This window comes from Stegostoma tigrinum, chromosome 12 (assembly GCF_030684315.1).
Source record: "Stegostoma tigrinum isolate sSteTig4 chromosome 12, sSteTig4.hap1, whole genome shotgun sequence".
Taxonomy (NCBI): domain Eukaryota; kingdom Metazoa; phylum Chordata; class Chondrichthyes; order Orectolobiformes; family Stegostomatidae; genus Stegostoma; species Stegostoma tigrinum.
In genome coordinates, this window is record NC_081365.1 from 26,648,719 (window position 1) to 26,792,897 (window position 144,179).

At 41.6% G+C, this 144,179-nt stretch overlaps 1 protein-coding gene across 3 annotated transcripts; it reads right to left on the reverse strand.

Moving 5' to 3' along the window:
• Positions 1 to 10,146: 10,146 nt before the first annotated feature.
• htr1fa (5-hydroxytryptamine (serotonin) receptor 1Fa) lies at positions 10,147 to 113,091 on the reverse strand. Of its 3 annotated transcripts, none has more exons than XM_059650028.1 (3): positions 113,058 to 113,091; positions 24,032 to 24,187; positions 10,147 to 14,129 (listed from the first exon to the last, which is right to left on the reverse strand). In XM_059650028.1, exon 3 carries the CDS (start codon positions 14,085 to 14,087, stop codon positions 12,975 to 12,977), a length of 1,113 nt encoding a protein of 370 aa, XP_059506011.1. In that variant the 5' UTR covers positions 14,088 to 14,129; positions 24,032 to 24,187; positions 113,058 to 113,091; the 3' UTR covers positions 10,147 to 12,974. The 3 variants fall into 3 exon arrangements, with proteins under 3 accessions (XP_059506011.1, XP_048396861.1, XP_048396860.1); XM_048540904.2 differs by lacking the exon at positions 113,058 to 113,091 and adding an exon at positions 112,707 to 112,818; XM_048540903.2 differs by lacking the exon at positions 113,058 to 113,091 and adding an exon at positions 111,795 to 111,886.
• Between the last annotated feature and the right edge of the window lie 31,088 nt (positions 113,092 to 144,179).

A 144,179-nucleotide genomic window follows, 5' to 3' on the forward strand; every position in this document is an offset into this window, starting at 1 on the left:
CTCTTCGCCATTTATGGTTGTTACCTAAAAAAAATTGTAGCATCTCTGTCACTGTCTTCAGAAAAGATCAGCCAAAGATCAGACTCGCTACCCCCACAAGGCCAAAGCTGCACAGACAGCTCTGATTTATTATTCAAGTAAGTTGACAATGAAGATTGGAAGCAGTACATTTACTCTGTAGCTGGCTATCTATGCTTTTACGATGCAAACAAAAGCACTTAATTTTTTTTACATGATTGAAGATGTTTATATCCTACCTCATGTAATGTTTGTGCCAGAGACAGTGCTAAATTTGTGATGCATTTACTGTTTGTGCTACAGTTTCTGTTCTACCACATTCACATTGTTTAGCAGGAATTGTTATTTTCTTGGAGAGAGTTACATATTTATTGTGTAGGTACATGTATGGGCAGAGCTCTTTTCCAAGAGTTAAAATGAACATGTTGACAAAAAAATCAATTAGACTGATACACGAGGCATCCGTGGACAGAAAAAACAGGATTAATGTTAAATGTAGTTTGTTTAGATCAGATGGGATGCAACGATTTAAAAATATCAAACTGGACCCTAACTCAGCACCAACTTGCCCTTTTCTGCTTTTAATGGAGGAGAAGGGTGAAACAATGTGCTCCATGGAGGGTGCTTGTAGATTTCAATATTACGATAACTTTGTTCAGGGTGGCACACTGCTCAGTGTTTAGCACTGCTGCTTTATAGCACCAGGGACCTGAGTTTGATTCCAACCTCAGATGACTGCTGACTGCGTGGAGTTTGTACATTCTCTCCCTGACTGCATGAGTTTCCTCTGGGACCTCTGGATTCATTCCACAATCTAAAAATGTGCAGGTTAGGTTGATTGGCCATGCTAAATTGCTTGAGTCACATATGAAGACTGGTCAAAGAAGCAGGATTTCAGAATGTCTAAAGGAGGAAGGACAGGTTGAGAGATAGAAAGTTTCTTGACAGAAAATTACAGGGTTTGCTACTGATGGTACAACTTTCATGACTGGGGTAAAAGAAATCTTACTTACCAAGGCAGGTGAGTTTCTAACCAACAACTGCCAACACCAGATTGATGAATTTAAGATGGGAAAATGAAGTTTTCCCTCATAATTAATATTCAATCAATTCTGCCAACTATTTGTTACCTTCTGAACAGCAAACTATTCTAAATTAACGTGAATTTAAACTCACGATTTGTAGTGTTGTTGCACTGTCCATCATGAATTTGTGATGAGCTTTCCCTGTTTAAATAATGCAGCAAGAACAGCCTGCAGGAAGCACGGGTTAACCACTGTTGATTGGATTTTCAGTCTTTACGACATGTCTTGTGGCACAGTGGTGGTGTCCCTGAGCTCAATTCCCACCTGCTCCAGAGGTGTGTAATAGCATTCATGAAAAGGTTAACCAAAGTAACTCAGGAGATGATCTGGGAGAAGTCTCACTGGTTGTAATGCAATACACATAGAATCATATTTAAAATTCAGTGCTTACAGTTATAATGTTAAAAAATTATCAAATAGGTTTATCCAATTCAAAAATGGCACCATGAGTTGAACATGGGAATTAAGCATATTTTAATGTGCATAGCTTTTCTTAATTACTGAGCAGCGAGAAGGCAATTTCACTACATTCTATCTATACAGTGTGACTTGAATGCATGCACTTCAGTAATTTCAAAAGTCCAAAATGATAGATACCTTGAGGCAATTTAGAAACATGTTAAGGGTTTTAAGAAGGTGAGGCCACAGGCGCACCAGAAGTTGGACACTTACTTGGGAAATAAGTAAATTAAGTGATTTGAAGGAAAGACAAAAAATTATGGGTGGGCAGAAATCTGCTAATGTTAATAGACTATGAATGCGGCCTTGATGTACCAAATGGATTGTTCTGTCCTATGTTATGAAACCATAATTAATAGACTTGTAAAATTAATTTTGCTTTCATAGATGTCATAATTTTGACCAGCAGCTTATTTGTCCATCTTGAGCTACATCATTAAATTTTAACTAATGTAGTTATGCCGTTTTGTGACGAGTCACTTCTGAAATCTCTGAAAATATTTCACAATTGTAACATTCTAGACTCCTATACATATACCTGATGCTATCACTGGGTGAAGTTTGGGCTCACCAGCACATTCCTGAGCAGGATTAAGAACAGGGAATAAATTCTGGTTTGGCCAAAAATGCTCATATTCCAAAAACATTCAAAATAGCATGATTGTACTCATTTTCCAAAACAGCAACATCAGGAAAGCAGTATCTCCATGAAAATCAGTATCTCTGATTTAGAAAGTGCTGAGATTTGGAGATTCAGATAAATCTACACTATACAACAATCAAGAGTTAGAAACTGAGCACATATAGACACCAGCCCTCACTACCAAAACATCATCTCCCAGACCATCCATAACGTTATCACCTCAGGTGACCTCCCACCAACAGCTTCCAGCCTCATCATTCCCTAAGCCCGCACTGTACGTTTCTAACTCCTTCCCAAAATCCATAAACCTGACAGTCCTAGTTGATCCTTTGTCTCTGCCTGCTCCTGCCCCACCAAACTTATCTCCACTTATCATTTTCTAGACCCTGGCCCAGGAAATCACCACCAATGTCTGTGATATTACCCACGCCCTCTACCTCCTCCAAAACTTCTGATTCCCTGGTCCTTAACACCTCATCTTCACCGTGGATGTCCAGTCACTATATACTTGCATTCCCCATGCAGATGGCCAAAAAGCCCTCTGCTTCTTCCTCTTCCACAGGCCCGACCAGCTCCCCACCACTGACACCTTTATCCGAGCAGCTGAACTCGTCCTCACCCTTAACAACTTCTCCTTCAACTCCTCCCATTTCCTACAGACAAACGGGGTGGCCATGGTAATCCACATGAGCCCGAGTTATGCCTGCCTCTTTGTAGTTTACATGGAACAATCCCTCTTCCACAGCTACACTGGCCCTATCCCCACCTCTTCCTCCGTTACATTGATGACTGTATTGGCGCCGCCTCGTGCTCCCATGAGCAGCTCAAACAGTTCATCCACTTTACTAACACCTTCCACCCCAACCTTAAGTTCACCTGTACCATCTCAGATGCCTCTCTCTCCTTCCAGGACCTCTCTGTCTCCATCTCTGGTAACCACCTGGAAACTGATATCTATTTCAAGCTCACCAACTCCCACAGCTACCTCGAACACACCTCCTTTCACTCACATTCCTGCAAGGATGCCATCCCCTATTACCAATTCCTTTGCCTCCAATGCATCTTCTCCCAAGATGAGGCATTCCACTCCCGGACATCCCAGATGCCCTCATTTGTCAAGGACTGCAATTTCCCCTCCACAGTGGTTGAAAATGCCTTCAACCGCATATCTTGCGTTTCCAGAATCTCAGCCCTCACACCCCCTCCCTGCAAATAAAAACAAAGACAGAATTAGGCATCAGGGTAGCCCACAAACCCACCAACACACTAAAACAGCAGCTAATGAACTTAAAAGACCCTATACAGACAACAAGCAAAACGAATGTCATCTACAAAATACCTTGCAAGAACTGTGACAAACACTACATTGGACAAACAGGCAGAAAGCTAGCCACCAGAATACATGAACATCAACTAGCCACAAAACGACATGACCCACTATCACTCGTATCCTTACACACAGATAAGGAAGGACACCATTTTGATTGGGACAACACATCCATCCTAGGACAAGCCAAACAGAAACACGCACGAGAATTCCTAGAAGCATGGCATTCCAACCGGAACTCCATTAACAAACACATTGATTTGGAGCCTATCTACCATCCTCTGAGAAAAAGAACAGAAAATGACATCACCAATGCAGGAAATGACATCACCAACCCATGGAAACCTAAACGGATAAATAGAAAGTGGGACATAACACCAGCGCTTTGTCGGAGACTCACTGACGATGTTACCTAGAATGGTGACGAAACGTCTGAAAACTAACCTTCCAGCTCAGCGAGCAACCTCACCTCCAGAACTTCAACCTGAGCTACAAATCTTCTCAAAACTCGCTAACAGAATTACCCTGATCCTCACGTATCACCCAACCCAACTCTGGATTCAATGCACCATCCTCTGCCACTTGCCCCATCTGCAATCTGACCCTACTAACCAAGGACATTTTTTCTTCCCCACCCTTAACTGCCTTCCGGAGGAACCGGTCTCTCTGTGACTCCTTCGTCTGCTCCACGCTCCCCACTAGCCCCACCACCCCAGCACTTTTCTCTTCCAACGCAGGAAGTGCTACAACTGCCCCGACACCTGCCCCCTCACCCCTATCCTAGGCCCTAAGAAAATCTTCAACATTAAACAGTTCACCTGCACATCTGCTAATGTGGTCTATTTTATCCACTGCTCCTAATGTGGTGTCCTCTACTTTGGGGAAACCAAGCAGAAGCTTGGAGATTGCTTTGTGGAGCACCTACGCTCGGTTCATACAAACGACATCTCCCAGTTGTGAACCACTTCAACTTCCCCTCTCACTCCTCGGATGATATGCCCATCCTGGGCCTCCTCCAGTGCCACTACGATGCCACCCGAATGCTGGAGGAACAGCACCTCATATTCTGCTTGGGAACCCTGCAGCCCAATGGTCTCAATGTGGAATTCACAAGCTTCAAAATCGTCCCACGCCTGACCTCATCCCAAAACCAGCCCAGCTCGCCCCACCTCCTTGACCGGTCCATCTTTGCTCCCACCTATCTGCTTCTCCCACCTCACTGACCAACCCCGACCCCCATTTCCTACCTACTAGCCTCATTCCCACCTCTTTGACCTGTCCATCTTCCCTCCTACCTACCCTCCCCTCACTCCTCACTGACCAACCCCCATCCCAACTCCCTACCTGCACTCACCTCTACTGGCTTCATCCCTGCCTCGTTGACTTGTCCATCTTCTCTCCACCTATCTGCTCCACTATCCACCTTCCATCATCGCTTCCCCCTCTCTCTATTTACTTTAGCCTCCCTTTCCCATCTTCCATTTATGGACAAGGATCAAGACCTGAAATGTCAGCTTTCCTGCTCCTCTGATGCTGCTTGGCCTGCTGTGTTCATCCAGCTCTACACCTTGTTATCTACATATAGAAATGTGTTCTGAGGAAGGGTCACTGGACCCAAAGAGTTAACTCTTTTTTCCTTCACAGATGCTGCCAGACCTGCTGAGCTTTTCCAGCAACTTTGTTTTTGTTCCTGATTTACAGCATTCACAGTTTTTAGGTTTTTTCATACCGATGTGTGTCACTTGCATTAAATTGAGTCAATAGATAAAAGTGCAAAGTAATATTTATTACAGGAAAGCACAAAGCATGACATATCAAAAACTCCAGGCATTATGAAATGTACATTTCCCAAAGATAATTAACTTCTTCCTTCATGCCTTGTCTTGTAAAAAGTACAAATATTTATCAGGTAGGAATATTGTGCCATCAACAAACCATAAAACATTATGCTAATGCTGGGCTAATAGAGAAAAGGGTAATTGGGAAGTTGTCATAGATAAATGTCTTTGCATGAAATTTTACTCTTGTACTTTAACACATAAATCCAAATCCAAACTATCCACTCATGACTCACCTGAGATAAAGTAGTCAGTCTCTAAAAACAACATTTTTTTTAGAGATAGCAAGAACTGCAGATCTGTAGTCAGCGTTAAGACAGTGTGGAACAGGAGGAACACAGCAGATCAGGCAGCACCAAAGGAGTAGGAAAGTCAATATTTTGGGTCAGGACCTCTCTTCAGAACTTCTTATGAAGAAGGTCCTGACCTGAAACATTAACAACTTGATTTAGTCAACTGCAGGGTGTATTGGAGGGTGGTCCATGTTGCACTACTTCTGGCATCCAAAATATGATTTCCAGGCCCCCAGTGTGTGATGAAGAACTGCGAAGAAGTAACAATCATTTTGGTGCTAAAAGTATGATATTATACATGACAGGGAATCCAGCAATCTATGCAGAAGCGACTAAGCACAGAATCACAAAGTATGGCAAATTCTCTGATTGTGTAGGATGGAGACAAATGTGCAAAAGGTGCAAGAAATATTTTGTGATGTGCACAGTGCCATTGAAAACACATACCTATATGCAAAGTTTACATGGTTTTAAGAGTTTGGAAGAGGAATTAGAACTATGATTCTGTCTAAGTTTGGATATGCCTTATGTGCTCATTTGTGATATTAATAATTTTACATTAAAACAGAACTATAAATAGATTTAAGCCTGCCAATTCATTACATCTTAATAGATCCAGTTGAAACTGTTCTGGAAAAAGTAACATTCAGTGGAGTCTGTTGGATGTCACATAAAAATTTATTTGTAAGCTATGAAATCTGACTTTACTAGATGTGAGAAGGCATTGAAATGGATGAAGTTGAATAAGAATGCATATGGAATACAACAACTATTGAACAACTATAAAATTAAGAATGTTGCTCAGTGTGTACTTAAACATAAAATGTTAACCAGTGTTTACAAACAGTAATGGTGAATTTTCCCAGTCATTGAATGATGTGGGAATTGGAGAGGGAGATCAAACTTCAGATTGGGTAGTTGGGACATGATTGATATCAAATGGAGTAAATCCATTTTCCCTTCAAGTATTGAACATTGTGATGAAATTCTCACTAGTGAATGGCAAGAGGGCTATTTGCACACATCATCATGCATTAATGTCCTCAATATTATGTCATCCTCCCTCATTAATACATAGTTTCCCTTTCTCGTCCCTGTTGGATGTAAATAAGTGGTGACAGTTCCCAACATAAAAGTCAGAGCAGTAACCTGAAAACTTGCTGCTTGTGCCTCCATCTTGAACACCAGGCAGCAACATCTCATAGCATACTCAATGGACAAAAATTGCATGCACTCTACATTCACCAGGATCTCTAGATCCCCATCAACAAAGTGAGGTATCAATTTCGTCTCTGCCCTGACATGTGCAGGGCAGGTGAAAGGAATGACGTCTGGCAGCTGTAGACTGACAGTGATAATGGGAACTGCAGATGCTGGAGAATCCGAGATAACAAAGTGTGGAGCTGGATGAACACAGCAGGCCAAGAAACATCTTAGGAGCACAAAGGCTAATGTTTTGGGCCCAGACCCTTCATCAGAAAAGAATGGGTTTAGGCCCGAAATGGCTGCCTTTGTGTTCCTAAGTTGCTGGTTGGCCTGCTGTGTTCATCCAGCTTCACATTTTGTTATGTAGACTGACAGTGTTTGACCAGGTGCACAGTTGGACTTAAAGATGGAATCAATGATACAAACCTTGGGAGGTACCAGCAGTGACCAGTACTTCCACTTACGGTAAGTGGGAGAATGATGAGCAGCGTGCCAAGGGGTTGGCACATAGGTAATGAGGTGATTTTGGGAATATAGCATGAGAAAGCTTGCTGGGTCTAACAGAGAGAAATACTCCATGAAGCTCCCAACATTATCACTTAGATGATTTCTGATAAAATTCAGTCCCACATATTCGGAAAGGCTGTCCCAACATTAATTCAGCACTTGACTCAGTAGGCTTTGGCAAAACTGGGATAAAAATACTTGCCATTGTAAAAAATCCCCAATATCTGGAACCAGATCTGATGTGTATGAGCTTAGAGATGGTTATTGAAGCCATTGTTTATGGACCCCCAAGACATTCCTCCCAGAGTTACTTCAGGGAATCATTGGCCAACTATTGTTTGCTATTTCATCAATTACCTTCTTATTATTATTATAAGATTAAGAGTGAAGTTACTCACTAATGACTCTGTAGTGGTCAGTTCCATCTGAGCTCCTCACTAATAATGTAATAATATAACCCATACCAGACCAGATTTTTATTCCAGCTCCCTCTCCCCATCCCCCTCTCTGATGAAGGGTCTAGGCCCAAAACGTCAGCTTTTGTGCTCCTGAGATGCTGCTTGGCCTGCTGTGTTCATCCAGCCTCACATTTTATTATCTTGGAATTCTCCAGCATCTGCAGTTCCCATTATCTCTCATACCAGACCACAGTTGTTTTCTAAAAATAAATTGAGCTGTCAAATGGAAAGAGATAATGGGAACTGCAGATGCTGGAGATTCCAAGATAATAAAATGCTTTTGTGCTCCTGAGATGCTGCTTGGCCTGCTGTGTTCATCCAGCCTCACATTTTATTATCTGTCAAATGGAAAGGCAACTTTTGAATCAGTGGATAGTCAATCATCTCATTCTGATCTTTAACAATCACACCATTATTAACGTTTCAACCATCAACATCTTAGGGTTTACCATTAGCCAGATGGTCTTCTGGATGGCCATCATAACTAAAAGATATTGCAGAGGATGGGTATTTTATGACAGATAGCCCATCTTCTTTCATCGAGTACATACAATTTCTTTGGATGAGTTTAATGCAACAATACTTAAGCAGCTCTTCCCCACAGAGTAGTCTGACTGGTCTGAAATTGTACAATGTGACTGCAGTATGTGTAACCTTCTGGTTGCACTATGACATCACCTGCAATCAAGATGAACAAAAGCAATAATGTTCTGGGAACACCATCAGTTTGAATTTTCCCTCAAAGTCATACACCATCCTGACCTAGACATATATTGATTTCTGTTCCATCATCATTGCTGAGTTAAAATTTTGCAATAAAACTGTATTAAGCACAGTCAGAATGGCCAATGTGTTTTGCCAGTTTCTTGAGGTGCTGAAGAGCTTCTGAAATGGCCTTGGTTAAACAAATGTATGCTGAAAGATGCTCAGAGATGGTAGGAAATGCAGATGCTGGAGAATCTGAGATAACGAGGTGTAGAACTGGATGAACACAGCAGGCCAGGCAGCATCAGAGGAGCAGGAAAGCTGACATTTTGGGAGGGTCCAGACCCGAAATTTCAGCTTTCCTGCTACTCTGATGCTGCCTGGCCTGCTGCATTCATCCAGCTCTACACCTTGTTATCTCAAATACTGAAAGATACAATCTTGGAAAGGGATGAAAGCAGTCATATGGAATGGCTGTCCAAAATATCTCTAAGGGACTGATTACCACTTAAATGCTCCACATGGTATTTTGATGGATTGTTGTTGAGCTATTGGTGACTTTTTGAAGATGAGTAAATAAGTCAGTGCTGAGAATTTTGAATGCTCGTTAAAAGAATGCACACCTTTCCCTTTTTATTTGTGGTTAAACATTCGAAAAGGACTATTGAAACACATGGGGAAATTTTTCTGCAACTGTTTGTGAAAATGCTCTATTAGCAGATTTAACATAATTCTCTGAAGACATCACCTAAAAAATGTGGTGTGACATTAAATTATTGGACACTGTTTAAGGGACCCCAAGAGAAATTCCTACCAGGGCTCCCACTTGGTCTGCAGGGGAAATTCAAGGAGGACATAAGGTCAGATAGATATATAAAAACAGTATGGACAGGAAAACAATATGATCCCTTTCTTCACTGATGGTACACGGATTCTCATTCTCTGGGCTCCAGTCCCACGTTCAATACCCTGTGCACCCTCTCTCTCAGACATCCTGAAACATTCCGTGTTATGTTAGCCAGCACACTTAACAAGTTCACTCAATGTAAAACTAATATTTAGAGATCATACATGTTAGTCTCCACTCTCTGAGATTTTCTACAACAGGTCTTAAATCCTTTACCTTCTGAGACAAAAGAAACTTCATAGTCAACATATTTAATATTATAAAATACCCTAAATGTTTCACATGACAATGATAAAACATTTCAGAGCAGATCAAATAGGCTTTAAGGAAAGTCTTAAAGGAGGAAAGCAAGATTGATCAAGATTCCAGAGATTAGGACCAAGACTGTCAAACGCATAATAATCAGTGATGAAACAATTAATTTCAGGGATTTTCAATAGGTCAGAATTGAAGGAGTATAGAGATCTTGAAGGATTGTGTGGCTGGAGGAGATTTCAAATACAATGAGGGGAAAATTCATGGGGGGTTTGAAAACAAGGTTGAGAATTTTAAAATCAAGGTGTTGCTTTTCTGGAAACCAGTGTAGTTAATTGAGTTCAGATGGTAAAGAGTGAGCAAAATCTGGAATGAGTTAAGCCTCAGAGCTATGAAAGGTACCAATAAGCCAAAAGCTAGTTCTGTAAAGACATTTATTGACTGGTAATCGTTCCCATCACAAAGATTGAACAAAGTGGTTTGCAGCATCCAGCAAAATGAAGCGCTTAACACCACACCAACTGACAAAACCCACATTTACATCATGCACTTGCTCAGATTCAAGTACTCTATAATATTCAGAAGATCATGTCATTGAGCAGATACTGTTTAATATACAGGTTAGTGTTATGAATGTGTACAAATAAGTTGTGAACAGTAAAGGCCAACCAGCTACAATTAAGTGGCCAAACACAGAAAATGCTGGAGAAACTCAATAGTTCTGGCAGCATCTGTGGAGACAGAAATATGGGTAATGTTTTGAGTCCAGTTTCAGAACCATTCTGATGATGTCATACTGGACATGAAATGTTAACTTTGTTTTTCTCTCCACAAATATTGCCAGACTTAGAGTTTCTCCAGCATTCTCTGTGTTTCCATCAGATTTCCAATCTGCAGTGTTTTACTTTTAAATCAGTGAACAATTGGACTGTGGTCATCAGGATACAAATATTCGGGGTCCTACCTTTGTAAAAATGTTATGACAAACACAACAGTCAAGGTAACATTAATATTTAAAGCAGCATAAGTGGTCATAGATAGTTTTCAAAAATGAGGGATGGATTAAAATAACTCAAAGTTGCTCATAATTGTACTCTCATATAAAACATGAGGCTTGCAAGCAGTGACAAAAGAGTAAACTTATTAAAGTGGTAGTGCCAAAACATGGCATAAACAAGAGACTGCAGGTAGGATATCCGAAAGTTTTGATCTCACAACAATTAAAACAAACAATCTCCTGCAACTGATAATGACACAGATGTTTTGGGTGAAGGTACTGGTGTTGAGGTTCTGCTGGGGTTCTCCAGGCTTGCCAATATTATTCAGGTTGGAGACCAGTTGAATCTCTTGTGAAATTTCAGGGCCATGGCGTTTGCCTAATTATTGAAAGAAATGTTTTATATCGCACTTTTCACTGCCACTAAATGCTTCAAAGTGCTTTGTAGCCAATGAAGTACTTTTGAAGCCCAGTCACCATTGTAATGAAGCCACGTGGCTGACTGTAAGCTCCCATAAATAACAAGGCAATAATGATCAGATAATCTTTTTTGTGATGTTGAGGTATAAATATTGGCCAGACCCAGAGCACCAGGGGTAACTCCAGAGCTCTTCAATATAGTGCCAAGAGATCTTTTAAATACATTCAAGCCTGCCAGATGGGGGCTTGGTTTAATGTCTCATCTGAAAGATGGCGCCTCCAAACAGAGCAACATCCCTTCAGTGCTGTACTGGAGCGTTGGCCTTGATTTTTGTGCTTAAACTCTGGACTGGGAATTGTAACGGGAATATTGTTACTCAGAAGAATACTATCATCTAACAGTTGAAATTCACAAGTTTATGGAACTGACCAGACCAAACTCACACCCACCATTTCTTCATCTAAGGAAGCAACAAGAACTGGGTCAATGAATCTTCCACATTACTGTAAGTGGGAAATGCAGGAAACATTAAGCTCTCAGTACACTTATACACAAACAGCATGTGCACTTCCACCACACACGTCACAGCAATGCATGATTTACGAGATAGTAACATTCTACTTTCTGTGCCACCGCCTGTCATTTACTTTATTGTGCAGCTAACAAAGAAGCAGTTCTATTAAAGTCAAGAAAAAATATTTTGTAATGAAACATAAAAAAAGACATGAAACGTGACTGGATATTCTGTAATTAAACAGAAATTTAACAGGAAGTACTTATTCATAGGTTCACTGCAACTGGGACAAGGACCAGACAAAATTATCCCTCACGTATCCATCTATTTGCCCAAGTATTGGTTTTCTGTTGTCACTTAAATGCATGTATTTGGATGTAAAATGAAAAAGCGAGGCTATGGATGATGCAGACCAACTCCTGCATACTCATTTGTGAATGTATAGAAGTTACCTGTACCATAAATGCTGGTTAATTACATTATAACCATTGTCAAGACAAAAGTTCACCACAGGCACAGGTTCTCTTTTGATATTGAGTCTCACCATGCCTTGCCTTCTGACATGTTTGGGAAGCTAACTTTGGTGTGTTACATTTGATTCCTGGAATAATTAGATTTGCAATAATGTGCCCCACAGTCCATTTATAATTCCAAGTCACTTCCTTCTACAGTTGCTGCTGAACTATCATTTAACTTGCAATTGTTTGCTCCAGCAATTCAGCGAAGAAGAATACTTGGACAATTCTGTTGTGGTTTTGCTACTTTAGGTCTTGCCCCTCAACCTTAGAATTCCTTCCATGTGGAATACATTTCCAATTTATTTTTAAAAATCCCAAAAAGGAACACTTGCATGTTGCTTATAAAGGCCTTTCATAAGTTATTCTCAATGCTTAATAAGCTCTTAACAACTGTTCCCACTTTTACAAGCTCTCAATATATCCATTTTAGACTGAAATGTCAATTTCAATCAAGAGGAAAAATAGGAGAAAATTAGGTCGTGCTTTCCCTGTAGTTCAATCATATTTTACACACATTAAAAAAATTCAGTTAATACTTCAAATTTAAAATTTGCATTACTTCTACTTATGCAGCATCATCTCTTTAAAATATCGCTAGCAGTTACAGAATAGAAAAATACCACATAAGTTCTCTTCTGTACCCAAGAGTTTTATGTATCTGTAACAGTTTGTATCTTCTAGTTTGGTAATTGTTTCAGATACAAAGCCACCGTAAACCAACTGAATAAAGAATATAATTGTTCTTTCAAAGCAGAAGGCTTCTGCAAAAATTCTACCCATTCTAATGACAAAGGTAATTGCTTAGAGAGTACTTCCATTGTATTCACAGAAACATTTTGCAGCGTACCAGTTTCTGAAAAGCCTTCTTAAAGTCTTCATTGAAGATTGTGTAAATAAGAGGATTGATTAAAGAATTGAGATAACCTAACCACGTCAAAAAATCAGTCATCTCTGGAGAAATATAACATGATTCACAGACATTCACAATGAGCTCTTTTAGAAAGAATGGCAACCAGCATATCACAAATGCTCCCAGAATTAAGCCCAAAGTGGTTGCTGCTTTTCTTTCTCTTGTACCAGAGATTTTGTTTCTCTTCCACAATTTTTCTTGTTGGCTAGTACTGAGGTTGAGACTTCTAGCTGTGATGTGGATTTTGTCTCCATCTTCAATTGTCGAAGGGTCTGAAATAGACTTTTCAGACATGCACAACGTTGAAGGTGTCCTGGGGCTTCTGATGGTAATGCTGGACATCTTGCCATTTACATCCTCATTGATGTGCTTGCTTGCAGTCCTTTTGTGATAAAGTGTTTTAGCTGCTCGATATATTTTATAGTACAGAATGAGGATCAAACCCAAGGGAATATAAAATGCTCCAAACGTAGAATAGATTGTGTAGACAAGATGCTCATGCTTAATAAGACATTCGTCCTCCTTATTATTTCCTTGGTGTCTCCAAAACAAAGGAGGCATCGATATAAAGATGGAAATGACCCATACAACTGTGATCATTATTCCAGCACGTTTAGGTGTCCTTTTCTGTGCGTATTCCACAGCATCAGTTATAGCCCTATATCTGTCCAGGGCAATTGCAGCCAGATGAAGAATAGAGCATGTGCAACATGTAATGTCAACACTTAACCAGATATTGCAGACGACCTGACCCATGACCCATGTCTCTTTTACAGTGTAAATAATATTGAAGGGCATCACAAGGACAGCAACAAGTAAATCAGTAACAGCAAGGGAGCAGATTAGATAGTTTGCTGGGTGGTGAAGCTTTCTCGTTACAATGATTGCACTTATCACCAGTGAATTAATAAGTGTGGTCATGATCGTTAGGACTGAGAGTGAAAGTGATATCAGTACTTTGGAAGTTTTTCCCTTTGTCAGTTCTTCGATAGTAAAGTTGGTGAAAGTTTCATTTTCTAAATCCATTTTGTTCACTTGGGCAAGGAGTTCTTGTGGAATTCATACAATCTGCAAATGAAGCACAATATCACTGAAGGTCAGAAATGGATTAAGTTCCGTGGAAAGGGTTAAAAGTAAAAGAATCAAAAAATGTCAAGCTCCCAAATGCTTGTAACTAATATATGAAGCATAATTTTGCAATGCCTCAATCTCAGTATGAAATTTCACTAGATGGAAGACCAGGACATTGAGCTGGCCCTGTCACACTTAGTTTATGACTTTGACCTATCCAGCCATCCATAAAGGTCCTACGCTTACTTGAAAATTATTTTAAAATTGTTTCCTGAATATTTGGATGGATAATTAAAACTTATGTTTGTAGTCTTGCTCAGTAGAAATGTAGACATACAATATTGAAAACATAAAAAGGTAACAGTATAGACCTTAGCCCTGAATATCTTTGAATTCAATTTTAAAATTACACAGTTCACCAGATGAAGAGATATGGCCTCGGGTGGGAAAGTGGAATTGAGGTAAAAAATCAGCCATCAAACTTATTGGATAGTGGAACAAGCATGAGAGGCTTCATAGCTTTCTCCTGTTCCTAATTCTTTTGTTCTAATTTTACAAATATGTTTTCTGAGGTAATCTGATTTTTCTAAAAAGATTGTAGCAATGGTATTGTAAGCATTGAAACTGATACACCAGTTCTGCCAAGAACCCTTTGTGTAACAAGGTCTTAATTCTTTAAAAGCATTCTGCAGCTGCCTGACAGCACTGGGACACTGTCTGGAAACAAAATAAATGATCAATAAGTGATTTTATTGGCAATTTGCAACAGCCATTTGCTGGCATCTTGCAATCATTTTCACACCATTGAGACAACTTAGGGGTCAACTGAGCCAGACCAACAGGCGGGAGAAACTGAACTCGCTACCCCGTTAGGGGTAATAAAAATAAGGGCCTCTCTTGAATGGTAACACCAGTCATACCATTATCAGGAGCAATCATTGGCTGACTCCTAAACTGTGCATGTACTGGACTAAATACCAGATGGAATAAAGTAAGAACATTTTATGAGGGCAGACGAGGGTGACAAGTCATTGCACTCTTCTTATGATCCCAGCCCATTCTGGGCACAATCATTAACTTCATCCTTTTAACACGTTGCTCACACAGCTACTACTTCAAACTGCACTGTGGATAAGGATATTCACTTCAAATCTAACAAACAGCAACCACCTTCTAAAATCACAAAACGCCTTCTGCCACCCTAAGATCACTCTACACCCTACATATCTTTCATTTTACCATTTCCATTGCCATGTCTTGAAATATTCTGGGTACTTGTGATTTTTTTTATGACCATTCTATTTAATTAGGAATAGATTAATCAGTAAATTCAGGGTTACTTATACAGGTGAGGATTTCACCTAATGTTCTGTACTGATAACCATTAGGGTGTGAAGAAACAATTGAGAAGGATTATATCATTGCATTTCATCAGCAGATGAAGATGACTGACTGGTTATGTCCTCTAAACACAGCTTTGCATGGCACTTCTGACAGGCCACTCAATGCTACTACTCACAGTTGCTGTGTGAGGACATGGCCTGGTGGGCCAGGCATCCTCAGAATGCGATGCCTTCCCTTGTATTCAGTGACGATTACTCAGTTGGCATCTTTAGTGCTATTTGAGGAATGATGTACACTGTGGAGTTCAACTAATCTGTAGAAATCTTTTTCTTGATAATTCTGTTGAGAGGGAGTGGTGCCACATGGGGGAACAGAGCTGCTCTATGAAAGACTGTATCCTACATACTTGAAACGGACACCCAGATGACTCATACATGTGATTGCTCATGGTGAGGGGCCATCGCATGCTTGAAAATAAAGCTGAACACACTTTGGGAAGTGACGGAAGTAGAGGACCCAAAATTTAGTTGCTTGAAACCATGATAGTAAAATCAAGTGCAAATATGATCAAACATCTGTGGAAGTCTGCACTTTGGAAAAAAGAATACAGGCATGGACTATTTTCTAAACGGTGAGAAAATTCGCATATCAGAAGTGCAAAGGGATCTGGGAGTGTTGGTCCAGGATTCTCTAAAGGTTAACTTGCAGGTAGAGTCCGTAATTAAGAAAGCGAATGTAATGTTGTCGTTTATCTCAAGAGGGTTGGAATATAAAAGCAGCGATGTGCTTCTGAGGCTTTATAAGGTTCTAGTTAGGCCCCATTTAGAATACTGTGTCCAATTTTGGGCCCACACCTCAGGAAGGGCATACTAGCCCTGGAGCGTGTCTAGCAGAGATTCACATGGATGATCCCTGGAATGGTAGGTTTAACGTATGATGAACGGCTAAGGATCCTGGGATTGTACTCATTAGAGTTTAGAAGGTTGAGGGGAGATCTAATAGAAACTTACAAGATAATGTATGGTTTAGAAGGGGTGGACACTAGGAAGTTGTTTCCGTTAGACAGGGACCCGTGGGCACAGCCTTAAAATTAGAGGGTGTAAATGTAAATTTAAAACTGAAATGAGATGACATTTCTTCAGCCAGAGAGTGGTGGGCTTGTGGAATTCATTGCCGCAGAGTGCAGTGGAGGCCAGGATGTTGGATGCCTTCAAGGCAGAGATCGACAAATTCTTGATCTCAAAAGGAATCAAGGGCTACGGGGAGAGTGCAGGGAAGTGGTGTTGAAATGCCCATCAGCCATGATTTAAATGGCTGAGTGGACTTAATGGGCCGAATGGCCTTACTTCCACTCCTATGTCTTATGGTCTTATGGTCTTATGGTCTTATGGTCTAAGTCCCCACCCAGTGAAGCAGTTGAGGCAAAGAAAGATAGATTTTTGAACAGGAAAGGAATTAAGAGTTATGGTGAGCAGGTGGGTAAGTGGAGCTAAGTCCATGTAAAGATTGGCCACGATCTTATTGAATGGCGGAGCAGGATTGAGGACCCAGATGGCCTACTCCTGTTCGTTTTTCTCATGTTATGTTTCTATATAGTGATCAAAACAGTTAAAACAAAAAAGTGCCAGCATGCATCAGTTATGTCATTGCCTCATGCCTTCATGATTGCATCAGCTCTGCACTTTAATGCACGAAACTCACTCCACATTATCACAATATTACACTCGACAGTATCCTGCTAAACGTTTGAGATACCCCTTCCACTGAGTGACTGACGTGTGGATGCGAGCAGAGATAATGGGAACTGCAGATGTTGGAGAATCCGAGATAACAAAGTGTGAAGCTGGATGGACACAGCAGGCCAAGCAGCATCTTAGGAGTGTTTTATTTTAAGGTATAATTCCAGTGAGTATGAATATCCAGTGAAAACATATCTGCTATTAATCTGTTATGTGTTCAAATCAGCTATCTCCTGCTTCCTTAATGTTTTGTCTGATGTCAACATTGTAATTGTTTCAACTGTTTTTCATTGGGTACGGCAAAACAAATTTAGGAGGTCCACCGCATTACACAGATTCAAAAGGGTTAACAAAACACTAATTATGGTTTCATGGATCACTGTGTAAAGCATGCAGACCATAATGGAATTGACTACATGAACTTGCTTTAGACAGTTTCATGATGGGGATGTCTGTTAGAAGGAGTGTGGTTAGACAAGTGATGAATGGCATATGTGATTGGAAAGCAATCAACTGCAAAGTATTTTGCTGCAAAGGCATGTTCATGGGAAGCATTCAATGTTCTATAAAACCATACAGTCATTGCAAGGTATTATATCCTCAAAATATTGAATGCATGGTGTTAATATAGTCAAGGTGAATCCCCTTACCTTTTAAAAATCCATTCCATTCTGCTTCATTTTAACAAAATAATTTTGAAAGTTCAGTTTTTCTGCAAATTATAAGAAGAGCTGAACATGATTTGAATGGCAGTTAAAATTGTTTGTCATCCAGAATACCTTAAGAGTTTACAACTATCTTCAGCCAGAAGAGCTGAGTGAATGATTCATATCTGAACCGCCTTCTGAGTTCTCCAATATCACAGATGTAAGTGTCCAGGCAATTCAATTCACTCCAACTGATATCAAGAAATGGCTGCACAGTTTGAATACCATTAAGCCTTGGAGCCTTGACGATATCCCAGCTGTAGATTTGAGACCAGTCGTTCAATAAAAGCTGCACTACTAGCGAACTTGCTTAAATGCAACTTTAACACTGGCAATTATTCTCCTTTTTTTGAGATATTCATTACCTGGCACAAGTATGGTGTGAATGCTATTTTCTGTGTATCAGCCAGAACATAGGAGCCTTACTTCCACTCCTATGTCTTATGGTCTTATGGTCTTATGGTCTTATGGTCTAAGTCTCCACCCAGTGAAGCAGTTGAGGCAAAGAAAGATAGATTTTTGAACAGGAAAGGAATTTTCCTGGGAAGTTTCCCAGAAATGCCATAACCACAAACAGCAGGATAAATTCAACCAATCAATTATTGCCTCATAGTTTACTTTCAATCATCAACCAAATGACTGAAACAATCACTAATGATGCTGTTAAGAGTCATTTATTTAGAAATAATTGTACGGGGAGTGATTAACCTTAACACTAAAGTAGCAGTCAGTGATGCATGATATCAAAGAAGCCTCATAAAATAAATGTTAGTGGGGATCAGCAAATACTCTCTACAGGCTGGAACCATGCCTCGGACAAAAGGAAATATGATTATGGTTGTTGGAGGTCCATCTTCTCTGGATATTGATGCAGCAGTTCCTCAGTGTAGTATCCTTTGTCCTATCATCTTCAGCTACTTCATCAATGACCTTCCCTCCATTATAAGATCAGAGTGAGGATGGTTGCCTATGATTGCACAATGTTCCGCACCATGCATGACTCCTCAATACTCAAGCAATCTGCATCTGTATGTAGCAAACTTGGATGACATTCATGCTTGGCTGATACACAGAAAATAGCATTCACACCATACTTGTGCCAGGTAATGAATATCTCAAAAAAAAGGAGAATCAAATCATCTCCTCTTGATATTCAGTGACATTTCTATTTCTGAATCCCTCACCATCAGCATCCTGGGGATTATCATTGATCATGAACGAAACTGGACTAGCCATTAAAATATTGGCTGCAAAAGCAAGGCAGAAGTTGGGAGTCCCTACAGCCTGTCCACAATGTACAAGATGCAAATCAGGAGTGCGCTGGAATGCCCCCCACTTTCCTACAGCTCCAACAGCACTCAAGAAGCACTGTCAAGACAAGGCAGCCTGTTTGAGTGAAACTTCATCCACCAATTTCAACATTCACTCCATTCACCACCAACAGACAATGGCTGCAGTGTGTGCCATCTACAAGATGTGCTGCAATAACTCATCTAGCATCCTTCGACAGAACCTTGCAGACCTGTGACGTCTACCATTTAGAAGCACAAGGACAACTGATATATGAGAACAGCACTATCTACAAATTCCCTTCCAAATTAGATACTATCCTGAGTTGGAATTATGTCACGGTTCCTTCCCTGTCATTGCATCAATATCCTGACACTCAGTCCCCCACAGCACATGGCCTGCAGCAGATCAAGAACAAGAGCAGATCAACCACTTTTTTGAAGGCAATTCGGGATGGCCCTGTAAGTGTGGCCTGTATCCCAGGAATGGATTTAAAGAAAAACCTGTTATCTTAGCAGCTGCTAGGCATTTATGGTTATCCTTGTATTGTGTGGGCTTTGAAATGTGCACAACTGTGTGCCCTTGACATTAACCACCTCCTCATCCTGAGACCAACATAGACACACAGAACAAATGGGTAGGGAAGTGTCAGGGTGAGGAGTTCAACACTTAAATATGAATGAGTTGTCCCTAGCCAGTTATATGTCCATTACCTTTTTGACATTGTATTGGATGTGAAAATAGCTGGGAAAGTTAACAATAATATTTGACAGCTGCATGAACTTGAATAAGTCCTGTGAACATTCCCGTATGTGTCACAGACAGCACAATTTAAAAAAAGCTTGTTTTTTATACTAGCAAGCAGTTTTGTTTTCTTTAGCTCTTTTTCTGTATTAGCTGTTTGTTACACTGTATGAGAGAGAGAGAGAGAGAGAGAGAGAGAGAGAGAAAGACAGAGCTTTTATCTGGGTTTTGGACTTAACCTTGAACTGCGATCATAAATGGTGCCAGGAATGAACCTAAGCCTCCAGACCAGCTGTCAATCGATGGGTTCCTGACAGGCAGAAGGGCGAGAGACTTTCTTTTTCCCTGTATTTTCCATATTATTTTACTCTTATTATTCTCATTATTTTTATTTAATAAACACGCACATTTAAGCAAATTGCTGATGAGTCTTTTCTTATTTATATTTACCTGAATCTAAAAAAGACACTTGGATGCACTCTGTGATCCAAGACAGACATGGATGGATTCCAATGCATCCAAATGGTCCCACTACATAGGTCCCCTTATTATCTCATTTAAATTGGCTTTCCACAATATGATCGTTAATGAATACGTTTGCAGGGGTTTATCAAATCTGGCAATAAAATGGAGGTGGAAACTGCCAGCTCCAATCGGTATGTGCCTTTCCTAGCACTCCCTGAAGTTAGTGCCCTCCCAGGTGTTCAGTCCTGCAAGGCTTAGCTTTGCCCAGTGCCAATCGCAGCTTTTCTCACTCTGCAGCCTGAAGGACCCTCTCACTCGCTGCAGTCCTGATGTCTTCCCTCGCTCTTCCCCTCTGGCTCCAATATCCTCTCTCTGTCTCTCTTTAGTCCCAAGATCCTCCCCCCACCCGCATTGTCTCTCACCCCTTGTGGTCCTGACATATTTCTCTCCCTAAAAATTTGTAATCTTTACATTTCCTGATTGTTAGAGACTGCTTCTGATTCTTCAAATACCAATTAAGTTGTTTGTTTTGATTGGCTGCCAGGCAGGTAGCAAGAGAGATAAATGATAATTGAACTTGCTGTTAAATTCGGCAAAGAGGTCTGCATTCCCGACCTCGCTTCTTACTCTCGTTGTTTTCAGCATCCTCACACCCTGTCCTCCTTCCCTAAAATATCAGGATGTGCGATGCTAAAGCAAAGTCTAATATTAACATGACAAAAAGCTACTTATATTCAGGAAAGACTTCAATGCTGAGCCCGTACTGAGGGGGAAAACTAAGTCAAATCGGTAATATAAATTCTCAAAGCAATACTCTAAAGTTGAATTATATGACAAGTAAACAGCATTAAAGTCCGTAGAGGAACTAAATGCATCAGTGCACAATTTATTGAATACACTTGAAAAAGACGTGGTCAGCTCATTAATATTTTTTTCCTCAGCATTCCCCAAACAAGACTAATGATGATCAGTTTTGAGGAAAGGTCATTAGTCTGTATTCTTGGACCGGACTTTCCAGGCCATGGAGACAAGCTGGAAATTAGGAGATGTGAGGAAACATTGTGGAAAGGGATCAGCAGGAGAACCTGATATCCATCAGCCATCAGCCATCATGCCATTTTGGCAGCAATTGGAAAGCTGTTAACTCTGTCAGGGCCTTAGATGGGTCACTGAGATGGCCAATGAAGGACCACTTCCCACTTCCGCTGGCATTTTGTCCTCAGTGAGAGACTGCTGGATGAAAATTATAGAATCATAGAATTTTACATAATAAAACGAGGTCATTCGACTCATCGTGTCAGTGCATCTCCTCAAATAGCTACCCATCGGGTCCCACTTTCCAGCCATATCTCCATAACTCTCTGAGTCCATCACTTTTAAATATATATCCAGCTCTCTTCTGAAACCTCCTTTGGAATCTTTCTCCACCACTGTCCCAGGCAGTGCATTCCAAATCCTAACAACTCTCCAAGTAAACAAGCTTCTCCTCATCTCAGCTGTCTTGCTGACAATCTTGAAATTGTGACCCCCACCAATTTACTGATAGTGGATACAACTCATGGAAACAGAATATCTTTCTTTACCATGTCAAAATGGTTCATAAATTTGAACACCCTAGTAAGGTCACTTCTTTATCTCCTCTGCTCTGAGGAGAACAAGAACAACCTCACTAATCTTTCCTTGAATGTAAAATCCTTCTCTCCTGGTATCATTCTACTAAATATTCTTTGAACTCTCTTGAAGGCTTTAACATCCTTCCTGAAACCAACTCCTGCTGCCTATGGCAAAGCCTAAACAATTTAATGAGATATAAAATGAATCTGATCAAGAGAGCAGACAAAGACAAATCCCTCCTCGACACACTCAATGCTTTCTATGCTCGGTTTCAGCAGAGTGCCAGCAGTGTGGTGATACCTGCCTCAACAGCCCTGGAAGCACCTGTTCCCTCTGTCACCTGCTTCAGACGTCAAATTGGTCTTCCTGGTAGTCAACCCAAGGGAAGCGATGGGCCCGGATGGTGTCCCCAGACAAGCACTCAGATCCTGCTCATTCTAACTGGCAGAGGTATTCGCCAACATCTTCAACCTCTCCCTCCTACAAGCTGAAGTCATTACTTATTTAGTTTTTCTGCCATTTCTCTATTTCCCATCATAATTTCTCCTGAGGGCACATAATGGACCCTCATTTGTATTTGCTAATATTTTCCTTTCAATATGCTGGTGGAAACGTTTACTGCTACTTTCTATTTCTTATTCATGCTCATTTTCCACTTTATTGAGCAACTTATTAGCCCTCCTTTGCTGAATTCTAAAATGCCCCCAATCCTCGGGTAACAACTTTCAGCATCCTCCTTTAATCTAATTCTATCTTTAACTTGCTTTGTTAGCCCTGGCTGTCTCACTTTTCATATCTTTGCCATGAAGGAATGTACATTTTAGAAGAGTATTCATTAACCCTTCAAATACAAGCCATTGTCAATCTACCATCTAACCCTTCAATGTATTTTTCCAAGCCACCACAAGTAACTCCCTCCTAATACCTTCACAACTGGCCAACTAAATTTAAGGCTCTGGCTTCATATTTGACAACCTTGTTTTTCAAACTTAAAGGAAAATGCTATGATACATTAATGCCTGAAGCCTCTTTTGCAAGATCATTGACCTTTTTGATAATGCAAAAAATGTAAAATAACTTGCACCCTGTTGGCTCCTAAATATGTTGCTCCAGAAAACCTATCTCAAACATAGAATTCTTCCTTCACAGTGTTGGTGCTCATTAGATTCACCCAGTCTATATGTGAGCTGAAGTAGATTAAAGGCCTAGTGGTATTATTGTTTCACTACTTATCCAGAGACACAGGTAATGCCTTGGGGACCTGGATTTGAGTCCTACCATAGCAGATGGAATTTAAATTTAAGGATAAATCTGGAGTTAACTGATAATAATGAAACCGTTGTTGATTGTCAGGAAGAAGAAATCTGGTTCAATAATGCACTTTAGGGAAGGAAGCTACCATCCTTACCTACCTGTCTGACCTACCTGTCACGCCAGACCCACAAAGCGTGGTTGACTCCTAACTGCTCTCTGGTTGATTGGTGATGGGCAATAAATGATAGCCTAGCAAGCAATGCTGATGAATTAGTTTTCAAAAAATGTTACCCATGATTACAGGAATTCCCGTTGTTACCTGCACCCGCTAATGTCCTACTTTAGACTGTGCCCTACTGTTTGGTGGTCTATAAATCACTCCCACAAACAATAGTAGCCCCTTCCTATTTCTTAGCTGCTCCAAAATAGATTCTACATTCTCTTCATTTAACTGAAAGTCCTCTCTCACTACTACACCAATCAAATCTCCAATTACCTCACCTCCTTCTTCCTTTGTGCCTGACCTCCTTAAATGTTGAATGTTCTTTAGTATTCAGTTCCCAGTACGGGTCACCTTGCAGACTTGTGTTTATGATGGCAATTAAATCCTACCCATTAAATTCCAATTGTGCTATCAATTCACCCATGTTGTTGTGAACGCAAACCAAGCAAATGTCATCCGTCAAAAATTGCCCTCCCTTTCACTGATTCCGATTCTCTAAGTAGATAATAAAACATTTACCTTCTTTTTGTTGCAATATTATCGTGCAGATGTTGGATTTGTGCTCTCATTTATACATCTTGGACGTTGTTCATATCCATTAAAATGAAAGACATTCAGATCAAGGACAGGTTTAGCTGTCTGCATTCTGAATTTCTCTCTCACAATTGTTTCCACCTGTAATATAAAAGGACAAACTACCTTAAGTAAACTGCTTGTTTTCTTTGCCAAAGCAATATTCATGCTATGTGATACAGAAGGGTAAATGTTAACAACCATCTGATTTAATTGACCAAAAATGAGAGATGGATGACTCAAAGACACACAAAGAATGAAAGATAATTTCTATTACATTGAAAAGGAACCCGGGCTCCATGGCTCCACTGAATAAATCTATTGAACTGATGTATCCACTGGCCCTGTACTGGCAAATAAAGCAATCCAATTTTTATGCATAATAGGGCCTTCAGAGTCTTGCATAACACACAGCTAAATAGCAAGCAGATATTTCCATCAAATATGGCCTGGGGAGAGAAAACCACGCTGTATGCTAGAAAAATATCCACAATTGTGTCAGCATGAGGCCTGAGACATTTTGACTAGCCTGGACCTAATTTGGCAACGTTGATACATTAGGCAGCACACTACCTGTCTTGACGTTTGTGGCCCTACTGAAGAGAGAGCATGGCTTGGATTAAGGAAGATGAAAGTTGGTAGCACAGCTGTAACTTTGAGTACAGGTGGGAAGGTGCCCCAAGCAGGTGTGTAGGCATTGCAGAGGCCATGCTGTGAGAGACCAACGGAGGGGAAATGTTGCAGTCAAAAATGAGAGTGGTAGACCATAGGCTGTGATGAAAGATGGGTAGGGTATCAGCAAAGATGCCTGAACTTACACTGTGGAGAGAAAGTCAATGAGCTTCTTCCTACATTGCTGTGCATTCCTCCAGATTGCTGAGACTGCACTTACCTGGGTGGGAACCTCGGACCAGAATAGCATGCTTTGGTGTTGTAGCCTCCACTGCTGGCCCCAGAGTTAGTGGAATCCCATGTTTTAAAGATGGCGAAGGCACCAGGGATGCTGGTCTAGTCCAGATATCCCAGCAATGGCAAATGGTAGAATAGGGATGGAATTGGAAAAGAGAGCTGCCATAGCGGTAGGATGATGCTTAATGATTGAAATGATGATAGGAGTCACCATTTGAGGAATGCAATGGTTGTTGTCTAATTTTATTCCAGCTAGTCAAATGAACAGTGTTAAAATTGTGGCTTTCACTTCTCTCCTTCATTCAATGGCAGTTCTTAAAGAGTTTTTCCAAAAATGGCTGATACAAATTTTGAAATTATTAGCATTGTATCCACAGCGACTGGTAGGAAAATATAATTTAACGATTCATGTTAAGTCAGAAGTTTTAAATGAAAAAGTTGAATAAAATTGTTTAAATCAGCAATGTAATGTTGGTAACTATTAGATGTGCGATTATTATTAGTAAGACATATCTGAGCAGTTAATTAATTTTTTTTAATTAGATTCCCTACAGTGTGAGATTTCTTCTCTGATAACAGCAGTTATGTTTTCGTCAACACTTGAGGCCCTTATCCTGCAATCCCTATCAATAAATACTCCGCTGTGTTGGAATTAGAGTTTGACAATCGAGATGTAATTAATACACATTAAGCTGCATGAGAATATATAAAACCAAAATATTGTGGATGCTGGAGGTCGGAAACAAAAACAGAAAGTACTGGAAAAATTCAGTGGGTCTAGCTGCATATGTGGAGACAGAAACAAAGTTAATGTTTAAAATCCAATATCACTTTTCATTTTTGTATTAGATTGTAAAAGACTTACTGTAAACAGAGAATCAATCATTAATACATTTCTATATATATTTAGGGACTTGTTAGAAAGAACATAAACAGGGTCAGTTAGTTCAGTTGGTTGGATGGTTGGTTGGTTGCGATGCCAATCATGTGAATTTAATTCCAGCACTGGCTGAGGTTACCATGAAGGATTCTCCTTAACCCCTCCCCTTGCTTGAGGTGTGGTGAATTTTAGGTTAAATCGCCACCAGTCATCTCTCTCTAATGAGCGAGCAGCTCTTTGTTCTTGTACCATCATAGCATCATTGCCTGTAACCTATAGGAGGGGCCATGGACTAGTGTTTATCTGCCCTGTGAGCCTTTGTCATGATAGCAACTGCTTTTCCTCCCTCAGGATGTTTGGTCACATGACTCTCATTGTATTGAACACAACTATCTTTTTAACTGTACAATAGCACAGAGTTAAAAGGTCAATGCTGTTTTGTACTACATCTACTGACAAAGTCAACATCCCCAACACTAACAAAGGAATTAAAATCTTCTGGCCTGTGAAAAGCAGACACCAACCTACATCTGTGTACTCTGCAAGTAAAGACCTCTTTTCATAACTGAAGCAGGAATCACATTTCAGCAAAGGGTGGCACAGTGGTTCAGTGGTTAGCACTGCAACCTCACAGCGCCAGGGACCTGGGTTCAATTCCAGCCTCAGGTAACTGTGTGGAGTTTGCACATTCTCCCTGTGTTTAGAGATAATGGGAACTGCAGATGCTGGAGAATTCCAAGATAATAAAATGTGAGGCTGGATGAACACAGCAGGCCAAGCAGCATCTCAGGAGCACAAAAGCTGACGTTTCGGGCCTAGACCCTTCATCAGAGAGGGGGATGGGGAGAGGGAACTGGAATAAATAGGGAGAGAGGGGGAGGCGGACCAAAGATGGAGAGTAAAGAAGATAGGTGGAGAGAGTATAGGTGGGGAGGTAGGGAGGGGATAGGTCAGTCCAGGGAAGATGGACAGGTCAAGGAGGTGGGATGAGGTTAGTAGGTAGCTGGGGGTGCGGCTTGGGGTGGGAGGAAGGGATGGGTGAGAGGAAGAACCGGTTAGGGAGGCAGAGACAGGTTGGACTGGTTTTGGGATGCAGTGGGTGGGGGGGAAGACCTGGGCTGGTTGTGCGGTGCAGTCAGGGGAGGGGACGAACTAGGCTGGTTTAGGGATGCAGTAGGGGAAGGGGAGATTTTGAAACTGGTGAAGTCCACATTGATACCATATGGCTGCAGGGTTCCCAGGCGGAATATGAGTTGCTGTTCCTGCAACCTTCGGGTGGCATCATTGTGGCAGTGCAGGAGGCCCTGTGTTTACGTGGGTTTCCTCTGGGTGCTCTGGTTTCCTCCCAGAGCTCAAAGATGTGCAGGCTAGGTGGATCGGCCATGCTAAATTGCCTGTAGTGTTCAGGGGTGTGTGGGTTATATGGGGATGGGTCTGGGTGGGATGCTTCAAGGGGCAGTGTGGACTTGTTGGGCCAAAGGACCTGTTTCCACACTGTAGGGAATCTAATCTAATCTTTGAAAAAAACTCCCACAGAAGACTTTCAAAGGATTTTTTTAAAAGGGAAGAAATAGCTTTCAGGCTCCTCAACCACTGGCTAGCCAATTGACCCATCCTCAGAAAGGGCTGTTACTTCCATTTCAGATTTTATGGCTCCTTCTTAAAAAGCAATGGCATGATAAACTGATATTCTGAGGTTGTTTTGTGTTTAAGTCATTACTAATTTAGTGGACTCTTTATTTGTTCCAATGGGTGAAATTTTCACAACCCCTGAACAATATGGCCAATGGCAAGTCAGTTGGGAAAATAGGGTGAAAATGCGAAGAAAATTGCTTCTTACTGAAAAATATTTTCATATAAGGTTTCAATGGCAAGAAGAGTCGTTGCAAGTAAATGGCAAAGGGCTGCTGATTGTGACCTAACCTTGGCCCATTTCTATTCAGGTTGCTACTTTCAGAGGTGGCAGAGAGAAATTAAATTGTGCCAATACCCAACATGGAAGTCAGTGCAGGTGGGTAGTGGCTCCTGTTCGTTGGTATCATTTTCAGGAATCCATCTTGGCCAGTGCTCCTGACATGTCAGTATGTGCTCCATGGGCAATGACTGCCCTCAGCCTCCAGCCACATAAGCTGGAAAATCGCCAGCCTCACTATGTCATCATGGCATAGCTTGGACTCACTCACAATGCAGCTCACTCTGTCAACGCTGCATTTTGAAGCTGACCAAAATCTCACATTCAATGCTGCTCCAAGGCCAATTTAAACACTGGGACAATCATGAATCAGAAAAGGATGTAGCTCAAGCCTTTTGCTTTCTTACTATTCCCTCACTTTGGGTCAGATGGAGTTTAACTTAGATAAATGTGAGGTGCTACATTTTGGAAAAGCAGGCCAGCGAAAAGCTTATACACTTAATGGTAAGATCCTGGGGAGTGTTGCTGAACAAAGAGACCTTAGAGTTCAGGTTCATCGTTCCTTGAAAGTGGACACATGATAGTGAAGAAGGTGTTTGGTATGCTTGCCCTTATTGGTCGCTACATTGTGTATATATAGGTATTGGGATTTCATGTTGCAGCTGTATAGGACATTGGTTAGGCCACTTTTGGAATACTGTGTCAATTCTGGTCTCCCTGCTATAGGAAAGATGTTGTGAAACTTGAAAGGCTTCAGAAAAGATTTACAAGGGATGTTGCCAGGGTTGGAGGGTTTCAGCTATAGGGAGAGGCTGGTGCATCAGAGGCTGAGGGGTGACATCAGTTAAGTGATGTTCACAACAAGGAGTAAAAAGCAACACATGATCTCCTTCCAGGGGTTTCAACTGGTTGATTGGTTGGTGGGGGGGCCATTCTCAGGGATTTCATTTCCTTACATTTGGGGAATGGTCCATAGGGAGCCTAGCAGCTGAAGTATAACCATCCTGGGGATTAGCAGGAACTCAGTCAGGGAACTGCACAGAGATCTGTCAAGGGTCTGGTCAGTCATCAGTCACAGCTGTCTTTCCAATCTGTTAGGGGCCTGGGCGTCTGAGAATTGAAACTCAAAAGAAGTAATCGGGGATCACTGGTGAGATAGGAATGTTGGTAAGTTAAATGCTGAGATTGCAGGCAGCAATCCGGATTGCAGAGGGGGCAAACACAGTGAAGGGAGCAGCTCCACTTCCAGGGGAGACAACAGAGTATTGGACGACCAGAGTGGGAACATTGATGGCTACCAGCACCTTGTCTATGATGATCATTATAACTAAGCTGAATGTTTGGTGCTCAGGGGTAAAATTTAATGGAGTTGTGTAAGATAAGGCTGAAGCTTTCACAGCAATCTTCAGTCAGAAGTGCTGAGTGGATAATTCATCTCAGCCTCCTCCAGTGGTCCCCAGCATTGCAAATACCAATCTTCAGCCAATTCAATTCACTTCATGTAATATCAAGAAACAATTGCAGACATTGGATACTGCAAAGGCTATAGGCCCTGACAACATTCTGGCAATAGTACTGAAGACTTGTACTCCAGAACTTGCCACCCCCCTAGCCAACCTGTTCCAGTACAGTTACAACACAGGTATCTACCCGGCAATGTGGAAAATAAAAAGCAGGACAAATCCAACCCAGCCAATTACTGCCCCATCAGTCTATTCTTGATCATCAGTAAAGTGATTGAAGGTATCAGCAGCACTTGATCAGCCATAACCTGCTCGGTGACACCCAGTTTGCGTTCTCCTAGGACTGCTCAGCTCCTGACCTCTTTACAGCTTTCGATCAAACATAAACAAAAGAACTGAATTCCAGAGGTGAGGTGAGAGTGACAGCCCTTGACATCAAGGCTGCAGTTGACCGAGTGTGGCATCAGGGAACCCTAGCAAAACTGGAATCAATGGGTATCAGGGTGCAAAATCTCTGGTGGTTGGAATCATAACTGATGCATAGGAAGATGTTTGTGGTTGTTGGAGGTCAGCCATCTCAGCTCCAGGACATCTCTGCAAGAGTTCCTCAGGTAGTGTCCTCAGCCCAACCATCTTCAGCTGCTTCATCAACAACCTTCTCTCCATCATAAGGTCAGAAGTGAGGATGTTCACCGATGATCACACAATGTTTAGCACCGTTCGCAATTCCTCAGATACTGAAGCAGTCCTTGTTCAAATACAGCAAGATCTGGACAATATTCTGGCTTGAGCTGACAAGTGACAAGTGGCATTTGTGCCATACAAATGCTGGGCATGTCCATCGCTAATAAGAGACAATGTTACCACTGCCACTTGACATTCAATGGTGCTCCCATCACTTAAAACCTCACTATCAATATCCTCTGAGTTATCATTGACCAGAAACTCAACTGGACTCACCGCGTATAATGCTGTGACAACAAAAGCAAGTCAGAGGCTTGGAATACTGTGGCAAGTAACACGCCCACTGATTCCTCAAAGCCTGTCCACCATCTAGAAGGCACAAGTCAGGATTGTGATGGAACACTCCCCAGTTGCTTGAATGAGTACATCCCCAACAACACTCAAGAAGCTTGACATGATCCAGAACAAAGCAGCCCACTACCTCCAAAAGCATCCACTCCCTCCACCACCGATGCTCGTAGCAGCAGTATGCACTTTCTACAAAATGCACTGCAGAAATTCACCAAAGATCCTCAGGCAGCACCTGATCTAATTGAGGGTCAACCCACAGCAGGTGGACTGCAGGAGTTCAAGAAGGCAGCTCACCACAATCTTCTTTAAGGCAACAAGGGATAGGTAATAAATGTTGGCCATTAGCAATGGCTATATCCCACAATGAATGAAGAAAATGTAGGAAAGCTTACAGGGACATCACAAGCATTTACAAACTTCTGCATATATACCTTATGCAGTGATCAACAATGTTGAATAAAATCATGGCCACAAGCAGTCTTCGCCAAGCGGTTGATCACTTCAAATTAATCCTAGCAATCTTAGTAAAGCAGAAATAATTTCAGTCAACCTATAAAGTGTCACCTGCATTCCACAATTCTCAAAAACAAGCTGCACAAGGTGCAGGAGCTGTTCTCCACAGATATAGAATTGTAATTTTTTTCACAATGTTCTCTTGGATACAAAGCTGCCTTTCTTGGGTCATGTGATGGCTGGAAATTAAGGAGATGTTGGCATTTTTCCTCCCATATTTACATCTCCTGCTCTGTGTGTGCCACATGGTTTGTGCAGCATACATCCGAATAAATTTTTCTATGTTCAAGGTTCATGTAGAGGCATCACATATCTCAATTTATGGTGGGCAATGGTAAGTTGTCATTTATGCGTGCTGTGACCTCCTTACTGACTACCTTATTAAAGGAGCGAGGTGGTTTCTGATACTTCCAATATCAGCTCATGGGAACCATCACCAAAGGATCTAGGCATAGCATCCTTTCTTCATGGCTGCAGAACTGCACATGGACATTGAAAATAATGAGGAACATATGCACTTGGAAGCCCAGAACCAGGAAGCCCAGGACCAGCAGTAATCTCCAATGTATTTTGAACACCTTCCAATACGATTTCCAACCTAAGGTCTGCTCATGATGCAGGGCAAGTGCAGAAGGTCCACAGCCTTTTGTCTACAATGGAATGTTCTTCAGATGAGTGAGAATGGGGTATGTCCTTGGATACTGTAACAGAGCTAACTTTTACCCTATCATAGGTGCTATCTGTTGAAGCATCCCAGTTGCAGGACACTATAGACAGTATATAGGTAATGGTGACAACACTAAATGTTAACAGTGCCACAATTTAAATAATAAAGAGAGGTTCAAATTGGTCAATGTTGGTCTCATCTTTGACCGTCATGACCACATCTTACAAGTTCATGTCAAGCCCCTTGTAGTTTCCATGATCCTCACTCCTTGAAAACCATCAGGTTTCTGCTACATTCCAAGGAAAATAAGCCTTATAAGGCTAGCTTTTGGGAAACAAGGCATTTTCTTTCCATGCCTGGATGATTACTGTGTTACACGACCCACTGATTGAGGACAAACTACATATAATGTATAATAACCTTCTTCCATTGGGCCATTGAGGTTGTACATCGTATGCTAGAACAGGTCTGCAAATTTGCTGCAGTATGCTACAGAGTGCATTCTGTAATCCTTACATACTTTGTCCAGAAAAGCTGCAGCAGGAAAAAAAAGAAGCGATGAACAAATACTTGCTTCGAGAGGGGTCAGCATTTTTCCAAGGTGTAAGATAAGGCTATTGATGAGGAGGAACATCACCTTCACCATGATAGAACACAGCAAGCCAGACAGGTCTTATTTGGCAAGCACTTCCAATAAAACTGAGATATAGGAAGTCATCAGTCATTGACTGTAAATGTGTTAGCACTCAAAAAGCAAGCAGCCCCTGTTTATTCACAAGTGCAAATGCTGCTTCTCAGTTTCTCGTTCTTTCTCTCTTGTTTAAAAAGTTAATGCGTCAAACTATTGGGAGGCTTCACAAATTCTGATGCTAATACGTGGCACTGCTTCATATCAGTATGTGAACTCAGGAACAAATAGCAACCCCTCAGACAGGGTGGTAACATAATTCGGCATGAAGGAGGATACACTGTCAGGCTTCATTCTCGCAGCTGCAGCTCAAATGAGTTGATCAGGCAGGTGGTAATGTAAATTGCAAATATATTTACAAAAATGCTATTGCCACCTGTGTACCCTTCTAAGGTTTTCTTTCTCTTGAGTCTTGGGGTCAGCATCTGCCCTGTAATGATTTCTGCTGGTCTTGCAGTTCTGAGCTGCCAACGCTTGGTATGATTATGGCTCGAGGGCCCAGATATGCTGACAGTATCCTGGCTGATGCAGCTAAATTTTCTTGGCTTAACCTTCCACAGGTTTTAAGGTTGCAGGCAGTCTGGAGGAGGAGGGGCTCTATCCTGTGAAGTGTACTAAGAGGAGAGTACTGTGTGGCCTGTATCCTCCAGCTGGCTGGCTGAAGTCACGCCCGGTCACCTTGATCCCACGTCCCTATGTTGCTTTGCCATGGATGCTGATTACTGACAGCGGAAGTGATGGAGTGCAGGTCTATGTGCATTCTATGCAATGAGCATTCTCCTTAGCCTGGCTCTCCATGACAACCGTCTGTGGAGACAGTAAGATGCACATATGCTGGAGGCAGCCAGTTTAAGGATGGTATAGTTGAACTCCTTCAACCTTTGATGCAGTTTCCCAAGCGTTTCTGATGAATCTGCCTGCTGCTGCTGTGTGCTTTTGAATAAAGTTATCAATCACTGCACTGTAGGACAGTCTCCTGCCTGGAGCCGAGCAGCTGCCTGGATTCCCGAATACTTCTGAATGTAAAGTGGTGTGTTTTTCCTCAACTAGCTCCATGATGTGCTCATGACTGTAATCTAGCTAAAGTATCCACTGAGGAGTCTGTATCTAAATTGCTGGGGTAAGCAGGAGAAAGCCTTGTTGCTGCTGCCTCTGCAAAATTTGTGGCTTCCTCCTCAGAGGGTGAGGATACCTGCAGGGTGCTTGCCACCGGTGTCTGCAGATGACATGACAGGGAATGAGTTAGGCAAAAGAGGAGAAGCTTGACCATGTTAAAAGCCCATTCATGGTGCTTGCAATGAGAGGGAAGTGCAGCACTTGACATTGAATCTTACTTGTTGCTGAGACATGGAGCTAATGCCAGGCACCATACCACCTGTCTTTGGCCTCTCTGCCCTTATTTTGGACTGCTTTCTGCTAGAATGACACAGGCATTGAGTGAAATGAAAGGAGTTGGTACAGCTGTTAGTGGTAACTCAAGTCAGTGAGTAGGAGGCGAGGAGGGGATGCAGGGCTAATGGTCAAAGAGAAAGAAGTATGTGAGAACAATTGAGTGGAGATGTTGTATGCAGTATTGAGAGAGAAAGACCATGAGCATTGGTGGGAGGTGGACGTAATGGGAAAGTTAGCTTAAATAAGAGGCAGCAGACAGAAGATGGTGGCACTTACCTTGTGGAACATAGAAAGTCATAAACTTTCTTCCCATTTTGCTGGATTTTCCTCCAGACTGTGCAGACTGCAGTAACTGGGATGTTGCCTTTTGACCAGGATCTGTTGCCAAGGTCTTTTCTGGTGGTCCTGAGGCCAAAGGATAGCCCTCCTGTCCATCACCCCATATACCAGGGTGTCAATGTCCCTGTCATCAAAATGGATGCCAACCTGCATCTATCGGCCATCTCTCAAATAATTCTTTCTATCCAGGAACTGTGAAGTCGCTGGACTTGAAAAATGGTGCCGGTGACAGGAATGCCAGAAGGTTCCAGCAGCAGCGAGTATTTCCCCCACTGGTGAGCACAAGTCAGCATGCTAACAGTGCATTCGAGGGGCGATGCATACTTTGTGAGGTGAACACTGTAAAATTGCACTAAAAAACTCACTAGAATTCACAGATGGAGAAATGCCCCAATGAATATGGACTTGCAATCTGTCTGTGACATTGCTAATTTCCATTCCTCCTCACTCTATGCTCTTTCTACACTTACCCACCAATGTTTTCTCTTTTTTCCAAGTTCTTTATGCTGAAGTCAGTTCCATAAATTCCAATCACCCTCTTTAAACTTCACCCAATTTCGAATCTTAGCATGGAAGTCATTGTCACCATCACCGGTTAAGCAGAACAGCTCATCAGCTTTTTGGATTCTGTTCAATACTTATTCAATCCATTTCAATGGGATACAAATCAAATCTGTTGTATATTGAGAGAGCAATTCGCTCCTTGAAGACCTATCAAAAGGGATGGAAGTACACATTACTCTCAGTTCATACCTATTATAAAGGAAGGCATTGTAACTGATTCAATCCTGATCTCACCACACACTTGGAATTTATGGATCAAGTTCAGGAACAAAAGCACGGCTGCTCTAGGTTCCAAACAAACATTTTCTTATTCCAGTTCATTCTAGCATTCAATGTGCAATACCAATACTGCAAAACGAAAATTCTAAAATGCATGTCTTCCACTTTCTGGAAACATTCATTGACTGATTGAAAGATTATCCCCAGGCTTTAGGTCATCTGGTTTATTGAGAAAACCTTGACTCTCTCTTCCCTGGTTTACTGTTAATTAACAGAAAGCTGTACTTAATTACGTTCCTTCCAATCAATGATATGAAATGTTGCAGTAGCTGAGTGTTTACCCAACCTCAGTTAACCTCCTGGTGGAGACTAGGAAATGCATAGCAAAGTTCCACAAATGTGGTCAGAAAAATTTGTCACATACTCGCAAAATAATTAGATCGGGAGATGATTGGGTGACTTATAAATGGTAGTAGGCAAAATGTATCAAATTAGATTGAGAACCCTTTTGCAATGTACTTTCTTTCTCATTGGTAATAGAGCAAACTTTTAGAAGTACAAATTGGACTGGTAGAATAGTTACTAACTGCCGATAAATTGAAAATTTCCCCATATGTCTCCCTCGGTTACATCTGCTGCAAATTGAGTGATAATGTTTATACATAAAAATGCCAATTCAGTTAGGATAGATAGGAACAATTTTATTTTGTGAAAATTGCATTGGAAGGACTAGTCATGAATTAAATGGTAATGTTAGCAAAATTTCATGCACAGGCTTTGACTCAGAGCTTGTTTCTGAACTTGTTGGAATAAGTTTAACTTTGCACAATAGTGTTACAAATCATCCAGCTGCAAGTTATAAATCTGTTGTAATTTGTTCCAAACTGTATGAATCCTTATTTAATCATATATATATCTATTATTCTTAAATACGCTTTTGCATTTCTTATATTAATCCTTAATTTATACACCTTTTATCAATTCATCAACTAATCAAATATTTGTTACAATTTTCCTTCGCAAAACACTTTCAAAATTTTAGGCACCGCTATAGATCTTTGTGATCAATTTTAACTCCAGGATGTTTTTGGATGAGGCAGTAGCTATGTGATTCAGAACCCACATGTGCTGCAGGAATTAGCACTTCAGGATATTTTAACTCTTGGGACTCATTCAAATCCTGTACCTGCCCATTGCAAAGACCCCATCAAATTGTCTACCTCCCTCATTTGCCTTAGCTTAACACCCACTAAAATCATATCTATGTCTTTGTCATCTCTAGATTCAGCTATTCCAGTGCTTGACTCACTGCCCTTGCATCCATCATCTCCCATAAGGTTCAGCTCATTTAAAATTCTGCCTCTTAAGCCTCAATCGTCTATCATTCCTATCCAGTAATAAATGTGGAAGTCATTATGGCGAATTTCACTATGGTGAAAGTGTCAGCTGATATTCCTTTTTTTATTCGATGATTATTGCTTCAGCACCATTCCAAAATTGAGGACAAAATTGTATGGGGAAAGAAAAAAGGAATGGTTACTTTGATAGTATTGTAATATTAGCCTCCCAATAGACAATGGGAGATTGATGAGCAAATATGTAAGGAGATTGCAGATAGCAAAGTCGCACAGGGTCAGAGGTGAGCTTGAAAGATGGATAAAAATATTGGCTTGGTCATAGAAGATTGAGGGTAGCAATGAAGAGTGCGTTTCTGAATGGAGGGCTATGACTAGCGGCATTTCTCAGGGATCAGTGTTAGGACCTTTGCTGTTTGTAAGATATATAAATGATTTGGTGGAGAATTTAGCTGGTCTGATTCGTAAGCTTGCCGATAACACAAAAGTTGGGGGAATTGTGGATAGCGATGAGGACCATTAAAGAATACAGCTAGATATAGATGGGTTGGTGACTTGGGCAGAGGGATGGTAGATGAGTTTAATCCAGAAAAGTGTGAGGTAATGCATTTTGGAAGGTCTAATCCAGATGGAAAATATACAGTAAATGGCAGAACCCTTAAGAGTACTGATAGGCAGAGGGATCTGGGTGTAGAGTTACACAAGTCACTGAAAGTGGCAATGCAGGTAGAAAAGGTAGTCAACAAGGCATATGGCATGCTTGCCTTCATCGGCCAGGGCACTGAGTTTAAAAATTGGCAGGTAATTTTGCAGCTTTATAGAACCTTAGTTAGGCCTCCTTTGAAATATTGTGTTCAATTCTGGTCGTCACATTATGAGAAGGATGTGGTACAGAAAGGATCTACCAGGATGTTACCTGGTATGGAAGGCATTAGATATGAGGAGAAGTTGAAGAAACTTGGGTTGTTCTCACTGGAACAATGGAGGTTGAGTGGTGACCTGACAGAGGTCTACAAAACTATGAAGGGCATGGATAGACTGGACAGTCAGAAGTTTTTTCTCCATGTGGAAGAGTCAGTTACCAGGGGCCATGGGTTTAAGGTGCAAGGAGCAAGGTTTAGAGGTGACGTACGAGGCAAGTTTTTCACACAAAGGGTGGTGGGTGCCTGGAACTTGCTGCTGATGGGTAGTGGAAGCAGATATGAAAGAGACTTTTAAAGGGAGCCTTGACAAATACATGAATAGGATTGGAATAGAGGGTTATGGTCCTCAGTAGGGTACGGGGTTTTAGTTGTGACAGGCCGCATGTCGGTGTACGCCTGAAGGGCCGAAGGGCCTGTTCCTGTACAGTAATTTTCTTTGTTCTTTATTCTTTGTTCTAATAATAGGGTTGTAATAGTAGGGAATTTTAAATCTCCTAACGCCAACTGGGACTTCCATAATGTAAAGTTCATGGATGAAGAGAAATTTGTTAAGTGTGTTCAGGAAGAATTTCTCATGCAATATGTAGATGCGCCTACTAGCGAAGGGGCAAAACTTGACTCCTCTGGGGTGATAAGGCCGGGAGTAATGGAAGTGTTAGTAGGGGACCACTTTGGGACCAGTGAGAATAATTCTATCAGATTTAAAATAGTTATGTAAAGGGATAGATCTGGTCCACAAGTCAAAGTTTCTAAATTGGAGCAATTTTGATGGCCTTAGACAGGAAGATTAAAAGTTCATTGGCGACGGCTGTTTGCAGGCAAAAGGACATCTGGTAAGTGGGAGTCTTTCAAAAGTGAGTTAATGAAGGTTCATGGCCAGTACGTTCCTATTGGAGTGAAGGGTAAGGCCAGCAGGAGTAGGGAACCCTGGATGATTAGAAATATTGAGGCCCTGGTCTTGAAAAAGAAGGAAACATTTGACATTTTTAGGCAGCTGGGATCAAGTGAATTCCTTGAGGAGTGTAGATGGTGTCAGTATACAGTTAAGAGGGAAATTAAGAGGGCTAAAAGGGGACATAGGATGGCTTTGACAGATAAGGTAAAAGAGAATCCAAAGAGATTATACAAATACATGAAGGGCAAAAGAGTAACTAGGGAGAGATTAGGGCCTGTTAAAGATCAGCAAGGTCACATATGTGCGGAGCCACAAGAGATTCTTAAATGAATATTTCTCTTGGCAATATTTACCATCGAGAAAGGTATGGATGGAAGGGAACTTGGGGAAATAAATACTGATGTCTTAAAGAATGTCCACATTATATAAAAGGGGGTGCTGGAAGTCTTAAAATGCTTTAAGGTAGATAAAGCCCCAGGACCTGATGAAGTGTATCCTAGGACTTTGTGGGAGGCTAGGGAGACCCTTAGTGGAGGTATTTCTATCATCAACAGCCATGGATAAAGTGCCCAAACATTGAAGAGTGGCTGATGCTGTGCCATTATTTAAGAAAGGCAACAGGAAAATGCTTGGCAATTACAGACCAGTGAGCCTAATGTTCATGGTGGATAAGTTGTTAGAGGGGATTCTAAGAGACAAGACCCACTGGTGTTCAGAGAGGCAAGGACTCGTTAGGAATAGTCAGCATGGCTTTGTGCGTGGGAAATCATGTCTCACGAATTTGATTTAGCTTTTCAAAGAGGTGATCAAGAAAGTAGAAGAGGGCAATGCAGTAGATATTGTCTAGATGGACTTTAGCAAGGCTTTTGACAAGGTACCGCATGGTAGGTTGTTGGGTAAGGTTAAATCTCATGGGATCCAGGGAAAGCTAGCCAATTGACTTGATGGTAGAAGGTAGTGGGTTATGGTACGGGTTGCTTTTCAGACTGTAGGCCTGTGACCAGCGGTTGCCACAGGGATCGATGCTGGGTCCACTGTTATTCATCATATACAAATGATTTGTGTGAGAATTTAGGAGGTATAATTAATAAGTTCACAGATGATACCAAAATTGGTGGTATAGCGGGCAGTGAACGTTATCTGGGAATGCAGCGAGATCCTGATCAACTGGGCCACTGGGCTAAGAAATAGCAGATGGAGTTAGCGAGTTTTGAGAAGATTTTGTAGCTCAGGTTGAGGTTCTGGATGTGAGTTTGCTCGCTGAGCTGGAAGGTTAGTTTTCAGACGTTTCGTCACCATTCTAGGTAACATCATCAGTGAGCCTCCGATGAAGCGCTGGTGTTATGTCCCGCTTTCTATTTATCTGTTTAGGTTTCCTTGGGTTGGTGATGTTATTTCCTGCATTGGTGATGTCATTTCCTGTTCTTTTTCTCAGAGGATGGTAGGTTGGCTCCAAATCAATGTGTTCGTTGATATAGTTCCGGTTGGAATGCCATGCTTCTAAGAATTCTTGTGCGTGTCTCTGTTTGGCTTGTCCTAGAATGGATGTGTTGTCCCAATCAAAGTGGTGTCCTTCCTCATCTGTATGTAAGGATACTAGTGATAGTGGTTCATGTCGTTTTGTGGCTAGTGGATGGCAGATGGAGTTTAATTTAGATAAATGCAAGGTTTTGCATTTTGGTAAGGCAAATAAGGGCAGGACTTACACAGTCAATGATGGGGTCCTGGGGAGAGTGATAGAACAAAGAGATCTAGAGGTTCAGGTTCATAGCTCCTTGAAAATGGAGTCACAGGTAGGCAGGGTGGTGAAGTAGGCTTTTGCCATAGACAACAAAGTGTGAAGCTGGATGAACACAGCAGGCCAAACAGCATCTCAGGAGCACAAAAGCTGATGTTTTGGGCCTACACCCTTCATCAGAGAGTCATGCTAGCTTTCCTTGGAAAGAGCATTGAGTATAGGAGTTGGGATGTCATGTTACAGCTGTACACGATGTTGGTGAGACCACATTTGGAGTAATGCATGCAGTTCTGGTCACTCTGCTACAGCAAGGATAATATTAAACTAGAAAGAGTGCAGAAAAGATTTACTAGGATGCTACCTGGGCTCGAAGTTTTGAGTTATATGAAGACGTTGAATAGGCTGGGCATCTTCCCCTGCAGTGAAAGGGATTGGGGGTTACCTTATATATGCATTTAAAATCATGAGGAGCATAGATAAGGTAGATTTTCCCCATTGTCCAGGAGTCTAAAACTAGCGGGCATAGGTTTAAGGTGAGAGGGAAGAAATACAAAAGGGTCCACAAGGCCATTTTCTCACACAGAGCATACTGAGTGTCTGGAACGAGCTGCCAGAGACAATGGTGAAAGTAAGTACAATATTGTCATTTAAGAAGCATTTAGACAGGTACATGGATGGGATAGGTATAGGGGGATATGAACCAAAGTCTGGCAAATGGGATCAGTTTAAATTGTGAAAACAGGGCAGTATGGGCAAGTTGGGCTAAAGAGCACTGTTTTCATGCTGTCGACCTCTACGACACTATGAATACAGAGATGAAGATTTTATGACAAAAAATAACCATGTGCTAATCAGCACATATTGCTATTAATGAGTAAATCAAACAGCATCTTTTCCTGCACAGGCAAATGTGCAAATCAAGAAGTTGCTAGCTGAGCTGCCCTGCTCCTCCAGAAGCTGCACAACACATCACATCTTAATCAAAAGCTTCCAGCACATGGAATGATAGCTATTGGTGTGCAGTAAATTCTTATTTACTGGAGTGAAAGTGGGATTTTACTGCTGTGATAAATCTAAACTATTGCCAAAGAATCTCTGTGCTACTACAAAATATGTTTTATACATGTGGAGCACATTCCTTCAGATTTCAGTTATAGTTAGAGAACTTAACAAATGGGAACAAAGTAACAGTTAGCAATATTTTTACTATTTATTTCATTTCTTTCTCTAAAACCGTATTTCTTTCCCATTGTTTTGCTTTAAGTGTATAATTTGGCATTGAATAATCTAACACTTCCTACTGCAGATACGGCTTTGCTAATTAAGAATTCAATCATATAATTGTTTCAGAAGACAATACGAGGCACAGTGGTTCAGTGGTTAGCACAGCTGCCTCACAGGGTAATAAAATGTGAGGCTGGATGAACACAGCAGGCCCAGCAGCATCTCAGGAGCACAAAAGCTGACGTTTCGGGCCTAGACCCTTCATCAGAGAGGGGGATGGGGTGAGGGTTCTGGAATAAATAGGGAGAGAGGGGGAGGCGGACCGAAGATGGAGAGAAAAGAAGATAGGTGGAGAGGAGAGTATAGGTGGGGAGGTAGGGAGGGGATAGGTCAGTCCAGGGAAGACGGACAGGTCAAGGAGGTGGGATGAGGTTAGTAGGTAGGAGATGGAGGTGCGGCTTGGGGTGGGAGGAAGGGATGGGTGAGAGGAAGAACAGGTTAGGGAGGCAGAGACAGGTTGGACTGGTTTTGGGATGCAGTGGGTGGAGGGGAAGAGCTGGGCTGGTTGTGTGGTGCAGTGGGGGGAGGGGACGAACTGGGCTGGTTTTGGGATGCGATGGGGGAAGGGGAGATTTTGAAGTTGGTGAAGTTCACATTGATACCATTGGGCTGCAGGGTTCCCAAGTGGAATATGAGTTGCTGTTCCTGCAACCTTCGGGTGGCATCATTGTGGCACGGCAGGAGGCCCATGATGGACATGTCATCTAAAGAACGGGAGGGGGAGTGGAAATGGTTTGCGACTGGGAGGTGCAGTTGTTTATTGCGAACCGAGCGGAGGTGTTCTGCAAAGCGGTCCCCAAGCCTCCGCTTGGTTTCCCCAATGTACAGGAAGCCACACCCGGTACAATGGATACAGTATACCACATTGGCAGATGTGCAGGTGAACCTCTGCTTAATGTGGAAAGTCATCTTGGGACCTGGGATGTGGGTGAGGGAGGAGGTGTGGGGGCAAGTGTAGCATTTCCTGCGGTTGCAGGGGAAGGTGCCGGGTGTGGTGGGGTTGGAGGGCAGTGTGGAGCGAACAAGGGAGTCACGGAGAGAGTGGTCTCTCCAGAAAGCAGACAGGGGTGGGGATGGAAAAATGTCTTGGGTGGTGGGGTCGGATTGTAGATGGCGGAAGTGTCGGAGGATGATGCGTTGTATCTGGAGATTGGTGGGGTGGTGTGTGAGAACGAGGGGGATCCTCTTGGGGCGGTTGTGGCGGTGGCAGGGTGTGAGGGATGTGTTGCGCGAAATGCGGGAGACGCGGTCAAGGGCGTTCTCGACCACTGCGGGGGGAAAGTTGCGGTCCTTGAAGAACGTGGACATCTGGGATGTGCGGGAGTGGAATGCCTCATCATGGGAGTAGATGCGGCGGAGGTGGAGGAATTGGGAATGGGGATGGAATTTTTGCAGGAGGGTGGGTGGGAGGAGGTGTATTCTAGGTAGCTGTGGGAGTCGGTGGGCTTGAAATGGACATCAACACATCCCGCAACACGTCCCTCACACTCCGCCCCCGCCACAACCGCCCAAAGAGGATCCCCCTCGTTCTCACACACCACCCCACCAACCTCCGGATACAACGCATCATCCTCAGGCACTTCCACCATCTACAATCTGACGCCACCACCCAAGACATTTTTCCATGCCCACGCCTGTCTGCTTTCCGGAGAGATCACTCTCTCCATGACTCCCTTGTTCGCTCCACACTGCCCTCCAACCCCACCACACCCGGCATCTTCCCCTGCAACCGCAGGAAGTGCTACACTTGCCCCCACACCTCCTCCCTCACCCCTATCCCAGGCCCCAAGATGACTTTCCACATTAAGCAGAGGTTAACTTGCACATCTGCCAATGTGGTATACTGCATCCACTGTACCCGGTGTGGCTTCCTGTACATTGGGGAAACCAAGCGGAGGCTTGGGGACCGCTTTGCAGAACACCTCCGCTCGGTTCGCAATAAACAACTGCACCTCCCAGTCGCAAACCATTTCCACTCCCCCTCCCGTTCTTTAGATGACATGTCCATCATGGGCCTCCTGCAGTGCCACAATGATGCCACCCGAAGGTTGCAGGAACAGCAACTCATATTCCACTTGGGCACCCTGCAGCCCAATGGAATCACTGTGGACTTCACCAGCTTCAAAATCTCCCCTTCCCCCATCGCATCCCAAAACCAGCCCAGTTCGTCCCCTCCCCCCACTGCACCACACAACCAGCCCAGCTCTTCCCCTCCACCCACTGCATCCCAAAACCAGTCCAAACTGTCTCTGCCTTCCTAACCTGTTCTTCCTCTCACCCATCCCTTCCTGCCACCCCAAGCCGCACCTCCATCTCCTACCTACTAACCTCATCCCACCTCCTTGACCTGTCCGTCTTCCCTGGACTGACCTATCCCCTCCCTACCTCCCCACCTATACTCTCCTCTCCACCTAACTTCTTTTCTCTCCATCTTCGGTCGCCTCCCCCTCTCTCCCTATTTATTCCAGAACCCTCACCCCATCCCCCTCTCTGATGAAGGGTCTAGGCCCAAAACGTCAGCTTTTGTGCTCCTGAGATGCTGCTTGGCCTGCTGTGTTCATCCAGGTTCACATTTTATTATCTTGGATTCTCCAGCATCTGCAGTTCCCATTATCACAGCAACAGGGACCTGGATTCAATTCCACCCTCAGGCAACTGTCTGTGTGGTGTTTACACATTCTCCCTGTGTCTGTGTGGGTTTCCTCTGGGTCCTCTGGTTTCCTCCCACAGTCCAAAGATGGGCAGGTTAGGTGGATTGACCATGCTAATTCGCTCGTAATGTTCAGGGATGTGTAGATTAGGTGGGTTATAAAGGGATGGATCTGAGTGGGATGCTCCAAGGGTCAGTGTGGACCTGTTGGGCTTGCAGGGCCTGTTTCGACACTGTAGGGATTCTATGTAATCCAGTTCAAAATGTAAGAATAAATAATGTCCAGCAGCAATCATTCATTGCTAACTGCAAAATCAGGGTACATGTGAATTTTAACAACCAAAGGTTCCCATTTTGCAAGTGCTTATCATTGTTGTATCATTCAATTAGACATGAGCAATTAGACTTTTGAACAAACAAATATGATGATCCATTTTATTTGATTATTTTTAGAGTATTATTTCAGTTTACCTGGCCTTCTTGAAATTGTATCCAAACCTATTACAATAAACTGAATACAAATTATTCTAAACAAATTCTATGATTTTGTTTTGCTCCTATTTCCCTATTTAAAAGTAGTCGCCAGGGTTTCCCTGTATATTCTTCAGAATTTGAATAGTTTAGATAATTGTGAGTAACGGTTATTTTAGTGCTGCAGGTTATAAATGTTTAAGACTTCAAATGTTGCAATTGTTGCATTATCTTTGAAGCAACACTTGTTGCTTACTGATGCTGCAACTTTGCATTGCACAAATTCTGATACAGGAATTTAAGATCACAACTGGGCAATTTAGTGCACTAAGCCTGCTCTGTCATTCAATTACACCATGGCTAATCATTTACCCATTTCCACTTCCCCGCAATATCTCCATATCCTTTGGTGTCATTAGTTTCCAGAAATCCATCAATTTCTGTCTCAAACTTACTGAATGATTGACCTTCCATAGCCCTTGAGGGTGGAGAGGTCCAAAGATTCAAAATCCTCTGCGCAAAGAAATTCCTCATCATCTCAGTCTTCAGTGGCTTCGCCCTTATACTGAAGATTATTTTTTCTGAAAAAAAATCTGCTTTTGGACACACCAGCTAGGGGAATCATCTTATTTATATCCACCCTGTCACATCCTCATTGTGTGAAACTCTAGAGAATACATACTCAGTCTCCTCAATCTGTCTTAAAAAGATCCCACTTATCCCAGGCAATTATTATGGTGAACCTCTGTTCCAAAAATAGCGAGTGTATCCCTCCTTAATTAAGGCAACCAAACTGAAAACAATATTCCAGCTGAAATCTCACCAAGACTCTTTACAACTGCACTGAGACACATTCACTCCTGTGCCCAAATCTTTTTGTGATGAAGGGCATTGTTATAGAAGACAGTAGCTGATAGAGTTAAATGATTTAAAAAGATTAACTCTGCACATCAGAATATAAAAGACTGTTTTGTGGAGGAAATAAACCAGTTCTATGTGCTTCTGAAGCATTCTGCATGTGTTCACCAGAGAGAGTATATGATGCTTCAGTGAGTGTTCTTAGTGCTAACAGCAAATAACTGACGTAGTGATCTGTATTTAATCTTATATTAAGCCTGAGAGCCTCACATGAGACTATTGCGTATCTCAAATGCATTGTAACTAGCTCCATATTATTTCATAAAGCTAATTACTATTCATTATGATTCATCCTACCTCCTACCAAAGAGTACCTTCTCCACATGGCATCAGTAGCTTAGACTGATCACAGCATGAAGGATTGGTGACAATGAATATACCCAACACATTCCAAATGGTTTCAGCAGGAACCAACACAGACAAGATTCTGGCTGTGTGGAGATAATCTGCCTGCTATTACACAAAAGCCAACATACCATTTGTTTTCCATTTGCTACACCTACGTGCTAACATTTAATGATTTGTCAGCAGGTCCCTTTAGGTATCCGTACCTCCCAACCTCTCTTCATTAAGGAATATTCTGTCTTTCTATTCTTTTCTCTATGACTTCACATTTATTCATTTTACATTCAATCTGCCATGCTCTAATCCATCCACTTAGTCTGTCCACGTCCTCTGGAAGCTTCCTTGCACCACCTCAACACATACCTTTCTGCCCAATTTAGTGACATCAGCAAATCTAAAAATATTATAACTGGTTTTCACTGTCAATTTTTTAAAGTATTGACCTATTTTTCTAATCAATCTGTTGAAAGATCAGTACAACCACTGGAGCAGGTGGGAGTTGGGCCTCCTTGTCCAGAGGCACGGATACCGCCACTGTACCACAAGAGCTCCTTGGCTCCCGTTTACAAATTACATATAGAGATTGTGAACACTTGTGGACCTAGCACTGATCCTTATGATACACATCTACGAACAGCCTGCTTTCTTGAGAACGATTCATTGACTTCTACCCCGTTTTAGTCTATTAGCCTAGTAGTCTATTAACCAATTCTCAATCCATACTACTGTATTTCTCCAAAACCCATGCACTCTAATTTTATTTTGTAAATTCTAATAAGAACATAATCAAAAGCCTTCTGAAATTCTAAGTACGCTGTGTTGGCTGGTTCTATTTTATCAGTGCTACAAGTAATACAGTCCTACCAATTTAAGTTGATTCTGAATAGGTTGACATGTCACTTATTTCAATCACAAAAGACTCTATTCTTCTGTTTGTCTGTTTTTATTTTACATTCAACAATTGCTCCAACTTCCCTATATCTAATCCCCTGTATAGTTTTAAATTTCAAAGTAACTGTTCCTTCTTTCATCAAGAAAGGGTCCAACATAGTTTTAGTAGAGCAGGTTTATCAGCTCAATCTCAGTGATGAGATTGCTTTTAGAAGTGATAATTTGAGAGAAAATTGACAATCACTTAGACTGAATGTGGATTAATTAAAGGAAGACGGCATGGAATTGTAGAAGAACAAATTTTGTTTATGTAATTTGTTTGAGTTTTTCAATGAAATAATAAGGATGAGTAATAAAAAGTACAGCAGCAACATTGATATAAATAGTCTCAGAGACAGGAAACAGGCTGGGGGTGAAAGCCACTGGAGAAAGGTATACAGGAGAATCTCGATGGCCTCAAGGCCTTCCGCTTCTTCCTGTCCCGCAAGTCTGACCAATCCCCCTGCACCGACACCCTCATCCGCCTAGCCGAACTCATCCTCACCCTCAACAACTTCTCTTTCGATTCCTCCCACTTCCTACAGACAAAGGGGGTGGCCATGGGTACCCACATGGGCCCAAGCTATGACTGCCTCTTTGTAGGTTACGTGGAACAGTCCCTCTTCCGCACCTACACAGGCCCCAAACCCCACCTCTTCCTCCGTTACATTGATGACTGTATCGGCGCCGCCTCTTGCTCCCCAGAGGAGCTCGAACAGTTCATCCACTTTACCAACACCTTCCAGCTCAATCTCAAGTTCACCTGGGCCATCTCCAACACATCCCTCACCTTCCTGGACTTCTCAGTCTCCATCTCAGGTAACCAGCTAGAAACTGATGTCCATTTCAAGCCCACTGACTCCCACAGCAGTCTAAAATACACCTCCTCCCACCCACCCTCCTGCAAAAATTCCATCCCCTATTCCCAATACCTCCCCATCGGCCGCATCTGCTCCCAGGATGAGGCATTCCACTCCCGCACATCCCAGATGTCCACGTTCTTCAAGGACCGCAACTTTCCCCCCACAGTGGTCGAGAACGCCCTTGACCGCGTCTCCTGCATTTCCCACAACACATTCCTCACACCCTGCCCCCGCCACAACCGCCCCCAGAGGATCCCCCTCGTTCTCACATACCACCCCACCAACCTCCGGATACAACACATCATCCACCGACACTTCCACCATCTACAATCCGACCCCACCACCCAAGACATTTTTCCAACGCCACCCATGTCTGCTTTCCGGAGAGACCACTCTCTCTGCGACTCCTTGTCCGCTCCACACTCCCCTCCAACCCCACCACACTCGGCACCTTCCCCTGCAACCGCAGGAAGTGCTACACTTACCCCACACCTCCTCCCTCACCCCTATCCCAGGCCCCAAGATGACTTTCCATATTAAGCAGAGGTTCACCTGCACATCTGCCAATGTGGTATACTGTATCCATTGTACCCGGTGTGGCTTCCTCTACATTGGGGAAACCAAACAGACGCTTGGGGACCGCTTTGCAGAACACCTCCGCTCGGTTCGCAATAAACAACTGCACCTCCCAGTCGCAAACCATTTCCACTCCCCCTCCCATTCCTCAGACGACATGTCCATCATGGGCCTCCTGCAGTGCTACAATGATGCCACCCGAAGGTTGCAGGAACAGCAACTCATATTCCACTTGGGAACCCTGCAGCCCAATGGTATCAATGTGGACTTCACAAGCTTCAAAATCTTCCCTTCCCCCACCGCATCCCAAAACCAACCCAGTTCTTCCCCTCCCCCCACTGCACCACACAACCAGCCCAGCTCATCCCCTCCCCCCACTGCATCCCAAAACCAGCCCAGCCTGTCTCCGCTTCCCTAACCTGTTCTTCCTCTCCCCATCCCTTCCAGCTCAAGCTGCACATCCATTTCCTACCTACTAACCTCATCCCGCCTCCTTGACCTGTCCATCTTCCCTGGACTGACCTATCCCCTCCCTACCTCCTCACCTATACTCTCCTCTCTACCTATCTTGTTATCTCTCCATCTTCGGTCTGCCTCCCCCTCTCTCCCTATTTATTCCAGTTCCCTCTCCCCATCCCCCTCTCTGATGAAGGGTCTAGGCCTGAAACGTCAGCTTTTGTGCTCCTGAGATGCTGCTTGGCCTGCTGTGTTCATCCAGCTCCACACTTTGTTATCTAAGTATTAGAACTACTGCTTTTTGTGGTCTTGGGTGTGCTTGGTACAATTTGAAAATTTGCAGATGACTAAAATCTTTTAAGTATTGCAATCCATGAAGAGCATAACCTCGAACAAGAGGACACTGACAGGTTGGTGGAATAGACAGATTTGTGACTGATACAATTTAATTTAGAGAAGTTAGAAATGATTCATTTGGGTAGGAAGTATGGGGAAGGCAAGTAAAAAACAGTAAACAATTCTATGAAGTATTTAGGAGCTGACTGTCCTGGGGTGTATTTGCCCAGATCTTTATGGGTGGCAGAACAAGTTGAGAAAGCAGTGAGAAGACATACAGATTCTGAAGGACTAGAGAGCAGTCGATGTGGTCATGAAGGGATGAAGGAATAAACCAGGAAATTATCGGCCAGTCAGTCTAATCTCAGTCATGGCAAAACTATTAGGAGCAATTCCAAGGGAAAGAGTTAATTTGCACTTTGAGAAGCAAGGATAAGTCAAAAACAATTGGTAGAGTTTTGCTAAGGGAAGGTCAAGTCTAATCAACTTGATTCAATTTTTCAGACATGTGACCCATTATGAGGGCAATTGTACGAAATATAGTTTGCTTGAACTTCAGCAAGGCTTTTAATAAAGTCCCACAGGGGAGATTCATCATGAACAGCCTATGAGATGCAAGGAAATCTAGCTACTTGGATCCAGAATTGACTCAGTTGCAGGAAGCAACTGTGATGCAAAGTGTTGTTATTGTGATGGGATACCTGTGACCCGTGGAGGTTCACAATGTTCAATTTTAGGGCTATTGCTGTTTTTGATACATAAAACGATTTAATGCAGGAGAACCAAAAGAACTGTGGATGCAGTAAATCAAAAACAAAAATACAGAGTTCTGGAAAAGCTGAGCAGGTCTGGCAGCGTATATGTGGAGAAATCAGAGCTAACATTTCAGGTCCATTCTGAGCTCAGTATTACCAGTAGTCTATTTTTTTAATGTAGGAGAATTGATCAGAAAGTTCAGGCAAGATATAGAAATTTCCAGTTTGGTAAATTGTGAGGAGAATTGCCTTAGATTACAGGGTATATTGCACTTGGGCATTTACAGGCTGGTTGGATGGGCTGATCAGTGGCAAATGGAATTCAATTCGGGTAACTGTGAGGTGATGTACCTGGGCAGGACAAACAAGGTAAGGGAATAGCTGTTAAACGGTAAGACTCTGGTGGGCATTGAAGATTAGAGGAACATTGTGGTGCATGATCCCCAGTTCCTTAGATTAGTGGGACAGGTAGATAAAGTGTTTAAAATGGCATATGGGATATTTTCCCTTATTAGGAAAAGCATGGAGTTTGGGAGGGTGTATGCAGGAACTGTATAAAAAGTTGGTTAGGCCATGGCTTTAGTATCGTGTGCAGTTCTGAAATCCACATTAAAGAAGAATGTGAAAGCAAAAGAACTACTGATGCTGAAAATTTGAAAAAAAATTGCAGGAAAATCTCAGCAGGTTTGGCAGCATTTGTGGAGACAAATCACAATTAATGTCTGGAGTCCAGTGGCCCCTCTTCAGAAACTGGTGGTAGCTAGTTGTTGGATGGATTTTGCTCAGAAGATGGGGGTGGGGGGGGCAAGCGGGTGGATAAAAAACAGGTGGAGATAGAACCCAAAGAAAGAGAAAAACAATTGGATGGAAAAAGAAGTGATTAAAAGTCAGGGGTCGAGGGGAATGAACAGCTGGTAATGGGGACTATTAGTATTGACAATGGGTAGCAGCCTGTGTAATGGCTAGACAGCACTGAAGATGTCACTTAGGAGGACAAAATGTTTGCATGAAAACCAATCAGCTCGGCCAACCAATCAACAACTCTATCTACAACCCGAGCTACAGATCTTCGCAAAAACAGTAAATCTAATCAACATAACTGCTGTGCTCTGCTTGTTAAATAACAACATGTGAATGAAATAACCTGTTATTAATTTGAAAATCAGCCAGTAAATTCAAGGGATTAGAGACAAGTGAGAGTTGCAAATACTCTCGAACTTGCTGAACAATTTCCTTCGCTGCACCGTTTACTTTGTATGAACTAAATCTCACCTGACCCTACCTATTATTTTAATAACTTGCTGAGTTTACACAGTAAATGCCTATTCAATTTGCTCCAGAAAGATAAGTCTTGACATTGTCCGTGCAAATATGTTTAAACACTATGATCATTGTTAATGTGCCAATCAACCGTGCAAGTCCAAAAAACTAAAAACGCAAACTGTGGATTCTCATCCTATCTGATTCTCATCCCATCTGATCTATTTTTTAAAGGTTATATGTATCTCAAATTTTAAACTTAATTAGTTTTTGTGTGCTTTTCCTTTCTTCTCTTTAGCTTCATCCAGTCTTCCTTTTCCTGCCTTTGTTTCTCATGCTGTACTTGACTTTAGTTTAAGCTACTTCTCAGGCATTCCTCTCTTTCCTCAATCAGTAAGTCTTCTTGGTTTAGGTGATCTCCTAAATGTGTCCATTGCCTTTGCTATCACTACAAGATCACAATGACAGCGAGTTACAGAGCAAGAAGTTTCAAGCTGAAGGGTATGAAACATATCTAATTAATAGGGCATGGTCCAACAAAGATCAGACTTTACATTTTAAAATTCTTAAACAATGTTGGTAGATACCTCCTAAATATGTTAGTCATGGTAATGTAATGATCATTGCATTTACTTTTCATAAGCAATTATTTCAACTTTTATGTAAAAGTGTTACAATAGTGTTGTGCAAATCTATTATCATTTAACTCAGAAGGCACAGAAGGCTTTCCTGCTGTAGGAAAGATGTTGTTAAACTTGAAATGGTGCAGAGAAGATTTACAAGGATGTTGCTGGGCTTGGAGGGTTTGAGCTATAGGGAACAGCTGAATAGGCTGGGGCTATTTTCCCTGGAGCATCGGAGGCTGAGGAGTGAACTTGCAGAGGTGTATAAAATCATGAGGGGCATGGATAGGGTGAATTTAACACAATGATGAATTCATTGTATTACATGTTTTATTTATAAAAATTCACAGTGAGCTAATCCATGGCAGTGGGAAACCCTGGCTCTGGTAAATATTTTAGGTTGTCTGGAGAGAACGGTGAGGAAAAAAATACAGCATTAATTTATCAGAACTTGGCAGACGCAGGAGCTTAATTGGCAAGTGATGATCTCAGTGTTAAGGGTTGAGGGTGTGGTGGAGGCAGATTTTAATGAATTATTGAAATGTTAAAAAAGAAACGACAATTTTAAGGATGACCGTATTTATGGTCATGTGTGTGTTGAACAATGATAGTCTAATTCAAGGTGTCCTTTTAGTAAAATAACTTTGCTATTTTTAACAGCAGATAACAAGCACTTTATTAGAAGATGTTGACAATCTTTGAAAGGTTGCCAATTGAATTATAAGCTTAATAACTTTTAATGGCTTCAAGTTATGTAATTTGTCTGCATTTACAGTCATTGAGTCATAGAGCTATACAGCCTGGAAACAGACCCTTCTGTCCAATGCGTCCATGCCAACCAGGTATCCTAAATAAATCTAGCCCTACTTGTCTTCATTTGACCAATATCCCTTCCTATTCATATACTCACCCAGATGCCTTTTAAATGTTGTAACATCCTTCACCATTTCCTCTGGCAGCTCATTCCATACAGACACCACCCTCTGTGTGAAAAGTTGCTCCTTAGGTCCCTTTTAAATCTTTCCCCTCTCAGCTTAAACCTATGCCCTCTAGTTTTGGACTCTCTAACCCTGGGAAAAAGACAGTCACACACACATGACTATAAATACGGTCATCCTTAAAACTGTCGTTTTTTTTAAGCATTTCAATAATTCATTAAAATCTGCCTCCACCACATCCTCAACCCTTAACACCGAGATCATCAATTCCCAATTAAACTCCTGTATCTGCCAAGTTCTGATAAATTAATGCTAGTGAGTTTTGAGAAGATTTGTAGCTCAGGTTGAGGTTCTGGATGTGAGTTTGCTCGCTGAGCTGGAAGGTTAGTTTTCAGATGTTTCGTCACCATTCTCGGTAACATCATCAGTGAGCCTCCGATGAAGCACTGGTGTTATGTCCCGCTTTCTATTTATCTGTTTAGGTTTCCTTGGGTTGGTGATGTCATTTCCTAACGCAGGAAATGACATCACCAACCCAAGGAAACCTAAACAGATAAATAGAAAGCGGGACATAACACCAGTGCTTCATCGGAGGCTCACTGATGATGTTACCGAGAATGGTGACGAAACATCTGAAAACTAACCTTCCAGCTCAGCGAGCAAACTCAAATCCAAAATTAATGCTGTATTTTTTCCTCACCATCCTCTCCAGTCAAAGTAAAATATTTACCAGTGCCAGGGTGTCCCACTGCCATGGATTAGCTCATGGTGAATTTTAAAAATATAACGTGTAAGACAATGAATTCATCATCATACTAAAGTCATGCCAAAAAAAGCCACTTACTCTGATATACAAAAACAGAACACACACTAATTATAAAGAATATTCTCATTAAAATATAAAGCTATACAATGCACAGTTTAGAAACAAGAGTTTATTTGATACAAAGCAAAATACTGCAAATATTGGTAATGTAGTATAAAAAGAAAACAAAATACTGCAAAAACTCAACAGGTCAGGCAGCATCTGTGGGAAGAGACAGGTTTAATGTTTCAGATCAATAACCTTTTAACAGGTAATCTGTAAATGAGAAACATTTGCACACAAAATCCAGTTCAGGACACCTATCTTGGCTCTTATGACTCATCACTAAATTAATGTGATTTATTAAATTGTACAATAATAGAAAAGGAGACAGTGAAATGTATTAGCTGTCAAAAGATTGGAGAACACTTCCATTTTCAGATGATGTGACTCATAAGTACCTAGTTGGCTATTAAAATTGGCCTGAATGTTTTCTTAACACAGCTAACATTTTCTTCCTGTTCTTGCTGCTAAGGTCTTATTAGAATTCGAGGCACATAGGTGCAGAACATGTCTGGAAGATATGCTGTACTCATTCCCAACTTCTTTTGCTTCATTTAAAATCCAGTTCCTGCATCCCATATCTAGCCATGCACAATGTAAAATTCAGAAGATGCAAACCAGGGAATACAGCTTCCAGCATATTTCTAACAATATGAGTTGAGAATAAATCTAGTTGAAGACATTGCCCTGACATTCAGCATTACTGGGGAAGCAGAAGAGAGATCTTTTGTCTTCCCCTTAGTTTAGTTTACCAGAAACATACTTAACATCACTTGTCAGGAAATTGATGAGATTGGCTGCAATGCTGGTCTTGTTCTCTGTCCAATTTCACTGAAAGCAACAGTGTGTAATGTTCTGCAGAGAGAAAATTGCACTTACAATCAACCCCATGAATCCCCAGCCTGCCAACTTGCGCTGCAGTTCCCCACGCAACACTGGCAGTATTTAGTGATCCCAATTCACTGTGTTCCAGTTAATAAAATTAAATAATTACACATTTCATTAGATTTCTCTACTAGTTTCAAGCCTCCTCCTATTAATTTTCACTTCCCCAAATTTTCTCATGCACAATCCCTCACAACAGGAATGATATTTTCATGCTGGTTTGGAAACATCCAATCATCTATATAATGATCACTAAAACCCATTGGTCCACCTCTTTCTACATTATTAATCATTTCTCAGAAGTTTCCAAATGCTCAGTCTAAAATTGATGCTGTCATGCCACAGCTTCCTATATGAAAAACAAGTCGCTTATTATCTTGCTTGTTCTTTCACCCCTTCCTTTCAATTGTTTACGATCTGCCCACTTTAACTCTAGGATATTGAAATCATCTACAATTATCACGTTGTGATTCCCTGCAGGCTCTCTCACTTGTTGGAACAGCTGACATCAACCTCTTCACTCCCTGTTCGATGTGGATTGGCGCTGCCAATTACGATTCTGTTGTCCTCATATTATTACTAATTTCTGCCCAAATTGTTTCTGTCACTTCTTCTGCTCATTACTTTTAACGTTTCGTAAGCCACTATTGACATTGCAATGCTCTTCAAACAAGAAATTCATCAACTACTAATACAGTGTGGCATTGACGGTTTGTAACATAGATGCAGTTCATATGAATAACTGTTTCTTATTGACGGTATATAAAGAAAACTAAATATCCATATAAATGATTTTGTACATCACACCTTTACAGGGCTTTGAAGCACTTGTTTCTATGTATTAATTTTATTTCTATCCTCAAAGAATTCAAAAAGCTTTCAGACTGAGCTTTATACAACAGTTGATAGTTTAATGGCATATTTTGTGATTACTTTTAAACACTTCAGTTCAAGATTAATAAAAAAAATTTAAGCACTTTCTTGAAGCTTTTTTCTTTCGTGAGATGTGCAAGAAATAATGGGCCATTTTCATAAATCAAATTCAATTCAATTCAAAATATTCGGTTTTGTGCAGACATTATCTGATCTCTTAACATTGTGATTTCAATATTTGTTGCCAAAATGTTTAATAAGTTGCCATTTCCAACACCTCCAGAGACATGTCACCACCAGACACACATTCCCCTTCCCTCCCTTGTCAGACTTCAGTGCAACTGTTCTCTCCAGGAAATCCTGGTCCATTCCTTCTCCACTCCCAACATCTCATCATACCCCTGCCATGTCTTCCCATGCAAATATAGAAGGTGCAAAACCTGCCCATTCACTTCTTCCCTCCTCAGTATCCAAGGCTCCGGACACACTGTGGCATTGGGGACATGAAATTTGGACTTGGTGACCACTTTGCGGAACACAAAAGTGACTCGGGCATTCGATTACCTGTCATTTCAACACACCAACATGTTCTCAGGCTTGCTGTTGCGCTCCAGTGAAGCTGACCCTCCTGGCCCAAAACATTAACTCTGTTTTCTCCTCCACAGATGCTGCCAGACCTGCTGAGATTTTCCAGCAACTTTGTTTTAATTCCTGATTTACAGCATCCGCAGTTCTTTTGGTTTTTAAGCTGAGCACAAGTTGGACGGCATCTCATTTTCTGCTTGGGGACCATGCAGCCTTCTGGACTCAATATCAAGCTCAGTAGTTTTAGAAGCTGAACAACTTCCTCTATGTCCTTTACCCACTCTACACTCCTGGACCTGTCATGACATGGGTTGCTTTTAGCACAGCCAACCCATTTTCATCAAGTTATGGTACCCATTAATAGCTTTTTTTAAATCCTCCATGACTTATTATTATCTATGCCTTTGTCTGCCCAATTGTCTTTCTCTCGCTGTCTGTGCACTATCTCCACCTACTCACCTACTCCTCCAGCCTCATCTTCAGCAGATACACTACTTTTTCCAAGCTACTAACTGCTCTGAAGAAGGGGCACTGGACCAGAATGTTAACTCTGCTTTCTCCCCATAGATGCTGCCAGACCTACTGAGATTCTTCAGTGATTTCTATTTTTGATTCAGATTTCCAGCATTGCACAGGTTTGTTTTGTTTTAGTGTTTATTGACTGATCTGTTTTACCAGTAGTCATTTATTCACATCAATTATTTCAGACTTACAATCTTCTGTACCATTTTTGATAGGCAAGGAGTCAAGTGTTTATGGGGTGCAGCCAGGCAAGCGGAGCTGAGGCCATAACCAGATCATCCATGATCTTACTGAATGGTGCAGCAGGCTCAAGGGTCTATTATGGCTCCTAACTCCTATTTTTTTCTACTTCCCCACTCAGCGTCTTGTTCCAAGATCCATTAGATCCGACAGCTTTTCATTTTCCTGTCAATTCAAGTATTGGTTACTCTCAATTATTTGACAGTTTTTATTAAGCATCAGGATACAAGGTGTGAATCCCTTTATGATGGTGTGTACACAAAGTGAAGTGTGCAAATGTTGCAGAGATCCTCACCCTGTTTACATCCATCTGCTCTTATTGGGAGGAGCTTTCCCAGATACGAAGGAAGGTTCTTGAATAAAAAGAAAGAACAGTTTCCCTGTCCACAGATGTTGTCAGACCTGCTGAATACTTCCATCATTTTCTGTTTTTATTTGCATTTCCTCAATTACTGATTGGGTCCTTGAATGTTCCTTCTTTGTGGGTGACAAAAATAGGAAGAGTGAGTATTGTCCCACACAGTATTTCTTGTATTGGACAACAAATGACCAAGATAAATTCCAATAATGGAAGTATTTGCAGATCAGACTGCTCTGTCCTCCCAATGGAATGATGAAACAAACCAGAGAAGAAACCAGCATATTTTGATAACAGCAAAACAGCATTTTGCCAGCTCCAAGCTCAACTGAGATATAGGCAAACAAAAGGTATTTGAGGCTGGTTTTGATACATGAGAAAATGTGACACACACAAGTAAATGATAAAAGATTTCATTTTTTGAAAAATAAAATCAGATACCGAGCTCATTTCCTCTTTGACAGCCCACTCAAAAAACAGACAGACAGTCGGTTATGAAACTAGGTAGGTGCTTCATCTCTGCTGTGTCTGTGGAAACCGTTGCCATAGAATTATTTTTAGTTTGCATGTGATTCACTTAGCTGACGAGTAGACAAATGCTTTCAGCCATAAATAGTCACTGATAAAACTACAACAAACAGCAATAATGAACAAGAATGAATACGTTTTAAGAATTTTATTAAAAATCAGAGTGAACCATAATGAGGTTGGCATTTCATTAACATAGAGTCCTGGAAAGCAGTTTTGCTTGCTGATTATATTCAGCATTTAGAGAGCAAAAAGTCATGGAAAGCAGCATGTGCTTTATCAAGAGGAGAGGATATTTAAAAAAGACGAGGCATTTTTTGTTACACAGAGAGCAGTTCATGTGTGCAATGACCTTCCTGAGGAAGTGGTGGATGTAGGTACAATTACAACATTTAAAAGGCATTTGGATCGATACATGAATGGGAAAGGTTTAGAGGGGAAAGGGGCAAGAGCAGGCAGGTGGGTTTAGTTTAGTTCGGGATTATGTACGGTATTGAGTGTTTGGACCAAAGGGTCCTTTTTCATGCAGTATGACTATGATTCTATAAAAATCAAAGAAAGAACAAGCATTGATAACAAGTGTTTCAAACAGAAGGAAGAAGATTGGAAATCCTCATTTTCTCATGCACTGCATTTTTGTATCTATAAACACTTCCTGAAAGTTTACTGATGAATTCTCCATAAATTGCACAGTTGCAGTCACTAATTGCAGCCTTTAGGTAGAGCAGCAACAGAGGACAACAGGAGAACCACTGATTGGGGATTTCCTCATAGAATCCCTACAGTGTGGAAACAGGCTGTTCAACCCAAAAAGCCCACAGTGATCCTCCAAAGACCATCCCATAATCACCACACACTCCCATCTATCCCTGTAACCCTGCATTTTTCATGACTAATCCACCCGACACACACATCCATAGACAATAAGTGGCAATTTAGCATGGCCAATCAACCTAACCTGCACCCAACCTTTGGACTGTGGGAGGAAACCAGAAGAAACTCATGCAGACAAAAGGGGAACATGCAAACACCACACAGACAGTCGCCTGAGGCTGGAATTGAACCCAGGCTCCTGATGCTGTGAAGCAGCAGTGCTAACCACTGAGCCACCATGCCACCTAATTTTTTTTCTAATAGGACAGTATATAATAGAGGGGAGGAGGAAATATAAGAGGGAAAGAATGGTAGCAAGAAGCAGGAATGAGAAGAGGTGAAGTGGAAAAGAGAAAGTGAACAAAAAGAGGTGATTTAAAAGAGGAAGAGGAGAGAGTGGAAGGTTACCAATGAGGCAGGGAACAGAGGAGAGAGCAATGGGACAATAGGACCTAAGAGTCAGATAGAATCCTGGTGAAGGAACAATGATTGGGTGAAAAAAATGAGGTGGAGAAAGGGGACTGTGGAAACAAGGAGGTGGGGGTTGGGTGGTTCAATGTATTTAATGGAAAGGCATGGAAGAGAGAGAATAGAAGGTTAAGCATGATGGAACATTGAAGGTTATGGAAAGAACAGTGAAGATGTGGTATTGTAGGTGAAACAGCCTTTTCACACAACCTTTCTGGTTGGAAATATGTAAGTAGTGGAGTACCACTAAGACCAGTTAAAGAACTTCCATTATATACCATCTACATTAATGGCTTGGGGGGTGGGGGTACAGTGGAATTACTCCAAACTTGCTGAAGATATAAAAATAGGAAGGCATGCAATGAGGACAAAAAGAAGCTTCAAGGGGATATAGACAGATTGAATGAGTGGGCACTTGTGTAACAGATAAGTTGAATGTACAAAGGTGTGAGGTCATGCACTTTGGTCAGAGAATCAAAGGTTGACTATTTTTAAATGGAGAGAGACTCAAAAAAATTGCAGCAGCGTGATCTGCGTGTTCTTGGGTATAAAATACAAAATGTGAGGATGCAGGTGCAGCGAGTAATTAAGCCAAATGGAACTCTGGCCTTTATTGCTCAGGGTTAAAGTTTAGGAAGTCTTGTTAAAGCTGTGCACAGTGATGGTAAGGCTGCCCCGTGAGTGCTGTGTGCAGTGTTCGTCCCTGTTTTTAAGGAAGGATGTGCAGACATTGGAGGAGTTCAAAAAAGATTCACAAGCTTGCTTCCTGGGTTAAAGGACATGATAATTGGGTTAGAAAGATAAAGGATGATCTTTTTGGAACATACCAGATTTTGAGGGGTCTTGACATGATAGATATTGAGATGATGCTTTGATTAGTGGGAGGCTCAAACCAGGGGACCCAGTTACAGAAAAGGGTTCATTCATTTAAAACTAAGATGTGGAGGTATTTCATCTCTCAGAGTGTAGGGACTATCTGGAATTGTCTAACCTAGACAGCTACAAAGTCTAGATCACTGAGAGTAATAAAGCAGGAGATAGACTTTTGAAATATCAAGGATTTGATGGCTACGAAGAGTTGGTATGAAAGACGAATTGAGGCCGGGGCAGATTAGCCATGATATTATGGAATAAAGGGGCAATCTTGAAGGGGTAAGTGTCCTACTTCTTACTCCTATTTTTTATGTTCTTATTTGATTCCAGTCATGGGGCAGTAATTCTAATTCTTTTCGGGCTGAAGAACTTCCTTTGGCAGGTGAAGAAATATAGAGAGTGAAGAAGACAAACACCTCACAGATGTCTTCTCACTAAACAAATGGAATAAGTTGAATTGAGCACTTGCCTTCACCAGGATAGCTGGCTTTTCCATACAATTAGGAGTCATTGACTACAACGGATACCACACACTCAGTGTTCAGTTAGTGAGCAACCACATCCAAAACATCATGGTGCTAAATGCCTGCTAATGCTTTCACCTTGAATTAATCTACAGCTTCAGCCATCTATGAGATGCTACATGGAGCCAGAAGTCACTCAGTAACAAGGATCCAAAAATCAGGCAAATTACTTGGTTATACAACCCTAAAATCTGTGGACAGTTTCATTACAAAGTCAGCCATACTGCAATGAAGAACATCATTACACTGACTATCATGATGCTGACGCAACATTTCCATTGCCTGGGCCATTCCAGGGATCCTCCACAAACTGGCAGCCACAAAAGCACAGCCTTTCTTCCTATAGCTGCAATGACCATTTCATGTGTGGATAGAGAGGAAGGCGAGGTGGAAGAGTCATATGGCACTACCATATTGAAAATGCATATGCATGAGGGTGTGATCAGGCTTTGGTTCACTTGAACAAATTTATGGATGATGAGAACCTGCAAGTTCCCTTGAGCCTGGTGCATGGTGGCAAGCCTGAATTTAATGACCTCAGTTTGAGCTTCCACTGCACCAGTCAGATGGTGGGTGGTCACCGCCTGTGCTGCAAAGGAAGCTGAGATATCAGGCACCAGAAGCATCATGATCAGATCCATACATGGTGTCATGAAGTTCATCACTTCTTCCAGACTAGAATGAATGGGTTGTGCATAGGAAACTGAAAGGTAAAGCTGGATACCTGCATTCCCCTTGACTGTCACAACAGGCTCTATGGCAGGCTTTTCTCAGTGCGCGGCCATCAGTTTTAATTTTCTCTATGTCAACCCACTGAAATCTTTATCTGTACCCTCTGTGACAGGATACAAGCACAACCTTTGGGTTACTGGCACATGCACTATCTTCTCTCCCTAGCAATGGTGCCTGGTGATTCAAAGCATGCAAATTCCATGTCTGTACTATCATTTAAAGTATATACAATGGCTGCATCTTGGCCTGTGACTGCAGAAAGCAGGTTTAATCACAACTTCTTCCTCTAGACCATCAACCTTAGGCACTACTGACTGAGCATGTGGTAAAAGCTTTGATATTTGCAAGCAGAAATGCACAAGGACAAGCAATGGGATGAGGAAAAGGAGATAAATAGGAGGAGTGTGGTTACATCATCTGCAGATCGTCCATCAGAGTGGATTACAGGATAAGGGTAACATGTGATTTGAAAAGGTGGTTGGAGTAGGAACATAGCATCACCTTCAGTGCTTTAATAACTCTGGTGGCCGTGGCCTTGGTAGTAGCCAGTCCAATTATTCCCAACACTTTAGCCTCATGGGTGCCAATGTGGATAGCCATGCCTGCTACACCTCAGTTTACTGCTGTCTACTATGAGGCACCTTGTCCTACAAAACAGAGGGAGCTTTATCAGTGAATGTGTTACAATATACTTTGGTAGGGTGCCTGCCACAGTAGAATAGGCGGCAGCATGTGGAAACTGAGATGTGAATTTGCAGCCTGCAGCAGCGTTAAGTGTCTGATGCTCAGCTGGAACACTTGCACGTGAGTTATGGCACCAAAACTAGGTGAGTAAAAGGGACGTGGTGATTGAAGCAGACAATGAGGCTAACGGAATTACTGTTGGGAGTTGATATGAAGTATTCATTGTCCTTGAACACTCATGTGAAGTCATTAAACTTCTTGCAGCACCACATTCATATTTTTAGTGGCAAATTGATTTATGAGTTGGTTGGAAAAGCTGTTGGCCTGACAGAAGAGAACCTTTCTCTTTATGTCAACAACTGTCCAGAAATTTGGGCACATACCCTCTTCCCTCTCAAACCTTCTCAGATCTTTACTGAAGCTCTTCAAACGATATTCAAGCATTTCAGCCACTGCTAGAATGGACACCCCTTTATGAAGCATGTTCTGATATTAAATAACACACATTAACTATTAGCAATAGAGTGTGAAATATTAACTCTGTTTTCTCTCCACAGACAGTGCTAGAGGTACTGAGTTTCTCCAGCAATTTCCAATATTGTTGTTCTAGCTATAAATGATGTTGATCTTAAATGACATTGAAATTACTGCAGAGGCATGCAGCCAAAGAACAACTGATTTAGCACAGGCTTGTAGGTCACAATCTATAAAACAACGAGGGAGCACAAAGTTTACATTGTACATCATATAGCATAATCCAACATCCAGATTTGCTAGCTATCCAATTTAACCCCTTTTGATATTTTATCTGTGGATATTCCCAACCACAGAAAGAGTCTTTCCCAATTCACTTTATCAGGTCTTCATTGTGTTAAAACCCTCTCAAATCTTTTCTTAGTCTACTCTAGTGAGATACAGTTAAAATGTTGTGAACATCTTCACCAAAAAATATCAACTGGGCAAACCTATTTGAACTCCTCCTCATTTGTGACAGAAGGGACTGAGTAAATTGTTCACAACTAAGACTATGGCATCTGGCAGCATGTCAGCGGCTCATAGTAGGAATTCTGCTACTTTCTCATGATTGTGAACAACCTCACAATGGTTAGCAAAGTATATCAGAGCACACTCACTAATTTACATTGTGTAACACAGATTGTGGCTTCATTCACTTCCTTGTCCCTCATTCTTTTGCTTAGTCATCACCTGACTTGTTAGACCACTCTTGATGGCTCCAGAGCCATCATGTGGTCTAATAAGGGCTGCAGCTAGACACATTTCCTGCACGTGTAGGAGTCAGGGACATCAGCCATGTCCCCGAGCTCCCACATTGAGCAAGAGAAACATAACACGGGTCTGGGATCTCATGCCATCTTTACTCTTAAGCTTGACTTAGCCCTACTATAATATCAAATACTAGATAAATGAAATGAAAAAAAATGTACCAAATCACTCTACTTACTAGCACATGATTTTTAAAAAAAGAGAAAGAAAAACACTTACCTTATCAATACACCAGTCTTTTTTTTGGTCGGAGGAGGAGGGCGGGCGGGTGGGAGACCCTACACATGTAGTGTCTCAGGCTTAGCCACTGTCCAAATATATCCGTTCACTACTATAGAGTGTGATGGATGCTGGGAAATTGAGTAAATTTAAGGAAAAGATAGATTTTTAATTATTAATGGATTGAAGGGTTATGGAGAGTGGGCAGGAAGTTGAAGTTGAGGCTGAGATGGGATTAACTATGATTATATCAAATGGTGGAGCAGGAATGGGATTGCCTTACTCCTGCTCCTAGTTCTTATGTTCTAACATTTTAATTTTCCTGGAGAGGTCTCACCAACTGGGCTTCCTTGCTACTTTGCTCAAACCATCTTGCTATGAATGCCAACATACCATTTGCCTTTCTAACTGCTGGTTGGACCAGCATATAAATGCAAAATAATGCAGATCCTGGAAATCTGAAATAAAAACAGGAAATGCTAGAGAAACTCAGCAGGTCTGGCAGCATCTGTGGAGAAAGAAACAGAGTTAAAATTTTGAGCCAATATGACTGTTCTTCAAGACTGTTGGTTGAGGCTGCATTGACACAGGTGGTAAACTCAAACCAGGATGGCAGAGTCTGGTGGTATCACCACCTCTGCCAGTCCGCAGGGAAGAGAATGGTCCTATTCTGTATTGATGCCCATATCCGAAAAACAGCTCACCAATTGTATCAGAGATAATGGGAACTGCAGATGCTGGAGAATTCCAAGATAATAAAATGTGAGGCTGGATGAACACAGCAGGCCAAGCAGCATCTCAGGAGCACAAAAGCTGACGTTTCGGGCCTAGACCCTTCATCAGAGAGGGTCTGATGAAGGGTCTAGGCCCGAAACGTCAGCTTTTGTGCTCCTGAGATGCTGCTTGGCCTGCTGTGTTCATCCAGCCTCACATTTTATTAGCTCACCAATTGTGTTTTGCTTGCCATAACAGGGTAAATGTTCTGAAAGAACAAAGGACCATACAGCACAGGAACAGGCCCTTCGGTCCTCCAAGCCTGTGCTGCCACATTTTTCCCTTCCATGTTAAAACTGTCCTCAATTACAGGACCTGTATCCCTCTACCCCCTTCCTATTCATGTGTTTGTCCAGGTGCTTCATGAACGCTGCTATTGTGTCTGCTTCCACCACCTCCTCTGGCAACGCGTTCCAGTCATTCACCACCCTTTGTGTGATAAACTTGCCCCAGACGTCCTGTTTAAATTTGCCCCCTCACATCTTGAACCTGTGTACCCTAGTAATTAATCCTTCCACCCTGGGAAAAAGCCTCATATCTTCCACTTTATCCATGCCATTTACAAGCTTATAAACTTCCATTAGGTTGCCCCTCAATTTCCTGCATTCTAAAGAAAATAAACCCAATCTATCCAAACTTTTTTCATAGCTAAAATCCCCTATACTAGGCAACATCTCTGTAAACCTTTTCTGTACCATCTTCAAAACATTCACATCCTTCTGGTAGTGTGGTGAACAGAACTGTATGAAATATTCCAAGTGTGGCCTAATTAAAATTCTATAAAGCTGCAGCATAACTTGTCTAACCTTATACTCAATGTCCCTTCCAATGAAGGCAAGCATGCCATAGGCCTTTTTTACTACCTTATCTACCTATGCTGCCACCTTCAGTGATCTGTGGACCTGCACACCCAGATCTCTCCACACATCAATACTCCTAAGGTTTCAACCATTCACTGTATAATTTCTACCTGTGCTTGACCTTCCAAAATGCATCATCTCATATTTGTCCGAATTAAACTCCACCTGCTATTGTCTTTCCATGTCTCCAACTGGTCTATATCCTGCTGTATCCTGTGACAATCCTCCTCACTATCTCACTCGGCCAATCTTTGTATCATCTGCAAACTTACTAATTAGCCCAACTATGTTTTCCTCGAAATCATTTATGTAGATCATGAACAGCAAAGGTCCCAACACTGATCTCTGTGGAACATCACTAGTCGTGACCCTCCATTCTAAAACCCATCCTTCCACCACTACCCTCTGTCTCCTAAGACTCAGCCAGTTCTGTATCCATCCTTGCCAGCTTGCCCCTGATATCATGTGATACACCGTTTATACCAGTCTGCCATGAGAGACCTTGTCAAAGGCTTTACTGAAGTCTGTGTAGACAACATCAATTGCTTTTCCCTTCTCAATCATCTTCATCCTGGGCTCAATTCCAGCCTCAGGTAACTGTCTGTGCGGAGTTTACACATTCTCCCCGTGTCTGCATGGGTTTCCTCCGGGTGTTCCGGTTTCCTCCCACAGTCCAAAGATGTGCAGGCTGGGTGGATCGGCCATGCTAAATTGCCTGCAGTATTCAGGGGTGTGTGAGTTATAGGGGGATGGGTCTGGGTGGGATGCTCCAAGGGGTGGTGTGGACTTGTTGGGCTGAAGGGAACTGTAGGGAATCTAATCACCCCCTCAGAAACCTCAATCAAGTTAGTGAGGCATGGCTTCCCCTGCACAAAACCATTCTGTCTATTGTTAATAAGTCCATTTGCTTCTAAATGCATATAGATTATATCCATAGAATCATTTCCAATAGCTTCCCTACCACCAACGTGAGACTCACTGGCCTCCAATTTCCAAATGTGCAGGGCTATTCCCATTGCCAACCCTCGACCGGCTGAACATAACCTTTTGAAGATGCCATTCCCTAGAGATCCTAAAATATCCAGATGTGGCAATGCTTCTGCCCCTGGTGAATGGAAGAATTAGCTCGCATTGGACGAGAGGGGCACTATGCATCAAATTTGGGGCATTAGCACATGAAAAGAAGCCATACCTTGTGTCAAGAAGCCCTTCATGAAACTTGGCAAAAATAACACTGCCAACTTCTGTAAAATTCAGCCCTTGAGGTCTAATTGGAAGTTAAATTAATTAATTCCCCCGTGTCACCTTTGTGATTGCAGAGGTCTACAAAGGGCAGCTCCAGGCTGACTGTGCTTGGCATGGTGCCTGGCTGGGCTCTAAAGATATCCTGTCAGGGATCAAAGAAGCTGAAAGCTCAATCAGGAACTTTCCTTTATAAGTCAAAAAATAGATTAAAAAGTATTCCTGTGTAACTAGGAAAAGGAGATGTGGTTTCACCTCCCTAGGGCTGCCCTACCTCTCTTGTTCATCCCTCCTGAAAATTCTTCATCATGAGTATTGGAAAGCAGCCAGCACCTTTTCTGCCTTCAGTCCTAGCGAGAGCTAGATCGGGGCATTTACAATTGACACAGGGTAAAATTCGACATCAGTTTCAAAACCTGCTCTCACCAAACTCATACCTCAGAAAGTGACATTGTTCTCTGTGGAGAGCTTGAGGAGGCTGCACCTGTATTCTTTGGTGTTTAGAAGAACTAAACGCAATCTCATAGAAATGTTAACAATTTATAAAAGATCAGCCAGAATGGATGCAAAAAGGGTGTTTCCCCTGTCTATGGCATCTAGGATCAGACAACACAGTCTCAGAATAAAAGGCAAACCATTTGGGATTAAGGCAAGGCTAACCTCTTCACTCAGAGGTTTGTGAATCTTTGGAAATCTTTACCCCAAATGACTTTAAAAGTTCAAAAATTGTATAAATTCAAAGCAAGGATTAATAAATTTGTAGCCACTGATATCATCGAGGGATATGGAGATAGGGTAGGAGTATGGCACTGAAGTAAGCCATGATCTCGAAAGGCATTGGAGGGACTGAATGCTCCTATATCTTTATGTCACTACCGGTGAGAAATGAACTCAGCAAGAGGTTTTCTAACACTGTGACATAAAATTTACTCCATATAAATATCAATCTTCAAAAGAAGTCACTGAATGTCTTCACGTAGGAGTGAAATTATACTCCCAGGCATTCTAAAGATCAAACCATGAAGTTCAACAAAAATAATCTTTAGCTGAGTTCCTGAAAATTTCACATTGGGTAGTTATGTCATTTTTGAAAACAAAACCAAAAGGAATTTAGTTTTATTTTCCTAATTCATGTTCGAACGCAATTTCAAAATCCCAATGGTCTGGTCTTTGGTTTACCACAACATTTCAGAAGCGACTGTTCAGCTTTGGTAAAGAAAAGATATGCTGTCAAAGTTTTTTGTTTTGCTTACATCAGGGCAGAATCACAGGATTTCAAAGGGAACAACAATCTTTCCCGCATAAGTACAGGGTGTTTATTGGTTGGCAATTGGACTGTGATTGATCCATGCATCAACGTAAAGAATGCAACAGGATTGGCTACATCTCATGATTTGTTTAATTATAAAGGTGCAATGTGTGGGCGTATTCTTAGGCCAAGGTCCTGTACGTTTATACATAGATTCTTGTTTCTTTCCTTCACTTTTGGGGCTGCTGAATAAAAATTTTCATTTTTAAACAATTGAAGGTTTTCCAATATATCATAGTCCCGCATTGAAAAAGAAGAAGTTAGTCTACACTCTGCATTAGGGAAACAGTATCACTCCCTGAGGACGAGTTTCAAAATGTTGTGGCGTTTAATATGCTAGTGTAACCTGTTTCTTGTGACTGCTGTTAGAATGATCAGTCAGGTAAAGATGTGCAATAGAAGTACATTTATGAATGTGAGCTTGTATTTGCCGTGTCTCCTTTGTGATTGCAGAGGTGCTATAAAGGGCAGTTCTAGGCTGACTGGTTGTTGGCACTGAGTATTCCAGGATGCTCTGGCAATGGAGGGTGCTTCTGCCATTGCTTAATGCTCAGTGGGTGTCATTGAGCCGTGGTATATAGCTGATGAGCTGAGATATGGAGAACTGCACCAGAACTCACAGAGAAAAGCCCTCCATGAACCCTACCTGGAAATTGACACTTAGCCAATTTCTGGCAAAACTCAGCCCATTATTTCTGTTTCTATCTCTTCAAATGGGACTAGAACAAGTGAATTTTTGCAGCACTTTATGTTTTTATTTCAGATCTTCAACAGTTTTTTATTATCCTATTAGCATTCAAATTGGATAAGTCCCAGGTGTTCTGATATTTGCTGCAATAGAGCAGCCCTCTGGGGCTAGGAAAATCCAGTATCTCACTGTCCCAAAGATTACCATAGAAATAGACTTCAGTCTCAACTGTTTTATTTTGATTTTCTTTCATTTCCTTCCGCAAAAAGTTTTCAAAGCCCATATTCCGTGCAAGTTCAGTTAATGGTTTCTGTTTGCTAACCTCACAGGAACTCTCAGAGGGAACGTATGAGTGAAACATCATTTAAGATGAATCTGTTCCTCTAAATGGACACTTTTTAAAATGGAGAATTACAAAGAAACACACTTAAATCGTGCAATTTCTCCTGACTTAAAATGAATCATGAAAAAGAGATAAAAATAACCCACAAAAGCTGAGAAACTGAAATAAAAAGCTTAAAAGCCTGGTCAGAGCAAAAGAAAAGGAATGTTAAGGACATCTCTTGTTGGAGGTAGCTGCATGACAATAGAACTGAAGAGGAACAAAGGCAACCAATAAGGGAGATCTGAAATAAAAAAGAAAACTTAAGTAAAACATTTGAGTGTTCTAATTTGAAAAGTAAAAGGAATGAGTTTCAGATAAAAAGCTCACTTTTCTGAGTTCGAACAGAGGCCAGCTTGTAGGCCAATTTCAGAGGTGCTGCTTGGTTGATACTGTAACGGCCAGCATGCTTTGGCTCTCATCCCATTCCAAATTCTAAAGATGGAGAATTTAGCACAAAAGAACACACATTTAGCATCTGATCTGGGAAGTAGTGGGAAAAGAGAAGTGCAGGAGTGATAGCTAGAAAAGAAAACCATGAAAGTGACTCAAGATAATGGGCTGGATTGTACAGTGCTGGTATCTGTGTATTGCGCAGCTGTGGATGCTGAATCAAGAATTCCTCCCAGATGGGTGCGTTAGCTCCAGGTCTTTAGGCAATTAGAGTTATACCCAAATGAAATACCACCATGCGGAAACTGGGTTTTGGGCAGTGGGCTAATAACTAATAGTTCTGGCGGAGATAGGGTTGGGAAAATTAAAATCAAGACCAACATTTTCTTAAATTAAAAACCGAAAGAACTGCGGATGCTGTAAATCAGGAACAAAAACAAAGTTGCTGGAAAAGCTCAGCAGGTCTGGCAGCATCTGTGAAGGAAAAAAACAGAGCTAACGTTTCAGGCCCAGTGACCCTTCTGCTTTTCCAGCAACTTTGTTTTCTTACTGGGCTGTTTATGCTGCTATTAGCCAATTTCAAATGATAACTGCTCTCTTTAGGACTGATAGAGAAAGAAAATATTTCAGATGCTGGGAATCTGAAATAAAAACAGAAAAGTGCTAGAGAAACCAAGATAACAAAGTGAGAAGTTGAATGAACACAGCAGGCCAAGCAGCATCTCAGGAGCACAAAAGCTGACATTTTGGGCCTCGACCCTTCATCAGAGAGGGGGATGGTGAGACTCACCTCCCCACCTACACTCTCCTCTCCACCTATCTTCTCCTCTATCCATCTTCGGTCCGCCTCCCCCTCCCTCCCTATTTATTTCAAAACCCTCTCCCCATCAGCTTTTGTGCTCCTGAGATGCTGCTTGGATTCTCCAGCATCTGCAGTTCCCCTTATCTCTAAGCACTGTAGAAAGATAAGTTATATTGGATTCAAAACATTAACTCTGGGCTGAATTTTACTATAAGTGTCAATTTCAGAAAGATCCACAGAGGGTTTCTCCTCATGACCTCCAGTGAGTTATTTCACACCATTACCTGCAACTTGCCTCAATATTTATGCACCATGTCTCTCTGGTACCCCACTCATGCATTCATTCTTTTGCCAGCAATGGAAGTACTTTCCACGTTTCTTGGCACTAGAGTTATATTTAAAACACAGCTCCGCACAGGTCAATCATTGTCCATCAGGAGATACCCTTTGTAGGATTGAGTAAAGATCCCCATATTCTACAATATGGGATGAAGACCCTGGACTTTTCTAACATCTGAAATACCAGACAAAAGCCTGCTTTCAGGCTGCAACAAATACACACAGAACCAGAATGACTTCAGCCTGGGACCATCGTTCAGCCCGAAAATCCAATTTACACCTTCACTCTAAGAGGGCAATCAACCAGGCCTAACACTCTAGACCGGAACTAACTTTTGCAGCTCAGGCTACACAACCCTGACATTATGGAATCTATACAGATGCCTGACATTCAAGTTTAATCAATATTCAGTCAGACAGAGATCGGGCATTCAACCTCAATCAAAATACATTTACACATACTCAACAGTCAGAAAGCTAATTGACTTCAAAGGAACACAATGGCAAGTGCAGATTTGGCACAAAGATAAAAGGCCCACAACTAGAATAATTGTGGGCCCTGACCTCACCAAGAGCAATCCCCACAGCTATCTCCAGAAGAGGGATCCCAAACAGCTATCTCCCCGAGAGCTATTTGCACATCTACCTCCAGAAGGGGAATCTGACAGCAGTTCCAAAAGCTACCAACACAGGCCTGTTCCACACCAACAGCAACTGACCACTACCAGCAGACCTAAGAACTGACAACCTCTGAAAACCACCAACCTGACTGACACCATAAAGCCTCAGACACATCCTGAGGTGAAAACTGGCTCGCCGAACCACTGGAAAGTAAGGAAAATCAAGTACTCACCCAATAAATCCAAACCGCACCTAACTGCATCAGCAGACTCAACTCAGACTGAAGGTCTACATCGTCCGCAGTCTTCTTTGAGGCACGGGGTATGGCAAGCGGGAACAGCCACCTGTACTGCAAGATCGCATCTTCTCCAGTGATGAGCTTGAACTCCCGAGACCCCAAAGCTTCCAACCTAGCTAGCAGGGAGGGAAAGGTGGGTGGTGACAGTGCAGGAACCCCAAGGGTAGGAGGCCTGATTAAAGTTTGTGACTAAAGCTGCTGTTTAGCGTCTCATAGTGCTTAACCCGTGTCTAATTTAATAGTGTATTTAATTAATGTCCTCTGTATCATTGCTAGCGTTAATTTCACTGTTTATTACATTTGCCTTTATTTCTTGTTTTATACTTACTTTTTGGATTTAATAAATGCAGAGATCCTTTTGCTGTAAACACCTGTCTCCTGCCTTCTTCACTTTACAGTCCTAAATAAGTCTAATGTCAGAATTAGAGATATGGGGGTGATTTGAACCACCTAGAAATCAGCAAATTAATGATCGTAGACCAGAACTCTACACCCTGGAGTCAAAACATTAACTGTTTCTTTCTCTATAGATACTGGCACATTTGCTGAGTTTCTCTAGCACTTTCTGGTATGTACTGGATAGAATCTTCCCAGCCTCTGGACAGCGAGGGCATTTGAGAGTTAGTTGGGAAAACATGAAGAAAATCAGAAGAAATGAGACATGTGCCTGACTTACTTACAACGCAGTCCACCCTCGGCTAACGAATCAGTGTCCCTCTATGTTGAGCAACATGTAGAGGCAGCACAGGGGTGACACGGGTGCAGAACGTTCTCTCGGTGGGAGGTTTCAATGTCCACCACCAAGAAGGCTCAGTAGTAGCACCCATGATCAAGCTGGTTAAGTTTTAAAGGACATTGCTGCTAGATTGGGTGTGCAGCTGGTGGTGAAGATTAGAAAAGGGTTCCAGTCCATCATTCTACAAGGTGACCAAACAGGTAGATGAGAGTAAACCGTTGATGTGGTGTATATGGATTTCAGCAAGGCGTTCGATAAGGTTCCCCACAGTAGGCTATTGTACAAAATGTGGAGGAATGGGATTGTGGGACATATAGCAGTTTGGATTGGAAATTAGCTTGCTGAAAGAAGACAGAGAGTGGTAGTTTATGGGAAATGTTCATCCTGGAGTCCAGTTGCTAGTGTTGTACCGTAAGGGTCGGTGTTGGGTCCACTGCTGTTTGTCATTTTTATAAATGACCTGGATGAGGGCGTAGAAGGATGGGTTAGTAAATTTGCAGACGACACTAAGGTCGGTGAAGTTGTGGATAGTGACGAAGGATGTTGTAGGTTGCAGAGAGACATAGATAAGCTGCAGAGCTGGGCTGAGAGGTGGCAATGGAGTTTAATGCAGACAAGTGTGAGGTGATGCACTTTGGTAGGAGTAACCAGAAGGCAAAGTACTGGGCTAATGGTAAGATTCTTGGTAGTGTAGATGAGCAGAGAGAGCTCGGTGTCCATGTACACAGATCCTTGAAAGTTGCCACCCAGGTTGACAGGGTTGTTAAGAAGGCATACAGTGTTTTAGCTTTTATTAATAGAGGGATCGAGTTCCAGAACCAAGAGGTTATGCTGCAGCTGTACAAAACTCTGGTGCGGCCGCACTTAAAGTATTGCGTACAGTTCTGGTCACCGCATTATAAGAAGGATGTGGAAGCTTTGGAAAGGGTGCAGAGGAGATTTACTAGGATGTTGCCTGGTATGGAGGGAAGGTCTTACGAGGAAAGGCTGAGGGACTTGAGGCTGTTTTCATAAGAGAGAAGAAGGTTGAGTGGTGACTTAATTGAGACATATAAAATAATTAGAGGGTTAGATAGGGTGGATAGGGAGAGCCTTTTTCCTAGGATGGTGATGGTGAGCATGAGGGGACATAGCTTTAAATTGAGGGGTGAGAGATATAGGGCAGATGTCAGAGGTAGTTTCTTTACTCAGAGAGTAGTAAGGGATTGGAACGCTTTGCCTGCAACGGTAGTAGATTCGCCAACTTTAGGTACATTTAAGTCGTCATTGGACAAGCATATGGACGTACATGGGATAGCGTAGGTTAGTGGGCTTTGGATTGGTATGACAGGTCAGTACAACATTGAGGGCTGAAGGGCCTGTACTGTGCTGTAATGTTCTATGTTCTAAGTCATCTGTTATTAGCAGCAACATACCTTGGGAGTCAGTGCCGGGTACCCTGGGAGCTACATGTGCCTATATCCTTGAGAACTCTCATGCTCCTGCTTACTTTCAGGGGCTGTATTCCTTGCAGGATGACAAGAGCACCATATTCTGTACCCAATGATTCGATTGCACAACTCCCTCGTTGAAGCTGAGCATAGACACAATACAGCCCATGCTTCCACCAATGCCAGCCATGGAGGAGCAAATAGGAAGACGATGTCCTGATGCTTGGATCAATATAGTCCAGTTAGGATTTACTGTCCAATTCTTGCATACCATGCTCTGAACAACTATCGCAGGCAAACGGGGATAAGATGGATGTTGAAAAACTGGAAAATGGCAGTAGTCTTCTGAAGAGAAAGATGAGGACATTGAGCATTTGTTATATCACTTTCTGCATGGAAGAATACTACAGCATCCAGTGCAACAAGCTCGACAGGACTTAATTGATGGTTCCATTAGATGTGAGCTGATTGCAGTGATCACATTGACTGTAAAATTGTTATTGCTTTAAGACAAGCAGTAGCAAATGCTGATTTTCATTTGTTTTTCTTCACTTTTGTTATTGTTGATTTAAAATTAACATTATCAGCTGTGTGTAGTCTTTCCAGCATGTGATGCTTCTACATATTGAACAATGAGAAGATGTTATGTCACGCTGAGCATTAGGGAAAGAGTAATAGTCCTTTAGATTGGTTTCTAAGATGAGTTGATATGAACAACAGCCGATTAGGTTAGCACAATTCATGTAGCTGCAGTTAAAATTTGTTAATCAGGTTTTGTTGCAAAATAGCAATACATTTAAGAATGTTCACATATTTAATGAAGTGTAAGTCCTGCCACCTATGGGAATTTTTCTTTCTACGTTTCCTTCCCACTATGTACACCGTGAATGGAAGTGCTTAATGATGCATGGCTGAGCTTTACAAGTCACACAAGTACAGGGATTCCCAGGAGTTCCTGGCTGTAGTGAGTATGTTTCCTATTGCTGAGTGCATGATAGCTTGAGCAAGGCCCTGTGGAAGTGTGATGCATCGCTATTAAAGCAAGCTGCAGAGGATAGGATCAGATAACTCACTAGAGCACAGGGGGAGATGTCCTCCCTGAATTTCCCCAAAGTTAACACATTGCCATTTTCTGGCGAAATTCAGCCTGTACTTGCAATTGGTCATTAGTTTAGTATTTACAATAACTAGAAGCTAGGTGATACTAGGAATCATCTAACAAAATATATTTTAATAGTTTACACACATCAGTTTGTTTGCTGCAAGCAAGTATTTGCTAAGTATCATTTGGCAATTAACTTGAGCAGTTAATCCACTGTTTAAGTACAGATTGTTTGTATTCACTGCAAATTTAAATACTTTAAAAATAGTTTCTTTCTACAATTAAAAATACAGTCATTTGAAAGAATTTAAAATGTGCATATTGAATTGATATAATTTTTTGATGCATTGATAGGAAAATAATTGAAAGTGTTTTTGGTTTAGGTTTAAGGTGCTAAAATCATCATTCTGAAGGATTTACAAATATACATAACTGCAGACCTACCTGTTATGTATACATAGCAAATTCTGTTTCAATTTCAGAATTCCAATTTTCTATTTTTTTTGGTAAAGCTGTAAATGATGTAATATAATCAGGCTATTGATTCTTGAATGGGGACATGGAGTTAAATATTCCCATGGGTTATATGACTCACTCGTGAATATAATACTTAAGGCTGAAGCTTTCAAATGAATCATTAAATACTATTAATGCTTTACTTGAAGAAATTTTATTTAGTTTTGTCATTTTGTTCATAGCAAGTTAGAGGTTACAAAATTTTATGGGAGGATTTATGTGTTCTGTAATATAAAGTGCATTATTAAGCTGCTAAGGCAGGATTGTGAGATCTGACTGCTGAAAGCTTCATTCAAATTTCTGTTAATCCCGACATCATTTAAAGATGTTGTTGCAAAAGAACAATTTCAGGTTGGGAAGTAATTGTTAACTTCATATTGTCTTCTCCTCATCCTGAATCTCTTCCTCTACCTTTATTTTCTACATTTGACACTCTGCAATATAATGCATCGAGGTAGATGTAGGGGGTGACCAAGTAAAATGTATCATTAAATCTTGTGTTTACATTTAAAATGCAAGGTTCATTTTTAAAGTATAACCAAAAAGCACAGAGACCTTTTAGCTACTTATCCACTCTCTGTTCTGACATTTTTGTATACTTCAGTTGAGGAAAATCTAGTCTTTCATCGAAATTTCATGGCTGTAATGCAGAACTGCAGTTCTCAGTACATCTACAATTCTGTTTCAGCAAGCAGCACAAATGTGACTTTATTAGCCTTGCCAATGCTTATGAAGTTGTGCTGATTTATTGATTTTAGATGATTAATTCCACACAGAAAGAAACATCCATTTTTCCTTTTTTCTTTAACTTATCCTGGACAATGCCATCTCACAAATCATTAATGAAGTTTGTACTGTTGACGTTACTGGAAAATATTCACTAATCAAGTATCACTTGACTAGGAATTCTACTCCACAAAGAAGTTGCAAATACATTGACTACTAGTTTTATTGAATCCAGAAGCACAAAAGTTTCTGAGGTAAAGTGATACAAATGCGAATCTTTGGTTTGCTGTTAAAGTAAGCCGGACTTGGAGAGTTTTTATTAAACACAACCTTTTTAAATTTCATGTTTTTATTTGAAATTCTTATTCTTCACAATAAAATATTTACTGTTCAGATGGAAGCCATCAATTCTAGAAATCTTCCTACCCAACTGTACATGTCAGATCTCAGCAGCCTATTGATTTTTGGCAAAAGCACTAGTCTCAAGTAGCTTGCAGCTCCTTATATTCTGCTCCTAGTATAGGCTTTCCACCCCACTGTGACACTTCATCTCCAAGAACAGACATTCTCTTTGCTATTAAGTGAGGCTGACAATTTAATTCAAGTTAGGGCAGAATTATTGGCAGTTTCGCATTGATGCCTACCAGGAATAATGTTAAATGAAGCATTTGCACGTTTGATCCTTGCAACCAAAAGAAACCATTAACTTTAGTTCTATCAGTTTAATTTCAATTGGACACTGAAGTAACATGCTCTTTAGTTAGTTACGTGGTGTATATAACCACATAGCATTTAATGTCTAGAAATCGGTAATTTTCCCAATACGTCCATGTGATGCTTAATCTCTACACAGCCTCTTTCCTTTCTTAATCTAACACCAACAACAAATCTTTCTGTTTCTTTATCCCTCATGCTTGTTGAGTGAGGGTTGGTTAGCTTGGTTGACTGAACAGCAGATTTATGATGCTAACAACGTGGATTCTATCTGCACAGCAGCTGAGGTTACCATGAAGGACTCATCTTCTCAACCTCTCCCCTCACTTGAGACATAATGACCTTTGGGGTAAAATACCGATCATCTCTCTCTCTAGTGGCAAGATTATGGCAACTTTACCTTTTGCATGAATGAATTTCTCCCAAATGTTCTTTGCTATTTACCCCAGCTACTTCATTAGGTTGTGAGTTCCATATTCTAATCATTATTCCCTCCAGGTTTAATATTGTCCATCTTATGTTATAGCATCTACTTTCCTGAAAGTAGAAACACCCTTCTATCTACCACATCAATACCCCTTAATAAAGACATTCATTAGGTTGCCTCTCAGCCTTCTCTCTACAAGTCCCAACCTGTTCAACCTCTCCTGGTGTAACCATGCAGTTTAGTTGTTGTGGCAAATTCTAGTGTGCACCCTATCCAATAGTCCATGACATGGAGATCAGAATTGGTCACTGTGTTCCAAATATGGTCCAACCAAAGTTTGATATAAAGTCAACACTGCAGCTGTGTGGGTTGCAATTCTCTTTTACATGAGATTAGTTCTTATCTGTGCAAACTTAAATAGGCACACTTAAAAAAAAACAGAAAATGGGGTGGACGAAAGAGTCAGAAACAGGGAAACAGAAGGATCTGCTCAATTTAAGATTTTGAATTCTATGCAAAATTGTGCTGAAGACAATTAATGGGATCCCATTGGGTCAATATAACTGTGATAAATTAATTCTTAATATTTGATCAATTTTACTCATGAAATATTTATAACAATTCCAGTTTCAGAGTGCATGAACTAAAAGCAAACAAATTTAATTGGCTCAAGTGACAGGAATTTGCCTGAACATGCCAGCAAGCTAAGTATTAATATTATTTAAAACGTTAATGGTCAAATTAACATATATATTGCAACATGAAACCAACATTGCTAATAGCCAAAGAGTGAAGAACTAGCAATCATCACTTTCCCCCAACCTTATTATCCTGACTAAATAATCTTTTCACTGCTGCCAGCAATATTGTGAGTTAACTAAAGCGCAGGAGGGAAAAAAATGCCTAAAAAACTTCTAAATATTCAAGTATTAAAATAAATGAATACCTTGCTTAATCCTTTGCAAAATAGGTGATTGCAGATGGCTTGACTTTCTGAGCACAGTAGCTATCTATTGTAATAAATTTTGCAGTATATGGTCACACAGGAATCCTAGAGTTCACAGGCTGTTTAATGGGATTATAAATACAGTACATGCCAGCTGCTGCCTCTACTGAAGGAGGCAATTTATGTAGCTTGTTTCATTTACAATGACAAACCATTGTGTTAACATGGCTAACATGTCAAAAAGCAAAACAGCAAAACTTTCTTGGCTCAAAATGTTTAACAACAGCATTGTCTACCTACCAGTAGATTTGAAATGTAGAGTCATAGAGCTGTACAGCACAGAAACAGGCCCTTCAGTCCAACTTGTCCATGCCAACCAGATAGCTTAAAATAATCTAGTCCCATTTGCCAACATTTCGGCCATATCCCTCTGAACCCTTCCTATTCATATACCCATATAGATGTCTTTTAAATACTGTAATTGTACCAACCTACACCACTTTCACTGACAGCTCATTTCCATACACTCACCACACTCTGCATGAAGAGGTTGCCCCTTAGGTCCCTGTAAAATCTTTCCCCCTCACCTTAAACCTATTGCCTGGGAAAAAAAATAACTTTGGCAATTCACCATATTCATGTCCCTCATGATTTTATAAACCTCTACAAGGTCACCACTTAGCCCCCAACATTCCAGGGAAAAAAGCCCCAGCCAATTCAGCCAATCCCTACAGCTCAAACCTTCTAAGCACAGCAACACCCTTGTAAAATATTCTTTGCACCCTTTCAAGTTTAACAACATCTTTCCTATAGCAGGGAGATCAGAATTGAATGCAGTATTCCAAATGTGACCTAACTAATGTCCTGTACAGCCACAACACGGCCTCCCAACTCCTATACTCAATGCATTGACAAATACATGTATCACTTTTCATGTTGATCACTGATAAATTGCACATTTTCAAAAACACCAATAATAACTTGCATTTATATAGCATCTTTACGAGGAAAGGCTGAGGGACTTGAGGCTGTTTTCATTAGAGAGAAGAAGGTTGAGAGGTGACTTATTTGAAACATATAAAATAATCAGAGGGTTAGATAGGGTGGATAGGGAGAGCCTTTTTCCTAGGATGGTGATGGCGAGCACGAGGGGGCATAGCTTTAATGCAACGGTAGTAGATTCGCCAACTTTAGGTACGTTTAAGTCGTCATTGGATAAGCATATAGACGTACATGGAATAGTGTAGGTTAGATGGGCTTGAGCTCGGTATGACAGGTCGGCACAACATCGAGGGCCGAAGGGCCTGTACTATGCTGTAATGTTCTATAGTTCTATCGTTCTATAGTTCATATGTAATATATGTCCCAGGACATTTTATTGGAAGGCTAACAAACAAAATGTGATAATTAGCCACTTACTGAAATATTGGAGCCGGTGACCAAAAGCACAAGCAAAGAATTGCTTTTAAGCAACACCTTAATGGGTGAAAAAGGGCATTCAGAACAGAGGGATAGAACATAGAACTGTATGGCACAGGAAGAGGCCCATTATATCAGTGCTGATATGATGCCATTCTAAACTAATCACATCTGGCTGCACATGATCGATATCTCTCTATTCTCTGTTTGTGTATGTATCACATAAAGGAATAAAGGGCAGAAACCTATTAGGTCAGGTCCCCAAACCTTCTCAGGAATTTCTTCTAGGGATGCAAAAAGAAATGCAGAAAGAGATAGGAAAGGATGAGGCTGTGCAATGATATGAACACAAGGAAGAGAATTTTATAATCATTGTGTTGCCAGATAAAGAAACAGTGTAGTTCTGCAAACACAGAAACGATAGCTGAATGGGTAACGCAGGTCAGGAGACAAATAACAGAGTTTTGGAAGGCTTTATGTTTATGGACAGAATAATCTGGGAGACCAACGAGCAAAATAACTTTCCAGATGACAGGAACTTCCAGGGTTAGGAAAGAAGAGTACTTGACTACATCCAGATACAGTTTAGAGACAGTCACAGGGGATGCTTAGTGCTGAGACTGGGTGATTCTCTGGAACTTTTTCCCAGTGACGTTTTTTGAATATTATGCACCCCTCTCCTAAAGACCACAATATCTCATGGAGGCAGGATTTGAGTTGCTAATTAAAATCTAATTGAAACCTATACTATTTATTACAGTACTGGTACAACAAAACACAGTTATAGGGTATCCTTAACGTGAAAATGATTCTTCACCTACTACAAGGACTGTGCAGTACTGACTCCTGCAAATACTGTAATGGATAGATAAATTGGTGTAAGGTAAAGATGAGAGCAAATGGATTTCTTCCCTTTTATTTGTTTCTTCAGCCCTGCTGCAGATTCAGTCTAGTGGCTACATCTTTTAGAACTTGGCTAGCTTGGTTAGTAGTGATGGTAATAAGGCATGCTGGATGATAGACATTGAAAGACCCTGCCCAGAATACACTCTGCGCCCTTGCCACCCTCAGTGCCTTTTCCAATTGGTGTTCAATATGAATGGGTACTGAGTTATCAGTCCAAAAGTGGGTGTGTACAATAATCAGCTGTTGACTCCATGATACTTCACAGGGTCTAAACTCCCAGACTAACTCCCTCCCTACCATATAAAACCATTGTGCTGCCACCTCTGGTTTAATAATGGAATAATCTGAGTCATTGTCTGTAAAGCATAATTTTTGTGAGTATGAAAATGTCAGACTGTTACATAACTGATTTATAAGACAGTTCTCCTAATTTTTGCATAAGCCCCAAGATGTTCTTCAAGTGAACTTTGCAGTTTTGACAGATCTGAGTGTGCTATTGTTGTTGTTTCCAATGCATTGGTCAATTACACTTATCTGTCTGGTTTCATTCATTTTCATAGCAGCTTGATACCACTGAATGACTTGCAAGGCCATTTCAGAGAGCATTTAAGAGTTAACCCTCGTTATTATGGATCCGGTGGCCAAAAAAGATATGGATGGCAGATTTCTTTCCTGTAAAAGAACGTTAGTGAATCATTATGGAATTTTTATAGTAATCAACGATAGCTTCATGGTCATACAAACAAAGAGCAGGAGTAAGCTGTCCAACCCATCAAGCCTGCTTCACTACTTATTATAATCATGATAGATATAATTGTAGCCACAAATCTATATTCTCACCTATCCCTGATAAACTTTATATTATCTCCGTGTCACTGGATCCCTTTACAGTAAGAATGCCATAATGATAAGACTTAGGGCAAGAAACAGCTTACATAGTTTTTTTTCCAACTTGTAGTCAGGCGCTGGGCTGATTTTTTGCTCACCAAAACGTATAGAGCAAGATATTTAAATAATTTGACTGCTCCACAGATCTTACCTGGCCTTTACAAGCATTTTCATCTCATCCAAAAACACATAAATCACCCACTGTGCATTTAGCCCTCTCTTCAATGTGTTCAAGTGGTCCTGTCATGTCCAGGTTTTCTCTGTGTGTGAGTCTTACTGTGCCCCCATTTCCCCACCAGCAAAAATAGGATGTGTCAGAAGTGGGTGTGGGACTTCTGAATCCGGGTTTCCATCCCCCTTTGACACATTTGGAACCTACGCAAACTGACAAAAATCTACACAAGGAGTGTTTTTGACTAATCAAGCCAGAGACAGAGACAATGAAGTATGAATTAGGGTTTCAGCAGCAGCCAAGTTCCAACATCATAGAGATGGAAATAGACAATCTAAGTGATGGCTTGAATGGGATCAGAATCTTATTTCAGAGTCAAATATGACACAAAAACTGCAAAGTTTGGTTTAGGGTCAAACAATTCTCAGGGAAAGGGATGGAATCAGTGACTAGGGAATGGAGTTCAGAGTGGGGACTGAAAACAATGGCTTCAGTCTACTCAATGTTTATTTGGAGTAAATTTCTGCTCATTCACTATTGGATGTCAGTGTAATAGCCAAATAATTTAGCAACTGTGAAGGGTTCAAGAGTGGTACTTTTCAGATAGACCTGTATCTGAATCATGCTGGGACCAGAACTCTAATGAATTGTGTAACTAGTGCTGTGTATAGGTCTTCAAACTAAATACTGCATTTAGTTTCATGAAAGTTATGGATAACGTTAAAGGTGGGAAAAGCTTAGCAGAGGTTTTAAAAATTTCTTGAAGCAATTAATAGACCCCCAGGGAGTGTGGAAAAGGTCAGGAATCTAACCAGGCACAGCAGAGGAGAAGACAACTATGAGAAGAGGGCAGTCAACGCAGGACTGAGGATATGGAACATAAATGCATGGCTTATACAGAACAAATGAGATTGTATCACAGTTGGCAGGCATGAAATTGTGGGTATCACAAAGAAGTGGCTGCAAGGGATCAGGGCTGGGACCTAAATATCGAAGGATACACATACTATTGAAACAGCAGGTAGATGAGCAGAGTTGCCTTGTTAGTAAGAAATGAAACGAAAGTGGTAGCAACAATTGATACAGAGTCAGAAGGCATAAAATCTGTGTGGGTAGAGTTGAGAGCAACCACAAAGAGAAAAGCGGTCCTGATGGGAGTTGTGCACAGGCTCCTAGCAGTAGTCAGGATGTGGAGAAGAAAATAAAGGAGGAGATAGAAAAGGCAAGGTTACAATAATCTTGGGGGGCTTCAACATGCAGGGAAAATCAGGTTGGTAGCAGATCTCAAGAAAAGGAATCTATGAAATGTCTATGAGATATTTTTGGAGCACATTGTAGTACAGGAATAGGCAATTCTGGATTTAGTGATGTGTAATGAGACAGGCTTGATTGGGGAGCTTAAAGCGATGGAGCCCCGAGGAGGGAATGACCATAATATGATAGAATTCACTCTGCAGTTTGAGATGGAGAAGTTGAAATCGGATGTAACGGTCTTACAATTGAATAAAGGTAAGTAAAAGACATGAGAGTAGCTGGCTAGAGTTGATAGGAAGGGGAGCTGAGCAGGGGAGATGGTGGAGCAGCAATGGTAGGAGTTCCTAAAATAATTCAGGAGGCACAGCAGAAGTTCATCCCGAAGAAGAAGAAACATACTATGGGGAGAAAGAAACAACCATGGCTGATAAGTGAAGTCAGGGGCAGCATAAAAGCAAAAGAAAAAGCATACAATGTGGTGAAATTCGGCAAGCCTTTAAAAACCATCAAAGGATAACTACAAAAGCAATAAGAGGGGATAAGATGAAATATGACAGTAAGCTACCTAGTAATCTAAAAGAAGATTGCAAGAGGCTTTTACATATCTAAAAGTTAAGACAGGGGCAACAGTGGGCATTGGACCATTGGAAAATGAGTCTGGAGAAGCAGTAAATGGAGGATGAAGAAATGGTGGAGGAACTGAATAGGCACTTTGCATTAGTTTTCATAATGAAATACATCAGGACTTCAAGAGATAATGGGAACTGCAGATGCTGGAGATTCCAAGATAATAAAATGTGAGGCTGGATGAACACAGCAGGCCAAGCAGCATCTCAGGAGCACAAGAGAGTCAGGTGAGTGAAAGAGTGCTAAATAGAAAATGCTGGGGAAACTGAAAGGTCTGAAGGTGGAAAAATCACCCAGAGTGGATGGACTACACCCCAGAGCTCTGAAGGAGATAGCTGAGGGGATAAGGGCATTGGTGATGATCTTTTGGAAATCACTGGAGTTAGAGTGGGTCCTAGAGGGCAGGAAAGTTGCTAATGGAACACCTTGTTTAAGAAGGAAGGGAGACAGAAGTCAGGAAACTACAGGCTGATTAACCTGACCTTGGTTGTTGGTAAGATTTTACAATCCGTTATTAAGGATGAGATTGCAGGGTACTTGGAAGTGCATGCAAAATAGGGCTGCATCAGCATGGCTTTGACAAGGGGAGGTCATGCCTAACAAACCTGTTAGAATGTTTGGAGGAGCTAACAATAGGTGAGACAAAGGAGATCCAGTGTACATGATCTATTTGGATTTTCAGAAGGCCTTTCCCGAGGTGCTGCACAGGAGGCTGCCAAACAAGATGAGAACCCATTGTGCTAGGGGCAAGGGACTGGCATGGGTAGAGGATTGACTGACTGGCAGAGGGCAGAGAGTAGGGATAAAGGGATCTTTTTCTGATGAAGTTCCACTGGCGGTCTGTGTTAGGACCACAATTTTTCATGTTATGCATTCACCATCTGGATGAAGGAACAGAGAGCACTTTGTAGATTGCAAAGTTTGCAGATGACACAGAGAGGTAGGGGCAGGTACTGTTGAGGAAAAGAGAAGGCTGCAGAAGGACTTGGATGGCTAGGATTGTGGGCAAAGAAGTGGCTAATGGAATCGAAGATGGGAAAGTGTGAAATGATGTACTTTGTTAGGAAGATCTGATGTATAGATGGATTCCTAAATGGGGAAAAGCTTTGGAAATCTGAAGCACAAATGGTTCTTGGAAGTTCTAGTTCAGAATTCTCTTAAGGGTAACAAACAGATGCAGTTAGCAGTTAGGAAAGCAAATACAATGCCAGCATTCATTTCAAGAAGGCTAGAATACAAGAAGTTAAGTGTACTGCTGAGGCTGTTTAAGGCTCTGGTCAGACTGCACTTGGAATATTGTAAGCAATTTATCAAAAGGAAGGATGTGCTGCCAGAGGTATAGATAGTGTGGGCACGGAGAAAACGTTTCTACCAGTAGGAGAGACTAGGACATGAGGCACAGCCTCAAGAGTGAAGGTACAATGTTTAGAACTGAGATGAGGGGGAATTTCTTCAGCCAGAGGGTGGTGAATCTGTGGAACTCATTGCCGCAGAAAGCTGTGGAGGCCAACTCATTGATTGTATTTATGACAACAATAGATAGTTCTTGATTGACAAGGGGAATGAAGAGTTACAGAGAGAAGGCAGGAGAATGGGTAGAGAAACTGATAGGCCATGGGCGAATTGCAAAGCAGACTTAGTGGGCTGAATGACCTCATTCTGTTTCTATGTCTTATGGTCTTACGGCTGTCATCATTAACTGAAAAATAGGAAGGCCCAACGATAGATCCTTTGAGAACAGCAAAGGTAATCGTGCAGGAGCTGAAAGCCGTTCGAAGTGTAGCTCTACATGCAATGAGATAGTCAAGAACGGAATCACCCAACTGGAAGACAAAGGCGTTGGAGGAGGACGTTCTGGTCAACAGGGCCAAATACTATTAGCAGATTGACAAAGATGAGGAAGGAATGTTTACTTTGCTCACAACCATACAGGATGTCATTTGCGACTTTAACAAGTGCTATTTCAATCCTATTGGAGGGGCAGAATCCTGGTTAAAGGGATTCAATTATAGTGTGATTAAGATATTTGGCCTCGGGTGCTCTGTTACCTTTTGGTCCCTGTTTCATATTACCCTTCAAATATTGCATTCCCACTGATATCCAATTTAGCAACACAATTCCAGCTTTATTTTTGTTTAATTTCATGACAGCTCACTCCGCGATACAAAAAGCCAACATAATTCGCACTCTTGTCAAAAACCACAGGTTCTGTCATTTGCAGAACAAGAGCATCAGGTTGTAAGATTGCAGTAAGTGCCAAATTCTGAACTCCAGCCTCAGACTGCCAATCAACTACACCTTCGAATATAAGTCTAACAAATACTAAATGCATGGAAAATATTGGAAAGAAGTGGAATTGATTTTTTCTAATACTGCTCATGGCTTGTTCTTCCAATCATGATTTCCTGGGACTGAAAACAATGAATGTGGGAAATCTCAGTGGGTCAGACAGCATCCATGACCAACCCTCCCTCTCATTCCCGCCTCCTTGGCCTGACACAACCTGTCCATCTTCTCTCCCGCTTATCGGCCCTGTCACCTTACTGATCAATCTCACCACTCCCTACCTGCACTCACCTATCACTATACCACCTACCTTACCCAGCCCCACCCCTCCTTTCTCTACTTATTTATGATCACCCTTCCCTCTTCCCCATTTCTGATGAAGGGTCCCGAGCTGAAGTGTCAACTTTCCTGCTCCTCTGATGCTGCCTGGTCTTCTGTGCTCCTCCAGCTCCACACTGTGTGGAGAGACAGCAAGCTAACATCTTGAGCCTAGAAGTCTCTTCATCAGAGCTGAAGAGAAGTGTGGAGAGAACAAGAATTATTTTATAGTTTTGGGGAGGGGTGTGTGGGGGAAGTGGGTGCAGGGTGCTGGTGGAGAAAAGATGTTGATAGTTGAGGTTAAATGATTAGAATGTGATAATAGTAGAACAATAGTCTCTCTCCTGCCAGAGATAATGGGAACTGCAGATGCTGGAGAATGTGAGATAACAAAGTGTGGAACTGGATGAACACAGCAGGCCATGCAGCATCTTAGGAGCACAAAAGATGACGTTTCAGGCTTAGACCCTTCATCAGAAAAGGGGGATGGGGAGATGCTTCTGGAATAAATAGGGAGACGGGGGAGGTGGATCGAAGATGGATAGAGGAGAAGATAGGTGGAGAGAATACAGACAAGTTAAAGGGGCGGGTTGGAGCCTCTAGGTGGGGAGGTAGGGTGGGGATAGGTCAGTCCGGGGAGGACAGACAGGTCAAGGAGGTGGGATGAGGTTAGTAGGTAGGAAATGGAGGTGGAGCTTGAGGTGGGAGGAGGGGATAGGTGAGAGGAAGAACAGGTTAGGGAGGTGGGGTCGAGCTGGGCTGGTTTTGGGATGCAGTGGGGGGAGGGGATATTTTGAAGATTGTGAAATCCACATTGGGCTGCAGGGTTCCCAAGCGGAATATGAGTTGCTGTTCCTGCAACCTTCGGGTGGCATTGTTGTGGCACTGCAGGAGGCCCATGATGGACATGTTGTCTGCGGAATGGGAGGGGAAGTTAAAATGCTTCGCGACTGGGAGGTGCAGTTGTTTATTGCGAACCGAGCGTAGGTGTTCTGCAAAGTGGTCCCGAAGCCTCTGCTTGGTTTCCCCGATGTACAGGAAGCCACAACACGTATTGCGGATGCAGTATACCACATTGGCAGGTGTGCAGGTGAACCTCTGCTTAATATGGAAAGTCATCTTGGGGCCTGGGATAGGGGTGAGGGGAGTGGTGTGGATGCAAGTGTAGCATTTCCTGCGGTTGCAGGGGAAGGTGCTGGGTGTGGTGGGGTTGGAGGGGAGTGTGGAGCGGACAAGGGAGTCACGGAGAGAGTGGTCCCTGTGGAAAGCAGACAAAGGTAGGGATGGAAAAAATATCTTTGGTGATGGGTTCGGATTGCAGCTGGCAGAAGTGTCGGAGGATGATGCGTCGGATTCGGAGGTTGTTGGGGTGGTATGTGAGGATGAGGGGGATTCTCTTTTGGCGGTTATTGCAAGGAAAGGGTGTGAGGGATGAGTTGCAGGAAATGCGGGAGACATGGTCGATGGCGTTCTCGACCACTGCGGGGGTGGGGGGGCGGCGTGAGGGGAGTTGTGGTCCTTGAAGAACGAGGACATCTGGGATGTTCGGGACTGGAATGCCTCAGCCTGGGAGCAGATTTGGTGGAGGCAAAGGAATTGGGAATAGGGGATGGAATTTTTGCAGGAGGGTGGGTGGGAGGAGGTGTATTCTAGGTAGCTGTGGGAGTCGGTGGGCTTGAAATGGACATCAGTTTCTAGGTGGTTGCCTGAGATGGAGACAGAGAGGTTCAGGAGGCTGAGGTATGTGTTGGAGATGGTCCAGGTGAACTTGAGGTTGGGGTGGAAGAGGTTGGTGAAGTGGATGAACTGTTCGAGCTCCTCTTGGGAGCACGAGGCGGCGCTGATACAGTCATCGACGCAATGGAAGAAGAGGTGGGGTTTAGGGCAAGTGTAGGTATGGAAGAGGGATTGTTTCACGTAACAAAGAGGCAGGCATAGCTTGGGCCCATGCAGGTACCCATGGTCACCCCCTTTGTCTGTACAAAGTGGGAGGAATCAAAAGAGAAGTTGTTGACGGTGAGGTCTCTCTTCTGCCAGACTGGAAAGGACAGTAACTGGATTGGAGCGAGGGAGGTCATGATAACAAGCTAAAAGAACATAGAACATAGAGCATTACAGCACAGTACAGGCCCCTCGGCCCTTGATGTTGTGCCGACCTGTCATACCGATCTCAAACCCATCTAACCTACACTATTCCATGTACGTCCATATGCTTGTCCAATGACGACTTAAATGTACCTAAAGTTGGCAAATCTACTACTGTTGCAGGCAAAGCGTTCCATTCCCTTACTACTCTCTGAGTAAAAAAACCACCTCTAACATCTGTCCTATATCTTTCACCCCTCAATTTAAAGCTACGCCCCCTCGTGCTCACCGTCACCATCCTAGGAAAAAGGCTCTCCCTATCCACCCTATCTAACCCTCTGATTATTTTATATGTTTCAATTAAGTCACCTCTCAACTTTCTTCTCTCTAATGAAAACAGCCTCAAGTCCCTCAGCCTTTCCTCGTAAGACCTTCCCTCCATACCAGGCAACATCCTAGTAAATCTCCTCTGCACGAAATGTGCACCCACCTTACTGCAAAAATTCCATCCCCTATTCCCAATTCCTTTGCCTCTGCCACATCTGCACGAAGCGAAGAAATGTTTCACAATTTAAAGATGTTGAACTCAATATTAAATCCCGATATTAGCAGCCTAAGAGAAAAGTTACTGATTTATATAGTAATTGCAATCTATGTTTACCTTCAACGGTTCAATGGACTAGACTTAGAAACATCCAATACTACAGGTGGTATCTGCATGCTCTGTGTTGTCTCCTAACGAGATTTAGAAGGGAATTTCTTCAGTCACCTTTTCCCGATTTGCTTTGGGTGATTACTTGGTTACTTCGCCTCTCCCAGGTGAGTACCTGGTGGATGGTTGCCACCGGGCTATGTGAACATATAGATTCAACTGTTTCATTGTGATATTCCAGATGCTGTGTTCATTTAGGATAGGATCAATGGTCCTGTTTGTTAATATCATTTTTATTTGTAACCTGCTTCCTCCACTTGTGGGAATTTAAATTTTGAAAACTGGGGCAATTATGCCACCAAAATCTCAATGTGTTTACATTTTCATTCATAATTTTCAAACATTTAGTGCATCACATCTCAGCTTGAGCCATACATATCAGTTCCACCACTAATTAACAACTGAAAAGATCTTACTGGGGAGTTTGGAGCAAGCACAAGGCAATTTTGTACCTGGAAACTCCAGAAGGTCAAATTGCCCTCACATCCTGTAGAAAAGGACCTGGTGGCTCTGTTTTGTCGCTATTTTTCTGCCAAAGCCTGGCTTAGGCAACAAGATCTGTGCAAGCCACAGCTGAAGGCAGCAGAATACACGAAAGAGGGATAGAAAGGTCAGGAGGTGAGAGGCAGAAGTGCAATGGAGAGAGGTAAAGATTAGCAGCCAGAATAGAGTGGGGATCAGAGGTAGAACAGAAGGCATGGTAGGATGGTAGTATTTGGTCATGGTGAGTGATGGGGTGAAACAGGTAAGCTGGTTCCAACAATTGGAAAGGCATTTACCTCCTACATCCAATAGTCCTTGCTTCCCTTTATCCAATTGGCTTCACTCAGCCCAGAAAATACAGGCTGTCAGGTAAAATTTAAAATGGCAGCTCTGGATATTTTCTAAATTGACTTGTCTAGAGTTGTTTTTACACACTTCAGGCACAGGTAAGGTTTGAATCAAAGGCCTCCTGGCTCATAGACAGGGACATTACCACTGTGCAGCAGGAGCCCCTAAAATGACAGCTATATGAAATGCGCAGACCATTTAGAATAGCTAAATGGACATCCATCTCTTGAGAATGGGTTGGTGGCTTACTATTCCATTTCGACTCAATCAAAATGGCACAGGAGCTTTGGAGAGAACCCGATGTTTAAATTTTACATTTTACCCAACCTAAACCTTTGCTTTTCAGAGGTTAAAATGCTTGCAACGTGTACAGAAATACATTAACGTAGTCTGTTAGCTTCTGATCAAAGAATATTTCATATTTCAGCAGCACAGCCTTTGCTCATGCAGCAAAATCAGCCTTTCCAGAGCTAAACAAAATAATAGAGAAAAGGGAAGAGCAGGTGAAAGTCAAGAGTCAGGTGTACTAATTATTATCACAAAGACACAGTTAATGAGTTTAATAGCCTGTGAACGGGTTTTTTTAAAAAGCTGGAATGAGGTGAAAAAGTCCTAGAAATCACTTCCCAAGTTGTTAAATCCATTATCTATTCATAATAGGAGTCACAGTGCCTGACTTGACTTTCATCAACTATTCACCTATCACTCTTTGTTAACATCCAAGCTACAAACTAGGTCAGGACTATTCCAATTTATGGTTGTGTTAATCTAGCATTTGTGAAGAAAATAATCTGAATTTTCTGTTTGTCAATGTTGATGAGTGTACTGCGATATTTCCAGCATTTTCTGACTTTGTTTTAGATGATTTTTAGCATGTGTTATTTTTTGCCCTTTCTGAAAATACCTTAAAATAATACATTAATTCTTCTCTGCTCTTCCAATGAATTTAAGCCTCAACCCCAGAAGCAAAACCCTTGTTGAAAAGTGTGATATTTCCACATGTCATATCAGCAATCCTGTCACCTCTTGAGAGAGACATTGAAAATTAGTGGCAAACGGCCTACCAGCATTGAATTGGAAGCTGTCTGTGCTATGGGTTTCTGTCCTTAAGCGACTGAAAGGCTCGAATTCATACTGTGCAAGGGAGCTTAAAGCTCATTTCATTTCAACAGTCTGGCTTATATGAAATGACCAGTGCATGAAATCATTCTACCCAATTATTTACATACATTTTGTCCCTTGTAAAATTTTTAAATGGCAGTTTATCAGAAATTGTTTTAATATAATTGCAGTTTAAGATTGAGAGATCTGAATGTTAAAGCTGCAAGGTATTGAAATTTATGTATGCCCTGATAAGATGTTTATAGATTCATCACGTTATACAGTGTGGAAGCAGACCTTTCTGTCCAACTAGTCCATGCCAGCCATGTTCCCAAACCTAACTAATCCCCTTTGCCAGTATTTGGCCCGTGTCCCTACAAACCTTGTCTATTCATGTACTTACCCAAATGTCTTTGACATGCTATAACTGTACCTTCATCCTCCACTTCTTCTGGCAGTTCATTTCACACACGAACCACTTCCTGTCCAAAAAAGTTGCCTTTCACATCCTTTTTAAAACTTTCTCCCCTCACCTTAAAAATATGCCCCCAAGTTTAGGACTCTCCAACCATAGGCAAAAGACCCTTGCTATTCACCTATCTATGCCCTTCATGATTTTATAAATCTCTATAAATCTCAATCTCCTATGCGCCATTGAAAAAAGTCCCAGCCTAATTTTCAATCTCAAACCCTCCGTTCCGGCAACAACCTGATAAATCTTTTCTGAATTCTCCACAATTTAATCAATCTTTCCTATAGCGCAACGACCAGAGCTGCACACAGTACTCCAAAAGAGGGCTCAACAACATTCTGTACAACCTCAGCATGATTCCCTGACTCCTGTACTCAAAGGCCTGAGCAATGAAGGCAAGCATGCTAAACAACTTAACCCTGTTTTCCTGTGATGCAAATTTCAAAGGATTATGTACCTGAATCCCTTGGTCTCTCTGTTCTACAACACTACCCAGGGCTGTTCCGTTAATTTTATAAGCCCTGCCCTTGTTTGTTTTACCAAAATGCAATAGCTCGCATTTATCCAAATTAAACTCCATCTGCCACTCCTCAGCCCATTGACCCAATTAATCAAGATCCCTTTGAAATCTTAGATAAGCTTCTTCACTGTCCACTATACCACCAATTTTAGTGTCACCTGCAAACTTACTAATGATGCCTCCCAAATTCTTATCCAAATCATTTATATTAATGACAAACAAAAGTGGACCCAGCACCGATCCCTATAGAACAGCGCCAATCACAGGTCTCAGTCCAAAAAAAACGTTCTACCATCTTCCTCGGACAATCAAGCTAATTTTGTAACCAATTGGCAAGCTCACCAATGTGATCCAACTTTACTAATTAGTCCACCATGTGGAATCTCGTCAAAAGCTTTACTAAAGTTCATGGAAACAACATCTACTGCTCTACTCTTATCAATCGTTTTTGTTACTTGCTCATAACATTCAATGAAGTTTGAGAGACATGATTTCCCTCACACAAAACCATGCTGACTGGCCCTAATCAGTCCTTGCCTCTCAAATGCATGCAAGTCCCACCTTTCAGAATTACCAGAATTACCCACCACTGACGTCAGGCTAACAGTCTATAGTTCCATCAACATGCCCTGACAGACAATGCCTATCTGATGAAGGGTCTAGGCCCGAAACGTCAGCTTTTGTGCTCCTGAGATGCTGCTTGGCCTGCTGTGTTCATCCAGCCTCACATTTTATTATCTTGGATTCTCCAGCATCTGCAGTTCCTATTATCACATGCCTATTGAGATACTGAGTTCACAGATTGTGTCAGGCCATTCTTCAATACAATGCCTTTAGTTGTGGGTGGGTAATAATTTCTGGTTGAAACTGGTTGCATTTATCTTGATCAAAATGCAAAAGATCAATGTTAAGCATTTCTTCTGATTGTATGTCCATGCTGTCAATTTGTAGATCCAGTAAAATGACTGCATCCTTGTTTGGGTTCAGCAATCTCTCAGCATATTTGATACCAGGTTTGAGAGAGAAACTGAAGGCATATCCCATATGTTTAGCAGAGGTTGTTATAGTTCACATGGTGCCTAAATTGTCAGATCAGGCTGGTAGTTCTGCCACTGCTGATCCATTCAAGTCTTCCAAGTAAAGTATTTGTGATTTCCACTCTGATTGTTACCACATCAATGTAAAGGAATGGCAACCCCTTGAATGCATTTAGTTTAGCAGGTGTCATTTGTACCATTGAGTACCAATGATTCTTCAGAACTGGGACGGTAGGATAGTTGCACCAGCTCCCCTGTCAGTCTTGGTATTGAGTGCATGTTTACTCGTTTTCTTTTGACAAAGATGTTGATGATGGAAAAAAAAGCCTCTAGTTGGTTGACTTCACTCAAGTGTTACATTCAAAATGTGGGAAGTTTGTTTATCCTCTGGTCAGATGCTGTTCCACTCTGGGTCTTAACTTGGGTTTATCTTGTTATGCATTTCACATATCAGCTTAAACTAACGTGGGTCTTGGATGCATTCCCTGTTATTGTTGCCAAGCTGCTGTGCCTGTCTTCTAAAGAATTGAAGAAGCGTCATAACAGACTTGAAACTTTAACTTTATTTCTCTCCCCATGCTTACTGTCAGACTTGCTGAGTTTCTGCAACATTCTCTGTGTTTATGCATTTATTCTGTTTGGTTGTGCCCTGTTTTTCTGTTTGACTGCATCCTTAGAACCAGTTTTTTTTGCACACATTGACTGACTGGCCTTTTGTACCACATGCCTCACAAATGCTGACTATGTGGGATAGACTGCAATTGACACACTATTTGCTTGTTTCTCTTGATCTGGCTGCACTATCAATACAGTTGTTGCACCTGGTGTTTACAGGTGCTATTGTCCAGCTACAGTTGCTCCATATTTTTTGCCAGCTACAAGCAGTGAATCAATGATGTGACCTTACTTTGTATTTTATTATTCACTTGTAGGATGTGGGCCAACATATGATGTCTATCCCAAGTTGCACTTGAGACGGTAATGGTGAGCTGCCTTCTTCAACCACAGTTGTCCATGGCTGTGGTAGACCCATAATGTTGTTAGGGAAGAGCTTCCAGAATTTTGACCCAGTGACAATGAAGGAACAGACTCGCAGCTCTGAAGAAGGGTAATACCTGAAATATTGACTGGTCTTTTCCTCCAGTTGCTGCTTGGCCTACTGTTTTCTTCCAGCTTGTCTATCTTGGATTAGAGCATTTGCAGTTGTTTTTGTCTCTAGCCAAGTTTTACCACTGCAAAGTATTTTCAAAGGATGTCCACTTTGAAGAAGTTCTCTGTCTCCCTCAGTCATGAACTCAGCAATTCCCTTTCTCACTACCATGCTGCCGTGACCTCTTCAGCACTTCAGCTCTTCAACCACATAATGACAGGCTACATAACCTTCCTCAGCTCTTCACCACTACGTCATCCCTCAAGGCCTACAGGTTCATGTTAAACATTCAAAATTTGGAACTACCTTTGACGGTCCATACTCACAGTCCTGAAGAAGGGTAATACCTGAAACATTGACTGCCCCTGTCCTCCAGATGCTGCCTGGCCTGCAGTGTTCTTTCAGCCTCCTATTTGTCCACGTTTTCTAAGAAGTGATTTTAGAATGCTTTGAGAACTGTTGATTTTATTGCCAAATCCATTCACTTCTCTGATAGGTCAGCCAGTAAAAGCATCATATTTGTTGCCTTTGTCACGGCAACTACTCACAAATGATCTATGGCCGTTGTTTGTAGCATATTAATTCAAAGCAATAAATTCTAACGTTGACTGGATATCTCTTGACTTCTGAAATGTCTGAGACATTGACTCTGTGTAATCAACTGCTGTATCTTCATAGATTGCTTAGCTGATTCTACCACTGCTTACTTTATTACCCTTTATTTAAACAGTTTGAACTTGGAAAATAAATCCATAGTTTTCCAGATCATACTGAGGAATTTGATATTCATCTTTCTATGTTTTCCACATGGTGCTAAATGTTCCTTTTTTGGCTTAAAAAGTATTTTAGGGCTTGTTCTGCTGATCTGATTTTTGGTTTGGTTATTTGAATTTAAAGTGTACCTTCTCTTAGTTCAGACCAGATTAACTCCTGTTGTTCCTTAAAATTTGAAAAAGACAATAAGGTAGCTTTGAATAAGTTAGCTGCTTGCACAGATCTTACCAACTTGGAGTTACTCATTACCAAAATTTCATTTTCTTCTGTTTTCTAAACAGTAAGAACTTCTGGCAGGTGTTATATTTTGTCCAATGCTGCATCTCTTAGCTATCAAGCTTTTAAGGTCAGTTCTTTATTTTTTAAAACTAAAGAAATTCCAACAGAGCACCAAACAATAACATGCTTACATTGTCTAAATGTATCACAAATAAACTATGTGTAATCCATTTTCTTGAAGATATCTATCATCTAAGCTAATATATACGATAATATATATGTAGCCACTTGATAATGTTCAGGTACTTAGCTCATTTGCATGTTGAGGTCTTAAGGGTCATGACTCCAAAGATGGTAACACAACATTCTAGGTTCAGTCTAACTCGATAACTAATAACAATAAGATTTATTATTGTTCTGTACTCTTGCTAAGTGTTAATTCTAAATCTCTTGAAGTTTAAGAGGTTACCATCAAATTTCTACTTTGCATAAAGCACTTGAACAAATATTGGTACAGCATGTCTCAAATGTGAAGGTTACTCAGCTACTGTTTATCACTGTGGCTTGTGTTGAAGCAGCACTGGGTCACAGGAGGCCTCATTGTTAAAAACCTCAGTGAACAAATTCCAACTTGGTACTGCACAATTAATTAGTAGTTGCTATTTGTTTGTAACAAGACCAAAGACGCTGGGATTATGAAAACATTGCTGGCAGTCACAGAATTTTGCTGTGCTTAAACACGTGCAAGGAATGAAAACAATGTTTTAAAGAAGGGAGTAAATGGAATTTTTTTTAGGAGATCACTGAACATAAATCTTTCTATTCGTTACTCCCTCAGGGTTAGGGATGAATTGTGCAGTCCATCTCCACAATTGTAATGACCTTTAGAAAAGGAGACAAATCCAATTTTGGAAATTACAGAGGAAAGGTCATTGCGAGAATCCTCTTCAACCATCTCCTCCCAGTGTCTAAAGACCTGCTTCCTGAGTTCAATGTGACTTCCACCTGTTAAGAGGCACAATGGACATGATTTCGAGGGTGTGACAAATCCAAGAAAAGTGCAGAGAATGCATCAAACTCTGTAGATGGCCTTCTATCTCATAAAGGCATTTCACCCTGTCATCTATAAGGGATTGTGGAACATACTTCTCTAATTCAGTTGCCCACAGATATTCAACACCATTCACTGCCTGCTTTACAATGACATGCAAACAGCATCTGCACCAAAGGATCTGAGACAGACCCAGTATGAGTGCAAACTGGGTTCAAGCAGGATTGTGTCATCGCATCAATAGTCTTCTCTATCTTCCTCACCACAACATTCCACTCTATTTCACTGCTGAGCGGGGCTAACCAACAGGACCACCGAAAAAGTATACAACCTAAGTACCACAAGATCAGAATAGCTATGGCTGTGTGACAAAGATTTTGACTTAGTGTGCTGCAATCTGCAGAGGAGTATTCAAACAAGAATTAGCAAAGAGTAAAGTAATGGGTGCCCAGATGATTTAGAGCAAAGGGCTATGATATGAAGCAAACCCTGGATGGCAAGTTTAAAATCTCGCTAGAGATTTATTGGTGTAGCAACCCAGCTGAAATAGATTTGGACAATCTCAATCCAGTCTCCAGTGATGGTGTCAATCCACCTCACTAACATCCTAGACTATTAAAGTATAAAAACCCGAAAGAACTGCGGATGCTCTAAATCAGGACCAAAAACAGAAGTTGCTGGAAAAGCTCAGCAGGTCTGGCAGCATCTGTGAAGGAAAAAACACAGTTAACATTCTGGGTCCGGGTTCTGGAGAAGGGTCACTGGACCTGAAATGTTAACTGTTTTTTCCTTCAGATTCTGCTGGACCAGCAATTTCTGCTTTTGTTCCATGTTACTAAAGTCATAGCTTGTTATGCTCAGAATCATATTTATCAGCCAATGTCTCAAATTCCGCACCCCCCATGTCCCAACAAGGGATCCACAAGGCACTATGGAACAGGTTTGAGGGACTAAGTAACCAACTTTCATTGCTTTAGGACATGGCGAGGCCAAAATGTTTGCTCTAGATATACTTAACATTGATTGCAAGCACGGTGAATAGGTCAAATAAGGGCAGAACATTTCTAGCTATGTGGCTTCTACCAATGAGAAGATCAGGAGGGCAAAGAAACACCATCATTTCCTAGTTACTGGTCAGGTCACAGACCATTCTGACTGGAAATGTTAATTTTTAAAAATTAATTCATGGGATGTAGACATCACTGGCTGGGTCAGCATTTATTGTCCATCCTTTGTTGCCTTTGAACCAAGTGGCTTGCAAGGTCATTTCCGAAATCAGTACAGAGTCAACCCCATTGCAGTGGGTCTGGAGTCACATGCAGACCACACCAGGTAAGGATAGCAGATTTCCCTCCCCAAAAAGACATGAGTGAACGACTTGTGTTTTTACAATGGTTAAATGGCTACAATTAGCCAGGATTTTAACTCCATTATTTTTATTCAAATTGTACCATTGCCATGACTGGCCACCCCCAAACTTGACACTTAATCATCATTGGAAATTCAAACCTCGCAATTTTGCAGGAGTGCCATCAGTTCAAGGGCTGCAATTGTTCAAGACACCAGTTCATAATCACTTTTGCAAAGGAAATCTTGTCAGGGACACTTATCCCAAAAGCAAATTTACTTTAAAAGACGTATTTTTATACATGGGACTTCCATATCATTCCCCTGTTAGAGCCACAGCGCCCTTATACTGATACACTTAGATGCCCAAAGTAAATCCAGACCAAAAACTGAATGCTCCTCAAAAAGATCAACTAAACTCCTGAAAATACCAGTTAAAGTTCACTAAGAAAGGCAGCATAAACTGCAAGGAGTTACTCAGTCAGATCATGGAAACTGAAGGATGACTGCTAATATGACCAGGCCAGTTTGCCTAATATTCATGGCGGTGCAATTGTTTGAGTCTATAATAAAGGATGGGGTGACTGAAAACCTTGAAAATTTTCAGTTAATCTGGGAGTGTCAGCATGGATTGATGATAGATAGGTCATGCCTGACAAGCCCCATTAAATTTTTTTGAAGAGGTGACTATGATGGTGGACAAGAGAATGTCTATGGATGTTGTTTATGCAGACTTTCAGAGGGTTTTAATTAAGTTCAACATAAGAGACCATTAACTAAAGTAGAAATCCTTGGAACTGAGGGCAAATTACTGACATGGCTAGGTCATGGCAGGCAACAGAAAGTAGAGATAATGGGTAGGTATTCAAATTGGCAGGGTGCCCCACAAGGAGGAGCAAATTGCTGCAGATGCTAGAATCTGTACTGAAAATAACAAATGCTGGTAATCACAGCAAGTCAGGCAGCATCCATGGAGAGCGAGCAAGCTAACATTTTGAGTCTAGATGACTCCTCAGAGCTGACATGAAGTGCGAAGGGGGTCAGCATTTATGTTATGCTTGGGGGTGTGTGGACTGTAGAGTGCTGGGGAAGAAAGGATGCAAATAGTTTAGATCAGGTGATCGGAATTTGGGAATGGCAGACCAATGGTGTGTCTCCTGTCAGATTTGAAAGAACAGACCATCCCAGTGGGGTGAGGAGAGGGGAGAGAGGGCATGGTGACAGAGAATGTAACAAGTAAATCTAAATGAAAGGGAGGGAATGGGAGGTTGTTCACAAGGTGAAGGTGTTGAACTCAACATTAAGTCCAGAGAGTTGTAAAGTGTCTAGTCCAAAGATGAGATTATGTTTCTCCAATTTGTGCTGTGATTCACTGGAGCACTGCAGCATGCCAAGGATAGACAAGTAGGCGTGTGAGCAGTTATGGGAAGGTCAGGGTCAGGCTTGTGTGCAGGCTGGAGGTGTTCTGCAAAGCAATCACCCAGCCTGTGTTTGGTTTCACCAATGTGGAGTAAGCCACATTTGGTGCAGTGAACACAATACACAAGATCCCTCAGGAACCTGTGTTTGGACCTTAATTACTCATTGTTTATTAACAACTTGGATAATGCCATAGAAAGTTATATAGCTAAATTTGCTGATGACACAAAGTTAGATGGCATTGTAGGTAGTATAGATGATAGTATAAAATTACAAAAGGAAAATGACAGACAGCGTGAATGGGCAAAACTATGGCAGGAGTAACAATACAACCAAGTATGAGGTTAGCAGTTTTAAACCAATAAAGCATAGATCAGAGCACTTTCTAGATATTTTGAAGTTAAATAATGTGGATGTCCAAAGAGGCTTGGGACCTCACATGCACAGACCTTTAAAATGTCCTAAACAAGTGCAGAAAATAATCAAGAAAGCTGATGGAATGCTGGCCTTAATATCTAGAAGACTTAAGTACAAGGATGCAGAAGTTATACATCAGTTAAACAAAATCCTCATGCGACCCCACCGAGACCCTACTTGGAGTATTGTGAGCAGATCTGGGCACTACATGTTAGAAAGGATACATTGGCCTTGGAGGGAGTACAATGTAGAATTACAAGACAGATACCTGGACTGCAGAGGCTAAGTTATGAGGAGAGATTATACAAATTAGGACTGCTTTCTCTAGAATTTAGAAGGCTAAGGGTGACCTGATCACAGTCTTTGAGATATTATTAGGAAAAGACAGTGTAGATAAAGATAAAATGTTGCCACTGGTTGGGGGTTACTAGAACTAGGGGGCATAGTCCAAGAATTAGGGCCAGACTGTTCAGGAAGGATGTTAGGAAGCACTTTTAAACACAAAACGTGGTAGCTATTTGAAACTTTCTTTCACAAGTGGCTGTGGATGCTGGATCAGCTGTGAATTTTAAATCTGAGATAGATGCATTTTTGCCAAGCAAAGTTATTAACAGATATGGGCAAAAGACAGATATGAAGATAGGCCACAAATCAGCCATAATCTCATTGAATGGTGGAACAGGTTCAAGGGGCTGAATGGTCTGATTCCATGTCTCAAGGAGAACTTCCCAGCTTTTCTTTGAATAGTCCTAGGAGTTCTTTTTAAATAACACCTAGAGCCTCCATTTTGTGGTTTATTCAGAAGATAACTGGTGTGATTTTCTCCTGATATTGCATTGGAATGACAGTCTTGATTATACACTCAAAATAGAGGAGCAGAATTTGAACCCATGATCTTGTGATTCAGAAATGACAGGGCAACTATTAAGCCAAAGCTGATATCTCCGTTCACTGCATCAATTAATGTGTTGACAACTAGTTATTAGATGAACATTTACTATTGGACTTGTAATTACCATTTTTTAGCAAGGAGTTAAACTTTGCTTTTATTGTGATTTGAGAAATGCATTTAATAAATTTCACACCACCAGAATATAAATTCAATCTAAAGCATTCCAAGGTCCTTACTTCATTAAATGGCTTGTTCCTCACAATTTATTTTCTTTGGTTGATTCGTGTTTTTACTTAATTCTCCAATTCTTGATCTCCTCAGTACATGGTTTACTGGGCAAAATTATACAGCAGGCAGCTTGCTGGATATTTCTGTAAGGGACTGAATTGTAATTATTGTCGAATGGTTACACTGCAGTTTTTTTTATTGACTCCTATTCCCTCTATATAAAGAAGTCAATTCCCTACATTCTGCACTTTCAATGAAGATTATGACAACTCCATAACATTCATCAACTCTTTACTGGTTGGAGTCATACCTGGCACAAAGGAACTCGTTGAGGTGGTTGTATCAGCTCCTGGCCATTTCCACAGGAGTTCCTCATAGTAGAGCGCTTGATACAGCTATCTTCAACTGCTTCATCAATGACATTCTGTCCATCATGAATGTTAAATAGAGCAGTCCCTCAAAAACTAAATTTCCCTGGTGCTCACTGTATAGCACGAGATTTAATTTAAAAGCTATTACAATAATTCTTCATTATCTAAAATTGCAGCTGTGAAAACAAACGGAAGAATACAAAAGTCACGATTCCTTTTGAAATGGTATCACCAATTTATCTGATACCAAATACACCTTACTATCAACGTATTGTTCTTCAAAAGAATGATAAACTTCCCATCAGGTGTAAGAAGATAAGGGGCCAACAACTATTCAACATCATGAGTGGCTGTCCCATGACCATTGGCCAAAACAGTTCAGACGGTTGATTGTCACAGAGAAAATAATCTACCCGTAGCAATATGGTATAAGAATAGGTGTCAGGTTCAGAGGGGAGTTCTTCAGCTTGGGAATTCTCCTCAATCAAACCTTGTTACGCAGCTGTTCTCATTGGGCAATCCCCAGAGACCAGTCTTCATCAAGCAGTTTTCATTGAGCCATCTTCACCTGCACATTGCAGTCAGACGAGAAGAAGTTAGGGAACTCTGTCCTTGGTCTTCTCTAACACCTCACCTAGAGAGCAGGATGCTTCCCCCACAACTTTAATTAGACCAAAACATTCCATACTAACAACCTATTTATCCTCTAGTATCTGCAAACCATCTCCAGCTGTCATGGTTGTATGCTTTCTTTATCTAACTGAAGAATGTATCATATCTAAACCACTGCTTCCTAACAAACTCAATAAGCAAATAGAAATTTACCTTCAAATCATCGAATGCTTCTATTAGGTAACTGTGATCATGAACCCTGATATTAACATTCAGGTCAGAAGTGGGGATGTTTGCAAATGACTGCAAGATGTTCAGCACAAGTCTTGACTCAGACACTAAAGTAGTCCATGTTGAACTGCAACAAGATCTGGTCAGTATCCAGGTTTGGATTAAAACATGGCAAGTAACATACACTCTACACAAATGCCAGACAACGAACAACTTCAACTGCAGATAATCTAACCATAACCTCTTGTATTGAATGGGACCCACTGTCACTCAATGTCCTACTATCAGCAATCTTGGGGCAGACCATAGTTTAGAAACTGAGCTGAAGGAGCTACATAAATACAGTGGCTACTTTACATGTAAGAGGCTAGGAGTCTGCAGAGAATAACTCACCTCCAGCCTCCCCAAAGTCTGTCTTCAAGGCACCAGTCAGGAGTATAATGGAATACCCACCATGTACCTGGATTGGTGCAGTTCCAATAATACTCAAGATGCTTGACACCATCCAGGAAAAAGTAGCTCACTTGGTCGACACCATATCCACAAACATTCAGTCAGTCCACCATCGATGCTCAGTGGCAACGATGTGTACCATCCAACATGATGCACTGCAGAAATTCACCTGGGCTTCTTAAGTAGTGTCTTCCAAACCCATGGCCACCACAATCCAGATGGGCAATGGCTGCAGATACATGGGAACATCACCTCTTACAAGTCCCCCTCTAAGCCACTTAGGATCTAGACCTATATGAAATATACCGCCATTCCTTCAGTGTTGCTGGGTCAAAATTCTGGAATTCCTTCCCTAATGGCATTATGGATCTACCCATACCAAATCGACTGTAGCAGTCCAAGAACCAGCTAACCACCATCTTCTCAAGGGCAACCAGGATGGGCAATAAATGCTGGCCTGCCAGCAATGCTTATATCCCAAGAGTGAATAAAAAGATTAAAAATTTGTTATGTAATAAAAAATGATTGTTAGAGATTTTATAAAGATAAACAATGTCAGAAATTTTCTTAAGATAAGCATTCAGCAGGACGGAGTTTGAGTATTACAGAGAAAGAGAAATATTTTATTGACACATTTTATTTTACAGTCATCAGAACATCTGCATAAAATTGATGTAAAATTGAAAAATATTTTCATAGTTTAAGAGGAGAGAGTGCTCTGTAATGACATGTTGATTCTGATTGGTAAAGTTGTTACCAAGTTGCATTGGTTAAATGATGACTGTCAGTTAACTGCAAGCTTTTTAAAAATTTAAACCAGGCAGGTTAACTCTGAATGGTTAAGGCATTGACCAAAGGAATGAGCCAGGGATGGTTGTTACTATTTTGTTAATTTAAAACAGCTCCTTATTCTTTTCCTATTCTACTAAGAACAAACTTCTGCATATTAATATCATCGACACAATTATTAATATCATAGAAAAAAGTCATTTGGTACACTATGCCTACACTGTTTTGCCTCTCCTGCCTGTTCCCCATACCCTGCACTTTATTATATCAAATATCTAATGTCCTCTTGAATATCTTGACTGAACCTTCTTCCCGTAGCTGGCTCTGAGGAAACTGGATCAGTGTAAATAAAGGGTGACTTTTTAGGGCCAGGATACCAGATTATGTGGGTTATTACAACTCCAGCACATTTCCAATCACTGCATCCGAGACCCTAACTACTCTCTGCATGAAAACATATTATTTTCTCTTCCTCTTTCTTTCCGCTTCTTACCTCGCTTCTCAGTCTTCTGTGTAGAATTTGGTTCTCATTTGCATTTTCTACATGATACCTGCACACTTTTTCATCCTCATCTTAATTTCTAACTCCTTTTTCACCTAAAAAATTCTGGAATTGTTTGCCCGACATTTTTCTTTTGAAAGAATAAACCAGAACTGTACCTGAACCACATCTTTTTCATGATAGCCCATTTTTCACCTACCTTTTGTTTGCCTGACCACCTTTGGCTTCAGTCTATTCTATAATTATTCCCCCATTAATTACTCTTATAATGGATGGTTTTAAACTTTCCACCATTATTTCAAAACTTTTGATATAATGGTCACTAACCCCCAATGTTTCCGATAATGAAACTTAACATTTTTGGCCCGTCTCAATTCTGAGGACCAGGCCTAACTGTGCCACTTTTCTTACCGGACTGGACACATGCCGCTGTTGGAAGTTCTACTCTATTGTATTTGCACCTCTCTGTAATTTCTTTGTAGACTCATCCAACCAATTAGGGGCCTAAAGGCATTCCAAGCAAGAAAATTGCACACATTTTGTTCTTTAGCTCAAAATCTTTTCTGTCTTCGAACCCTTGAGACATTCTCCTTCCCCAGCACTTTGATGCTGTTCTAAACAAATGCTGTCACCCTTCTCCATTTCTATATTTCCTGAACACCTTGTATCCAGAGATATTTAAACACTCTGCCCTGCTTCTTCTTCAACCATGTCTCTGTTGTAACTACAACATTTCAACTCCCCAATCTTCATTACTATAATTTGTACATTCACATTCACGCATAGTATTCTTGACTTAACTTGTTTTAATTTCTCCCTTAGTCTGACTTCATATATTAACTTACTATTCTCTGCTCTGGTGTTTTCTGTCTGTCCTAGTATTTTGTACACCGTGATATTCTCCTTGAATACTCTGTTGCGATCCTACCTGATTTAGTTTATAGTCTAAAGACTCTAGCAAAAAACCTTGCATTTGCAGTAGCATGAATTATAAAGCTTCCAGTATAAACAAGTGTGGTATACTGCAAGCCCAAATGACAATCTTAAACTAGTTGTTAGTGTAGTTGTTGTTAGCACACACAAGGGTATTTAGTAAAGTTACATTCAACATCATATCTAATGTTTTCTAGGGATTTGCAAGTGTGATCTGGTTGGGTACATAGGACCTTGTCTGTTGTGAACAGTTGTTTGATATGATTTTCCAGCCTCTGGGATGTAAGGCCTAGCATCACACCAGCATTAAGGTTCATAAAACACATTTCTCATTTGATAGTTAAAAGTCTTTTCTTTATTTTGACTGCAGCATCCTGTTAGTGGCAAACACCACATGTTTTGGTACTTCATGGTTGCAGTATAAACTTGCTTGCTTCACCTGTTGCTCAGATTTTTGAGGTGCCTTACTGTAATTTGATGTAGACTGAGCAGTTCTTTGGCCTGAAAGTGGTGGCTTGATGCCCGTTCATGAGCTTGTGCATAAGAAAGCATGAAATGATTTGATCAGGATAGCCATTAGCTTGTGTGATACCTGTGTGGGGCCCAGTCTCAGCATCAACCTTGGTGAGCAAATGGCTTGGGTCCTATTTACGACTGAATAAAATTATTGGAAGCCATTCTCTGTTTCATTCTTCAGGGCAAAACCTTGACTAATCAGAAATAACCCATCTGGTTTAATTGTAAACAAAGGTTGGCAAATAATGGTCTGTCATCATCTAACTAATACATTCTACATGGCAAGACCTTGTCTAAAGTCCACTTGCTTAGCAACAGGCTCTCTTCTCAGGCTGTATAAAAAATTTATCCCTCTTAATATTCAAAGTCCTGATAAGACAATAGAGCGCAATCAGTTTAGAACTGTAAGCTTAATGAGTTCTCATTAAATTGATCTTGAGCTTGTAACAGAAAGAAATAACATATTTGAAGCAGAAATTGATGAAAAACAGTCTAGATTTAGGTTAGGTGTAGGAATAAGAGTGGGATACTTAACCTAAGAATAATCTTTGATAAATATCTAGAAGTAAACAGGAACATTTGTATTTGCTTCGTAGATTATTAAAAGACATTCAGTCATGTTAATCAGCAAAAGCTGATTGATTGCTGAAATCTGACATTGACAGTAAAATTGTGAGATTCAGTCACAGCTCATATTGGGATCAAATTATGGTCACTAGGCTAGAGGACTGGCAATCAGATATTAGAAGGAAAAGTACAACAAGGCTGCGTACTGTCACCAATCTTCACACAGGACAAACATTCAAGCATTTAGATACACTTCCAGAGGTAAAAATTGAAGACAAAAACAAAACACATTTGTGTACACTAATGACACAGCATGACTTGTGGAATCAGAGAAGGCCCTACAAAGTATTGTAGATCAAATAAAATTTAGAAGAATTTAATGCCGATTGTGTATGATCAGTCATTAATGCTTGCAGTTAGACGGAATACAGTGGAAGAAACTAGGGTGAAGATTGAAGTGGACAGCATCAGAGTGGAGCAAGTAAATAAAGAAAAAATAACTGTAGGTGGCCACTGTAATGCAGAAGTCAATAGAAGGATAGGGATAGCCATAAATTATTTGGGGATAAATTTTACTTTTATGGCTAAATATTATCTTTTTGAATTTGATGGAGGTTTACTATGTAAGCTCAAAGTAAGCAAGAAGTAAGATATCAAGCAAATTGATCTTGGTTCACTTATTCCGATCTGTGAGCTGGATGTCTGTTCCTGTCCACAAAATGTCCTCGCAGCAGTATTGCAATGATAATCACTGGTGTGCATGAAGGTGTGGCTTTAAAGTTCAGGAACATATTGTAAATGGGTTGATTTGCCTTGATGAAGCAGAGAGGCCAGCAAATGTCCAATTTGGACATGCACCTTGTGTGATCACTGCCCTTGGAACATGCCCTGAGATTCTGGTACTGGGTGTCTAAGGTGGGGGTCCTTAGGAGCAAACAGTGAGCTGAAATCACCAAGCACCTGATCAGCTTTTCATGTTGAGTTTCTCAGCATCTACTGTTTTGGTGGCAGATGGTAAGCTAAGAGAGTTCACATTATTGAGATAGCTATACATTTGATTAGGTTAATAACAAGCAACAATCCCCCTTAAAAAGGCAGCTTGCTGCTGTCTGGTAAGATACTCGTCTAGAAATCCAGAACTCAGTTGGAAAATGTGACTCATTGCTCCCAATGTCGAGACAGGTTCCACTCAACATCTCATGCGATTCTCCCAGACTTCTTACCACAACCCACATCATTCAAGGCTTCACTTTAAATGGACACAAAGGATGTGTTAACAACTAGAAAACTTGTAACAAAATTTAGAAAATAAAAATCCATAAGGTGCTAGATTCTATCCACTTTCCTGTATACTCCAGAAACCTGAACAATAAGTGATAAGAAGTAGGCTGCTTTGAAATGTGGATGCTAAGACATTTGGCAGAAATTCCATATGCAGACCATAGGACAAATGAAGATGAGCTTGAAATCCTAAGAGCAAAAAGAACACTAAAACATGACATCCAGAAAGAAAACTATCAACATTTCAGCCATATTACACGATCTGAAAAGCTGCAGTGATTTCTTCTAGACATGAGTGGCAATTGAAAGTGAAGAAAACTGAGATGTCATGGGATGATGGGATGACAGACATCACAGAGTGGTTATAGATGAGATGCTGTTGGTTTGTAAGCGTGGTGTGAGACAAACAAGCATGGCATTCCATGAGAGTAAATTGCTGGTATGTGTGGCCACATGCTGCAGCAGCAGGTTACAACTGCAGTGCATCAAATTGCATTGACATCAGATACCTGTGGCTTTATAATACATTTTTGAACTTTGGGAAATATATGGGATACTGAACAAAGGTAATTGGTTAAATACATTGATCTAAAGTTCTGAAGTGAGAATGGACAAAAATCTGTTGTACTCTAAGAGCATTACTTGTAATAATAGGTCCCAGTTAGGATTGCCATTTTGTTTTCTAAATGGCAAACAAGCAGCTGGTCTCAAACAAACAACTACACTTCTGGCAATTAACATATACTGCTCAAAGCTGACAACAAGCAGTCTGTGGACAGTTTTTGCCTGAATGCAGACCTTCCAACTCTAAAGCTGAGGAACATGGCATCAATGTGCATCGGTGCTAGAATTGCAGTCTTTTTCTATTTAAGGTGGTTCATAACAGTAGCTATTCTGCTTGGATCTATTTGAACTATCTCAGGCTGCTTCTTTCATATTCCTTACAATCAAGGTTGGTGAACGTATGTATTTTATTTATATATAATTTATATATGGGTTAGAAAAGTTTCATCTGATCCATCAAGCTTTCCTGATTCAGATATGATGCAGCTGTGTCTGCCATCACTGTGGATGGCATGGTGGCTCAGTGGTTAGCACTGTTGTCTCACAGCACCAGTGACCTGGTGGTTCCACTCTCGGGCTACTATCAGATGGGAATCGGTACATTGTCCCAGTGTCTGCGTGGGTTTCCTCTGAGTGTTCTGGTTTCCTTCCACAGTCCAAATGTGTGCAGGTTAGGTTGATTGGCCAATGTAAATTGTCCATCGTGTTCAGGGATATGCAAGCTAGATGGAATAGCCATGGGAAATGCAGGGTTACAGGGACAGAGTAGGGGGTGAGTCTGGTTGGGATGCTCTTCAGAGGGTCAGTGTGGACTTGATGGACCAAGTTGCAGGTTCCACTTTGAAAGGATTCTATGACTAGCACTCCCATGCCCCCACATAATTATATAATGCCTTGTAAGAGGCAAATGTAGGCATTGGCATGACCAGCTGTCCTATGCCTAGTGCACTCCCTAGATGGCATTGACTACTGTGAGTCATTGCACAGAATCTTAAACACTAAGGAGATGTGGATTAACATGTGTGCAGGTGTTAACTCCCCTGGATGTGGCATTGGCACATTATCTCAACATCATCCTGCCCACTTCTCGGTTTCACGCAGATTTTCAGGGAATTGGAGATCCTCGTGAAGCTATTGGGCAATATCATGTTTTAATCAAATGCGTACAACTCCAACGACAGTCAAAAGTTTGACTCCCCTCTCACTGCACTGACAAAGGGGCTGCACTCTGAAAGCTTGTGATTTCAAACAAACCTATTGGACTATAACCTGGTGTCATGTGATTTTTTAATTTGTCCACCTCGGCACCTGCACATCATGACCACAAAGCAGCAAACCTTACTGGCACTACATCCAAAAACATCTGCTCCTTCCACCACAGATATTCAGTAGCTCTAGTGTGCTCTGTTTACAAGACCCATTGCAGAAATTCCACCAAACATCCTTGGACAATGCCTTCCAAATCCATGAGTACTACAATCTAGAAGGATAAGGGCAGCAGATAAATGGAAACCTACCACCTGCAAGTTCCCTTTTGGGTCACTTAGTATCTTGATTTACAAATGTATCCTTATTCCCTAAGTGTCAGTGGACCAAAACCCTGGAATTCCCTCACTAATGGCATTGCGAGTCCGCCTATAGCACATGGACTGCAGCAGTTCAAGAAGACAGCTTGCCCCCAATCTCTCCAGGGATATCAGGGGTGGGCAACAGAGGCTGGCCAGCCAGCGATGCCAACCTCCCACAAGTATACAAAATAAAGTATTCTGACTGTAGCACCCCGTGCATGTATTTACTGAAGTGTCAGCAACATGCCGGCATTGACAAGTTGAGTCCTTCTTCAATAAAAGTGAGGAGCTGGGCACTGCACGAGGAGAAAGGAGGCTGGTTATGGCATTCCTTTCAGAGGGTGCGTTTGCAACTTGACAGGTAACCGCTGCCAGTTTCTTGAAAGTTAGTTCAGCTTCCTTGCACTTGCCCACAGTCAGCCTTCAATGTATCCTGTGAGTAGCAATTCTACCATGCACGGATTTCTGGTGTAGAACACACTGAGCTGAAACACCAACAGCAGGAGGAGCAGCAAGAACATCAGAAGCAAAGAACATGTAACTTCACTGGGCAAGGGGGAATGGATGTTGAGATCTTCCTGCAAGGATCTGCAGTTTCCTACAAGACTGCTTCTCACCAGACCAGATCAGCATGCAATGTAAGTAGTCATCAATTTGTCTATCACTGGAAGGCCTTTGTTGTCTACTACACCTGCTATTCCCTATTAGATTTCAGTCTTTACTTAAAAGTTTTCTCTCTCTTCTGTAAAGACAAGGACTAGTACTCTAAGAGCAATAGGCTTGTACTGCGTGCAATGCAAGGAACAGCAATATCTTCTGCTGAATAAAGCCAAAAGAACTGCGGATGCTGTAAATCAGGAACAAGAACAAAGTTGCTGGAAAAGCTCAGCAGATCTGGCAGCACCTATGAAGGATAAAACAGAATAACTGTTTTGGGTCTGGTGGCCCTTCCTCAGAACACACCAGACCCAAAACGTTAATTCTGTTTTCTTTTTTCCTTCACAGGTGCTGCCAGACCTGCTGAGCTTTTCCAGCAACTTTGTTTTTGTTCAATATTTTATGGTAAGTGGCTGTGAGGCATGGGTGCTGATGGGAAATACGATGAAGGAGAAGGTAAATATTGGCTGCTTAGATAGAGAAGTGCAGAGGAACTTGGAAAGAGAGAGAAATACCAAAGCTGTCAGGTGAGTTGTTCTGAGGAGTGCTGTCCAGGAGAATATTAGGGAAATCAGAGTGTGAGGGGTCACTCACCAACCCTACCCTCCTGAGACTCTGGAACATTTTTGCTGTACTGCCTCATGGTTAGAAGGAACATGAGGCTGGGTCATTAGGCATGTTCAAAGTTGAGACAGGTAGATTTTCAATCAGTAAGGGAATCAAGGGTTATGGGGAAAAGGCAGAAGAGAGGAGTTGAGGATTATCAGATCAGTCACAATCTCATTGGATGATGGAGCAGACTTGATGGGCTTAATGGCCTACTTCTGCTCCTAATCCTTATGATTCATGCCTGCTGCTGATATTTTAGTCACTTCCACCAAAAAAGTGACATCTACCTTTAATCCATAGGAATTATCACAACACCATCATTCCTCAAATCTGACCGTTGATCTTCCAAATACGAGTGAGATGCATGGGGAGCAGCCTTCCCAGGTCTCCTCTGTGCCCTTGTGCTTGATGCAACTTCAGGAATCCTGTTTTACTTTTGTCACTCTGACCCATCTGAGCCAGGGCATTTTTAGTTGAAATTATCATTTCAAAATTCAACCCATGGATTGATTCAATAAACTGGTCAAAACATGCTATGTGCTCAAAAACTAGTTCTTATTTTATCTTTCAATGCATACATATATATTCCCAATTTCAAATTATATCCAACATATTTTTGAAATGCATGCTTCAAAGTGCGCAAATTTATTCAGAACAGAAAATGTAGAAATGTTATGTTTTTTTAATGATAAGCTGCTTGAAATTCAAAAGCTTCTCAGAATGTGTAAATTACCCTCAGTCACAGCAATTAACCTCAGTTCATCCTCAGAATCTACATGAATTAGCCTATTGACCTCAAATAAAAAGGTCACTTCAAACACATTAAATTTCCAAATTTGAAGCACACCACTAAAAGCAGTGAAGCAGCGTAAATAGCATTAAAACCTGATTTAACCAGACCAACATTATGGGAGACTGGCTAGATGTTTCATGTTGAAAAGAAGTACCTGACAGCAACAGAACAGACTGCCCAGTCACAAGTTGGATTTGATTAAAGGAAGTCTGCTTCAAAAGAAGTTGAGTTTTCAAAGAGTGAATACATCACCTTTCCTCACAATCACTGCAACCAGAAAGAAAATCATTTGGTATGACAGAACTAAGTGAGATTGTGTTTTTTTTATTGGCTGAGTATGTGTTTCTGTAATGCTCCTGACAGAACAGTGCTGTTTCCATTGAGTGTATCTTATTAATGATAATGTGGGACTTAATTGCAAACCAATCCCTATCAGCCCAAATGAATTGCTATTGATTTGGACATTGGGAATGTTTGTTAGTTTATTTCTTTCATCAGAATAATATTCCAGGGAAGAACAGCAAAGCAACAATAATGATCACTTTTGGTAACCAAAGGTAATGTTCTTCAGAAGTCTTAATTCTGACTTCTAATCATAAATAAATGGATGTGGAAGATACAGAAAGTTGCAATGCCATTATTGCAGTGTGTTTTTGTTTATTCCTAATGCATAATTTGATTAAATAAAATCAATGTGCAGTTTTGTTGCTTATTATTTCTGCCACAAATCTGGAAATAACATTCCTTAAAAAATACACCAAGATTATTGAATCACTTATTGTTACATGATATTGGAGTTAGAGCCAATGAGACCCTAAATATCTCCCACTGTCTTCCTCCTACAGTATCCACTTTAATCACACTTGCTTTCCCTCCTGAATTGACTAACTCAATCATACTTGCTCATATATGAAATTCATTCCCTTAATTCATAAATAAACCAGATTTCTTAGGTATATCTGCACAGACCAATGACTATGCTATGGTTCCAAGGAATTAAGATGGTAAAATATTATCTTTAACCATGATATAAATGCAGAAGGTCCATTCAGCGCTTCAGTGCGCATGAAGTTGGGGTGGAAAAGAATTTGAGTTCCAACTCCTTGGGTCCAATGCTGTTTGCACCATATTGTGCAGCTAAGCCTGCAAATTGTACAGTAAACGCAGAAATGCCTAAATACTTTCTGTTAGGGATTTCTGCATTTACTGTACGATTTGCAGGCTTAGCTACACAATATGGTGCAAACAGCATTGGGCCCAATTCAATTTAAAAAGTTGGTTTTTGAACAATTCTAATGACCCGTCCTGCTAAACGTTTGCTAACCTTGCAACCAATATGTCTAATCGTCAACGTCAAACCACATTGAGTCAAATAGAAACTGAGTTAAAAATTCCTTTGCCAAGGAAGTGCTAAAAGAATCAATGGAGTAAAATGAGAAAGAGTGGGACATTAACACCCGTTAGGGAGTGATGGTTGAGTTAGGAAGTTTTTTAAAAAGCAAATTAAATGGGGGGGGGGGGTGCAGGAAAACAATGGTTGATCAACTAATTGCTTCCTAAAGAAGAAAGCCGGTTTATGAATTGACGTTTACTTATCTTAATGTTTTACTCGCATTGCCATTGTCGCGAAAGTATATTTAGAAAAGACGACTTATATAAGAGATCCAGTGTAATATTTGACGCAGGAAGATCATGCAGAGGATGAAATGTTCCCACCGGACACACTCTGAACTACCATTAATAAGATCAGCCATTTCCCGTTTCAGCAACGAACAGTGTTTGAATTACTTCAGTTCAACGTGCACCTTACATACATCCGTTTATCACTTATGCAGCAAGTATTCTCTATTGGCAGACTGTACATCAACGACTGAATACAATACCATTCATACGTTCGAAAAAAATTGAAACCCGTATTCAAACAACACTACACGGTTCTTTTTATAAGAACTTCGACCACAGGCATTAACGCAAAAGTGAAAGATGATCAATGTAATCTCTATGTGATCTGTGCCTTTCTTTCAGATCCGGAGTTGTATTTTTGCCAATATAAGAATCGGACAGCTTCAAGCCGAGGCTGCTCTTCCCAAATAACTTTTTGCCCTTGAATGACTAATACAAACGAACACAATTCTAAAAGATAACACATGCTTCAAAACCGTTGGGGTTCGAAAACGTTCCGTAAAATATGTGAAGAAAAAGTTCGCATTAATCACAAACTACCGGACGATGAGAACGTGCCCACTCCATCACGGACTAACACACAGAGGCGGACTTCGCACATCTACCTGTTTCACCCGTAGGAGAACACGGAACACTTGCTCTACAAATACGACACCCCCCCAACCCCCTCCGAAAAATTAAAGCCCACTCAATACCCGACAGCGAATATGTGCAACTGGAAGCTCAAATAGTCATACTTTTTCCAAGAAGATTAAAAGAGCTCTGGGTGACCGGCCCTGTTGGTTAGCGACGCATCTAGCAGACTGTGTTCACCTCTTGTCAATATGACAGTGAAGTGACTACTGTTATTCCACACCCCCCCCCCCCACCCCGCCTTATCGTGCCGGGAGCAAGCGCAAAGCCACCAGCACATTCCGGTTTGACTGACAAGTCGCCGACAGGGCTGCGGTGTGATCACCCATTTGTACAGACATCAGACCATAGACCAGCACGAAAGATGACAAGATGCGTTTTTCTTTCACGGTTCACGAAGTGCTCGATAGACACACAGAAGAAATTCCAGTACGGGGAGGGGAGATGGGGGAAGGGTGTTAATATTATTAGCAGCAGTGCTTCATATTAGTCACTGCACTTAGCAGACATTTGGCAGGTGCTTTTCCTTTCTATTTACGTGCGTGCAAAGATGCGATTACACCTCAGATTGCAGTCTTAGCAATCGGCTGCCTGTGCAAAGAACAAATTGAGCAAACAATTTAGCTCATCCGTCTAAACGGACAACTGTTGATTCTGTTGGGTAGATAGTGCAACATTATCTGTATCAAACTCCCGCAATCGCCACCCCATGTCCTCACCTTCTTCCTGAGTTATACTTTCCGTCAGGTTCTCCACCCCACCCACAGTTATTTGTGAGCAGCCCTGCGCAGTGTTTCCATGACAACGGCAATAATCAGCTTTGGACATTTGGAGAAATGTAGCTGGTTAAAGTGATCAAATACTCCGTTGTAGTAGCCTTTACTCATATTGTAAGCAATAATGCACTTGAAAATTAAGGCTGACCTATTATGTGAGAGGTAACAAGCTCAAATAAATGACTATTTACAGCATCATTCTGCATACAGGAATTAAAAAGAACTCTTCCGAGTATATACCTTAGGCATTTGCGACTGGAGACCCACGTTCAACACTGTGTTCGCTTTCCTTTAAGGTCCCTTCATGGACCTGCGGGATATGAAGCAGTAGTCTCTTTGCATTCTAATGCGATTTCCCTCGGTACAATGTTCCAACTCCCATATTTCAAAGGCAGGGTATCCGCTTATACATGGAAATTATTTGGAAGATAATTGATCGGAATGAGGCTTGAGTGGAGTACAGACATCAATATAGACTAAGTAGGGGCGAACGGTCCTATTTACAAGAGATAATGGGAACTGCAGATGCTGGAGAATTCCAAGATAATAAAATGATTTTACAATGCCATTTATAGATCACGTGTTACTTACCGAAGGACAGTATGCGCACAGAGCTCGAGCGAACATTCACCGATCTAAAATTCGTCTGGGGTCTGGAAGAAGATTTTGGTAGACATGAGCTCATTGTTTTTTTTTGCCATGAGTCAGGAGAGGACTAAAATGAGACAAATGCAATTAGGGATTGAATTTTTTATTCAATCATTCACAGGATGAGAGGGTCGCTGACTGGGCAGCATTTATTACCCGTCCCCATTGGCCCACAGGACAATTAGGAGTCAACCACATTGCTTTGGGTCTGGAGTCACATGTAGGCCAGACCAGGTAAGGATGGCAGTCGTTAGTGAACCAGATGGGTTTTTCCCAACAATCGATAATGGATTCGTGGTCATCCTTAGACTGTTAATTCCAGATTTTTAAAAAATTGAATTCAAATTCCATCAGCTGCCATGGTGGGATTCGAACCCAATTCCCCAGAACATTATCTGGGTCTCTGGAATAAACAGTCCAGCGATAATACTACTAGGACATCGCCACCCCCCGCGAAATATGCCTTTTAAGCCTGAAAATAACACATTAGTATTTACTGATGTTTGCTGTGGACATCAATCTTCTGTGTCCGCTAGCTTAGTGAGGGTTAAAATGACTGGAGAATTTGATAACAGTAAATTCGGTTTTTGTCGCGAAAACACAGTTCAAGAGCAGACAGTACACGGCTACCGAAACGAAACTTTCGGAATGAAAGATCGAGGCTTGGTGGACTTTGCCCTTAGGTGCATAAGGTAGTATATACCGAAGGGTCTGTTCCACGTTGTACAGCGCTCTGACTCGAGACAGATTGCATGCTGAAAGATATGAGAAGTTTGTCTCAACTTCTCTGTAGATTGCGATCAAGTCGATTTGCCTGCAGCCTTGAGAGTTAGCACCTCCATTAACAGAGAGACAAAATATTTTAATTAAAACCCGAAAGAACTGCGGATGCTGTAAATCAGGAACAAAAACAGAAGTTGCTGGAAAAGCTCAGCAGGTCTGGCCGCATCTGTGAAAAAAAATTCAGAGTTAATGTTTCAGGTCCGGTAACCTTTCCTCAGAATTCTATTTTAATTGTCTGTCCAATACTATCCCGCAGCATAATGTCAGGGTCATGGAAGCGCTCGGACAATTGGGTTCAAAATGGTGTGAAATGTTTGGCAAATATAAAGTGCTACCCCACAAGACTGTTTTGATTATTGCCAAGCATTCTGTTAGAGGCACTCTTAATTGCAACTGGGTAGGGGTTATAGTAGCTGAGAGATGCAACGGGGAACAAATTCAAGATAACAGCCGAATGATGAATAATAGCATCTGCCAGTTCGGGCATGCCGGTGAACTGGAGAATCTAAAAAGAGAGTCAATACTCTCGAGGCCAAGCAGCCAGATTAAAGGTGATAAAAGGAGAGGAGAAAGCATTTGTAATTTTCTCCTTCAAACAACATGAGGTCACAGCCAGTCGTACATAGCCGCCAGACCAGAAAACGGCAAAGAACCTGGAAGTGGGTGAGGACTTGTTTCCTTGTCATTAGCGTGCAGTTGTTACATTCAAAGGCAGGTCAAAAACGCAAACACGAAGCTGCAAGGCTTTCGGAAGCCTGCAGTGAAGCCGAATGAAGTTGCTCTGGAAAGAACTAGGTAAATGGGAAAATGTAGAAATGAAACAGCAAACATTTCCTGGCCGTGTTAAAAGGTATGCAGAGACAGCACATAATGGGTATTGGGGTGGGAGGGTTTGTGGGCTGTAGTGGTAGTGTCCCTATTGCTAGGCTGGTAGGCCTGTGTTCAAGTCCAACCTGACACTGAGATAACATGCCCCAATAGGTTGATTAAAACAAGAGTATCACAGGGGGACAAAAATGAATAGGATAAATAGAAAGCCCTAAGTCCATGGAATCACGTCAATTGGATTCAAAACTAGCTTGAAACAGAGGGAGATGTTCAATTTTGTTTTGTGACTGGAAGACTGTTGTCCAGTGGTGTGCCACACGGTTCAGTGATGGGCTCTTGCTGATTGTAGCACACATTAATGATCAAGAAGTGAATATGAAAGGTTTATCAGTACATTTGTAGATAAGACAAGAATTGGTGATGCGCTAAATAGTGAGGAGTAAAGCCTTAGAGCATAGCGCATTGTAGATGGGCTGGTCAGATCTGCCAAATCATGGCAAATGGAACTTAATCCTGAAAAGTGTAAGGTGATAAAGTTTGTGAGGATTAACAAAGCAAGAGAATACATGTTGAATGTTAGGATTCCGAGAAGGACAGGTGATCAGAGGAATCTGCTGTGCATACCCATAGATCCTTGAAGGCAGCAGGACAGGAAGGTAAGGTGGATAAGAAAGCATACGGAATACTTACTTTTATTAGTCCAGACATTAAACACAAGAGCAAGGTTGTTACAATAGAACTGAATATAATGCTAGCTAGTTCACAGCTGAAATACAGTATGCAGTTCTGGTCATCATACTATTGGAAGGCTATGATTGCAGAAGAGACAGTGCAGAAGAGATTCATCAGGATATTGCCTGAGCAGTGATTTGAATAAATGCTTCTCATCATCCTTCACAGTAAAAGACAGTAGTGGCATTCCAAAAAATATCAAATAATCAAGCAGCAGGGATGGCAGAAGGAGGAAATAAATAATAAAATAAATAAATATAAATATAAAATCTAGTGGGGTTAAAGGGTGATAGGTCCCCTGGCTGGTTTGTATACCAGGACATTAAAGGAAGTACCTACTCAAATACTGGATACTGCACTGGTAACCTTCCAAGGATCCTTAGATTCTGGAAAAGTCTCAGGTAGTTGGAAAACTGCTAATGTAACACCCTTTTTCAAGAAGGGAGAGAGACAAAAATAGATAACTTGAGGCAAGTTAGTGTAACATCTGTCATCATGAAACTGTTAGAGTTTATTATAAAGGATGTAATAGCAGAGATTTTAGAAATATCAGATGAAGCCAGCATGATTTCCTGAAGGGGAAATGATGCCTGATAAGTTCATTAGAATTATTTTAGAAGTTAACTGATAGGCAGGAAAGATAAAGGAAGACCAATGGATACAATAGGTTTTCATTTTCAGAAAACATTGTTGCCTGTCTCTATTTGCAAGCACCAGATTCTTTTATGTCCAAGTATTTTGACATATTTTACTGTATGATTTACTAAGTAGAGAACTGATTAGGTTGAATTTTTGAACTGCAAGTTTATGCATTAATTCATTTGGACTTGTTTTTAACCATCACTATTATCAAGAGTGTCACTGTGATTTGTTAGAGAGCATAGATTTATTGCACAGATTGCCAACAGTAGCGCAGCAATTAGTCAGGCAATGATAAGGCCTTATTTCCTTTCATTACCATAATAGCCTGCTATTGTATGTATGCTATTTAGATTATCAAGGTGAATTCTTTAAACAAAGTTCTATTACGCATTCTGTCTCCACATTTCCTTCTATTAAAAATAACTTGGTTAATCAAAGTCTATTTGCTGAGTCCTGTCTTTAAGCTTGTTGAATGCCAATAAATATGCTTTGATACATTTCCTCTTATTGAATTTTCTCATCTCTGCACTGTTTTTGAATGAATGGACCAAACTTGGACATGTTCTTCAGCCGTGACTGAATTATACCGACTACACCATGGATTTCTTCTGAGATTTTGCCATTTAATTGCTGTAACTTTAATTGGAAGTGCGGCACAAAACCTGTTTTTGTCCGTAAATGGGACTTAATTTCTTTTCTGACAAAGCTACTGTGACAGAGCAGAAACAGCTCGGAGAAAGGAGCCTCAAATGAATGCTAAATATTTTATCTTAGTAAAAGTTAGCATATGTCATATTAATTCAGTCAGACCATTTCAAGCATAAAACACTGGATCTAATTATAAAACTTCTCTGTCTCAGACTGCATTTATTGGACATGGTATGTTCTCCTTTTGGATATGACTTTTTAATAACAATACAGTTAATGTTTCTCAGATATGTGGGGCCTGAGCAGTCACTGCAGGAATTTTTTTGTCTAAGACTGGATAAGTAAAAGTGGAACCAGGTGAGGGCAGGGCCACTCACCTGACTGTAGAGGAATGACATTGGAGAAGAATGGAGTGTTCAACCATACTTGAGATTACAGAAGGTAGGGAAAGGTAATGGAGACAGAGCACCACTATCACACTCATTGAAGATGCCAACTGGGACTTCAATTAAAGCCCTGAAGAAGTGGCGGAAATCTTACTGGTGAGTTGTTAATGCAGATTTGTGGGGAAAATAGAATCAGATTTGTGAGACAAAGACACATTCAAAGTGATTCAAGAAAAAGGGATGGTTGGTGATGGCATGGTTGTTTGCCATGGTAGTCAACAATCAAGGTGTATTTTAGTGAGGAAGTGTGATCAACACAGATTTGCAATGGACAGTATCATTCAAACAGAGTTATTACTGGGGGTAGAGGTGGAGTGGGGGATGGTAGGTGGAGAGTCGTTTGGTGGGATTTGGGTAGACAGAGCAGGAGATAGAGCACAAATTATCTTGGAGAGGACATGAGGAAAAATAGCAAAAGAAACTAAAAGAATTTAAGGGTTGTATTGGATGGAGAAACCTTTCGGGAAGTTTGGATTGATGTGTGAGGCAAAGAGAGGTATGAGGCAGGCAACTGAATGGATAATCTCATTCTTAGCAACAAAAACACACATGAGCTCCTAACATTTGTTGCTGGAGATAACAAATCCTCAAAAAGAGACTGCCGGATGAGCTAGAAGCAAATATGTCTGCAAATGATTAACAGAAATAATAGGTACACTTTTAGTTCCTGTCAGGAAGCTGGCAGGAGTGGGTGGCAATCCCACGCAGGAATGCAAATCTGAAGCCTGGCAGATCCTGCTGGCTGCTTAGCTACAAAAAAAAACTGCAGCTTGCTAGCAAGGGATGAGGAAAACAGGCTGTCTAGGTACCAAGGTGAAGTATGAAGGTTATGTTTGAAACTTAGCTGGGGTCTGCAAGGCCCTGGGCATTAAAAAAAACTTAATTTTGAGATTGCAATTTTTGGTAGTCTGTCCTGTATCCTTGACACCCTTTCAGAGCTCACATTGGCTACCTCCTGCTTATTTTCTCCCATTCCTTCTAAAACTGTTGGACACCCAAATTTCTTTGTCAGCTTCCCAACTTCTTTCCCTGCCATGGTTAACACCTCACTCAGGAGTCAGCCAATTTTTTTATCAAGCAAATCTGAGTCCAGTTGGCATATAGTAGTGAATCTCTTGCCAGGATCTGATGGCAGCTTGATGGCCCATCGCACCAAATGGTGTTAAAATTGCAGCTCAATTGGAATGGAATGGGAAATAGAGACACTCATGGTGAAAGGGTTACGAGACTCCCTAATGAAGTTGGAATGCAACTTATTCTTTATTCTTATATCACGACGATTGTTGTTTTGCATATGAATTAATGTAGTTAATAATTTGTCAGAAATAAATGACTGTAAACATAAAAATAAAATGAGACACTTGATACTCTTACTTTATATCACTGTGATTAGATATGTACCACAGGGAAGTCATTGGAATCTGTTAGCTGTCACACACAGTAATTACCAGCTATTACATGGAGGATAATTAGACTGGTAGCATCCTTCTCTTTTAAATACTCATGTTCATAGCTTGCGAAGTACCACAATAATCATTTGATTTACACATTCCTTATCTATTTCTGGAGAAGGACAAACGAGATTAAAAGCATGAAGTCCTAAAACACAGTTGAAAGTCAATGAAATATTCTTGCGAGTATAGTCATTATTTTAAAGTAAGACAAATTTTCACACAGCAAGATCTCACAAACAGCAATGTGCTCATGTCAGATACACTGCATTTTAGTGATATCAATGTTTTTTTTCAAACATCATGGCACCCACTGAGAGATCAGATAGAGTTTCAAACTATCACCTCATCCAAAAACAAATGGCAGAGCTGTACTCCCTCAGCAATACATTGGAATGCCTGGAGAAAGAACCTACAACCTTCTTAATTGACACCTACCAAATAAATAGTCTAAAAATGCTAGACGCAATATGACTTTAAAATTAATTCATTGTAAGTGAAATGCTTTAAATGTTTCTGAGTAGTTATAAAATCCTATAAAAATGCAAATATGTCTCAGAAAAATGCCCCTGTATTAAATGCATTGTCTTAGAAATTTGATGGCGCTAATTAGTTGCCTAAGTCTCTAACTAGTTGGCAGTTAGCTAAGATGGGACTTCTTCATGAGATAGAGACAGAGGTCTCTCCTTAAAGCAACTAATGCCCTTTATATGGTTAAATTGTTGTGGGGCAGCCTTTGGGATAATAGGTAGGCTTTCTGTCACCAACTTTTAGCCAGAACCATGCCACCACATAAAACCTTGTGTTGGCTGCTTTCAGAAAACTCAGGTCTTGGGCAAGACCTCTTACATCGAATCTAGTCCTGCTTCCCTGGTAGCTTTTTTCTCAGTTGCACGAAGTGAGTGATTCTTTAGGAGAATGCATGCCAGGATTGCTATAGACAAGAAGGAAATACCCTGATGATGTCCACTGCTTAATTTTCCTCCACCTTTGAAGATAGGTACTAATATGGCATTTTTGCAGTTAATCAGAGTTCTTCTTTTTCCCAAGTATGTTGATGAGTGCATGGAGTCTCAATTTGAGCCAAATAGACCATCAGCTTTGGAAACTCCATTGGAATAGCAACAGGACTGCAGACTTTGCTGTTTTTCATTCAATTAATTACTCCTAATAATGGTGGTTCACCATGGGCTCCACCAAAGGGTACTGGAGAATATCATCTGCCATTGTAGATTCACAGTTGAGGAGTCTTTTCTGGCATCGATGGTTGGCATTGTTAGCTGTAAAGAAGGGAGACTCCATCCTGTGAATAAAATGGATTTTGCACCTTTGACCCTTATCTACAGATGACTCTGATGGCTTCAAAAAGTATTTTGTAAGTCGTGATCTCAGGATTGTAAATATAACATTAATTTTAAGTGTAATGAGACACTTCAGGGTCCCATAAACTGAATAAAGAAGGGACTGATCTGTTTTGCCCTGTATACAACTATACACATTTTCACTGTTATTTATTGAACCGTTACAAATTTAATGAATAAAATACATTTATGGAAAAAGAAAGCTCTCAAATCAATTTATTCTGCAAATGCTATAATGTGGGCTATCCCTTCCATAATTATGGTAACCAACAAAAAAGACTTTCAATTCTTTTCTAACTTTTTGCAGAGGTAGGCATCCAAAGAATTGCATCATAGACAAAGAGTTTGAGTTTACTTCCACCTTTACAGTTACTTGTGTTCACATCTATCTATTTAAAATTATTATTGACCAGAAAAACACTCTGACCCTTTGTTGTCCTAAAGGATAAAATAGGCTTTCATGCCAGAACCAATTTAAAAGAACACATTTCTCTTTGTATTTGCACTATGAAAAGTACTAAGCCATTTTATTTCAATTTTGCACGTCACAATGATATTGCTTTATAATGAAAACCACTTTCAGGAATGCATCAGGGTTTTTTTTGAATAAATTACCAGTCATCTGTCATATGGTTTTAATGGGAATAAAATAACTCAATAACTCACAACATTCTTAATGATCTTCTACTGCAGACTATTTTAGGTGCCAAAACTCAAGTACAGTAAACAGGAAGCTGTGAGATTGACAGCACATTTTAAACTCATTGATTTTTGTCTCATCATTGCCACTTGTCAATAATAAGAATTTAAATGCACAACTCTTCTGTGAACTAAGTGTCAAGAGAGCTACAGAGAATTTATGATGATTGAAGTTTATGATAGATGTTTCTGCATTGGGAATGATTCCAGTTCTTCTTTTTTATTTCAGAAATCTTTGGCTCTCATAATAACAATTGACTCCTACGTCAATGTAAATATGCTAAATTTTCTTTTAAAGACTGCTTTGTCTTAATTTTCAGATTTGTTAATTAAGTTAGTACTTTTATTTCATTCTGTCGCAGGATGTGGACATTTACTGCCTATCTCTAATTGTCCTGGAGCCACTGTAATCCTTGATTGCAAAACAACAGAATATTATTTAAATGGAGAAAAGCTGCAGAAAGCTGCAGTATAAAGGGAGTTGAGGTGCATGAGACACCGAAAGGTAACAGGCAGGTGCAGCAGACAATGAGGAAGGTAATAGAATGTTAGCCATTATTTTGGGCAGTACGGTGGCTCAGTGGTTAGCACTGCTGTCTCACAGCACCAGGGACCTGGGTTTGATTCTACCATTGGGTGACCATCTGTGTGGAGTTTGCGTATTCTTCCCCTGCCTGCGTAGGTTTTCTCCCGCAGTCCAAAGGCATGCAGGCTAGGTGGATTGGCCATGTTAAATTGCCCATAGTGTTCTTGGATGTGGAGTTTAGGTGGGTTATAGGGGGATGGGTCAGTGTGGACTTGTTGGGCCGAAGGGCCTGTTTCCCCACCGTAGGGATTCTATCTTTGAGGGTAACGTGGTATAAGAATAGAGAAGTTTTACAGCAACTATAGAAGGTGCTGATGAGATCACATTTTGAGTATTGTGAGCAGTTTTAGTCCCCTTATTTATGAAAAGATATTATTTCTGAAGGCAGTTGAGAGAAAGTTCAGGAGGGCGATGGAGCAATTCACTACAGGTAGCGGAATCTGTACTGAAAACAAAACATGCTGGGAATTGTAGCAGGTCAGACAGCATCTGTGGAAAAAGAGCAAGTTAATGTTAAAAAGTCTAGATGACTCTTCATCAGAGCTCTGAGAACCTTTATGTCAGCATAATGTTCCATCCACTCCTTGAATCTTTTCTAAAATGGAGCATGAGAATTGCTGGCTGGGCCAGTTATTACCCATACCTAATTGCTCTTGGGAATGTGATGGCGAAATGTCTTTCTAAACCACTGCAGTTCATTTATGGCAGGTGGACCCACAACAGTTAGAAAGAGAGTTCCAGGATTTTGACTCAAAGTAGCAGAATGAAAGGAGCAACAGATCTGTTCACAGTGCAAAGAGAAGATTACATCTTTGTGAATTACATTTCTGAATTTCCCACTATTTCACCACTTAGCAACGTGTTGAGTATCACTCTCATTGACTCAATAAGTACTATTTGAAATTTATTCATGTCACATCATCATGCCACTATCCCTGCTCGGATGGACTGGCAGAACATATGATACATACTACTAAATCAATCATCAGGTGTTGAGCAAAAAAGCTAGACTTTTGCAATGCTACATTCTTGTGTAGAACTAATCATAGTCCCCAACGCAATTTATGCTTGAAAGGCATGCCCAGAAACCTACTCTCTAACTATTCTGAGCCACACAACTTTCTTCTTCATAGTTAGAGAAGACAGAGATACAGAACAAGCGAGCAGATAGAAAACTACCAAAACTGATTACTGGGCAGAGTTTGCGAGTCAGAATACAAAAACTACAAATACTTTCAGCTAAAGTTTCAAGATTATGCAACCAGCCCAGATTATAAAACAATGTACTTAACGTAGCATTACATTACAAAGGAGTAGAAGCCAGCTTAGACCAACGTACAGCACACCAAACATGCATGAAGAGAGCAATGAAGAAGACCATGAAGATGGTTGTGTGATGATATTGTGAAAGTAGCAGTACAATCAAATTGTCAAAAAATTGCAACAGAGAAAAGACACACCTCTGCAGATGGGTATAAGGTTACCAAATTGGGACAAATTATCAAGTGTTCAAAACATTATGTTAAAATATAAAATTTTACACTTACAACTGCTGTATTACATGTTTGTGTAATTATTGCATTGACAACAGGTGCCTAATTACAATCATGTTTTCGATCAGTTTTATCTTTGGAAGAAGTGTGATATTGTGTTATCTCTCACATATATCAGTATACCTTTAAAGGAATGTTCATGATATCATCACTGCATCATAGCTTGTGACCTGAGTATATAAAGATCTCACACTCCATCGTACTTAGAACATAAAGCATTGAACACAGAACAGTACTGCACAGTACAGGTCCTTCGGCCCACGATGTCATGCTGACCTATTATCCTATTAAGATCAATCTACCCTGCATACCCTACATTATACTATCCTCCATGTGCGTATCTAAGAGTCACTTAGAAGTCTCTCAAGTATCTGACTCCACTACCGCTGCCAGCAGCACATTCCACACACCCACCACTTTCTGTGTCAAGAATCTACCTCTGACATCTCCCCTATAGCTTCCACCAATCACTTTAAAATTGTGCCCCCTCATAATAATCATTTCTGCCCTGGGAAAAAGTCTCTGGCTATCCACTCTATCTATGCCTCTCATCATCTTGTAAACCTCTATCAAGTCACCTCTCGTGCTTCTTCAGTCCAATGAGAAAAACCCTAGCTCCATTACCTTTTCTCATATGACCTGCCCTCTAGTCCAGGCAGCTGTCCTGGTAAATCGCCTTTGCATCCTGTCTAAAGCTTCCACATCCTTCTTATAATAAGGTGACCAGAAATGGGCACAATATTCCAAGTATGGTCTAACCAGGGTTTTATAGAGCTGCAGCATAACCTCAAGGCTCTTAAGGTCAATTCCCCTGCCAATGAAAGCCAATACCCCCTATGCCTTTGTAAACACCCCTATCAACTTGGGTAACAACTTTCAGGGACCTATGGACATGGACCCCAAGATTCCTCTGTTCCTCCACACTGCCAAGAATCCTACCATTAACCCTGTAATCTGCATTTAAATTCAACCTTCCAAAATGAATCACTTCATGCCTCTCTGGGTTGAATTCCACCTGCCATTTCTTTGCCCAGCTCTGCATCCTGTCAATGTCGCATTGCAACCTACAACAGCCCTCCATGCTATCCACAACTCCATCAACCTTCATGCCAGCAGCAAACTTACTAACCCACCCTTCCACTTCCTCATCCAAGTCATTTGTAAAGATCACAAGAGCAGAGATCCCAGAACAGATCCCTGTGGAATGACACTGGTCACCAAGCTCCAGGCTGAATACTTTCCATCTACTACCACCCTCTGTCTTCTATTGGACAGCCAGTTTTGTATCCAGACAGCTAAATTTCCTTGAACGCCATGCATCCTTACTTCTGAATGAGATGATTTGGGATGACTTGAAGGACAACATTCTACTGAAAGCATGCTACATTGTTGTAATGTAATAACTTAATGTTAGCCCAGACACTGATGCCCTTGGGTAATGCAATGTTTAAATAGAACATATATAATAATTGCTTTTTGGATTCTTCAACACCACAATATCCAGGCTCAGATTCTTAGATTGCAAGAGGTAACAAAATCATTGATCATGTTAAAAAAGTACCACTGATGGCAAACTGACAGCAAACTTATTGAAAGCAAGTTATATGGTCATAGAATCATTGAGCTATACAGCATGGAAACAGACCCTTCGGTCCAACTCATCCAAGCAGACAAGATATCCTAAATTAACCTAGTCCCATTTGCCTGCATTAGGCCCATATCCCTCAAAACCCCTCCTATTCATATATTGATATACAAGTGTTGTAATTGTAGCAGCATCCACCACCTCCTCCCACAATTCATTCTATACATGTACCATCCTGTGTCTGAAAAAGTTGCTTCTTAGATCCCTTTTATATCTCTCTCCTCGCACCTTAACCCTATGCGTTCTAGTTTTGGAATCCCCACCCCAGGGAAAAGACCTTGGCTAGTTACACTATCCATGATCTCATTTCATCTGGTGATCTCCCCGCCTCCCCCTCAATCCCTCATAGCTCATTTCTACCTCCTGCCAAAAATCCACAAACAGGACTGCCTGGGCAGAACCATTGTTTTAGCCTGCTCATGCCCCGCAGAACTCACCTCTTCCTACCTTGACTCGGTCTTCTCCCCCGGATCCAATCCCTACCCACATACATCCATGCTTCATCTGACGCCTTACACCAGTTTCAAAACTTCCAGTTTACCGGCTCTAGCCACCTCCTTTTTACCATGGACATGCAATCCCTTTACATGTCCATTCCCCACCAGAAGGCTCTTAGGGCTCTCTGCTTCTTCCTGGAAAAAAGGCCTGAACAATCTCCACCCACCACCATCCTCCTCCGCTTGGCCAAGCTTGTCCTCACCCTCAACAACTTCTCTTTCAACTCATCTCATTTTCTTCAGGCAAGATGTGTTGCCATGGGTACCTGCAAGGGCCCTAGTTGTGCCTGTCTCTTTGTGGGGTCCATGAAACATTCCTTGTTCCAATCCTATTCCGGAGCCCACCCACAACTCTTTCTCTGATACATCGATGATATTATTGGTGCTGCTTCCCTCTATCATCTGGAATTGGAAAACTTCATCAATTTCGCCTCCAATTTCCACCCTGCCTTCACTTTCACCTGGTCTGTGTCTGACTCCTCCCTTCCTTTCCTCAACATTTCTGTTTCCATTTCTGGGGCTAGACTAGCCACTAATATCCATTACAAACCCACTGACTCTCACAGCTACCTGGACTAAACATCCTCACACCCCACTTCCTGTAAAGACTCCATCCCATTCTCTCAGTTCCTCTGTCTCAGTTGCAGACGTTCAGATGAGGCCAACTTCCACCTTCTTCTTCAACCAAGGATTCCCCAGCTCTGTTGTCGACAGGGCCCTCAACCAGCTCCGACCCATCTCCCACACTTCTGCCCTCACACCTTCCCTTCCCCCCTGCAACAGGGATAGGGTTGCCCTTATCCTCACCTACCATCCCACCAACATCCACATCCAGAAGATCATCAGATGCAATTTCCGCCACCTCCAGCAAGATGCCGCCACCCACATTAACCGTCCCGTCCCTTGTCTGCCTTCCGCAGGCACCGATCCCTCCAGGACACCCTGGTCCACACTCCCTTCACCCCCAACACAGCCCCATGGCACTTTGCCCTGTAACCAGAGATGGTGCAACACCTGCCCATTTACCTCCTTCCTCCCCAGTACACAAGGACCCAAACACACTTTCAACTGCACATACCAGAATCTAATCTACTGCATTTGCTGCTCACAATGTTTCCTCCTCTATATTGGGGAAATGAAGCAAAGACTTGGCGATTGTTTTTCAGAACATCTACATTCTGCTCGCAAAAAAAACCCTGAAGTACGTGTTGCCTGCCACTTCAATGCACCACCCTGCTCCCTGGCCAACATTTCTGTCTCTGGCTTCTTGCAGTGTTACAGTAAAGCCCAAGCAAGCTGGAGGAACAACACCTCATTTTCCACTTGCATAACCTTACAGACCTCCAGACTCAATATTGAGTTCAATAATTTTAGGGCCAAAACTCTCCCCATCCCGTACACCAGTCCTTGTTACCACATAGCCTGCCATTACACACCCCCTGTTGCTAGTCACTAACATTCTCCATTAACATCTATTCACCGTCCCAGCCTGATCATTAGCAACTCTGTTGTCTGTCCAACTGCCTTCCTCTCTCTTTGGGCTCTATCCTATCATTTACTCCCTACCCCACACACCTCCCTATTTTCTGAGTACAAACTGACATTTTCCCAGCCACCACCAGTTCCGAGGAAGGGTCACCAGACCCGAAACGTTAACTCTGTTTTTTCCTTCACAGACGCTACCTGACCTGCTGAGCTTTTCCAGCAACTTTGTTTTTGTTCCTGATTTACAGCATCTGCAGTTCTTCTGGTTTTACACCCTATCCATGCTAGTTATGATTTTTTAAAGATCTATAAGGTTATACCTCAGCTTCTGATGCTCCATAGGAAAATAGCCCCAGCCTATTCAGCCTCTCCCTGTAGCTTAAACCCACCAGCCCTTGCAATATCCTTCTGAATCTTTTCTGAACCCTTTCAAGTTTCACAATATCCTTCCTATAGCAAATTGATTAGTAACCCTGCCAAATCAGCAGAATGAAGATTTTTGAACAAATGTACCCTCAATTTCTACACTAATACCCCATAGGGCACTATTTTGATTACCTACCAACATCTTCCCCCCTCTGGGTGGTAGAATGTCAGGATAGAGTAAGTTTTCCTCATTCAAATTTAAAGTGTATAAACCAGGGTCTCGACAAGGCGCCTGTAAAATGGAAATTACTCTACTTAACATAATAAATTACAAATTAATGAAACCATTGACTCTTGACTTGAATGTAATGATATGCAATGGGGAAGTCTGATCAGTGAAAGCTTGCAGATAAACTGTGGACTAAGTTATTGACTTCCCCATGATAAATGGTCCTTCTAGCAGATCTTGGCATTAGGAAGGAAAGGAATGGCATTCCCCCCCAATCTCTTAAATGGACTTTCACTCTGAAAGGGTTTAAACTGATTTGGCATGGTGATGGAGCAAAGCAAGCAAGATTCAGTCAGGTATAGAAGGAATAATAGGACGGCCCAGCTGGTTGAGAAGAGCACGATAAGATACATGGGAGGAACAGAAAACTAAATTGAATCTATTTTAATGCAAGTAGCCTGACCAGTGAAGTAAATGAATGGAGAGCATTAATTAGCAAGTGGGAGTATTGTCGTAGAGATAATGGGAACTGCAGATGCTGGAGAATCCGAGATAACAAAATGTGAAGCTGGATGAACACAGCAGGCCAAGCAGCATCTCAGGAGCACAAAAGCTGATGGTTCGGGCCTAGACCTTTTGTCAGAAAAGGGGGATGGGGAGATGGTTCTGAAATAAATAGGGAGAGAGGGAGAGGCTGATAAAAGATGGATAGTAGGGAAGGTAGTTGGAGAGGAGACAGGCAAGTTAAAGGGGCGGGAATGGAGCCAGTAGAGGTGAGTGTAGGTGGGGAGGTAGGGAGGGGATAGATCAGTCCGGGGTAGATGCCCAGATCACAATCTCTGTGACATGGTTGAAGGAAGGGTAAGATCAACAGCTCAACATTCCAGGGCATAGAAGTTATAGGCATGATAAACAGTTGGGGAAAGATGTGAGAGGGATGGGGTATTGCATAATTGATAAAGGAGACCATCATTGCAGTAATGAGGGAGGATGTCTTAGATGACTCTTCAAATTACACCATCTGGGTATAACTTAGAAATAAAAAATGGACAATCACTTTAATGTTTTAGCGAAGATCTATACGTGTAGGTTGTGGCTGGAGTTGTTGGTTGTTTCGCTGAGCTGACTGGTTTTCTTGCAAATGTTTCACCCACTCCCCCACGACCCACTTCTAGGTGACATCTTCAGTACAGTCTAGCATCCATTGAAGTGCCGTAGAGGTCTGCTGTAGAGGAGGTCACATTGGGAACAGCAGACACTATCGGCCACATTAGTGGATGTGCAGGCGAATATCTATTAAATGTGGAAGGTTTTCTTAGGGCCTGGGATGGGGGGGCAAGGGTCTAGATGTAGGGGCCGGTGTAGCACCTCCTGCAGTTACAGGGAAAGGTACCTGGGGGTGGTGGGGCTAATGGGGAGTATAGAGCGGATGAGGGAGTCGCAGAGAGCACAGTCCCTCCAGAAGGTAGATAAGGGTAATGAGGGAAATATATCCTTGGTAGTGGGGCCAGATTGCAGATAGCAGAAGTAGTGGAGAATGATGCATTGAATCTGGAGATTGATGAGGTGATACATGAGGACAAGGGGAATTCTATCTTTGTTTTTATTATGGGGACGGGGTGTGAGGGCTAAGGTGCAGGAAATGCAAGAGCATTTTCCATCACTGTGGGGGGGAGTATTGCGGTCCTTGAAAATGACGAAATCTGTGATGTTTGGGAGTAGAACGCCTCATCTTGGGAGCAGATGCGGTAGAGGCGGAGGGATTGGGAATAGGGGATCACATCCTTGCAGGAAGGTGAGTGAGAGGAGGTGTATTCTAGGTAGCTGTGGGAATCAGTGAGCTTGAAATAGATATCAGTCTCCAAATGGTTACCAGAGATGGAGACAGAGAGGTCCAGGAAGGAGAGAGAGATATCAGAGATGGTACAGGTGAACTTAAGGTTATTGTGGAAGGTGTTGGTAAAGTGGATGAATGGTTCGAGCTCCTCAATGTAACGGAGGAAGAGGTGGGGGATAGGGCCAGTGCAGCTGCAGAAGAGGAACTGTTCCAGGTAACCTACAAAGAGGCAGACATAGCTTGGGCCCATGCGGGTATCCACGGCCACCCCTTAACTGAAGATGTGACCAACAAGGGGAACAAAACATTTGCATGGAAACCAGTCAGCTCGGTGAACCAGCCAACAACTCCAGACAATCACTTTGCTGGGATTGTACAACAGGCCACTCAACATTCAGAGGGAGACAGGGCAACAGTTATAGGGGTGAGCATTTTGGGGATGGTGACAATAACTCTATATGTTTCAAAGTCATTATGGAAAGGGATAAGGACAGTGTGGAAGTTGTGTCCAAATTGGGGCAAAGCCAATTTCAAAATCATTAGACAAGAGCTGGCAAACATAGAGTGGGAGTAACTGCTTGCAAGTCTATATTTGGAAAATGTGTGCCTTGTAAAAGTAATATAGTGTCTTACTAACTTGATTGAATTTTTTGAGGAGGTGACAAAGGTGATTGATGAGGATAGAGCAGTGGACGTTGTCAACAAGGTTCATCATGGTAGGCTTCCACAAGATTAAGACACATGAAATCCATGGTGATTTGGCCATGTGGATTCAGAATTGACTTGCAGAGGATAGTGGTGGAAGGTTGTTTTTCAGGCTGCAGGTCCATGGCTAGAAGCATTCTGCAGGGATCTATACTGGGACCTCTGCTGTTTGTGATATATACAAATGACTTGGATGAAAATGTATGTGAGTGGGTTAGTAACTTTGCAGATAGTACAAAGACCAGTTGAGGTGTGGATGGTGGAGAATGGTGTCAAGGATACAACAGGATATAGATCAGTTGCAGGTATGGATGGAGAAATGGCAGATGGAGTTTTATCCAGGTAAGCGTGAATGCTGCACTTTGGAAGATCAAATGTTAAGGGCAAGTATGGAGTTAATGACAGGACTCTGAACAACATTGATGTAAAGAGGGATCTTGGGTTCAAGTCCACAGCTCCCTGAAAGTTGCTACGTATGTAGGATGGTAAGAAGGTGTATGGCATGCTTGCCATTTTTGGTCAGGGAATATGATTGCAAGAGCCAGGACGCCATGTTGCAGCTTTTTAAGAGTTTGGTTAAGTCACATTTAGAGTACTGCATTCAATTCTGGTCGTCACATTACAGGAGGGATTTTGAGGCTTTGGAGAGGGTGCGGAAGAAGTTCATCAGGGTTATGCCTGGATTACAGGGAATGTGCTATAAAGGCAGGCTATAAAAACTCAGGTTGTTTTCTCTGGAGTGGCAGAGTTTGAGGGGAGACATGATTGAAGTCTGAAATTATGAGAAGCATAGGTAGGGTTAATGGTCAGAACCTTTTTCCCAAAGTTGAAATGTCTAAAACTAGGGGGCATGCATTAAAGGTGAGGGGGGCAAGTTCAAAGGAGATGTGAGAGGCAAGTGGTAGAGTGTGGAATGCGCTGCCAGGGGTGATGGAGGAGGCAGGTACAATTGGGGCATTTAAAGAGTGCCAGTTAAGCACATGAATGTGCAAGGAATGGCAGTACATGGACCAAGGGCAGGCAAATGGGATATAGAGCATAGAACAGAGAACATAGAACATGACAGCACAGTACAGGCCCTTCGGCCCTCAATGTTGTGCTGACCTGTCATACCGATCTGAAGCCCATCCAAACTACACTATTCCATGTACGTCCATATGCTTATCCAATGATGACTTAAATGTACCTAAAGTTGGCGAATCTACTACCGTTGCAGGCAAAGCGTTCCATTCCCTTACTACTCTCTGAGTAAAAAACCACCTCTGACATCTGTCCTATATCTTTCACCCCTCAATTTAAAGCTATGCCCCCTCGTGCTCGCCGTCACCATCCGGGGTAAAAGGCTCTCCCTATCCACCCTATCTAACCCTCTGATTATCTTATATGTCTCAATTAAGTCACCTCTCAACATTCTTCTCTCTAACGAAAACAGCCTCAAGTCCCTCAGCCTTTCCTCGTAAGACCTTGCCTCCATACCAGGCAACATCCTAGTAAATCTGCTGTACACCCTTTCCAAAGCTTCCACATCCTTCTTATAATGCGGTGACCAGAACTGTACACAATACTCCAAGTGCGGCCGCACCAGAGTTTTGTACAGCTGCAGCATAACCTCTTGGTTCCGGAACTTGATCCCTCTATTAATAAAAGCTAAAGCACTGTATGCCTTCTTAACAGCCCTGTCAACCCGGGTGACAACTTTCAAGGATCTGTGTACATGGACACCAAGATCTCTCTGCTCATCTACACTACCAAGAATCTTACCATAGGCCGAATACTTTGCCTTCCGGTTACTCCAACCAAAGTGCATTACCTCACATTTGTCTGCAGTAAACTCCATTTGCCACCTCTCAGCCCAGCTCTGCAGCTTATCTATGTCTCTCTGCAACCTACAGCATCCTTCGTCACTATCCACAACTCCACCGACCTTAGTGTCGTCCGCAAATTTACTAACCCATCCTTCTACGCCCTCATCCAGGTCATTTATAAAAACGACAAACAGCAGTGGACCCAACACCGACCCTTGCGGTACACCACTAGTAACTGATCTCCAGGATGAACATTTCCCATCAACTACCACCCTCTGTCTTCTTTCAGCAAGCCAATTTCCAATCCAAACTGCTATATCTCCCATAATTCCATTCATCCGCATTTTGTACAATAGCCTACTGTGGGGAACCTTATCGAACGCCTTGCTGAAATCCAGATACACCACAGCAACCAGTTTACTCTCATCTACCTGTTTGGTCACCTTTTCAAAGAACTCAGTAAGGTTTGTGAGGCACGACCTTCGCTTCACAAAACCGTGCTGCCATCCCTAATCAATTTATTCTTTTCTAGATGATTATAAATCCTATCCCTTATAACCTTTTCCAACACTTTACCAACAACTGAGGTAAGGCTCACTGGTCTATAATTACCAGGGTTGTCTCTATTCCCCTTCTTGAACAGGGGAACCACATTTGCTATCCTCCAGTCATCTGGCACTATTCCTGTAGACAATGACGAGTTAAAGATCAATGCCAAAGGCTCGGCAATCTCCTCCCTGGCTTCCCAGAGGATCCTAGGATAAATCCCATCCGGGCCAGGGGACTTATCTATCTTCACCCTCTGTAGGATTTCTAATACCTCTTCCTTCTGAACCTCAATCCCACCTAGTCTAGTAGCCTGTATCTCAGTGTTTTCCTTGACAACATTGTCGTTTTCTAGAGTGAATACTGTTGAAAAATATTTAGTGCTTCCCCTATCTCCTCTGACTCCACACACAACTTACCACTACTATCCTTGATTGGCCCTAATCTTACTTTCGCCATTCTTATATTCCTTAAATACCTATAGAAAGCCTTAGGGTTTATCCTGATTCTATCTGCCAACAACTTCTCATGTCTCCTCCTGGCTCTTCTGAGCTCTCTCTTTAGGTCTTTCCTGGCTATCTTGTAGCCCTCAAGAGCCCTAACTGAGCCTTCACATCTCCTCCTAACATAATCCTTCTTCTTCCTCTTGACCAGAGATTCCACCTCCTTCGTAAACCACGACTCCCGCACTCTACAGCTTCCTCCCTGCCTGACAGGTACAAACTTACCTAAGACACAGAGGAGCTTTTCCTTGAATAAGGTCCACATTTCTAATGTGCCCATCCCCTGCAGTTTCCTTTCCCATCCTATGCTCCCTAAATCTTGCCTAATCTCAACGTAATTGCCTTTTCCCCAGCTATAATTATTGCTCAGTATTATACACCTATTCCTTTCCATCACTAAAGTAAACATAACAGAATTGAGATCGCTATCACCAAAGTGCTCACCTACTTCCGAATCTAACACCTGGCCGGGCTCATTACCCAGTACCAAATCTAATGTGGCTTCGCCCCTTGTTGGCCTATCTACATACTGTGTCAGGAAGCCCTCCTGCACACACTGGACAAAAACTGACCCATCTATAGTACTCGAACTATCGTGTTCCCAGTCAATATTTGGAAAGTTGAAGTCCCCCATTAAACTACCTTGTCTCTCTCACTCCTATCGAGAATCATCTTTGCTATCCTTTCCTCTACATCTCTGGAACTATTCGGAGGCCTATAGAAAACTCCCAACAGGGTGACCTCTCCTTTCCTGTTTCTAACCTCAGCCCATACTACCTCAGTTGACGAGTCCCCAAACATCCTTTCTGCAACTGTAATACTGTCCTTATAGTTTAATTTGACATCACGTTTAGCACAACATTCTGAACTGAAGGACCTGTTCCTGCGCTGTATAGTTCTATGTTCTCATAGAAGCCTAAGGGGCAATCCGTACATGGAGCAAGAAATCATGGGTGAGGTCTGAAATGAATATTGCTCATCTGTATTCACAAAGGAGAAAAACATTGCAACTGGAGATTTCGGCTGTCATGGAAAGGTTCTAGAACATGTTAAGATTAATAAAGGGGAGGTATTAGATGTTTTAATGAGCATAAATGTGCATAAATCCACAGGGCCTGATGAAATGTATCCCAGGTTACTATGGGAGGCAAGGGAAAAGATTATTAGGGCCCTGGTGGAGATATTTAACACTTTTCTGACTATAAATGAAGTGTCAGATGACAAGTGGATGGCTAATATGGTTCCTTTGTTCAAGAAAAGCAACGGGGAGAGGCCAGGTCATAGTGTCATAGAGTCATACGGCTTGGAAGCAGACCCTTCAGTCCAACAAATCCATGCCGACCATGGTCCCAAATCAAACTCGTCCCACCCACCTTTGTTTGGCCCATATCCCTCCAAACCTTTCCTACTCATATACTTATCCAAATGTCTTTTAAATGTTGTAACTGTACCTGCATCCATCACTTTGTCTCGTAGTTCATTCCATGCACGAACCACTCTCTGTAGAAAAAGGTTGTCCCTCATGTCGTTTTAAATCTTTCGCTTCTCACCATAAAAATATGCCCCATAGTTTTGAACTCTCCCACCCTCTGGAAAATATCCATGCCATTTACCTTAACTGCACCCTTTGTGATTTTATGAACCTCTTTAAGATCACCCCTCAACATCCTAAGCTCCAGTGAAAAAGTTTCAGCCTATCCAGCTTGTCTTTATAATTCAAATCTTCCATTCCTGGTAATACTCTGGTAAATCTTTGCTGAACCCACTCTGTTTAATAATATCCTTCCTATAGCAGGGTGACCAAAACTGTATAGACTACTCCAGAAAAGGCCTCACCAACCTTAACTTGATATCGCAACTCTGACATTGAAAATTCTGAGCACTGAATGCAAGCAAGCTAAATGCCTGCTTAACCACCCTGTGCACATGTAGAATTATGAGCCTCAACCCCCAGGTCTCTCTGTTCTACAACATTACCAAGGTCCCTATAATTAATTGAATAAGTCCTGCCCTTGTTTGTTTTACCAAATTGCAATTTCTTGCATTTATCCAAATTAAAGTCCAAATGCCACTCCTCACCCATTGACCTAATTGTCAAGATCTCTTTGTAATTTTAAATAACATTCTTCACTGTCCACTATACCACCAGTTTTGGTGTATCCACAAACTTACTAACTGTGTCTCTAAATTCTCATCCAAATTGTTTACATTAATGATAAACAAAAGTGGACCCAGTATCAATCCCTGTGGAACACCACTGGTCATAGATCTCCAGTCCAAACAACAACCCTCCACCACCACCACCATCCGCTGTTTTCCACTGACAATTTTGTATCTAATTAGTAAACTCTCCCTGAATCTCATTACTAATTAGCCTACCATGTGGATCCTTGTCAAAGGTTTTACTAAAGTCCATGTAAACAATGTCCAGTGTTCCACCCTCATCAATCTTTTTGATTACTTCCTCAAAAAAACTCAAACAAGTTTGTGAGACACGATTTCCCTCACACAACGTGCTGCTACTATCCTTAATCTGTTCTAGCCTCTCCAAATGCATATAAATCCTGTCTTTTAAAATCGCCTCCAACCGACTCACCACCGATATCAGACTCAGAGGTCTGTATTTCCTAGACTTCTCCTTACTGTTTTTCTTAAATAAAGTAATTACAGACAAGTTAGTCTGCTTTCAATGGAAGGAAACATTTGTAACAAGTATGGTGGAACAGGCAGGATTGATCACGGTTAGTCAGCATGGATTTGTTGGATGGAGATCCCGCCTGACTAATTTAATTGAGTTTTTTGAAAAGGTGATGAAATATTTTGATGAGTGGAGTGTAGTTGATACGGTTTACATGGACTTCACTGAGGCTTTTGATAAGGTGACAAATGGAAGGCTGGTCCAAAAGGTAAGAGCCCTTGGGATACAAGGCGAGTTGGTAAACTGGTTCTAAAATTAGCTTGCAAATAAGAGGCAGAGGGTGATGGTGGAGGGTTGATTTTGTGATTTGGGACAAAACCTGGGACAAGCAAAAGGATTGGCAAAGGGACCCTTGGCATTTGTCATGTGCACTAACAACATGGAGGTGAATGGAGAAAATATAATTTGCAAGTTTGCAAGCAACAGCAGATGGAACCCCGATAAGGTGATGCATTTTGGGAGGTCTGATGAGGGAAGGATTTACACAATCAATGGTAGATCCCTAGGGAGTAAAGAAGAACAAAGGAACATTGGTGAACAAGTCCATTGTACATTTTGCATTCATTCACACAATGAGGGCATGCTGACTCGGCCAGCATTTATTGCCTATCTCTAATTGCTCAGAGATTAGTTAAGAGTCAACTACATTGCTGTGGGTCTGGAGTTACATGTAGGCCAGGCCAGGTAAGGGTGTCAAGATAATAAAATGTGAGGCTGGATGAACACAGCAGGCCAAGCAGCATCTCAAGAGCACAGTGCTCCTGAGATGCTGCTTGGCCTGCTGTGTTCATCCAAACTCACATTTTATTATCTTGGAATTCTCCAGCATCTGCAGTTCCCATTATCTCAGGTAAGGGTGTCAGTTTCCTTCTCTGAAGGACATTAGTGAAGAAAATCAGTTTTTTTTTGATAATCAACAATGGATTTGTGGTATATCATTAGACTATTGAATTCCAGATCATTGTTGAATTCAAATTCCACCACCTGCTGTGGCAGGATTGCAAACCCCTGTCCCAGAACATTACCTGAGGCTCTGGATTAACACTCCAGCGATAATAGCACTAAGTCATTGCCTCCCCATTCAGATCTGAGACAGGGTTCTGACTGAGCTGTGCAAAAACTATGAAATGCATTGATAGGGGAGATCATGAGAATCTTCGCCATTGCAGACACGTTTAAGAGCAGAGGGCACAGGTTTAAGATAAGGAATAAATGGTTTAGAGGGACCTGCAGAAACATTTTTTCACCAAGAGGGTGTCTGAAATATAGACTGTGGTGCCTTAGAAGTTGGTTGAGGCAGCTACTCTTAATCATTTAATAAGCATTTGGACCAGCACTTAAAAATCCAAATTCGCAGACAAATTTTATTCTGTATTCATTCACTGAATGAGAACATCACTGGCCAGGCAGCATTTATTGCCTAGCCTTAATTGCCCAGAGGGCAGTTAAGAGTCAACGATATTGTTGAAGATCTGGAGTCACATGTTGGATCGACCAGGTAAGGGTGGCAGTTTTCTTCCCTAAAAGGGATCAGTGAGCCAGAGAGGTTTTTCCTGACAATCAATTCACAGTCATAATTAGATTCTCAATTCCAAATATTTATTGAATTCAAATTCCACCATGGTGGGATTTGAACCAGGTTCCCCAAAATATTATCTATATTTGTGGATTAATAGTCCAGTGATAATATCATTAGGCCATTCACCTCCCCTGGAGATTACTGTAGTTTGGTGCTGTTTCATTAGCATAGACATGATGGGCCAAATGGCCTGTTTCTATTCTGCATGCCTCTCTCTGATATAAAGATTAATACAAAAAAACGTTTTTTACAATTACATTAGAAGGAAGGACAAAAGTTAACAAAGGAAAATTTGGCCCTTATACGAATAGATGGAGATGGGAATTAAATGGAATTGGCACATTTATTGAAGTATTACTGTGCCAGTCTTCACGGTACAGAAAGAGGACGTTGTACTTCATATTTCAGAGACATTGAAAATGAATCAAGGACTGAAACTCACTAAAGTTGACATATGCGGTGAATATTAGTTAAGAATTGGAACTAAAGACTAATAAATCCATAGGGCTTGATGCCTCCCCACTCTAGGTTGTAAATCCTAAATGCTTCAGCCATAATCTTCCAAATCTTTCTTGAAACAGGAATTATTTCTTTAGATTTAGAAATTTGCAAATCGAGCCCATTGTTTAAGAAAGGTGAAAGAAAGAAAACAGAGCAATACATATCAGTTAGTGTAACAGCTGTTATGCAAACCTTCTTAAAATCTTTAATTAATGACAAAGTGAATGAGCATTTTAGACAAATTAGAAATAGTTCGAGAGATCCAATCAGAAGATATTAAGCACTGGTAATAGGAAGAAAACTGGATTAAATTTTTTTGGGGGAGAGAGGCGTGTTGCTGAAGTAGTGATTAGGAGTGTGTCTCTGGATGTAGTTCAAATGGACTTCCACAAGACATTTGAAAGCACAAGATGTTATTATTTAAAAACAAAGCACTTGGAATTGAAAGCAAACTATACCGTGTTATCTCAAACTATTGATCCAGTTGTGAATTCAGTGTGGCTGCAAAAGACAGAGTCAGGATAATGGTTATTTTTGCAATTTGTAAGTAATTTCTCGGGTATCAAATAATTTTATTAATATTTAAGGCAATAATATATATATATTATATACATTATATATGTTAGAGAGAGAGAGAGAAAGAGAGACAGAGAGAGATGACAGGTGGTGATTTAACATGAGGGTCACCACACCTCTGGCATAGGCAAGGAGGAGGCAATGGGATCTTCCAGGTAACCTCAGCTGGTACAGGAATTAAACCTACACTGCTGGCATCACTCTGCATCACAAACCAGCCATCAATCACCAACAATCAGGGATCCTGACCATATTGATTGACCCTGGACTGATATCAGACAGCCCTGAATGACATTAGGATAGTTGGGGTGGGTGGCAGAAATCAGGTCTGGGGGGAGGAGGGGTGAAGGATGATGTCTGGTCTGGAGGCCAGGAGGTCTGGTCAGGTTTGGGGTTGTTGGTTTGTGATTGCTCTGGCAAGCTGGGGGTCAGGCCAACTCTGTTGGGGTCCAGGGAGGGCTGCGTTTAGTGGAAACATTGGAAGCTCATTTTCTTTCATGCATGTGTAGCTTCCTGCTTCCACCCAGCTAGACCTGCTGTTCACCTGGCCCACTGGCAGGTAAGAGATGGAGTTGCAACATGCCAATGTTATGGGCAACAGAAGCTCTACACCCCTGGACATGCCGGGTTTTTCAGGCAATGCACTTGCACTGACCCCACCTCCCTACTGAAATTAAATCATTGTCTCAGAAACAGCGGAATGCCATTGGATACATGGCTCACACAATATCGCTTTATGAGTTAATCTTTAGTTGCTTTACCCGAAAACAAATGACTGTCCTGAGAATCAAATATTCATTGTTTATCTGCAGCTATTACACTCCTATAGAAAAATAAAACATTCAGAACATGTTTGTACAGCTGCAGTGTTACAAGCTACCTCTATAAGCAATTGTATTTGAAAAAAAAATCACATTTTAAAAATTATTAAATGTCAGCAAAAGTGCATTATCATTCTGCAGAAATATTGTTTTTCTTCTCTCTCAATGAAGACCGTTAGCGAAATTCTGCTGAAAACAAACTTATGTAGATGATGGGATGATTTCATTGAAATATTTGAAATCATGAAGAATAGAGTGGGTAGAAATATGCAGTTAAGAATGGGCCGAACAATCTCAATGCGGGTCATAAATCTACACTTAAAAGTATTACGTGTCAGACAAATAACTGCAGCAAACGTTTTTAGATGCTGAGTTGTACAAAATATTATTACCTTAAATATTAATACAGATCAATATTTAAAGGTCGGACAGGTGGGGTTTGAAGGACAGGGAGATAAAGGGGCACATGCTCATGGCATCAAAGTGACTGTTCATGAGAAGAATAAATCAAAACATGGACCAGTTTGATGTTAGAATTTCTTGTGTAATTTTTCAATGCTAAAATTCTTTCGCAGGACCTCTAAACGTATCCATGCCACATTGTCTTCCTGACTTCAACCACCTACTGATATCCCTTCTTGATTGTTGCACTATTTTAGTTAATGTTCCAGATGTTTGTTCAACTGTTGCTAATTAATAATCTACTTTCTGATTTGCCCTATCTTTTCCTTTACTCATTCAACCTTAATGGCTGTGTAAACACACATATAAACAAGGGGCAGGTATAAGGCTTTCGACTCCTCAAGCCTGTTCTGCCATTCAGTAAGGTTAAGGCTTACCTGATTGTGGCTTCATCATCACCATTCCAATCTCTTCCCCAAATGTTTGACTCACTTGTCAATCAAAAATCTATCTAAATCAGCCTTGAAAATAAGCAATGACTCAATCTCCACTGCTCTCTGAAGAAGAGAATTCCACAGAAAAACAACCAATGGACAGAGAACAAAAGTCCTTACCTCAATCTTGAATGGGTTTATCTAATTTTAAAACTGTGTCCAAGGGCTCTAACCCCTTCCACAAGAAAGAAAAATCCTCATACTATTCATCCTCTTAAATCCTGTAGGATCTTATACTGTTCAATAAGATCACCTCTCGTTCATCTAAAGCCAAATGGAAATGGAGCAAACCTGGCCAACCTCCTCTCATAACCTTTAACCTGGGAATTATTCAAATGACCAATTTCTGAAAGCTTTTAATACAATTATATCTTTCTCAGGGAGACAAAAGCCATACACAATATTCCAGATGCATGTGAAATAACTTCACTCAGGCCAGTAGCCCATCGTCATGTCACCTTTTATTTACACATGAACAGTCCTTGACTGTAATCCTGCCTCATACAGAATTAGGCACTAGTGTTGGTATCCCTGATACTCAACATATTCATGTCAGCCAGGGATCCATGATTCAAACATATTAATAGCCCCAATCCAAGAATTTATATTCTATTGTTGCCCGTCTCTGTGAGACAACTGTATATACACAGGCCAAGATACAGTGAGGACACTTACAGCTCTGTAAAACTCAACTAGGTACTTTTTTTCTATTCATTTGTGGAATGTTGGCATTACTGGCTGGCCAGCATTTCTTGCCCATCCCAGGTGGTCCTTGAGAAGGTGACGGTGAGCAGCCTTCTCGAACTGCAGCAGTCCACCTGCTGAGGATTGACCCACAATGCTACTAGGGAGGGAGTGCCAGGATTTTGACCCAGCAACAGTAAAGGAACAACAATATGTTTCCCAGTCAAGACTGTGAGTGATTTGGAGGGGAGCTTGAGGTGGTGGCGTTCCCATATATCTGCTTCCCTTGTCCTTCTAGAAGGAAGTGGTCATGGGTTTGGAAGGTGTTGTCTGAGGATCTTTGGTGGATTCATGCAGTGTATCTTGTAGATAGTGCACACTGCTGCTACTGAGCGTCGGTGGTGGAGGGAGTGAATGCTTGTGGATGTAGTACCAATCAAGCCGGCTGCTTTGTCCTGGGTGGTGTCAACTTCTTGAGTGTTGTTGGGGCTACACTCATCCAAGCAAGTGGGGTGTATTCCATAGCACTCCTGACTTGTGCCTTATAGATAGTGCTCAGGTTTTGAAGAGTCAGGAGATGAGTTACTCACCACAGTATTCCCAGCCTCTGGCCCGCTCTTGTAGCCACTCTGTTAATGTGGTCAGTCCAGCTGAGTTTCGGGTCAACAATAACACGCAGGATGTTGATAGTGGGCGATTCAGTGATGGTAACGCCATTGAATGTCAAGGGGTGGTAGTTAGATTGTCTGTTATTGGTGATGGTCATAGCCTGGCATTTGTGTGGCATGAATGTCACTTGCCACTTATCAGCCCAAGCTTGGATATTGTCCAGATCTAGTTGTATGTGAACATGAACTGCTTCATTATCTAAGGAGTCACGAATGGCGCTGAACATTGTGCAATTATTGGTGAACAGTCCCACTTCTGACCTTATGCTGGAGGGAAGGTCATTGATGAAGCAGCTGAAGATGGTTGTGCCTAGGACACTACCCTGAGGAATTCCTGCAGAGATGTCCTGAAGCTGAGATGATGCACAATCATGAGCATCTTCCTTTTCAGGTATGACTCCAATCACCACAGCGTTTGTGTCCTGATACCCATTGATTCCAGTTTTGCTAGGGCTACTGGATGCCACACTCGGTTGAATGCAGCCTTGATGTCAAGGGCTATCTCTCTCACCTCACCTCTGGAATTCAGCTCTTTTGACCACGTTTGAACCAAGGCTGTAATGAGGTCAGGAGTTGAGAGACCCTGGCGGAGCAGATGCTGCTTGATAGCATTGCTGATGACACCTTCCATCACTTCACTGATAATCACGATTAGACAGATGGGCCGGTAATTGGCCGGTTCGACTTGTCTTGCTTTTTGTGTACAGGACATACTTGGGCAATTTTTCACATTGTTGGGTAGATACCAGTGTTGTAACTGCACTGGAACAACTTAAAGTAATGTGCATGCTTTTAACCACTGAAGATATCTCAATCACTGTTTTCCACTGCCCTGCATTCTGTAACTAACCCCAAACATTATTTTGCAGTAGAGTTGACATCTGGGCAAGCTGTAACTCTTCTCAATGTCTTCATCACACCTCCTGATATAGCATAACAAGGTGGAGATCTGGATGAACACAGCAGGCCAAGCAGCATCAGAGGAGCAGGAATGCTGGCATTTCGGGTCTGGACCCTTCTTCAGAATTCTCCAGCATCAACAGTACCTACTACTCCTGACATAGGGTACCTCTTGCAGTGTTAATCTATGGAATTCTGCTGAAAAACGTTAGGAATCTTCTGGCACACAGGTCTCTGTGCTAAATATATGCCTTATTTGGAATTATCTGTGCACATGACCAATCCTCAATATTTCATCCTTATTTGGTACAGACAACAGTTGCTGATTTCCTGCTAACTTAGCGCTCAGCAAACCTGAATAACTCAGCATAATTCCACTCACATAACAGCACATTGTAAAGCCTCTTATCAGTTCCTGTATCTGCAGCCCTACCCAATGTTGTAAGTTTCAGCTGGTTGATCTCATTACAAACATCACACATGGAGCCTCACAGACATCTTTACACTTAAAATTAAAAAAGAAACATATAGACCAAGTGTAAAGCAATAGCAGCTGTAAATTTTTCCACCTGTCAGGTCTTCACTTATAGTGAGTACAACACTTGGCTTTTTATCACAATACAACTAAGTAATCCAGATAAACAGTTATTAATATTGAAATGAGTTAACAGCCTTCTTTAATCAAAAAAAAATGAGTGAAGGGATAGTCAGTTCCATTCACAGTTTCTGAATGATTTTCTCCTGAAATGGTGATTTATTGTGGCTCCAGTGACATTCCAATAATTCAGCCAAGTTTAAATCCTCATGTTCAAACCTGGACTAATCAATACCTGCTGATCAATTTCATAAAATATCAGCGATGTATCAATTTCAAGTTTAATAGAGGGCTTTTCTCTGTGAACTCTAGTGAGTTATCTGATACAATTCACCACTAATAATATGTATTTGATGGCATTACAGTTAACAATGATAAGATGCTGGGCTACAGGGGAGACTGGGGAGTGAGACTGCATTAACAATGAGACAGGCTGAAAGATTGATTGTGTCTACAGACTGCTGAGGTGTGCAGCCTGGTACTTAAGAAATACTGGATTGGATTGCGCATTTGTTTACACAAAGAAATGTCAACTATGTCACCTCTGTTCTGCGAGACACACTGGTTTGTGGCTGTTGTGCCATTATATTGACAATGAAGGACTGCTGCAGGCTGCCAATGCTTGACCAGGTCTTTGGTCAGGCTTTTAAGATAGTGCAGGTGCCAGTGGTGATAGTCTTTTCTGGGACATCCTGTCGCTGGCAAACAGGAGACTTGGGATAGCTTTAGACATGAGGGTACCATAGGATAGGGTTAAAAGGTGAATTTGAGATGGTTGCTGTCGCCAAGCGGTTGCCAAGTCTATTCTTCATTTCCTCAGTAAAGGGGAGACCACTTTGTGAGCAGTGAATGCAGTAGACTAGATTCTGGGATGTGCAGGTGAAGTGTTGCTTCACCTGGAAGGTATGTTTGGACCCTTGGATACTAGGGAGGGAGGACATAAATGGGCAGGTGTTGCACTTTTGCTGGTTACAGGGGAAGGTGTTGTAGGGCTGTGGGGTGGTGTTGGGGGTGAAGGAAGTGTGGACCATGGTGTCACGGAGGGAACAGCCTTTGTGGTAGGTGGACAAGGGAGGGGAGGGGAATATGTGACTGGTGGTAGCATCTTGCTAGAGGTGGTGGAAATGGGGTCTGATGATCTTCTGGGTGTGGATGCTGGTGGGAAGGTAGGTGAGGATAAGGGGAACCCCATCACTGTTGTGGGAGGGAAGAAAAGGGGTGAGGGCGGAAGTGCGGGAGATGTGTCAGAGCTGGTTGAGGGCCCTATCGACAACAGAGCTGGGGAATCCTCGGTTGCAGAAGAAGGTGGATATTTCAGAGACTCACTTGTCAAAGTTGGCCTCATCTGAACATATGCGACGGAGACAGAGGAACTGAGAGAATGGGATGGAGTCTTTACAGAAAGTGGGGTGTGAGGATGTTTAGTCCAGGTAGCTGTGAGAGTCAGTGGGTTTGTAATGGATATTAGTGGCTCGTCTAGCCCCAAAAATGGAAACAGAAATGTCGAGGAAGGGAAGGGAGGAGTCAGAGACAGACCAAGTGAAATTGAGGGCAGGGTGGAAATTGGAGGCAAAATTGATGAAGTTTTCCAATTCCAGATGATAGAGGGAAGCAGCACCAATGATATCATTGATGTATCAGAGAAAGAGTTGTGGGTGGGCTCCGGAAGAGGATTGGAACAAGGAATATTTCATGGACCCCACAAACAGACAGGCATAACTAGGGCCCTTGCAGGTACCCATGGCAACGCACCTTGCCCGAAGAAAATGAGATGAGTCGAAAGAGAAGTTGTTGAGGGTG

Coding starts and splice junctions, on each gene's coding strand:
- htr1fa (XM_059650028.1), bottom strand. CDS start 14,087: ATGGATTTAGAAAATGAAACTTTCACCAACTTTACTATCGAAGAACTG.